We start from the raw sequence: 144,179 nt of genomic DNA, 5'->3' as shown, positions 1-144,179 counted from the left end.
GGGCGTAGGGCTAGCTTTTTTGCTCTTAGGTCTCCTCCATGGTAACTGTAGCGGAATAAAGCTACATTTTATTTTTTTTTGTATCCTGTAGGGATGTCACAATGTCGTGTCATGATATTAATAGCAGCAAATGTGTTTAAAAGTTCAGGTTATTTTCCATTTGTGCAGTTCCAGTACCCTCTGGTGGCTAGTTTAATTTGATGCCAATTTTTTGCCACCTATAATACTGTGGATGGATGGATGTTTAAGAGCCACGTCCTCCACAAATTGACACGATTCACCATGTGTGCATGCGTTAGCAAGTAAGTACCTCAATATTAGGTGTTCGGTCATTGTAGATCATCTATTTTTTTGTGAATGCTGTTATGTAAAAAAAAAAGAAGAATATTGTAATTTTTTTTGTCTTTTTATTTTTTTTTAAATTTTTTTACAATATCTCGAGCTTTTATACAGTATCGTTAGCTTTTCAGATATCACCACAATATCGTGATAATTGTCGGATTTGTGATATTATGGTATGGTGACATTTGGACATGGTGACATCCCTACTTCCTATGCCGTGAATTGCATCGTGGTGCTGAGTGAGCTGGTCCATGACACTTGATGAAGCCCACATTTCCTATTTCTGCAGGTTGCCCAAGAGAACTGCAATGCCTGCGACGCGTCCTTGGTCACAGTCGACTTCAATAAAGCTCGCAGCCCACTGCCCGCCGGCGAGACCCAACACAGCGGCTGTGTCTTCTGTGATTCAGTCTTCCAGGGTCTTGTGGAACTTAAGCACGCTACCATGAGGCACCCCATGCACCGAGGCGGAGGTGCAAGGCGAGGGCGAGGACGAGGCAGGGGACGTCGTGGCCCCCCAAAAAAGCCCAAAGACAAAATGGCTGAATTAGCAGCGTACTTTGTATAGTTGATTACTGCCTTTAGTGCCTTTTTTTTTTTCTTAGCATACTTTCACACACTGTAGGTGTGTTATCTTAGCAACGCTCCAGGTCGGTGATTCTCAACTGGTAATGTTGAGACCTAAAATTGGCCCAGTTACCGCTGTGAGTACTTTTTTTTTTCATTGGATTGTTTTATATTCATGTCTGAGATTTGTTTTTTATACAGTTACTGTAATTGTTAGGGCCTGACTGATATGTATTTGTTTTTAATTGCCATTGAATTAAATATAAAAGATTAAGTATATATTATAAAAAAAAAAAAAAAAGAAATGTAATTCCTAAAATAACTTGTCCCCTGTAAATGGCCAGACTAGTCCCAAACAAAATCCGTTGTTGTACAGTGATGGGACATTATGAATATAGTTGAACAGCTCAGTTTGAAATGCGAACATTGGCTGAGGTTTCTGGAAATTAAGTGTTGCATATTGATATTCACAGAGCTGGGCATTTTACTACAAATTTGCGGTCTATCGCCTTCCTTCTGCAGCCTGGGTACCTTTCCGCCGTCCGTCCGGACCAAAGAGTAATCGTAAATAGGCAGTGCGCCTATCATTTTATACGTTAGCGTTTCTGACTACCAACCTCGACAAACTACCCAGTTAGTCTGACTATTTTTTCACGTTTACGTTTACGTTTATCGCCTACTAAATGGGCGTTCATCATTGGCGGATAGATGGACCGGTCCGTCACATAAGCGGAATGCCCAGCTATGGATATTCACCTGTTTCCTAATTACTGTGAGACATCGTTAGCTATCGATGTATGACTAATTGAAAATCGATTCCAAATTGAGTCGCCTGGATTAATCGATTTCATTAATCGAAAATCGAGTTGATTAAATTCATCTGGAAAATAATGAAATGTTAGTTCATTCTATATGCATAGCACATTTTGAATGTGTAGATCAAATGATGCTTTGGCGCCAAACATCATTGCGTATTGCATTTGTGGATGGCTGCAGAGCCACATAAGTGCACAGAGACAAGCATGGTAACAATTCTTAAAAAATCGAATCGAATCAAAAATCGGGAATCGAAAATCAGATCGGGTCTTGAGTGAATTGTTACATCCCTATTATTAACGTTTGACAAATTATCATTCAGTATTAATAACAGTGACACATAAGGTAACTTGAGCAAACTAGTTTTTTCAGACTGGTAGCCCTTTGCATGCATCACTACCCAAGAAGTAGGCCCCAGTTGTAAAGGCACCATTTTATCCCACTTCGTGTGTCAGTCTGAAAACGTGTGGGCAAAATGTGACTTTCAAGTATCATGTCAGATGAATAATGTGTGCTGACTTGTAAATAAAGTGAATAAAAAGAAATACAAGACCCTTCCTGAGAATTCTACACCGACCAAACCCAAATGTTGGGTCCAGGTCCATTCTGAAGCTAGTTGCTTCTGCTAATGTGAATACACTTGTAACAGCAAACTATCGTCTTGTTTTAAAAGCACAAGCGCTTCCCATTTCCAGTCAAGATGGCGGTCAAGTCGGTGAAAACAAACTCTCCGCTCAGTGAAAAGCATTCAACTTTGGGTTGTTATCATTTAATTTGTGAGCAGTGGTGTTACCAGGATGCCAGGTGTGGGTGGGCATTCGTCTTACCTGGGGGGGCAAAAAAGTGCTACAATGCTCAAGTAGGTCGAAATCCAACATAGGGCTACTGCACCTTAAAACGTGTTTTGTTTTCTCCTTAATTGAGATAAGTGTTGTTGTATTTGGGCTAAACAAATAAAAGTTTATTTGATTTGACTTAGAAGACACCATAACTGAACAGTATGGACATGCAGGTGACAATGTTTTTTGGGGGTTTTGGGTTCTGCCATCAGAACTACATCCAGTTTTCGGTTTGTGAGGATTGTTTTGATTTCAAAATGTAATGAAATGTCGCTTGACTACGATAACAATCTGCCTGCGGAGGCAAAAGTGTGATTTTTCTCACACAGGAGAACGAGTCTTACCACTTAAGAAGTCTTCACCGCAAAGCACTGCGGTCTTGGTTAGCTTCCATTCCGAACCGTCCAGTTCGTCCACTCTCTTCAACCCATTTACTCACTTTTTCCCACGTTCACGGGCCACATAAGTAATTGTGGTGTAACCTGTTCAAAGTATATCACTACCATTTTGTGCACAACACTTTTGATCACTGATTTTAGTTCAATTGTGACTGCTTGTACTCGGCAAAAAATAGACAACAGAATACTCCTCAGAATAAAGTAACAATTGATATTTAATCACTTAAAGCGGAAGTCAACCCAAACATATTTTTTTCAAGAATATGTTCCCAGCAGGCCCACTAGTTGAAACACGGCATTCTGATTCATTTTGTGTTTGTGGAATATAAATTAAGCAGCAAAATGCACTCGTTTTTAGCTATCCCTGGGGGCAGCCATTTTGTCTTCTGTCGACTGAAAATGAAATCACAACTGCTCACAATGACCAATCACAACTGACCTGTTTTCTGAATCTGAGCCGTGATTGTGAGCAGTTGTGATGTCATTTTCAGTCGACAGAAGACAAAATGGTCGCCCCCAGAGATGGCTGAAAACGAGTGGATTAACACTTGTTCCACAAACGCAATATTTATCAGAATGGCCTGTTTCAAGTAGTAGGCCTGCTGGGAACATATTCTTGAAAAAAAAATTGTTTGCGTTGACTTTCGCTTTAAAAAAAATCTATATATATATAATATTTTATATAATATAATAAATATTTTTCCTTGTCACAATTTTCACAATTTTCATCCTTGTTCAAACCAAAATCCACGACAAAAAAGCCAAATTACAAGCCATGCTCATCGAAAAATTGTTTGCTTCCTCCTCCTAGTCAGTGACACCTGTCACATCAGGAAACTCCAAATTTAACATGTCAGGCCTCTACTCCCAATTCAGCTCAGGTTAAGCAATCAAACACTGCCCCTTAGTGGTTGGAGGAATAACAAAAATATGCAAAGCAAAACATGGGGCTCCTACACCCCAGCCCCTAATTGCGTCTGGCAGAAGACAAAGCAATTACTAGACATAAATCAAAAGGAGCCACAATAATATACTTTTCAAATTACATGAATATGCATACAAGCATAATACAACCTCTTATATAAGCCACTGTACACATAAATTAAACTGTGGTATCCAAGACCCCCTCGGTGGTCCAGGTGTCCATCACCATGACAACATCTCCGGGCATGAAACAACGTTTTTCGTTTGTCCGTTTTTGACATTCTTGACGTAACAGGGGCAGAGCCATGATGGGCCTGGGTATGCACAGGCCCACCCCGATTGACACACTGCCCAGTGAGAGTCATGAAATATATACTTTTACATTTTTAGTAAATTATTATTAACCTCCAAAGGCCCTAAGATGTTTTTTTTACATGCATTTTTTTAAATTTATTTTTGCTATTTGGGCTTATTGGAGCCTAATTAGAAGAAAAACTAAGCATCATCTTTTTTTGTATTGTACTGTATTTTGTATACTGTATTTTGATTGCAGTATGTAATACTCTTTGATACCACAAGATGGCAGTGTAAGTGCCCACATGTGTGTCCAAAACACCCACAGTTCCACAGTGCACATGCTTGTGGACACAAGAGCTAGAAAGTGCTGTCCACGTATGTGGCCACTAAGCCTTAGGAGTTTAAATAATTTTTGAATGTGTGTTTCTTTTATTGAATATTAAGAATGGCATAATTGTGGTTGTCTAAGGAAGATCTGAACTTCATATTATTCAGTGTGTCATTTTATTTGAAATATACCATGTGTCGGTATAGGAGGATTGTGGTCAGTGAGAGAAATATACAGGCCCACCCTGATTTTTCCAGGCCCACCCATTAGTCACCTTCTGGTTCCGCCCCTGTGTAGTAAGGGTAAATACTGTAATGGCCTGAATATAAGACGGCCCTGATTATAAGACGACCCCCTCTTTTTCAAGACTCAAGTTTGAAAAAAGTTTTTTTGAACACCAAATTAATTTTTATACAGAAAATAATTACAGTACATCTGAAACAAATGATTATAACAATATATTTGAGAGAAAAGGCATGTAAATAACATGCCTCATTCAAATCTTAATATCTCAACATTTAAATATGTAAACTAAAGTGCAATCACATTCGTAAATGAATGGCTTCTGGTTTTTGAAATGTAAATAAACCAATCTATTGTGATCAAACAACAAAATTGCAATAACTGCATTAACCATCAAAGTGAAGTCTAACTGTAACTGTAGTCTTGAAACAAATCTGAATAAGGAAAAACATTGCAATAAAATAATGCAAACTGGTTTAACTTGAGAGTAGCTGAGATCTATCATGACAGAACATTACTCCTCACAAACAATTATCTGCCTCGCTGTGCTCAGTGTCGCTGTCCTTCATCCCATCCTCTGGCTCCTCCCGTAGCACGTCATTGTCACGTGACGGGGGTTGCTTTGGCCTGCGGAGTCAAGTTCAGCATTCGCTTCAATGATATCTGGCGCCATCAAGAGTCGTGAATGGATATATTGTGTAGACCCCGAATATAAGACTACCCCCACTTTTCCAGTCATATGTCAATGCAAAAAACACCGTCTTATATCCGGGCCAATACATTATTCTCTTGTCCATCTTTTCCAAAAGAGGTCCGAGATGTATTGAACTTGTTTCCATCGCCTCCTGGTATAAAGATATGTCTTGTCAAAAAGACCTGGAGGGAGAATTGGTTTCATTTGTAACAAGTGGTTTGGTGTTAAGGATTCAAGGTCATTGGGGTCCCCTGATAGTTTTGTGATGGGACGATCATTGAGCACTGCTTTAGTTTCACAAAATACAGTATGAAACCCTTCATCGTCTAATGTTTGCTGACAAAGCACAGAGCTCAAAACCTTTTTTATCATCCGTATAAGACGCTCCCAGGTGCCACCATGATGTGATCCAGATGGTGAGTTAAAATTCCACTTAAAGGTACACTTGGGTGAGCTTAACATTGGCACTTATATAATAGGTTTGCATGTAAAAATGACATTAGTACTAAAATGCCCACCTCAAAAGACTCTGTAGTGATTTAAGGTCTTTTTTTGTGATTAGGTCTACGACAAATTTCCCCGCCCCCAAAAGGGGCGTGGCTTATGTTATGTTTTCGGTCTCAGCGGTCTACGTTACGCGAGGAAGGCATGCTTGGTAATATTGCTCGCTTTGTCAGTTCTGTTGTCTAAAACCGTGACCGTATCGCCACCGAAATGCAAATGCACATCACTACTCTTGTCCACTTCAACCTGTGAAAGTATAAAAGTGTTCGGCACAATAGTTTGGATTTATTGACATAAAACGTGATCTCATCATGATCACCTCCACAAAATCAAAAATACTGTGGCGATTGCTCCTCCACTTTCACAAGCTGAAGCGGACAAGAGCATGAAAGCGCACACGAAGCATGAATGCACACACGAACCCCGACTGGTTATATTTTGGACATTTAGCGACGCTAAACTCGTGTCTCAGGAGGGAGAGAGACGGCGGCTTGCAGCACAGCAGCAGGCAGATTGGAGCACCCCGCTTCCCTCCCCGGCTAAAGATAGGATTGGGACGGCTAATAGCAGCAACTAGCTTCAGGCCGTTAAAACAAAAGGCGTTAGCACAACAACATTAGCTCCTTACTGTCCGCCCAGCGTGTGGAGGTGAAGATGAGCCTCTGTCTTCATGTCGCCTCGCAAGCAGTCGCGTGCGGTGTCCCTGCTTGCTTGCTTGCAGCTGCCACCTTCTGCCTGAGTGAAGCGGCGTGAGAGTGAGGAAAGCCCTCATCGAACAGCGAACAAAAACTTCCAGCATGGCTGACTACACAGCCGAGTATGGCCGCATTGGAACGTGCCGTTTCGGCTGTTACCTTCCAAATTGGACGGCGCGTTCTAAGTCGAAAAACTGGGTCCATTCCTCATCCAAATAAATGTGCACGTCTACTCATTCCCACTTCAGTCTCTGTAAATATCCTGACTGGTGTTTAATGCCTCGTCCGTTCTAACCGTGATCAGCAAAGAAGCAGTGTTTTTTTTTTTTTTAAGTAAAGAAGCAGTGTGCGCTAGTCCCAGCCTAAATCTACGTAGCTCTGCTGATTTCCACATTTCCTCATCCTCATATAAATCAGCCACGGAGAGGTTAATCTTTTTGATATGTTGAAGTGGGCATTAGTAGAGATGTCCACATAAATTTTGGTGCCAATTGATCGCCGTTTTTGGACGTTATAAGCAATAAAAGTACAGTGATTTCCAATGGAGGGTTTGGAATCGGTTCCTCGCGTGACTCCGGCCGAACATGGATAGAACGCTAGGGGGCGCGGCCATTCACCTCATTAACAAGGGTCATTATTCATGGAGTTACTTATTTACTAATTTCTCCAAAATGAATGGATGAAAGAGAAAATGGCAACTATTTTCATTTTCCTGATCAAAAAATACATAAAATGAACTTGTTAGTGAATACATGGCCATCCCGGCCCCACTGTCCCTTTAATTCCTCTTTGTGCTAAAACTTTTCCAATTTGGGTATGATTTAACGCAGACAAAGCTTCTCTTAGTTCTCTTTCTGCTCCTACAAAATTGGTTCCATTATCCGATCTCATTTGAGAGATGAATCTTTGCAATGCATTGATTGATGCATGAATGGGTGTCTAAGGAGTAAGCCACTTCCAGGCGTACACCACTCCATACCTTTTTACAATGCTGCGCCCGCTGTACACATCAATCGGGACCAAAATAGTCTACTCCGTTAGTGAATGGCGGTAGATCCGGAATGACTCTCTCCTCAGGTAGGTCTTCCATTTTTTTGTTCACTCATCTTTCCTCCGTAGATTTTACAGAACTGGCATTTTGCGATGACCTTCCTTGCTGCAGAAATGCCATTGGTGACCCTAACCCAGCTCTCCTTGCTGCATCACACCTGATTTAAATCATCAGCTCATCAGCAAGCTCTGAAGAAACTTGATAACGAACATGATCTTTTGAAACAGGTGCGTTGCAGCTGGGATGGATGGAAAACAGGCAAGACACCGGCCCTTGAGGACCGAGTTTGGACACCCCTGCTTTATGTCCTTGGGTATTGCTGCTTTGCTCAGTCGCCCCCCAGCACGAAGAAGTCCATCTTTTAGAATAGGATCCAGTCTGTAAATGTCGCTACTTTTTAGTATTTTTGGATTGTTGGAGGTTAGTGCAGCAATTTCATCAGGGAATCTTTCCTTTTGACAGAAAGCAATTATGGCCGCTCCCGCATCTATTAGCTCTTCCAACACCAGCGTTTGATTCCCAAGTAACTCCTTGAAAGTTTGCAGCTCCTTTCGCACATTCACAACTGGTGCTCTATTAGCATTTGGATTAGCTTTTTAAAAGAACCCAACACAATACGTTCAGTCAGTACTTGACCCGGTTACGGACGGAAATCCACTTCCGTCCTTGCTTAGTCCGTCCTGTTTAAAAGACTTCTCGTCCACCGTCCATCCGTCCACAAAATGTGCCTCTGTCCGGGGCAGAGGGAAGGACCGTTCCATCCCTGGGACGGAATCCCCAGCTCTTGTTATTGGGATTTTACGGAGCCCCTAAGGTGACATGGATGTAAAAAAACAACTTTGCGTTCACTCGCAAAAACTTTGCGTTGCCTCGCAAAGATTATGTTCCCTCCCAAAGATATGAGTTCCCTCACAAAAATTTGCGTTCCCTTGCAAAACTTGCGAGATAACGCAAAGTTTTTTGCGAGGGAACGCATTTGTTAAAAATGTGTGTTTATATACTCACGGGTCATTTTCTGGGTAAACAAAAGCAACAAAGGGAGCGTTTTCAGCCGTGGGCAGGTTTAATGGAATTTCTTTGAAATTGGCTTGAAATACAAAGACCTAAGATCAGTTTTTGATATTAAGCACGGTTTCTCCATCTTTGATGTACTGTCGTCTCTCAAAACAGCCGCAATATTAGAGGCTAGGCTAGGCTAGCTGCCAAACTGACCCGGAAGTACATAAACACGCATTTAAAACAAAATGCGTTCCGTAACCCAATTCATCCTCAGATTTGTCAATATTTTGAAACAGATGTCATGCCTCCTCTACTCTATAAGATTTTTTTTAGCGATCATGGTTAGAGATAGACCAATATGTGTTTTTCAGGGCCAATACCGATTATTAGCAGTAAAGGAGGCCGATAACCGATATTTGGAGCCGATATTCATTTTCAGTAAAAAGGAAAATATTGGCATCAAAAAAATAAAACAAATGAAAACTCTAATCTTTGCTGAAATGCCTTTACGAATGTTTGTTGAACATTTTTTCAGATTTGCATAATGTTGATGTTTTTTATTATTATAAATTTTTGACAATATGCATCTTTGTTGTAAAATTCTAAAAGTTCAGGGAGCTCTCAGGGTCATCAGCATGTCTTCAAAAGCGACATGAAAGCTTAAACAATTGCTCCCTATAGTTTTCAACAGTACATAAAGTTATCCAAAGTTTCAAAATAACAGAAATGTTAAAATTTCACTTATCTTTGTTTTGATTGAAAAAAAAAACCCAAAAGGTGCTGAACGTTCCCAGGGTCAGTAGAATCTCTAATAAAGTTAACTGAAAATTTAAACAAATACTTCCTTGAAGGTAACACAGTTTTAAATGGATTTATTATCGGCCATCAGATTCTAAAAAAAAAAATAAAAAAGGCGGATACCGATATTCATCAAAATAATGTAGCCACAAGAGGACACAAGCCAGTGCCTTAATGTGCCAGTCCCAAGCCCGGAAAAATACAGAGGGTTGTGTCAGGAAGGGGGTCCGGCGTAAAACTTTTTCCAAATCAAAGACGCGAATCAAACCTATGAATTGGTGGCCATAATACAGAGGAGGAAGGTAGACATACTGTGTGTCCAGGAGACCAGGTGGAAAGGTAGCAAGGCTAGAAGTTTAGGAGCAGGGTTCAAGTTGTTCTATCATGGTGTAGATGGGAAGAGAAATGGAGTAGGAGTTATCTTGAAGGAGGAGTTTGTTAGGAATGTCCTGGAGGTAAAAAGAGTGTCAGATAGAGCGATGAGTCTGAAGCTAGAAATCGAAGGTGTGATGTTCAATGTTGTTAGTGGATATGCTCCACAGGTAAGATGTGAGCTGGAGGAGAAGGAGAAATTCTGGCTGGACTTTGATGAAGTGATGCAGAGCATACCTAGAAGTGAGAGAGTTGTCATTGGTGCGGACTTCAATGGACATGTTGGTGCAGGAAACAGAGGGGATGAGGAGGTGATGGGCAGGTTTGGTATCCAGGAGAGGGACGCAGAAGGACAGATGGTAGTTGACTTTGCAAAAAGGATGGAAATGGCTATAGTGAATACTTTCTACCAGAAGAGGCAGGAATATAGGCTGACCTGTAAGAGTGGTGGTAGGAGCACACAGGTAGACTACATCTTGTGTGGACGGTGTAACCTGAAGGACATCAATGACTGCAAAGTAGTGGTAGGTGAGAGTGTAGCCAAACAGCATAGGATGGTGGTGTGTAGGATGACTCTGGTGGTGAGGAAGATGCAGAGGGAAAAGGCAGAGGAGAAGACGAAATGGTGGAAGCTGAAAAAGGAAGAATGTTGCATGACTTTTAGGGAGGAGTTAAAACAGGCTCTGGGTGGTCAGGAGGTGCTTCCAGATGACTGGAAAACTACAGCTAATGTGATCAGGGAGACAGGTAGGAGAGGACTCGGTGTCTTCTCTCCTCTTTGTGTGTTGGTGTTATTTATTAATGTCCTAAATGGTGTGAACCTGACCAAATGTATAGTATGTATTTCTTATATTATAAGATATTACATATACTATATCATATCCAGTAGCTTACAAATCTTATAATAAGGTAGCGTTAATATAAATGCAAATGTGCAACGTGGCACATTAGATCACTGGAAAATAGGCAAGTTTCATTGATTGAATTCATTTCAAATTTCAAATGACACTATTACATGGCACTAAAATCTATTGAATATCACCGCTTTGCCCATCCTTTGACAAGTCCTGCCGCTTTGTAATTCTGAAAAATGTCATGATTTTAGTTGAGTTTTTCTGATCTATATAGTGTAATTTTACATGATTTTTATACACTTCATCCCCGAACCCCCACCCCCAGCTCCAAAATCCCATTTGCGGCCCTGAAATGAAACTTTTACTGGGAAACATGAAAATAAAAGAAGAAAAAATATGCAATGAAACGCCAATGTTTCCAGTCAGCCAAAATATATCCCCAAAATTGTGTTATAATGCCCATATACATCCATCCATCCATCCATTATCGATACCGCTTATCCTCACAAGGGTCGCGGGGCGTGCTGGCGCCTATCCCAGCTGTCTTCGGGCAGTAGGCGGGGGAACCCCTCTAGATCCAATGAGATCTGGCTTTGAATGTTAAACGTTTAAGCAGCAAATAAATTAAGCTTCTTCACCGATCGCTCCACGTTGCCACATCCAATTAGGCGGCGACGTCGACGTAGGAACGAGCGCTCACGGCGGTATCTAGATTTATATATCTATGATTCTAATACGGTTCATTTTTTTTCCCGCTAACCCAGCGGAGGGGTGGACGCGCATCACAAGTCATCTATGGCGCCTTTTGGACTAAAAGCCGTTGTTGGAGAAAGTAAGAATTTTATTTTTTAGTCGTTTTTTATTTGATCAACCCTGAGGGTGCACCTCCAAGCGTGATCAACCTACAAATAACAAGTTATATATCATTCATGTGAAAACTAGAACCGTACGAAAACAATATTATTCTCAAATGATATTTCCATTTTAAATTGACATATTTTCCCATTTGATTTCACGTGTTCACAATTTTTAATGCTTGCATTTTGTCTTAAGTGCCTCAAAATGCTTTAACTACTATAAAGTATTGCAATAGGATATAGCTTCAAAACAAGCTAATCCTATGTTTGTATTGCATCTTGAAAGCTATTTTTTGTTGACAGTAAAATAAGTACAATTATGTCGTCTTTCTGAATTCTGTTACAGTTCAATACTGTAAACATGCCACCAAATGATCGGTTGAGACAACTATTAGGGAAGGAATTGTTTTGAGAAAAAGATAATTGTATGTAGGTCTCTTTAAAACGAAGAGTTCATTTTAAAAGAGCCCTCTTCATTACTGATACAGTAATCCATCTTTTTTTTTTTAAATACCGCTAATCTGTTCAAGGTTGTGGGGAGCCGAAAGGTGAAAGGCAGACTTCACCCTTCACTTGCTGTTAGTGAAACTAATTTAATTTATTTTAATTAATTCTGAAACTGTAATTAAAGCAAGTACACAAAGTTCCAGTGTAATGCACTTTATTTATAGAATAAAACTGGTTTAAATATTTTGGGAAAAAAACATCTACTTTGAAGCTATTCAGTTACATCCCTAAACACTACCGGACTTATCTTTTTCTAGTTTCCCTGAGACATCCATTGCAGATGTCGTTTTGTTTGGCAATGACTAAATCATCGGCCATCAATGATGTCGTCGTCACCGTCATTGGTGCATTTTTGCATTGACAAGAAGTCTGGTTTAGACTGTGTTTGGGGACCAAATCGCGCATTATTGTCTTCATTAAACCACAACTTCATGCCAGAATCTTTCTCCTCTCCAAATGTCGCTCGTAACATTCTAAATGAAAACAGGATGTATGCAATTCTTTCAGAGGTTTCGTGTGTGTCTATGTGGTTGTGAGGGCTGTTGATGATACAGAAGCACCCTGCAATAGTGATTGTGAGTGTTCTATGGGGTAAGAGGATTTGAAGCAGATTAGAGGCAGGGATTGCATTTAGCCTCCATAGAGGACACACTGGATTGTTAAACCCCAGCGATGGAAACTGGGACACTCCTTATCTGTATGCTCATCCACCCAAGTAAAACAAATTGTGAAATATCAGCAGTATTCTATGGTTCTGTTTCTTTTTTTTTGCTCATATGCTTTTTGTTTCAAGTTCAAAGCTTTAGCCGCTCAAATAGTGGTTGCTTAAGTGCAACTTTGTGAATAGTTTTTGATACACCATATCACTTTTATAAAAGTTTTGAACAATGTTTTTATTATATATTTTTTTTACCCTAAATGGCCGTCTGAAAATACATCGTCTTGAAAAAATTTTAAACGCCATTTTGAATGAGTTTGACATATAGTCCAATAGGGCTGGGTGATATTTCAGAAAGTTATATCACGATATGAGTATTTCATATTGGTTGATATCAATAGGTTATATTGATGTTTTTTTTAACTCTTCAAAATAAGGACTCCTGAGGAAAAAAAAAAGCTGACTTCAGGTAATTTTATTTTAATATGAGGTCAGCGCAAGTATGATTCGCAATATAAATATTTCATTTCACTCCCTTGAAGTGCATGCACTACAGTTGAGCATCCGTTATACACTGAGGTGACTGGTCTTTCATTTGAACAAAGTTGAGGTTAAGTCACACTTTGATTCAGCGTACGAATGCCACATAGACTAACATGTGGGGGTGCACACACTTCTTTGGCAGGTGGTGTGTCAGGTCTTCTTCTCTGGTTAGACAAACAAGGTTCAAAGAAACACACGCACCTTTGTGCTCCAAATTTCCTCTTAGGTGCTTGAAATTGTGGCACCAACTAACGCCATAATGTAGCCTCTGTCAACAACACGCAGAATGCCGGGGTCGGTGGTTGCGTCGATATTATATCTAGCGCAATTTCTATTGATACCATATATATCACGTATCTATTGTGATATATATTCTGAGCTGCCAACTATTCCGTATTTTATATATTTCTTTCCGTATTTGCGTATTTTGTTATGGAAATCTCTGAATGCGTCTTCGTTAGGGCTAGAGCATGTGATTTTCTGAATATTTAAAAAAAGAAAAAAATTGACTGACTTTTTGTCAAATTGGCTGACTCCTATCAGCGAAGCTTCACTGGCAGATTATTAGTTCCATTGATGCGCAGACAAAATGATGTGTTAACGACAGCTTTATCCATCATTGATAACAAACGCCTTCACACTGCACTTTGTTGCTATACTGTCAGTGTCAGCCGGTTGGAATACACCAACCGGCCACAGCTCAGTTAAGTGTAGCTAATTGAGAGCTGTATTTTTATTAATGATTATGTTTTTATTTCGGTCCTTGAAAGTATGTCTTCACATGAAAATTCTTTTATTTCGAAAAAAAAATGTGTGTCTGTCCGTGTGTATATGTGTGCTATGTGCATTGTCGGAATGTCACTGCAAAGTAGTAATTGATTTAGTCTTTGTTCGATTAATATTTATTTGCTAAATACACTGCCTTCATTTTAGTGCGCTTAGAACTCTCATTAATGCAATTACACTGATAATAATTAATGTCTCTCTCTCTCTCTCTCTCTCTCTCTCTGTTTCTCTCTCTCTCTGCTCATATAAAATCATAGAAATATTTTGTCATTCAATTTATCTAGCTGCATTAATTTTAATATTTAAGGATGTAACGATTAATTGAAACACGATTAAAAATCGATTCAAACTGATTAATCGAACAATTGGTTCAAATCGAGTCGAATCGAACTCGGACATCCGAGCACTCGCACACCTATACAGCAACACCTAACAAAAGACATAACATACCTAGGTCATTAGAATATGCTAATTTTGAGTGCTAAAAGGATGCCTTTAAATTATTTTTCCATTTCCATTATTTTGTTAATAATTGATTTATTCATATGACAATTTATTTTTGGGTACCAAACAAAAATATTTTTAAACGTAAAAAATCTAAAAACAAATACATTTCTTTGAAACACTATAATTATGTAAATTACCTTTGGACCGAACAAAAAAATTGTTATAAAATAAAAACACGTGTAAATCTATAAATTTAACTATCATTGCTTTGTGTGGAAAAAAATAGTGCGCTGCATTTGAATAATTAATTGATAAACAATCTTTTTTTACGATTATGCCAATTTTGTAATCATGGAGTGTAGTAATCGTAATTGTAATTGAATTTCGATTAATTGCACAGTCCTACTGGGAGTTTATTTTTATTTAAAAATCATTTGTTGCGTGTCTCTCTCACGTTACAGAGATAATGAACGGTGTTATCAAGAAGGCAAGAGAAAAAGGAAAATGGAAAGTAAGTGCGTGTTTTACTTCTAGATTGACAGAGTATTTTAGCAATACATTCCCCGCAATGAAGAGTTTTGTCTCACTTGTTTGTAGGTGCTTGTGGTGGACAAGCTGAGTATGAGGATGATTTCCTCCTGCTGCAAGATGACAGACATCATGTCAGAGGGAATCACCAGTGAGTGCCGCTGTTTTTACCAGTGCAAGTTCATCTGAAAGACAACTTTTGGCGTGGCAGTATTCTGTTTGTTTCTCTTCACGCGCTTACGCTGCTTACTGAGCTCTGCAACTGTGTGACCAAGGCTGCGGCTTTGGGTACTTGGAGCACCTTCGCTTAATAATATGGCTTGAAAATGGAATTTCCCAGCTCCTCGGGACACCCTTGGTGGATGCAGGTGGTAGTTTTGGGAATGGAAAGGGTGATTCCATATCTTTTTCCCCCCTGCTTAGTCTAAAAATGGAACTGTTACTACTGTTTTTGTTCTTGATTTCTTTCAGTATTTCTTAAAGTTGCCATTTGAAATGACTTTAGATTTGCCTATGATTTGCTTTTTTTTTTTTGACAAATTTAAACACCTGACGGAATATCCTCTGAGACTGGTGAGTCCATAATTTTTGCCAGGTGTTCTAGTCGCAAGGGGCAATTCTTGTGCCAAGACAAGTCAGGCAGCTGCTTGGGGCCCCCAAGCCAGTGGCCTTGCTCAAGCGCCCTCTAGTGGCTTGCACAGTATAGTGCTGATCACCTTTTGAAAGTGAGTGTTGATGGGCAGTCACTTCATAATGTGGTTTAAGGTCTTTTATGACAGGGGTGCCCAACCAACGGGCCGCGGACCGGGACCGGGCATATTCAGAGTTGTCGGTCCAATAACGTAATAACGAAACATTATTAAAACACAAACAATGCTTCTCTCTAACCACAGTGATGTAGCCAACGAGCTGCAAGCTGATATGAGTTGATTTTGAGCACAACTGATTGTCATCGAAGCGAGGAATATGCCGTTGTTTCCTATGAAGGGCTGACGCGGAGGCAGTGCCCAGGGACCGTCAACAATCGCCGACAAGAAAACAAACTATTTCAAATAAAAAACGTCATTATTCATTGTCGTGTTTCTTCTTTAATTACACCCATAAAAGATCATCAGCTGGTTACAGTACAACCCTCATTTTGTGAACCCCCCACCCCACCCCAAAAAAACAGATTTTAAAGGGGGAGTTTGTATCAATAATGACTTGACATGAGTGTTAATCATTTGGTCTCACAAGTCACGTCACACATCGATGGGGACTTCCTGCTTACACTACAACTCCTATATTATGAAAATACAATTTTCTGCAATTTTTAGAAAGATTTGTTGTTAAATACTGTTTAATAACTTCATGATAGTATAGAATTAGACCTCCAAAATTAAATCACATATTGATGGGGACTACCTGCTTATCCTGAAACTCTTATATTATGAAATTACAATTTCATGTAATTTTCAGATTTTTAAAACGTTTTTTAGTTATTACTGCTCAATAATTTCATGGTAGTACATATTTAGGCCTCTAAAATCACATCAAATATTGATGGGCACTACCTGTTTTTATACTACAAGTCTTATTATGTGAAAATAGAATTTCATTTAATTTTCAGAATTTTTATTTTTGGGTGTTATTACTGCTCAGTAACTTCATGGGTGTACATAATTATGTCTCCAAAATAGCATCATATATTGATTGGCACTACCTGCTTATACTACAACTCTTATTTTGTGAAAATACAATGTCATGTAATTTTCATAATTTTTCATAATTTTTCGTTGTTATTACTGCTCAATAACTTCATGAGTGTACATAATTACGCCACCAAAATCACATCACACATTGATGGGGACTACTTGCTTCTACTACAAGTCTTATAATATTAAATTACAATTTCATGTAATTTTCTGATTTTTGTTGTTGTTGTTGTTATCACTGCTTAATAACTTTATGGGTGTACATAATTAGGCCTCCAAAATCACATCACACATTGATGGGGACTACTTGCTTCTACTACAACTCCTATTTTGTGAAAATACAATTTCATGTAATTTTCTGAATTTTTACATTTTTGTTGTTGTTATTACTGCTCAATAGCTTCATGGGTGTACATATTTAAGCCCCCCAAATCACATCACACATTGATAGGGACTACTTGCGTCTACGACAAGTCTCATATTATGAAATTACAATTTCATGTAATTTTCAGAATTTCAGAACACTCATGAAGTTATTGAGTATTGATACAAACTCCCTTTGAAAATCTCATTTATTATATTTTTCGAGGGTTGTACTGTAACCAGCTGGAGATCTTCTGTGTGTAACCATTGAAGAAACACGACAATGAATAATAAAAAACGTTTTTATTTTATTATTAATAGTCCGTCTTCATTTCGCTGCTTGCTATTTGTTGACAGTCCCTGGGAACACGTCTCAGCGGAGCCTGTTGAAAAAGCACAACCGCACAATTTGTGTTCAGACCACAAATTGTGTTGCCGAAATTCGAGTTGTAGCTCTTCGGCTACCTCACAGAGAGTGGACAAAGCCATCCTTTCGTTGCAATGACGTTGCATTTTGGAGTTATTGAACGGACAACTCCGAATGTGCCAATCTGGTGCTAACTTTACCTAACTTTTTATATTGTGCCATCTTTCTAAAGTATTGTTACTGTGAAAATATGGCTTTTTTTGGTTTCCAAATGTTAAAAGACTCGAGATTGAAGATTTTTTTAATTTATTTATTTGGAACCGTGAGTATTTGTAAAGTGATTTAACACTTAAATTTTATGGAAGTAAATCTGTGCTAACTTAGTAAAGCGCTTAGCAACAATGAATTCGGTGGTGTTGTCAAATTAAAAACGTTCACTGTTCATTTTTTTTTATTGATTTATTAAAATGATGACAGACACGACACATTAAGGTGGTGGGGGTGGGGGGTGTGGGGGATGAGGTAGTTAATTTGTGTAAATATGTGCAAGTGTTGTCTGCTTGGCTGTATTTCCAAGGAAATGATTTCCCTGGTGTGAGCCTCATCAATACAGAGGATGTAGGAGTGGCAGAGCAGTAGGAGGTTGACCTGTACAAATAAAGTTTGGCAAGGAGTCTCCATTAAAAATAAAAACCCAATCAAATGAAATAAGAGCAAAGGGTGTATTTTTAATAACAAACAACAAAAAGGCCCGCTATGCTGAAAGTTGGTTGAATTTCATTCGGCGACTGACGTGGCCAGCAAATGGCAACAATAGTGTCCCGACTGGTCATCTTGTGCAACATGGCACATCCCATCATGTCAGATGATTCATATTCGACTGCTAATTAAAACAGCTTTCCTTTTCACAGTTGTAGAGGACATATCCAAGCGACGGGAGCCTCTGCCCAGCATGGAGGCCATCTATTTGATAACACCCTCAGATGAGGTAATAAGCACTCTAATAAGGTAATAAGAAATATAACAAACACAAATGTCACTAAGACATACTTTTATAAGGTTTAACAAAGGTTGTTGCATTAGTAAGCAATAAAGGTAATCCTTGATTAATTACCATATTGACATGTAAAGCATTCACAGTAAATTGTTCTAACGTGATAACGGTTAATGTGGTTGTTGTTAAACTATTGCTGCAAAGGATCAAAGAACGCTATTAAAACAGCCTTTGAATCGGAATATACTTATAATTTCGGTTCCAAGCTTTGTAAAAAACTGTACTTGAAAAATAGGATTAATCGCGATCAATTATGGACGATTTTTAGTTTAAAAAAATGTATTGCTTGACAGCACTTATGTATGTGTGTATTTATCAAAGCAAAATACAAAAATATTGCCTGAAAGCCTTGGAAACCTGCCTGCAGCTGTTTCGCTTATGGTGCCGCTTTGATTTGATGCCAAACGCAGGGATGCAAATTGAATGTCATTGTTATATTCCAAATAGTCAGCAATGGCTTTCGCTATGATAAGGAAGTGTGTCTTTGGTCACAGTCATTTTTTGACACAAGTTGATGAGAAATCCTCTCATGATTTGTTGACAGTCCGTTGAGAGTGTGATCGATGACTTCAGAGATCCACGGTCTCCGAGGTATAGAGCAGCCCATGTCTTCTTCACTGACGGTGCGTAACACAAAGTCATTTGTCCATCCATCTTGAAATAAACACATGCACTGAATGCTTAGAATACTTTAGAATCACAATATACTGCATATCTAATATCCTATCCTATTTTACAAAAATGCTTGCTAACTGCTGAGGGACACAGTTACTATTAGAGTAAACCTCCACCTCCTGGTTATATGGGGGTTTTGATCTGTGCACATTCCTTCAAATGAAACACAATTTAACACGAGCATGAATTGCTCCACTGAGTGAATGAAATAACACCTTTGTGTTTGCTTTATGACAGCCATTCCAGACTCCATGTTTGGTCTCTTGACCAACTCTCGCGCCTCCAAAGCCATGAAGGCCTTGACTGAGATCCATGTAGCCTTTCTGCCCTATGAATCTCAAGTAAGAATGTGTTTTACTGGAAAGCCATGGAAATCACAATAGTAGAGATAGACCGATATGTTTTTTTCATGGCCGATACCGATTATTAGTAGGCAAGGAGGCTGATGTTTGGAGCCAATATTCATTTTCACAAAAAAGGAAAATATTGACGTAAAAAAAATATATCTAAAACTCTGAACTTTGTTCAATCGTCTTTGTTTCTTGAACAATTTTTCAGATTTGCATCACGTTGAATTAAAAAATGATTTATTGTAAATGTTTGCCAATGTGGCCATCTTTGTTGTAAAATTCTAACAAAAAGAGATATTGTATTGTATTGACTTCAAATAAAAACAAAAGGTGTTGCCAGGGTCAGCAGAATCTCTTACAAAGTTCACTGAAAATTTAAATAAATACTTCCTTGAAGTTAACACTGTTTTAAATTGATTTATTATCGGCGATTAGATTTTTAAAAAAGGCCGATACCAATATACGTCAAAATATTGAATATCGGCGCCGATAATCGGCCCGGCCGATAATCTATTTGATGTGACTTTATGTTTGCGTTTGACCAGCATAGCAAATAAATAAATTATCCACAAACAGAAACTTTTCCACTTTTGTGACAGAGCTAAATAGCGGAGCTAAATAGTGGACTGCAACCTTTTTTTGGGCGCTTAGGGATCCATTTCATAAGCATGGTCAGCAATAATTGACAGATCAGCATAGATTTTAAATGATTTATCTTGATCTCATTATTCAATATCGCAAACATCTGTCATTTGTCAGCACGCTCCCTCAAATCTTGCGACATCTGTGGCATTGAGCTGTGTGATAAAACTGCACCTTTCAGAGTGGACTTTTATTGTGGGCAATTTAAGGCACACCTGTGCACTAATCATGGTGTCTAATCAGTATCTTGATAGGGCACACCTGTGAGGTGGGATAGATTATCTCGGCAAAGGAGAAGTGCTCAATATCACAGATTTAGAGTGGTTTGTGAACAATATTTGAGAGAACTGGTGATATTGTGGATGTGGAAAAAGTTTGAGACCTTTGAGTTCATCTCAAAATATGGGAGCAAAAACAAAAGTGTTGCATTCATATTTTTGTTCAGTGTATGTATTTATGTAACCTCTCTTATTGTGTTTGTTTCTTTCATGCGATAGCCATAACCGTTAATTGATCTGAAACAGATTGATGAACCCCACAAAATCAAATTATGGTTTTTCAATGGTTATTCATTCCCACGCAGACGTTGTTGCAAGACTGCCCAAAAAAGCCATCGCACGTTAAGGTTTTTGGCCAGCAGAGGGGGCTGTGAGCACATGAACCTTTTTCGTGAACCAATTGGATGGCTGCTTAAGCCACGTCTCCCTTTGGTGCAGGTGTTCTCCCTGGATAAAGTCGATGCCTTCCAGGACTTCTACAGCCCCTTCAAAGCCGATGTGAAGAACAACATGCTTGAAGGTTGCGCCGAACAGATTGCAACCCTCTGTGCTACTCTCAAAGAATATCCTGGAATCCGATACAGAGGGTGAGACCAACATCTTGTTCACCCATTGCGTATTAGACCCCCCCTCCATTTATCTATCCATCTATCTATCCATCTATCTATCTATCTATCTATCCATCTATCCATCTATCTATCTATCTATCTATCTATCTATCTATTACTTGATAATTATTTAATTTCATTTTCTTTTTTTTTCTAACAAACTAACAATAATCATCACAACGCAAAATTAATACAAGCTCAAATGTAACGTACTGAGATTGGCTGGCGAGCTGTCGAGGATGTCCAAAGTCCCCCGTGAAGATAGGACAATTCCGAATATCCGGGCATTTCTGGTAATACCCACGATGCAACGCGCCTTAGTCGGTGAAAACAACGCACCCTATTGTTCTGTTTTGTACTGTACTGTACTGTACTGTTTGTAATTGTTTGTCTTGTGTTGTGAAATAACTTGACAGGAGAACCAGATTCGGAGTAAACACCAGTCAATCTTTTTACTGTCCCCCTGGCCGGATCTCTCTCGCATGACGTTACTTACCCATCCCCTACAGTACGGGTGCCCCATTATCTCAAATACACTACATCCTCCTTCTATGTTTTTTTTTTTTTTTTTTTTTAAACTTAACCTAGGAAAACATCACGTTTCCCAATAAACAGTGACATAACAGATATCACTTAAACAAAATAAAAGATCCGTGCGGAGCACAAAATAACAAAGGAGTACCATACAACAAATCCAGATGAGTAACACCCAGTGAGCATATTGTCAAACAGTAAACATAAACATCACATCAGTTATAATGCAACACTTAGCAAAGTCCCAAACATCCCTATTCTTTAAACCTTGTTGGAGTTTTGATCAGTCTCCCCGATCTAGTGCAATATAGCTGCTTGGGAGAGTCCGCAGAGTCACAGTTACCTGGTGGAGTGTGTGTTGAGGTCTGCGCACTCGAATTGTCCTTGGTAACAAAGTTTGGGTTGTCCAAGTCCATATCCACATTTGTGTCTTGCCTAACTGCAGAGAATGGAAACTCCCTTTCAGGAGTCTCCCTGAGATGTCTCCTGTTCCTTCTGAACATCTTGCCTTCCGGCGTGCACACCACATATGAGTGTGGTTGCTCGTGTTCCTTCATGACGACAGCTGGCTTCCAATTGTTCCCAGACTGCATCCTCACATTCTCTCCCGCATGCAGCTCCGGCAGTTTTTTAGCACGACGGTCATAGTAGCTTTTCTGTTTCACTTGCCTTTCTTTCAGTTTGCTGTGCACACTAAGGGTACCTTCAGGGGTGAGCAATCTGGGCAGGTGACAGACCCACACCTTCCAATGGTGTATTTCGGTACTCCAACAGTGCTATGTAGGGGTGGCCAGACTTTTTCAGCAACCCTTTCACTGTTTGTACAGCATTTTCCGCCATAGTGTGGGCTTGAAGTGACATGAGTGAACTCCCAGCTCTCTGCAAAGCTCTTGAATTCTGCACTGGCGTACTGAGGAGCATTGTCACTAACCAAAATATTAGCAATTCCATACCGGGCAAATATTGACTTCATTGCAGTTATAATGCCCTTGCTAGTGGTGTCACTCAGCCTCATTATCTCGGGGAACTTTGAGAAGAAGTCAACACATAGCAGATACTCAGAGCCCTTGCTGTGAAACATGTCGGTGCCAACCTTCTCCCATGGTCTGTGTGGCAATGGATGTGGGATCAGTGGCTCTTTTTGATTGCTACTCTTGTGCTCGTTGCAGACAGCACACTGGGCACCCACTTGCTCAATTTGGGCAGACATGCCTGGCCAATAAAGCACATTTCTGGCCCTTACATTTGACTACGCCCAAGTGTGACTCATGTATTTTTTCAAGCATCTTTGGTCTCAGCTGCAATGGCACAATGAGTTTCTCCGATTTGAACAGCAGACCTGAGGCAAAACTGATCTCCTCTCTGAATGTCCAGTGCGGCTGTAGATCTGTCCTTAGGCCATCCACGCAATGTCATGTTCTTTAATTCTTGCAGCACTGGGTCCTGTGCGGTTGCATTTCGAAACACCACCTATTCCTCTTCCAGAAGATCCTCTTTCTGCTCACGTAGATAAGCACGGCTCAAAGTATCTGCAATGTGAAGCTCCTTTCCTGGCTTCTATAACACTGCAATGTTGTACTTTTGAAGCCGCAACAGCATTATTTTAAAAATGCTTTCCAGTGGCTTGTGATCGCTTTCGACCTGGATTTCTCTGCCATACAGATATTGTTGAAATTTTTCACATCTGCACACTATGGCTAGAAGCTCTTTTTCTATCCGAGCATATCTGCGTTGACAATCTGTGAGCGCCCTTGATCCATATGCCACAGGTCGCTCATCCTGCGGTATTACAGCTCCTATTCCTTCAGAGCTGGCATCCACGGACAGCGTCACAGCCTTGTTGACATCATAGTATTTTAGAGTTGGAGCTTCTGTGATCAGCAACTTCAGCAGTTCAAAGCTCTTGCGTTGAGTCTCTTCCCAGTGCCATTCTGTTTGTCCCTGCAGGAGCATCCTCGGAGGGGCAGATATTCCAGACGGATTAGGAATGAATTTAGCTAAATACTGAATCATTCCCATGAATCTCATTAATGCTGGCTTGTCAGCAGGTGGGGGTATATGGACAATGGCTCGAATTTTGTCATCATCAGGTTTCAGCCCATCCGCACTGAGTGTATGTCCAATGTACTTGACCTCTGTCATCCTACTTGCACTTGTTTTTGTTGAATCTCAGCCCATTCTCATCTACTCTCTGGTGCAGCTTTATTAGCCTCTGATCATGTTGCTCCAATGTGTCCCCCCACACCATCAGATCATCAATGATGTTGACCACACCATCCAACCCCTCGATCATCTCAGCCACGACTCTTTGAAACACCTCGCTCGCTGACGAGATACCAAAGGGAAGCCTCTTGAAGCGATACCTTTCAATGGGCGTGTTAAACGTGCACAGCTTGGAGCTCTCCTCATCCTGTTTTATTTGATAAAATCCCTGGTGTGCATCCAACACGGAGAAGTATTTTGCATTTGGCATGCAGTGAGGAATGGATAGTACTCCCTTCTTATTGCCATGTTCAGATCTTTAGGATCAATACAAATCCTTATTTTCTTGGGCGTGATTACTGTCACCATGCTGTTCCCCCACTGTGTCGGCTCATGATGCTTTGTGATTATATCTGACTGCTCGATTTTGTGAAGCTGTTCAATTACTCTGCCCCTAAGAGCAACTGGGATCCTTCTGGGTGCATGTATCACTGGTCTTACTTCTGGGTCTATTTTGATGCTGTGCTCACCCGGTAAGCAGCCAAGCCCAGAGAATAGATGCTCATAGTCTTTTAGCATTTTATCTTCTTTTCCAATACCATATAGCCTTTTCACCATTTTCAGCTGTGTGCTTTTTTCTCTTCCTAGGATCGCAGGAGCTTCTCTCTCGATGATCTCAAAGTCAATGTTGTGTTTTTGGCCCTTGTACAGACATGTGACTGATGTTTTACCCAAGGGCTCTATCTTGTGGCCTGAATATGTCACCAACTTGCAACTAGATCCGCGCAGTCTGCCGCCGACTTCTAACCTGATAAATGTTCTGGCTGACATGACATTACAATCTGCTCCAGTGTCAATTCGAAACATGACCCTTTTCTTGTTTATCAGCAGCTCTTCAGACCATCTGTCCGGATCACTTTTTGCATTTTCCACTGCTTTAATGCTCCTCATTTCTATTGTTCCCACGAACATCTCCTCTTCATCACAGTCATCACTATCCTGCTCCTGTTCCACCACGTATATTTTCTTATTTTTGTGTTTATTTGCACGACACATTCTTGCAAAGTGATTCTTTTTATCGCATTTCCGCCACGCCTAGCCAAAGGCTGGACACTTTCCTTCTTCATGTTTGTAGCCACATCGATCACAGTCAATTTTATTTTCACTGTCATTGGGCCTTCTCTTGTGAAGCCGCCTCCTTTTTTGCTGTGTTTATTTTGTGCGCTTCCACTTCATCATGGAAAGATTTCATCTGGGTGAATCTAATCTCACTGGCACGGCAAATATCTAGTGCTTTATCTAACGTGAGATCAGCCTCTCTGGCTTTCATTTGGTCATCACGTATCCCACAGAGAATTCTGTCACGTATCAGCGACTCACATAGGTTGCCAAATTCACAATCTTTAGCTTTATTCTTCTGGTCAGTGACATAGTCATCTATCGTTTCTGACGGACCTTGTGCTCGGGTAAAGAACATGTGCCTTATATATGGCATATTCTTCCGAGGCTTCCTTGAATTTCCTTTTCAAAACATCCTTTTCAAAATATCAATATTGTTCCTCTCCTCATCGAGAAGAGTCCGGCTACAGCCGGGGCGTTCCTGTAAGGATACAAGAACGCCCACTGGGCGTTCCTGTACGCGTTTTGCCGACCAATGAGAAGGATCCAGTTACAGCCGTTCTCAACACGACACAGGGTGGGGGGACGCGCAGTGGGTCCTCGCGACTTCACAACGTCCTATTCATTATTTAAATCAAACATTAAAAAAAAAAAAAAAGACATTCTCTTGCTCAGGAATGTAATGTTCTCCAATTCACACGGAGTTGACTGTAAACCACGTTCCAAATTAAATGTTTGGAGTGTGAGGATTAGAATTTATTTAGTGAGTACAGCTACTCCACCAGGGGGCTGTCTATGCTAAAGTAACCTACTATCTGTAGTAGAAGCAGCGGCAGGATGGGAAGGAGAAAAACAGTGTATGGAACCAAGACGAATGTTGCGGCCATGTTAAATAAAAGCTATAGCAACCCACGAATATTTTCTGTTTCATTAAAAACATAACATGGACAACATTCGTGTGCATTATTAAGCCTGGGTCCAAATGACAACATGCCTCCGGTGCATACACACTAAACGTTTTTTAAAGTTTCTTTTCTGAAACGCTTTGGGCATCATATGGTGAAGCTAAAACGCAATATAAGTTCACTCTATTACTAACTCTCAACACGTGAACTGTGTCTAAAAAACGTAGGCGTTTTGGAGACTTAATACTGGAGAACAGGCATCTTCCTGCCAGAGTGACGTTGTTCTTGAGGGAGGGGATGTTCCCGTTCTCAGAACAGGGCGTTTCTGTCAAAATCGGGAACGCCCATTTGTGGCTGCAGCTGGACCATATGGTCCTCATCCCGCTAGACAAACGTCTTATTGACCTTTATGGCTTCTTCTCCTGCCACATGCAGGAACGTGGCACATTGTACTGCTTCCGACTTCTCTGCTACTCCACTGGCCACACAGAAGAGTTCATAACGCTGCAGCCACGTCCTCCAGTTCTCCGCGAGATTTCCCTCCAGACTCAAATTCTGCGGCGGTTTAAAGTGTGCCATTCCTTAGAAGTTTCTTCTGACACCATGTATTGTTTGTCTTGTGTTGTGAAATGACCTGACAGGTGAACAGATTCGGAGTAAACACGATTCAATTTTTTACTGTCCCCCTGGCCGGATCTCTCTCGCCCCCTGTACAATCACATGACGTTACTTCCCGACACCTTCAGTACGGGTACACCATTAGCTCAAATACACTACAGCTTTTGCCTATGACTAGCATATAAAGCTCACAGAAAATCATGCTTAGAAATTGTTGTGCGGTTCGGATATCTCAACCATATATATATATATATATATATATATATATATATATATATATATATATGTGTGTGTGTACATATATACATATAGTACAATATTAGAATTGGCTCGGCATCTATTACCCATCTGGTTTTGAGCGTAGATATGCTGTGGGTTTTCATTATATAACTGTTTGCTGTGAAGCTTAGAATCAGCCACTGGCTACATTTTTTTTTTACAGCATTACAACATTTTGGGGAGAAAAAAATGTTCTCAAAATTGTACTGTGAGTGTTTGTTTCTTGTGTCATTCAGAGAGTACAAAGACTGCGCTGTTCTGGCCCAAATGCTACAGGACAAGCTGGACAGCTACAAGGCTGATGACCCCAGCATGGGGGAGGTGGGACATATAGATGAACACCAAAAAAAACATAAGTCGCTAATGTTCTTTCAAAAATATTAACCTGTTAGGCAAGCAACAATAAAGTCAGTGTAAAATTATTGTCAAAATACCCACATTTACATGCGCCACACATTCTGCCTTGTTGGAACAGTTGATAATATTTTTGTTGATCTGCTACAATGTGTGCAGAATTGTGGATATGCACAATGATTGGTGATGACATTGTTTGAATATAATTTTACTCTGCTAATGAAGCAAAATCCATGTGTAGAGTCTTTTGTTTCTGTGCTGGATTGCTCCAGGGACCGGATAAGTGCCGTAGTCAACTCATCATCCTGGACCGAGGATTTGATCCTGTGTCGCCTCTTCTACATGAGCTCACCCTTCAGGCAATGGCCTATGACCTGCTCGGCATTGAGAATGATGTCTACAGGTATATAGCCACACAAGCTTAAAAGCAACGACAATGAATAATGGAGTAATCCTTTATTTAGTGGAAATTAATATTGACACACGTATTGAGTCCCCTCTGTGTGATACTCGAAAGTGACCGCTCCCATAATGCTACACAATTGAGGCCAAATAGGTTTGATTCATCAGATTTGAGCATTTTCTTTCCCCAATCACAAGGCTTTCACGTGTCAAGGTTAGAGATCAATCGATTATCGGCCGGGCTGATTATCGGCACTGATATTTGGCTTTTTGATCAGCCTTTTTTAATACCGATTATAAATCAATTTAAAACTGTGGAAATTAAAACAAATATATGTGAATGGTTAGCATTTCTGTCATTCTTACATTTTCATTTTTCAAATTTTCATTTACTGTTTATCCTTTTTAAGACATGCTGACAATCCTGGGTGCTCCCTGATTTGTGTTAGAATTTTATAACAGCGATGTATACTGTCAAAAATTTCTTGTAATAATGATTTTAAAAAAAAAATCACCATTATGCAAACCTGAAACAATGCTCAATAAACATGCTTAAAGACGTTACCACAATGTTAAGAGTTTTCTTTCGATTTTGATGCCAAGATTTTCCTTTTCACTGAAAATGATTATTGGCTCCAAATATCGGTTATCGGCCTCCTTGACTACTAATAATCGGCCCTGAAAAAAGCACATCGGTCTATCTCTAGCCAAGATACCTTCACCACGCTAGTGTGCCATAGTCTGCCCAGGCTCTTACTTAATTATCCATGATCACATGTTTTTTATTTTGGTCTCATGCACATTGTACAGCAAAACGGTTCCCTGCATTTGAAGATGTTTATTTGTTTGTCACATGCACAGTAAAAACACAGTGCAATGAGCAATTATTACACCAGTCACTGAGGAGAGTCAGTGCCCAGGCGCAGAATCCTAGTCTTGTACCGTGGTGGAGGGAATTGATTGATCATGTACCTTAAATGTTTTTAATTGCAGGAGAAACTGTAGAGCTCCAATCAAGAAATCCTTATGTACATACTTCCTCTGTTGCCACTCTGTGTATTCTTGAAGCCATCGTGTGTGTCTCTTTTCTCACACAGCTACACTCATTGTATATATTTCCGTGTCAGGTTTGAGACCAGTGGAATGGGGGAGACGAGGACAAAAGACGTATTGCTGGATGAGGATGATGACCTGTGGTTGACTCTGCGTCATAAACACATTGCTGAAGTTTCGACGTGAGCGCTTGTGTTGCTTCCACCCCTGTTTTGACTTGGTCATGTGCAATATTTTTAAGAAACAAATATAACAGCAGAGACGCCTAAAACATACTGCACTTGGACTTTTGTATTTCTCAACTGATATTCTGAGACGATATCTTTGTTTTCTCTGCATAGGGCTGTGACTCGCTCCCTGAAAGAATTTTCTGCCAGCAAAAAAATGAACACAGGAGAAAAGGTAGAGGAAAAACATTACTCCGAACAAACTCCACTGTTGTGAGTAGACTGTATTTCAGCTTATGTTGTTCACATGCACAAAGGTGAAAGAATAATGAGAAATTAAGTAATTGGTACACAATGTGAGGCGGCACGGTGGTCGACTGGTTAGCACGTCCGCCTCACAGTTCAGAGGTCGCGGGTTCGATCCCGGCTCCGGCCTCCCTGTGTGGAGTTTGCATGTTCTCCCCGTGCCTGCGTGGGTTTTCTCCGGGCACTCCGGTTTCCTCCCACATTCCAAAAACATGCATGGTAAGTTGATTGGATACTCTAAATTGCCCCTAGGTGTGATTGTGAGTGCGGTTGTTTGTCTCTGTGTGCCCTGCGATTGGCTGGCAACCAGTTCAGGGTGTCCCCCGCCTACTGCCCAAAGACAGCTGGGATAGGCTCCAGCGCGCCCCGCGACCCTTGTGAGGAGAAGCGGTACAGATAATGGATGGATGGATGGTACACAATGTGGCTGCACATATGGTGCAAATCTATGTAAGGTCAAACATCCCTGATCAAAACATTAATCTTCGGTTGTCAATGAAGGATGCTGGAGTTTTCTCTTAGTGAGTGGGTTGGATTGCATCTCCATGCAATCCAACGTCCTCTTATAGTCCATTATATCGATTTTATATTGATTTTCGATAAATCGTTACACCCCTTAAATTTATGTGTGCGCGCGTGTGTGTGTGTAGCAGACTTAAGATGGAAGCTGGTACTGATGAAGGCGAACAGTCAGGCAGGAGTCAGGACAAATACCTTTTTATTCTGTGATGGAGCAAGAGAAAGCATGTCGCATTCACACAGGTTACGGAGCAATCTCTCCCACGTACAGAAGCTATCTCTGCTTTTTGTTTTGTGTGCATCTTATACAAAAAAAATAATATACCGAAAACAGTACAACAAAAAATACTAATAATATAAAATACACAGTGCTGTTGTAATTAAAGAAATAACACTGGGAAAATATAAAGAATTTCAAATAAAATTAGAGTCATTGTTTCACATTTTAACCCCACAAAAATAATCTAAACCTCTCAACCAAAGTTTGCAAGAATAAAAAAAAATGTAGATTTTGCTTTATTTATTTATTTATTACTACCATACGTCTTTGGTGTATCGTTCAACAGTTGTATTTTACAGGAAAAGAATCATATTCAAGGATCAAAGACAGCTATTAGAACAATCTTTGAATTGAAATATACTTTTTTTCCACATAAATGCCAAGATTTTACTCAAGTAAATATCCGTTCGAAGCTTTGTAAAAATTTGTAGTTGAAAAATACAATTAATTCGTGATTAATTATGGACAATTTATATATATATATATATATATAAATATATATATATATATATATATATATATATATATATATATATATATATATATATATATATATATATATATATATATATATATATATATATATATAATCATTGAATAGAATCGTTCTAGTTCAAAATACACCATATCGCACCCCATGTACGGGGGCAGGGCCAGGGAAATCTGCATCGAAAGTGTCGGTAAGCACATGCAAATAAACAAATAAGCTGATTGACTACGATGTCTACAGAGGGCTGTGCCTTTCAAACGTGCAAACGAGCTCTCATGCAGGAAATATGTCTGTGTCAATGACTATGCAAGCTGCGGCGTTTACACACCTGTTCACACAAGTCCTCTCCCTCCAGCGGCTCCATGCTCAATTATCTCCAAACTTTCCGTACTTTTTTTCTGTTATTTGTGGTAATAAGCCATCCATTCATTATCCACACCGCTTATCTTCACAAGGGTCGGAGTAATAAATGTTAATTTATTTAACAATAACATTTACAAAAAGATGACGGCACGGTGGTCAACTGTTTAGCACGTCCGCCTCACAGTTCAGAGGTCGTGGGTTCGATCCCGGCTCCGGCCACCCTATGTGGAGTTTGCATGTTCTCCCCGTGCCTGCGTGGGTTTTCTCCGGGTACTCTGGTTTCCTCCCACATTCCAAAAACATGCATGCTAGGTTAATTGGACACTCTAAATTGCCCCGAAGTGTGATTGTAAGTGTGTGTGTCTGTGTGCCCTCTGATTGGCTGGCAACCAGTTCAGGTTGTACCCTGCCTACTGCCCGAAGACAGCTGGGATAGACTCCAGCACCCTTGTGAGGATAAGCGGATTGGATAGCGGATCGATGGATGGATTTACAAAAAATTTTAATTCAACTGTTATTTTTCACAGTAAAAAATGTGACTAATACCAAATAAACATCAATAATTTAAACCAGGGGTCCCCAAACACCAGGCCGCATAAAGTACTTCTGATTTATTTCTTATTTTATTAGAGTTAACTCTTTTTCACTCGAGGAGAACGGACAGACATGTGCTTAGTTACAAACCTCCTACCGCTTTAAACACACTCTGTCATGGCTTCTCTTTTTATTTACAAAAGGGTGGTTCCTGGTCACATAGACAGTTGCTCTAAGGGTTAGGGGAAAAATAAATCACAGATAGGAATGCTTGCACTGGCAATAACACAAACTGGTCAAACAGGCCACTGCAATTTGCCACTCTCTTGAGACACAATTAGGTTTGGGCACCGAGAACCGGGCATCGATTGGGAATGGGTCCCTCATTCTGGTTCTCCCGGAACCGTTCCGATTTTAGAATGTCGGTGCTAAGTTTCGATTCCGAGTTAGCTGCGCGGAAGGGCTACGAACGAAGTACGACCACTAAAAAAACCCCAAAGTGTGTGCGCGCCCGGCGCGCAGCCCCGGGCTCCTGCCGCCGAAGCTGTGTCGCAATAGCACGGAAGCTGCCGCGGTCCTCTCGGCCAGCCCCTCCGCTCGTCTGTTAATATTAAAGACGAAATCAACCCAAACATATTTTTTTCAAGAATGTTGTATGCAAACCCACTTGTTGAAACAAGGCATTCTGATAAATAAAAAGTTTGTGGAATAAGACTTAATCCACTCGTTTTTAGCAATCTCTGGGGACGGCCATGTTGTTACTTCTGTCGACTGAAAATAACATCACAACTACCCAGGGCTCAGGTAACGACCAATCATGGGACAGCTTTAGAAAACAAGTGAGCTGTGATTGGTCGTTCCCTGAGCCCTGTGTAGTTGTGATGTCATTTTCAGTTGACAGAAATGACAAAATGGCCGCCCCTGAGATGGCTAAAAACAGGTGGATTTTGCTGCTTTGCTGCCCATATTGCACAAATGCACTATTAATCAGAATGCAGTGTTTCAACTAGTGGGCCTGCTGGGAACATATTCTTGAAAAAAATATGTTTGGGTTGATTTCCCCTTTAAATGCACAAGATTTAAATAAACAGACGTATTTGGAAAGCTTCTTTGCAATGGGGAAAAGGCCCAGTGAGATTTCAACACCAGAGCCTATGCCCAAGAAGAAAAAGAAGGGTACATTTCACACACAATACCAGAAGACCTTCTTGAAATATGGATTTACGGCAACAAGTGATTCCAAACCAGGAAGGAATCCCGCTCTGCACAACAATATGTGCAGTCAATGCAGACTTCAAAACTGATTTGTCAACAAATGTAAGTGCCTTTAGAGGGTCATACTTGGCGGCCAAGTATGACGCCCCGGATGAAATGGCCATTCTGTGAGCAGACGGACGGAGGACGAGAAGTCTTGTAGCCCTTTGCCATTACACCTGGCAATTTTACCTGAACGAAAGGTGCACCAAAGTAAATTTGATGCTGTACTTGAACCATTTGGAGTATTGGCATAGTTTTGGTCTCTTTTTGAAGATAACACTTTGAATTTTTCTCCTCATCTTTTTAAGTGCTAATGGCACGGAATTACGGAAGTTTGAATACATAAAAGGCCGTGGGTCGTCCGTGGGTCGGCCTTCTTTTATGTAATTTTCTTGTCGTTTTGCTGAGCATGACAACGCAGGATTGAAAAGGCGTGCAGGTTAGCTGCAGGCATTTTGTATTTTGCGAAGTGAACAGCTCATAAATTGTGGTGTCCATGTGATCCTTGAACGTAACACCATTGTTCACCATTCAGAGTTTAGAGATCAGAATATTCAGAGATTTTCTATAGTAATTGCTAATTTGTACCAGTTTTTCAACTGAATATCTTTGTATGAAGTTAGTGATGCTGTTAAAGTGTGAAAATATTATTGTTATTATTATTATTTACTTGAGTGTTAAGTGCTTGGTACCTGGGCACCAAGCACTCCATGATGAAACAATGGAGTACCGCGACTTTCAATAATCCCTTGTGACAAAGGGCTGAGTGAACGATCTTTATTTATTCATAGCACAATGCAGGAAGGTTTGATTTGAAGTGTATACCGTTTTTTCACCCTCTTGGACCAGACTTTCTGAGAACCATTCGTAGTCTGTTAGAAGTGGTATTTAGATGTCCCCCCTGGCCAATGTCACTCCTGACTAACGTGCCAATGGTATTGATTGGTTGAATTTACAGTTTATTTTGTATATGGCTCAATGGACTGCTTTTTCTGATTTGTGGGATGGGCTCTTTGGGAAAAACGGAGGCAAACAATATTTCAAAATTAATGAATTGCAAAAATTGACTTTATATTGATTCATTGCACTGCATCTTCCCCTGAAGATGCCGGACCACCGGGTATCTTGCCACTACGCCCGACGGCCAGTCCAGCCCTGCTCACAGCACATCACTGAAAAAAGGCCAGCTTTGATCTTTTTCATCAGTGTGGTCTACAAAAAGCACATACTTGAGTAAGCTAACAGCTACAGTAGAAGCTGGAAAAAAGAATCAGCCTCCCTATTGTAATACCTTTGGAGGGGAACATCCAGAAAACATCAATGAAATATTCTAAATAGATATTGGCAGGAATCAAAAGTATAGTCTGGTCAGAGCTGATAGAGGACTCCATAGCAGTACACATACTGTACCAACAAGGGAATACTTCATGACTCATTACTGTCACTGTTGTCTTTCAGACCACAATGAAGGAACTGTCTCAGATGTTGAAGAAAATGCCTCAGTATCAAAAGGAACTAAGCAAAGTAAGAACAGCAAATGCATTCTTGTTGAAAGTGTTCACATTTGCCCATAACTTGTCGCTGCCTACACATAAGCGATAATAATACATGTTTATACTAGGGGGGTCAAAAATTTTTACCAAGTAAATATTGGTCCCAAGCTTCATAAAAAATCGTCGTTGAAAAATATGATTAATCGCGATCAATTATGGAACATTTTGCGATTAATTAGTTAAAGAGAAGTCAACCCAAAGATATTATTTTTCAAGAATATGTTCTATGCAAGCCCACTAGTTGAAACAAGGCATTCTGATAAATATTGCGTTTGTGGAATAAGAGTTAATCCACTCGTTTTTAGCCATCTCTGGAGGCGGCCATTTTGTCCTTTCTGTCGACTGAAAATGACATCACAACTACCCAGGGCTTAGGTAACGACCAATCACAGCTCGCCTGTTTTCTAAAGCTGAGCCGTGATTGGTCGTTACCTGGGCCCTGGGTAGTTGTGATGTCATTTTCAGTCGACAGAAGTGACAAAATGGCCGCCCCCACAGATGGCTAAAAACGAGTGGATTTTGCTGCTTAACTCATATTCCACAAACGCAATATTAATCAGAATGCCGTGTTTCAACTAGTGGGCCTGCTGGGAACATATTCTTGAAAAAAATGTGTTTGGGTTGATTTTCGCTTTACAGAATTTTAATCGCATTTCATTATACATTTCAACATGCAAATGTTTGAAATTACTGTTTTTTGTTCTCAAGCAGCTAAACTCATCCAGGTAAATAATCTTCTGTTATTATTAGTATTCAACCCACCTTCACCTGGCTGAAGATTGTATGAACCGCTACCAGGGGACTGTTGACAAACTCTGCCGTGTGGAACAGGTAATTTAAAAAAAAAAACCTCTTACTTTATAATAATGACTCAATCTAGATCTAGATAACGACCAATCACAGCTCACCTGTTTTCTGAAGGTGAGCCATGATTGGTCGTTATCTGAGACCTGAGCAACTCCGATGTCATCTTCAGTCGACAGAAGTGACAAAATGGCCGCCCCCCGGGATGGCTAATAAAGTGGTGGATTTTGCTGCTTAACTCATATTCAACATTTATCTGAATGCCATTTTTTGTCTAGTGGGCCAGCATAGAACATATTCTTGAAAAAAATATGTTTGGGTTGACTTCCTCTTTGAAGGCTTCTTTATACTCGCACAGTTTGCCTTTTTACACGCGTTGTTTTGATGTGTTGGAGGTTGTCACTATGGCTGATATTGGCTCGGACACCACAGGGTGGACTTTTCTCTGCATTTTTGGGCCAATTCTGGTTCCCGTTTATATTCTGCTGAACAATGAACAAAACAACAGTGAGGAAAAACAAAACAAAACAAAACAACAGGTTCATTACATTCATAGGCAAGCAACATTTGAAACAGTTACCGTATTTTACAGACCATTTGGCGCACTGTATTAGGTGCAATATTAATGAACATTGTTTTTTTTTTTTTATCATATGTAAGACTCACTGGGTCGCAAGGCGCATTATTTCTGGGAAGCACTGTATGTGAAATAATTTATTGTAATTGTACCGTATGTTTATTTGATAGATTTAGCACTATTATGCTACGTTCAGACTATCTGAAAACATGGGGTAGAGGCGCGTATCTCGCTTACTTTTGTTCATCAAGGAATTACACAGGGGTTGCTTTGGGTGGAGCAGGGGATCCTCCGACAGATGGAAAAAAAAATGTTTGAACATCGCTAGTCAATTTAGTGACCGGTGGTTGTGTTTCTACTTTGGCTAATGCTAAATGCTATCATGGTAGACAGTTCAAGAGCTGTAAATAAGTCAATACACTCACCATTATCGAACATTTTTTGCTTAGTCTCGGCAGCTATTGGAAGCTGGCTATGTTGTTTACCAAACTTTACAATACTGCTCCGTTTCCCCATCAGTACCTCAAAATAGGCCGGTGGAGGGAGGTACACTTTAATGCAAGCAAATGTACCTATTTAACCTGACCTTTTTCTTCCATTCTGAAAGGACCTTGCAATGGGTACTGATGCAGAGGGCGAGAAGATAAAAGATCCCATGAGGCTCATTGTCCCAATCTTACTGGATACCAATGTCAGCGTCTCTGACAAGATTCGCATCATTCTGCTTTACATCTTCCTCAAGAATGGTCAGATATGTGTACTCATCCTTTTTATATGATTGTCATACCCTATTCCATAAACAGAATGTGAGACATACCTCTCCCATTAAATGCACATTTTATAACTTTTATATTATATATGTTGAATGTTTTTTTTTTGGACTGATATTCTATCATTACTATAATCAAAACAACCATAAACAATAGAGACTGCTAATTTCTTTGTCAGTGAGCTAATTTACAAATACAGCAGGGGGCAACTAATTATTGGCATCTATGTAAGTATTCATACATTCTAGAAAGTTTGAACCTCCTCTGTGATACTTACTAATTCCAGATTGTCTCTCGCCAATAAATACACACCACCGTATATTGTGAATGTCTACATGCTTGTACTGTATGCATTTCTTTTATCAACTGTGCACGTGTGTGTGTCAGGTGTGACCGAAGAAAACTTATGTAAGTTGCTCCAGCATGCCAACATCCCACCGGAGGACAGTGACATCATTTCCAACATGGCACACATGGGCGTGCCTATCATCTCTGAGGTACGCTGTGTTCTAAAATCCTAAAGTCAAGTATGAGACATGTGATCTGATTATTTCTACCCTAAGCAATAGCAGGCGTCGTTAAATATAGGTTCAATGTGTGATTAAAAACCTTGCAACAACTTAAGTCATCAGGTCAGGGAAAGATGAAAAGGTGCTTCCTTTCCAACAGAGGAGAGGACAGCACTCTTTCCAATGAATTCGACTCCACTTTTCCGAACTGGCATCAACGCGTGATGATGAGTTTTAATGACGTGAGTCTCTAGCTTGCGGACTTTACCTGCAAAATATTAGCTTGATAATAAAACGAAAATACAGATACGAATTGTTGTTGTGAAGTTTGTCATTTTGATTTTGGAATTGGCCATTTTCTAATAAATTGTGGAAAGGTGTTTCTAATTTTATTTTTTGCATTTGTAAGTGCAACTTCAAACCCTTCTTTGCAAAGCAAAAGCCATTTTATCAACAACACCCAGAAACGCCACCAGCTTCTCTGGCTACAAGCTCATCTGAGATGCACTGATGCAAGACTGGCCAGACCTGTGCCCCATTCAAAATGTTTGGCACATTATGAGGTGCAAAATATCACAATGGAGACCCCAAACTGTTGAGCAGCTAAAGTTGCACATAAAGCGAGAAAAAAAAGTGGATCCGTTTGAACAGTGAAAATATTGTCTTTGTATTCAATTGAATATACTGTGGGTCGAAAAGGGTTTGCAAAACATTGTATTCTGTTTTTATTTACATTTTACACAACATCTCTTTGGAATTGAGGTTTGTAAGTAATTATCATAATGAGAAAACCAAATGATTCCATTGCAGGCTACTGCCAAGAAAAGCAAAAAGCCTGACCGTAAGGAGCGAATTAGCGAGCATACCTACCAACTGTCAAGATGGACTCCTCTCGTCAAGGATCTCATCGAGGTGCGTCATTTAGGGCAATAGGATTCTGTTCTGATAAGTGAAACAGAGAACTAACTTTTTTAACATCAAATGCCTTCTTTTATTTGAATAAACATTTTGTACTTTTAATTATTGTCAATGTGGTAATATATCTCTGCGAACAATCAAAAGAGAAAGAGATATTGTTTTACTATTCTTCAATGAAGAGCCATCTGAAACAACACATTAACCATGAGGATGTCTGAACTTAGTCTGATATTCTAATTCAAGGGGAAGTCAACTCAAACATATTTTTTTCAATAATATGTTCTATGCAGACGCAATAGTTGAAACAAGGCATTCTGATAAATATTGGGTTTGTGGAATAAGAGTTAATCCACTCGTTTTTAGCTATCTCTGGGAGGCGGCCATTTTGTCACTTCTGTCGACTGAATGTAACATCATAACTGCTCAGGATTCAGGTAACGATCAATCACGGGCGACCTGTTTTCTGAAGCTGAGCCATCATTGGTCATTAGATGAGCCCTGAGCGGTTGTGATGAAGATTTTTAGTTGTGGCTGCTTGGGCTGCTCTGCTCCTGACTGGCAGATATCGATGACAAACCACAGGCAAAATCTGTTATTCTGATATTAAAATAATAGTAGTGCTAGTCAGGATCGGGCTTCTTATCAGAGCTTTTGAGGAGCTGATCATTTCAATCAAGTGTGTTGGGGTAGGGAAACATAAAACACGCAGAACCACGGCCCTCGAGGACCGGAGTTGGACATGCCGGCTCTACTCCGTCCTCCTCATCTTCCTCACAAAGCCCTGTCATCTGTTTCTCTCCTGTTCTAATATTCTTATTAAAGTGGAAGTCAACCCAAACATATTTTTATGTTCTTGGTCTAAACACGGCATTCTGATTAATATTGCGTTCGGGAATATGAGAAATCCACCTGTTTTTGGCTAGCTCAGGGGGCGGCCATTTTGTCACTTCTGTCGATTGAAGGTGACATTGAATTTGCTCAAGGCTCAGGTAATGACCAATCGTGGTTCAGCTTCAGAAAACAGGTGAGCCATGATTGGTTGATTGACTTCCTCTTCCTCTTTAAAATAACAAGAGTTGTCCGTGGACTTTCCCTTTACTGTCTGAAAAGGGTCGACATAACATATACAAGCAGCAGCTAACGTTAGCTATGTAACTCAGCTAGCTATACCCTTAGCCACCCCCTGGTGGCGCCATTGTAAGGAATGAAACTTCTTGATGAACTGTCAGAGTACTGAATGCCAAAATAAAACGAGACAAAAGAAAAAAGTTGCTTGATCATTGAATAAAATCCAGATAAACTCTTGTGTGGATAAATGAATCTTTTGGAAGTGGGGAAGCTGTGCATATTCATAATAACTTGACATCTTAACCTGAACATGGAACAGTTAACAAATTACAATTGAAAGTGTTGGAATGTTTTGCAGATCTCGAGGGCATAAGCCCAATTAGCAATTTACAAAACAACTACTTACTCAATGCGTGTTTGTTTTATCTTTCAAGAAGGTATCCAATGTAAATGAAGACTCACACAAGTCGATTGAATTTGCTCGTCTGATTTCTTTTCCGTCTCTGAATTGCAGGAATCTTACAATGATCAGATCTGGGCAGCTTTTCCATCCTCGCGAACACTCTCACCTGAGATGGGCAAGGGCAGAAAAGGGGCACAGTCTAACATGCAGCCCTCACATTTATACTGTCTTCAAAATGTAAACAGAATGTGGGCTGGTCTCCTCCCTGGCTGGCCCTATCTGTAGGGCTGATCCCCTCCAGCTGGTCCCATGGTCAAATCACGGCACGCTGACACTTTTAATTGAGTATGCGATGTCCGTAAATGTGTAATTGCCATATTGTTTTTTTGGTTAATCTGTTGGCTAATATATAGCCATTAATATAGATTTAGATCCTTCAAAAGCAAAGCCCAATTAAGTTTACTTCAAATTATAATACCAAATCCTCTGGCTGATTTGTACACTGCTTGCCCTGTGCGGGGTAGGGGCAAATTTGTTAATGTCACCACAGAGAACAAAATGACCATTTACTGGTTTGTCCAATTAGGCAAGGCAAGGCCGTTTTATTTATAAATATAGCATATTTCATACACAAGGCAACTCAATGTGCTTCACACAAGCTAAGGCCACAGCTACAAGCATTTACAAACACAACAGTTATCATTCAAAAGCAAAACAGAGAAAAAAAAGTAGCTAACAAAATTAAAACATTTAAACACATTAGCAGAAATCTTTAAAACCATTTAAAAGTAAAGAAATAAAAGTGGGTTTCTAAAATATATAAAAGAAAAAAAAGAATGTAAAATTGTTTAGAGGACCTTAATCAATGGTATGGGAAAAAAAAGCAGTTTTTAACCTGGATTTTAAAGCATTTAGACTCGGGGCTGACTTTTGTTGGCATCTTATTCCTTTGTGTGCAGCCTAACAGCTAAATGCAGCTTCACCATGTTTATCTTGAACCTGACTTCCACTGACTGACCCAAGTCTGCAGATCTCAGAGCCCTATAGCGTTTATATTCAATCAGCATGTCATTCATGTATCCAGGACCCAAACCATTCAGTGATTTATAGACCAGTAGCAAAATTTGAAAATCAATTCTACAGTTTATTAGGTGGATTAGGTGTTGTCAACTCATATGCATACCTGTCAATTTGATCATTTCAAATTGTGTACGCAATATAACATAAAACAATTTTTGTACGGGAATTTAAAAAACATTTTTTTTTAATCCTTTTTGTGTTAGACCGATCTCGTCCAATCCGGATCGTCTCGGTCACCGGTAGCAAATGACAATGTTATTTGGTAAATAAAATAAACTTGTTTACAAAAATGATCTTTGTTCTTATTCTACATAGTCTGTCTCGCTGTGAGTAAATAGCTGCGTTGTGTTTGTAAGGTTTATTATCGCTTAATAAGGGGAATTACAATCATTAATAAGGGGAGCAATTGGCTGAGGTTGACAGGTATGCACATGGTTTGCTTGAAAGTCACAAAAAGTCATGACACTAAGAAAGTCTTCCATTTTATATTTTTAATTCTGTGGGGTTATCTTATAATTTCAAGGCAATGTATAAATATTTTATATATATATATATATATATATATATATATATATATATATATATATATATATATATATATATATATATATATATATATATATATATATATATATATTAGGGCTGTCAAAAGATTAATCGCGAATACGGACTTTTAGGTAGTTTTACTTAAAAAGTTACTTGACGGCTCATTGGAGAAATCCAAAATAATTTGCACACTTTGCACAGCCAAATTCAAATACCATATTTGTTGTACATCTTTGGTGTATCGTTCAACTGTTGTATTTTACAGGAAAAGAATCGTATTCAAGGATCAAAGAAAGCTATTAGAACAGTGTTTGAATTGAAATATACTTTTTTCCACATTAATTCCTAGATTTTATTCAAGTAAATAATGGTTCAAAGCTTCGTATAAAATGTACTTGAAAAATGTGATTAATCGTCATTAATATTTTGACAGCATATATATATATATATATATATATATATATATATATATATATATATATATATATATATATATATATATATATATATATGTTAAATATTCAATATTGATAAGCATATAGAAATCGTCGGTGGATGTAAAATCTTGCCTAGGGTGCCATATTGGCTTGGATCCCCTGTTCAGTCGATCTGAGATTCATCTAATTAGGCTGGCTCTTGTCATTCCTTGTAAGTACACCTAACTCACACTTTTACAGCAACAAATAATTCTGAAAGGATACATTAAAAAAAAAATACCGTTAACTAAGTCAAGTCAAGGGTGTGACGAATTCTGCGCGTATAGAGCAGGCAGTTGCTGTCAAGAAAATGTGCCAAAGTCATTTACCTTGAAGACTTTGTGTTCCTATAGGATGCCATCGAGGATAAACTTGATATGAAGCAATACCCATACATTTCCCAGAGACAAGCATCAGCCAAAGCCAGTGCTCCATCAAGGTGGGTGTAGCGCATCATTCCATATTTCTATTTTCGTGGGAGTAGTTTGCATTTAGTCTTGCTATCAACGATGTTGAGCTGAACTGCATCTGGTTCTCTGTGCCATGTGATGGACGCAGTAGAAATAAATGTTTGTTTTCCCTCTTTTTCTTTAGTAGCGCTCGCTATGGCAACTGGCACAAAAACCGGGGCCCCACAGAGGTGAAGACTGGGCCAAGGGTCATCGTCTTCATCATTGGAGGCATGACCTACAGTGAGATGCGCTGTGTGTATGAGGTCACCCAAGCCAATGGCAAATGGGAGGCCCTCATTGGTACGTTCTCAGAGGCCCACGCCACTTACTGTTAGCCATGCTCTTTACTTTTGGTTATGGCGTTTGTGGATGTAAAAATTCCTCAACAGTCGCCAAACTTTAGAAGGACAAGTTTACATCTGTCAAAATTGTGACAAGGAAAAATTAAATGAGCCACACATGCTTTTTTTTTTTTTTTTTTTTTTTTTTTTTTTTTTTTTTCAAAGAGGAAGTCGAGGCAAACATTTTTTTTCCAAGAATATGTTCTATGCCAGTCCACTAGTTGAAACGGCATTCTGATAAAATATTGCGTTTGTGGAATAAGTGTTAATCCACTCGTTTTTAGCCATCTCTGGGGGCGGCCATTTTGTCTTCTGTCGGCTGAAAATGACATCACAACTGCTCACAACGAGCAATCACGGCTCCGATTCAGAAAACAGGTCAGCCGTGATTGGTTGTTACCTAAGCCCCGAGCAGTTGTGATGTCATTTTCAGTCGACGCAAGACAAAATGGCCGCCCACAGAGATGGCTAAAAACGAGTGGATTAACACTTATTCCACAAACACAATATTTATCAGAATGCCCTGTTTCAACTAGTGGGCTTGCATAGAACATATTCTTGAAAAAAAATGTTTGGGTTGACTTCCGGTTTAACTGTGCCTATATTTGATAAAACGGTGCATTGTCAGTTTTCATGGCAGTTTGCAGTTGACAGTCAGAATTGATTTTGAGCAAAGGTGTTTGCCTTCTCCAGGTTCCACCCACATCCTTACACCTCCCAAATATCTGAAAGAATTACAGCACCCAGATTTCCTGGACCCCAACGCACCGCCTGAGGCCACCGAGGAGCAGTCAGCACAGTGATATGCGGAGGTGAATGCGCTCCCCTTTGTGGATTGTTTTATTGACATTTCTACAGATGCAGTAGATCTGTGTTTTTCAAACTCTGTGCCGCGGCACACTAGTGTGAGATATTGTTAGCACATTGAAGAGGTATGTATACGCTTCAAAATGCCTTGCCACAACTCATCCAAAAGAGTACGAGAACATGATACCATCACCCGCAATGCTTCTGTTTACATCATGAATGACCCGGATTACCACTACTGCGCATGTGCGTTGCATACGGATATGGCGAGAGCGGCTAGTTAACATGGCGTTTAGAATCGATTATTTTATATTTTTACATCGATGCATATTTTAAGCATTCATATCGAATTTAAATCTATTTTTGAAAAATCGTTACATCACTAGTAGGAATCATTTGAAATAAATATAAAAAGCGAGGAAAATACAGTCATTTTCGCTGTATTAACCCGACCTGCCAACGTAATCGGTAACACCGACCATCTCTGAAACAAGATGGTTTAGTACACTCCAGCAATTTCTTAAAGTTATATTCACATACACTACCGTTCAAAAGTTTAGGGTCACTATTTTGAAACAAAAGCAGGTTTTTTTTTCAATGAAGATAACTATCGGGAATACACTCTACATTATGGACGTGATAAATGATAATTCTAGTTTGGTTAATGTCTGGTTTTTGGTGCAATATCTACATAGGTGTATCGAGGCCCATTTCCTGTAACTATCATGCCAGTGTTCTAAAGGTACAAGCAGGGGCGGAGCCAGAATGCGGCTAATGGTTGGGCCTGAAAAAGTCAGGGCGGGCCTGAATATTTCCCTCACTGAGCACAATCACTGAGACAGTAATTTACCAAATTGCGTAACACTGGAGGTTTCGGCCCGACGCCAGCGCAATGCATTTTTATCTGTTATTCCTGATCTATATAAGTGTCCATTTCTGTGCCTTGCGTGAATGTTTTCCATGTTTTTGTGGCTATTTATGAGTTGACGAGACAAATTTCACTGCCCGCGGAAGTGTAATGTGAAGGCAAGAGTGGCACTGGAGTATCTAAAAGGAACAAATCTTCACAAATAAAGATGCCACAAAAGGGGATCATGGTAATTATAGATGCTGTTAGAAAGGAAAATATTAGCAAATGCTTGAAGGAAGCTACTAGTGAGTGCTTAACTACAAAACGTCTTGGACCTTGGCAGTAAATGTTTCTGTATTACGTTACAGGATCAACTGGAATGTTCACCCTTTCCTCATTTTAAAAGCTTCCAAAAGATTTGAAGAACAAAGAAAACACTGAAGAAAACACTGAAGACAATCCGCCCCGCCCCCGCCCCGTGGATGATTCTACAAATACAAGTTTAATCCTCTTACATTTCATATAAAGCACTAGCAAACTTTTTTTCTGTGTCAATAAATATCGTAAATTGTGTTTTGGTCAATGTTATTGAGGAAGACTATTTATATTGAATCATTTCTTTACTGTGCAGTGCGTTTATTTCTCTATGTGAGCTAGTTTAGATCTAGGAATGAGGTCCAACTGACACGGAAATCATTCATGGTTTCATCCACCATCTGATGTTTTATGCAACCACGTGTACTCTGTTGGGAAAAACTAGGAGAGGTGTTGTATTCTTGCTGTAGTCAACATTATCCTGGTAATCACAGGAACCAACCATATTTGACAGCTTGAACATTAAACTGGAAAAAATGGTATGTTGATTCAAAATCCATATTTGGCATATTTGGGTGGACATGGTGAATTTTCCGACAGAGATACCAAACTTGTTTGCTCATTTTTGAGACACTTTTGTGTGGGGCTTTGTTTTTGTCAATTAATATGCTGTCTCCCTTCATTTTGTTTGTGTTTGAATGTTTCCTTGCAATACGTTTTAGTGCTTTATGTAGTGCTTCTGATTGAAATGTCAATACATTTTCGTGGATACAAAAACTACCTGATGACTAATTGAACCGCCAACCCCCCCCCGCCCCCCCCAAAAAATGGTACCATTAAATGAATGTTTATTACTGTAACATCCCTCCCATCTGATGTGCATATTAAATGTTACACGCAGTGTATGGTTTAACAAAGGTTTTAGGTGCACCATGTGAATTAAATACTGAAAAATGTAGGTGTCGTTCGTGTGTTTGTTTTTAGTTCTCTTCTTTTTTTACTGCACCTGCTAAATTTGATAGTCAAATAAATCTTCAAATAAAACAGCTCAGCTTCCCCAATGAGAGCACCACTTGATTTTGTTTGCTGAAATTCCATCAGATGGGTCTAGAACGAATCATAGTCCATAGTAGCTGCAGCTTTGTACAATTCCTGCGTGAGCACATCGAAGCGGAAATTTGATTGGACAAAACAAAACCCACAAACGAGTAGATGCCCCGTGGCCAAGACACACGCTAGGAAATGAACACAAAAGACTGTTGGAAATGAATTAGTACCACTTCATGTGCCGGAAATGTAGGTCTGTGCTTACCTTTCTGCATAAAAGCGTCATTTTAATTCCACTTACAATAGCACACGGCTATGGTCCTTCAACTGTCATGTTTATTGTCTTATTAAGACAACACTTTGTAAAAAATAGCAATCCTTTGCATATTATGTACAGTACATAGCATAAACATCCATTACAACTAACACAGTCCAAAAAGTTGATCCAGTTTTGATGGGCCTGTCACTGATAAGTTCTTCCACCTCACTGTCCTCACATAATATTAGACATCAGCAACAGACTGATTAAACATCTGGTTAAGGATTTTTTTACAAATCGAATTCGTCTCCCATGATCCTCTCAACTGTCAGCTAATTTTAAAAATAAAATAAATTATAAATCAGGCTATTTTTTAATCACTTAAATGTTACAGGATATCATCAAAAATTCAAGCATATGTTTTAATAATATTTTTCTACTTTGTCCCCAACTTTGATTTGAAAAAACAGGCACTGGAAGATGAGGAAGAAATACTCAACAGGCAAAATGTACAGGTTTTTTTTTCCTTTAAATGTGTTTAACTCTAGCATATCATCGCTGTCCTGTGAAAAACATTTACAGTATGGACATTTTTTTGGTAATTTTTAAAAAATGTTTACATGAGTGGGGTTTCTGTGTTACAGACATCCCGTCAACGTGAACATTTTTAAAAATTGCAAAATTGGTCATTTGTGTTTTTCACAAGACATAAGACATTAAGGCCTAAATCGCCTGGCAAAACATCTCTCAAAAACCGAAGGCCGACTTTAGAATCCCCCTCTAAAACCTGAACTTTTCCCGGAAATTCAACACCTTCAAAATAATTGATATCTCAGCCGCTGTAAAAGAATTTGAGAGCTGAGACGTGGCTTTGTTTATTATTATTTACGGTTTCAATCAAAGATGTAAAAATAAAGTGTCAGTGCAAGAGAAGCACTATTTTTAATTTAAAAAATGAGTGGTAATTACCTGCTTGTTAGTTCAGGAATCGGGCCGAACTATGTTTGCAGGAGGCGTCAGGAGGAACGACACACACGCTGGAGTATTATTGCGCACCTGTTTATTTGCCCCATGTACAACAGGTCCCTATTAAAGGTTCCCACCTACAGATGTGACCTAATACTACAATTACCGTCCTCTGTTCTGTTACAAAGCCGTCAATATCGTCATTGTCAACAAACATATATCTGAACCATATATCACGTTCGACTGGTTCTACCGGTTCAAAGTCCACAAGCGCGTCGTCTATATCACTACCGTCACTTATTTCAGAGCTTCCGTCATCGTCTGCGTCTGCCATGACTGCTCCAAAAAAATCAGTGACGTCCTACGAGGGCTAACGACACCGTCATGTGTATATTCTGATCCTATTTCATTGGCTAAGAGACAGATAATCGGTTTACAAAAAGAAAATTACGTTTCCTCTTTCCTGGCTGTAAAGGGAGAAATACGCAAAAGCGCTCCTGGCTCGAGTGGTAGAAACGTAGTAATGCGCTCAGGCCTAAATGGATTAATCACAGAAAAGTCTCACAGGGCTTCACTTGCACACAGTTGACAAATACTAACTACATCCCCTGATTTTTGGAGGGTTATGCGCTCCTGGCCTCAATGGGTTAGTAAGAACATCCATCCATCCATCCATCCATCCATTATCTATGCTGCTTCTCCTCACAAGGATCGCAAGAGTGTTGGAGCCCATCCCAGCTGTCAATGGGCAGTAGGCGTGGGACACCCCGAATTGGTTGCCAGCCAATCGCAGAGCACACAGAGACAAAAAATCATTCACACTCACAATCGCACCTAGGGGCAATTTAGAGTGTCCAATCAACCTACCATGCCTGTTTCTGGAATGTGGGAGGAACCCGGAGTACCCGGAGAAAACCCACGCAGGCACAGGGAGAACATGCAAACTCCACACGGGAAGGCTGGGGCCGGATTCAAACCCACGACCTCTGCACTGTGAGACGGACAAGCTAACCAGTCGATCACCGTGCCGCCCGCAATAAGAACATGTAAGTACAATTATTTAATATTAAACTATTGAGTTAAAACAACAGTTAAGTCCTGTGAGAAGCGGAATTTGGACCCAGGGGCCAATTTTACTGGAGCCGAAACGGGGCACAGAGAAGCTCTCTTGGGGCAGTTATGTAGGAGCCAATTTCTATGTATTCTTTTCGACATTAAGTTTTTATTTGCTCTGTGTAATCCTAATTTCTGTTTAGTGTACTCCCTCTATAGGTGAGGAGGTCCTTTACCTTTAAAAGGAAGTGGCCACCCTATTAGCAGGAGTTTTTGGGCTGGGAAGTACACAGTCTCTTCCTATCTTGTCGACCTAGTGATACCATATGTTCCGTCCCGAAACCTTCGTTCACAAAATGCCGGCCTTTTAGTGATCCCGAGAGCCAAAAAAGAAGTCCGCAGGTTCTAGAGCGTTTTCTATTCGGGCACCAGTCCTTTGGAATGGCCTACCCGCGGATATTAGAGGCGCTACCTCAGTAGAAATGTTTAAAACACAACTAAAGACTTAATTGTATACTTTTGCATTTAGTTGAACTATTTGTTGGCCTTTTATTGCCGCTTCTATTCTTTTCTCTGCCCCCTTTTCCCAGGATTGGGAATCAGGTGATGACGACCGAATTGGAGGTTGCTGTTTTGATTCCACAGCAACTGACCGCTACAAGATTGGAGGTTGACCAAGACCGGAGGCGCTGCTACGGAGATTTCTACATTGATCAGCTGGGCAGGGACCTACTTCACAGAAGTCATCTTCCAGTAGCAGTTCTTTTGATTAACTTTCATATTGTTTTAACTGATACTGCATAGTATCATAATACCTTCATATCCATTGTAGCCTGATCATCCTGGAAGGGGGTTCCCCCATCTGTTGTCCCATCTCAAGATTTCTCATTTTTCCCCAATTGGTGTTTCTTGAGTTTTTTCTTGACCTCCTGGGACTTAAGATCAGGGGATTTCGTTAATATCTTGTCAGCCATGGGCATGTGAAGCCTTTTGAGATTTGTGATTAAGGATGACATGAATAAATTTGACTTCACTTTGACTAGACCTTGACTTTGACTAGACCTTGATTTTGACTAGTCTTGGAACACTGACATTAGAATTGTTTGACACATGGCTGTTTTGCTTGCTTTCAACTAGAGGCTTTTGACTATTTTTTTGTTTGCTTTATTATTTTTGATGGCATACAACAGTACATTCAATTCAGAGGAATATGGACAATAAACCATTACAATTTGTATTCTAATCTCAACACTCATCTGGACATTCATCTTTTTAAGCATTTGAAGCAATGCTGTACAAATACGAGCAAAACGTTGTAGTCACTACAACCTGGACAATGAGACAGGAAGTATTACAGGGAGCTGATTGGGAAACACAAGGGATCGGGTAAATCAACGAAGGTGGACACAATAACCTAACGAGTCAGACACATGCAAAAGAACACGAGAAAAAAACGAAACTAAATTCTAAATAAAAACCAAAATCATCGCATCGGGGGAGGCTGGACAAGAGAATGTTGGCGGGGCCAGTCCGGTGGCCATCCCAGGAGCCAAGCAGGAGGTGAGAGCGGTGCATGGTCAGAGGTCGGCCGCAGGACTTGTGCCGCCGGAGAAGGGTCAGAGAGCGGCCGCAGGATTTATGCTGCCGGATCAGGATTAGAGGGCAGCCGCAAGACATGCGTTTCCGGACAGGATCAGAGGACGATCACGGTACTTTCACCGCCGGAGCAAGGTGAAAGAGCGGCCGCAACACGTGCACCACTGGTAGAAGGTCGGAGAGAGCAACCTCAGGGCTTGCGCCGCCGGAGCATGGTCGGAGGGCGGCCGCGGGGTTTGTGCTGCCAGAGCAGGGTCGGAGGGTGGCTTCAGGGCTTGTGCCACCAGAGCATCGACTGGGGGCAGCTGCAAGTCTTGCGCTGCCAGAGCAGGGTCCCAGGGCGGCTGAAACACATGCGCGGCTGGGACAGGATCGGGCTGCAGCTGCTGAGGCGCCAGCATGGGGACCTGGCGCTGCCGAGGTGCTGCGACGGGGTCCTAGAGCTGCCGAGGTACCGGGTCAAGGACCTAGAGCTCGCAAGGAGTTGGCACGAGGGCCTGCAGCTGCCGAGGAGCCGCCACGGTGGCCTGCCTCCATAGAGGTTTGGCAGTACAAGAGACGCGAGGGCCCGCGAGTACAGGTCCTGGGTAAGGTGAAGTCGATGAAACGGGACGCACAGGACGAAGTGAAGAAGTACACAGTGAATGAGGTGATGAAAAAGGAGGTAGGGGTGAAGTGGTTTGGGTACAGGTTCGTAATGACACGACTTGGAAAAGGCGGGATTGCGGGAGGAACCAGAACCTTTACTCGAGCGCCTACGTTGGCCACCCCACGAAAGTCCCGGATAAATGGCCAACCGGTTGACCAAGTAAAGGTCTGAAGGGAAGGGTTCTTGGGTGGACACTGCAGGATCATCAACAGAAAAACGTGACAAAAACTAACAAGGTCAAAATCAGTGTCAAAATCATAATTGGAATCAGAAAGGAGGTTAATCAAATTGGGGCCAGATTGGAGAGTTTAAATAATAAACATAGGGCGGTGAAAGGAAGGGGAACGTGAAAAAGAGGCGTGGCAGTCAAAGACAGGGCTTACACGAAGGGTATGGGGTTGGTTGGCAGGCTGAGGGCGGCAGCAGGCTGACCAGGGCTTGTGACTGCCTGGGTAACCCAATGAGAAGGTGAAACGACAAAGCGGCCGTGAGTGAGACAATCACTACTCGATTGGAGGTGGGCGGATGGTTCGGAGCAAGTGACGACTTATGCGGCTCGATGGATTGTGTTTGAGTCTGCTGGGGCCATGACTGGTCAGTAGATACTGTCACATGCGGAGCGATTTGGACCCAGAAGCAGACATGACACGTAGGTTGACAGGTAATACTATTTATCTACAAATATGCACAGCACCTGTGTAGATCAGGGCTGGATTCAGAAGACATGTAAGAAAGCTGACATTCTGACTGGAAGAAAACTTGACATACTGACAGCGTGTGACTGAGTTACTCCAGTTTATGTACGGATCGATCCTATATGACAGAATAATGTGACATTATAAAAGGACAAAGCATAAAAGGACCACAGCAACTGTATAGCAACTAATACATCAAAGAACAATCAGTCACAACAGTAACAACCTAATTTATTGTGGAGAAAAGTGATATGGCTGTTATAGATGTAAAAAAAAAGTATTTGTTTCTGTGACTAATTACACTCATTTACAAGAACATTTTTGGATTGTTATTTTTCCAGATTTTTCTCGTCCTAAATCTAAATCTAGTTCTAAATCTAATTCAAATGCAAATGCTCTTAATCCACCTCATTACCAGCGACTACTGTAAGAAATGAAACTTCTTGATGAACTATCAAACTACTGAATGTTCAAATAAAAACAGTGAAAAGGAAAACGTTGCTTGACCATTGAATACATTCCAGATACAAATCTTATGTGGATGAAAAAATCTATTTCAACCGATCTGACCTCACATACTGTAAATATTATCAGTTTTAAAACTCAGACATCTGGATAAAAGTTTTCATTTTCCCTCATGGCAAAGCTGCTGGGGAAGATGCCTATATTCCCTGCACAGTGTCCCTCCAGCCACTCATCGTTCACTATAAAGGAAAAAGAGAGAGAAACATCAAAACTAAAGATGATGCAGCGATACACTTTATGGACACAAACATTGTGGCACACTCTTTTAAAGGACCAAGCAGATAGTTGACTGGTTTCCCCTGTGGTGATGGATAATACGGGTCACTCGTAAGAGTGTAGGTAATTAATAGCGACTCGGGAGAAATGCTTGCATTGCAAGTATAAAGGCTAACTGTGTGCGGCACTGGCGCAGTGACATGCGGGCAACACAACTTTCTCCCACGACGCCATCACCACGGGTCTCCTGGGCTTAATTATAAATGTTTTATATTGTTTGGCAAATTTTGGAATGCACCGAACTGAGGCCCTGGTGGACTGAAAGGTTGTCACTTACTTTTGATTTGTGGAGTCACACGTGCTAAGCAAATGGATGGACCTTCAACTTGTTTGCCGATAAAAAAGAAGACGAAGAAGAAGAAGAGGGAAAAGGAAGGCAAGAAGCAGGAAAAACAAATGCCTGATAGGGTTCTCATGGCTTGTGACCCCGTGCGGTTTTGGAGATCCGTAAGGACCATAATGGGTGGTTTTCATGGCCTTCAGATGAGGAGCAGGAACAGCTTGTGTTCCGAGCAGCCGGACCGTTGAGGCGAACCTGCCACGCGTGTAGTGTTTTCATGGACGGAGAACCCAAAAACCAAGAGAAGTTTCATCGCCAGTGGTTGAAGCAAGACTCTTGCAGTCTGTGGAAACTTTGCGCTCGTGGAAGGGCAAACAAAAAAACAGAAAAGCAAAAGTTTCCCAGGAAGCCAGAGGTCGCCAGGTGACAAGTTTTTCTTTTACGAGAGAGGCATTCAGGAGAGCTTTTTTGTGAGTGAGAATTTCAGGAGAGAGAGTTTTCAGACAGCAACTTTCAGGAGACAAGTTCTAGTGAGCTTCGAGGAGAGCATGAAGAGAGAGACTTCAAGAAAGTGTCAATGACTACGTTTACATGCAATCAATAGTCGGGTTAAGGTCAAAATTCGGGTTAAGGTCAAAATTCCTATTTCTGAAGCATTCGGAAGAAAACGTTTACATGCGCGAGTGGACAGAGGTACGCCCGCATTTGAATAAACCGATTGAAATGGCGATGCGCGAACGTTGTGACACAAATAGATGTCATTTCCGCTTGTTACGTCAATAAAACATAGTCATGTCACTCACCGCAGGGACAAAGCAGTCGGTTTCCTCCGTGTTCCAAAAGTGTGCCACTGCGTTACACCTCTGAGTTTTGCCATGACCGTTCACCTCTCGGATGTGTATTTCCAGCGAGTTGCGCGCCAGACACACGGACTTATACACACGTATATGTGTGTCTATATACACACTGCGTCATTTTTGCCGGAGAGACAGAAAATCCTGTGAAACCGCCGCAAAGGCATCCTTGTATTCCAGTTAGGCTCGCTATGGCGAGGATGCCGCGCTTGCAAGCACTTCCTGTACTACAAAGACCAAGATTCAATACCAGCACCTTCTCGACTAAAAAGACCAAGATTTCTTGCGGTTGAGCATGCGCAGAGTGTGCCGCGCATTGGGGATTTTCCGATTGCCGTATAGATACACGCATATTCGGGTTGGAAAGGGGGTAACCCAGGCATGATATTGTGAAGTTTAAAAACCAGAATAAGGGCATACTGCGCGCGTTTACATGGCTTTTAAAAACCCGAATACTTCGTAGCTGCAGTTCCCGTGGCCATCCCTTGGGGCCACTCTTGGTTCCAGCAAGGCAAAGCTGGCCTAAAGCAGCATCCTGCTGTGTCGATGCATTTGATTTGAGCTTTATGAGGTGTCCTGATGCCAGCATGTCTGGAGTGAGGAGAGTTTGGACACAAATTGTCTGCAGAGGCTTCTCAGCTGACAAAGTAAGTCTCTTTATCACAGATCTGTACTTGGCTGAGAATTAGCAGCTCTCCGTCAAAGCAAAGGGGAGAGATTCCCTGGTGATTCGTTTGCTTTGAAGTTATGCAGGCACAGACATGATGCGGAGGTCTGGGCTGTTGGGGTCTTGGAGGTGGAGACATGTTCCACTTGCAGGATATTATATTCATTAGACCTCTATTTTTAATATTTGATCTTAGCAAGATATTTTGTATACATCAGGGAAAAGCAAAGATGGAAAACTATTTGAATAGTTTGGTCAATGACCTCTCTGTACCAGGGTTATCAGTTCATTCCCATTTGTTTTATTTCATTTTGACTTGTGTTTTCTTAGTTAGTTTTAATTAGTTTTTAGAGCAGGTTTGATGGTTTTTATTTGTTTTTATTTAAGTAATGCTTCATTTTAATTTAGTTATTAGTCTTAGTTTTTAATATATGGAATATTTGTTGCGTAAAATATAGTGTAATAAAGTAAAGTAAAATTCAACTCTCAAATGACTGTTTGAACCTTCCTTCTTCGGTACGGACGTACATTAATACCCAAATACAGAAACTATATTTACAATGAACCACGAAAGCTCACGTGAACGTGTGAGAGCGTGTGTGATTAATCCATTATAATTAGGGCTGTCAAAAGATTAATCGCGATTAATCTCAAATACGGACTTTTACTTAAAAAGTTACTTGACGGCTCATTGGAGAATAATTTGCAAACTTTGCACAGCCAAATTCAAATACCATATTTGTTGTGTATTGTATTGTATTGTACATATATCATGTATTGTTCAAATGTTGTATTTTACAGGAAAAGAATCGTATTCAAGGATCAAAGAAAGCTATTAGAACAGTCTTTGAATTGAAATATACTTTTTTCCACATTAATTCCTAGATTTTACTCAAGGAAATAACGGTTCAAAGCTTTGTAAAAAATGTAGTTGAAAAATGCGATTCATCGCGCTTAATCTTTTGACAGCACTAATTGTAATACACTTTGAGTGTATTACAGAAAAGCACCATATAAATCTGATGCATTATTATTTTTATTGTTATAATCTGATGAAAACAAAGGACATTCTGGCTTCATTTACAGTTAGCTTGAGTTAGTTTAATAAACGTAAGATGCAGTTTCATTTTTGTTTTTATTTCACTTGGTTAATGAGAATGTTTTTTCAATGTTTGTATTTGTTATTTTGTTACTTTTTGTTAACTAAAATAACATTGTTCTGTACTTCAGGTTGGTGTAGGAAAACTTCACGGGTCTGCCCTTAAAGCCTACTGCTTGTCTGTCAACCCCATCTAACATTTTTAGGACAAATTAATGACGTCCAAACGTCCAGCATTATTATCAGTTTTTTTTTTTTTTTTCCGGATGAGTGGTGCAACAGAAATGCTTCAAAGTATTTCAGAAAAACTCATTAGGAGAGTGGCCGTTATGGAACTGCAAAGAGGGTGCCAACTCCATGAGTTATTATGTTTTTCAATTCCTCAAGGTCCTTGTGTGAAAATACTTATGTCCATGAAATGTTGCAAGAATGATGTTGAACCGCTGTATCGTACCTTCACCCAGGATGTCGATGGTATCCCCTTCGCTGAACTCCAAATCCTCTGGACCCTGAGCGGAATAATCATATAGCGCCACCATTTGGTGGAGGATGGTATGATTGCGCAGAGAATCTTCTGCCTGAATCAAAAGAATTAGAAGACAAGAGACACTGTTAAGATCATGATTGAAAGATATTGATTAGCAGAGGAGGGCATTCCGTCTGACCGATGGACCGGTCCATCTGTCCGTCACTGACGGACGTCTGTTTTGTTGACGTTAAATAATAAATGGGACACTTAAAAAAAAAAAAAAAAAAGATGGCCTAAGCACAGATGGAAGTGTATTTTCATCCATCTGTGTAATCATCACTAACCTGGTCAAGTCCGAACAGACCCTCACAGTCCATCATTGACGGACGCCTGTTTTGCTGACGAGAGACGGAAACGCGACCCAGACTGCTTTGATGGCATATGTACAGCGGGTGGCGGTATGCACCAAAGAGAGAATCATGAGTTAGGCTGGATGTAGGACAAGAACTAATTATGTGCTAAGATGTAATAAAGTATGTTTGAATACAGAGACGGTTTTACACAGCTTATTGTGAGTTAGGCTTTACATTTTTATTTTTATTTTTGGAAAGAGTGGGGTTAGGAGGTAGTGAAACAATATTTTGAAGCCCCACACTCCGTATCAGAAGGTATAATAGCACACTTCTCTCTTCTGGCGATGTATAATTGTGTTTGCATTCAAAATTACAGAAATGCAGTTTGACTAAACCAAATCTATCACTCTTTTTGGTAGAAATGTTTGTAAATGTATTTATTGATGGAATAGTGCTTTGAAACAAAGCATCTCGTTTCAAGGGGTCCCAAACAAAGATAAATACAAGACATGAGCATTGCAAGACAACTCTGTACAATATAGACCAGGGGTCGGCAACCCGCGGCAAGTGGCTCTTTTATGCTCATGTTGTGGCTCTACGTGGCCTGGAAAAGTGCCCGATTGAAGTGCATGTTATTTGTCTCAAAAACGTGCATCATGTCTTTTTGGTAAGTCAACGTTTTTGGCCACTTTCACATGTGGTCCTATATACCGGTACCCATATAGGATTTTTTTTTTTTTTTTTTACAATGCGACCGCAGGCTGAACCTCCAAGTCGCATACATCCGACATTGACGTCAGGAGCCCAAAATGCATTCCGGGTGCGGAGGAATCAGCGACTCTGCAGCTGTTTGGAGTAAAAGTATTGACTTTATATTTGACTTTAACTCATTAAGGACGGGAGCGCATAGCCACATTTCTACCACTAAAGCCGGGAGCACTGTTGTGTCTTTCTTCCTTTAAAGCCGGGAGAGCGTATACACCATTTTCGTTTTTTAATTAAATTCTCTGTCTCTTAGCCAATGAAATGCATCAGAATATACATGTGACGGCGTCGTGAGGTGTCGGAGGATATCCGGAAATTTTTCAAGGAGTAATGTCGATTGCGGGAGCTTTGAAATGAATAACGGCAGTGACATAGACGACGCGATTGTCGACTTTGAACCAGTAGAACCAGTCGAACATGATATATCGTTAAGATGTATGTTTGTAGATAATGACAATATCGACGTCTTTGTAAAAGAAAAGAGGATGCTAATTAATTGTTTTTACTTGTAATTTTTAATTAAAAATAGTGCTTCACTTGCATCTTCGATTGAAACAGTCAAGATGAATAAACTCGGACCTGTGTGAAAGCCACATGTCTAAGCTCTCAAATTCTTTTGGAATTGTGTTTCTATCTGCTACAGGGGCTGAGATATTATTTTGTAGGTGGCAAAAATGTCAGGTTTTCAAGGGTGACTCCAAAGACGACCGTAAGATTTAGAGCAGGGGTGGGCAATTGCGGCCCTCGAGGGCCATTATCCTGCGTGACATCCTCCTATGTCAGCCTGGTGCAGCCCACCTGATTCAAATGATCAGGATCGTTATCCAGCTTCTGCAGACCTTGCTGATTATATGATCATTTGAATCAGGTGTGTTCCAGCAGCGAGAGTTGGAAAACAGGCAGGATACTGGCCCTCGAGGGCCGGAACTGCCCACCCCTGATTTAGAGCGATGCCTCACAAGGGGCTTCAGGCTTTAATGGGTTAATTTAATCCCACCTGAAACATGAAGCATAAAATGGACATCTATGGTGATGGTAGTAATTCAGCCACGGCTCGATCGGCTCATTTTTTACACTTGGTTATGACGTGACGTCATCTTCAGTGACGTGGGGGGGGGGGGGGGGGAAGAAGGAGGTTTTTCAGCACATCAACGTAGTTGTATTGAAACCCTCACCTGGCACCACAAAGTCGTTCTGCCGGCCTCTGAGACCTCTTGTATGGTCCTCCCTGCCTCTAATTCCCATTCAAGAGGCACCAGTACCCGAGAACCGTGCTTCCTCTGTCTAATGAGAGAAAGAGAAGACTTTATGGGATTGGGTGTTGTCGAAAAACTTTAGATGGATTACTTTGCTTACTGATTTCTGTAGGACTTTTATCTCAATAGAGATTTGATTTAAAGAGGTGATGTGTTTAACAAAAACATATAACAAAAGCTCTTTTTATGACAATTCAAGGGAACATACTGGACAATTACCTGAGACGCAGAGAAGACGCTGGCTGGTCCAGCTGATGGGCAACTTGTTCCTTCAGTTCATGGTAGGACGCATTTGAAGGTACTGACAGTGCTACAGTGTACGTGTAGTGAACTTTTACGACCACAGAGTCTGATTCTGCTTCTTGAACTGAGGTGACATCCTGGGGGAAAGACACAATTCAAAAAGAAAACACGTCACATTATCGGCAATATCGTGATATCGCGATATTAAAATCGCCACGATATATCGTCGTGATCATGTCACAATATTAATAACAGCAAATCAGTTTAAAAGCCTAAGTTGTTTTCCATTTGTGCAGTTCCAGCATCCTCTGGTGGTTAGTTTATTAGTGTAGTTTAATCTGATGCCACCTATGTTTAAGACCCACACTAATCGCCAGTAATAGCCCATGACTGGCCAAGCCTATTTCTTGTAAATGCTGTTATTATGTACAAAAAAAGAATACTGTGATTGTTTTTTGTTTTTGTTTTGTTTTTTACAATATCGTGAGCTTTTTATATATCACCAGCTTCCCCACAATATCGCGATGATTATCGGATGGTGAGGTTCATATTGTGATATTTGTATCAGTTTTCTACAGCGCTTATCCTGTAGGGCAGGGGTGCCCACACCTTTTTTTGAGAGCTTCTTATGACATGACTGAGTCAAAATGATCTACCACCTACTAAAAATGCAAAACATATTATTTATAAATATATTGAGAATTATTTTTATATGTACCGTATATGCTGGTGTACCTTGCATGACTGCACCAAAGCAGTTGGTGTGAACGTAGCAATACAGTAGTGAGGACGGATGATAGGCTGGCGATCTACCCACAATGCCTTTGCGATCGACGTAATGGGCACCCCTGCTCTAGGGACTGGAACGTATCCCAGCTCACCCCAAGCGGAAGGCAGACTACACTCTGGGCTGGTTGTCACTCGGATGAATTTTTTTTTTTAAATTGCGAGAGTCACTACATATGTGACCAAGAAACAAAACAAAAAAAAATAGCCATGCGTGATCTTATTTCTCTACTCCTCCAGTGTTATTTTCCTACAATCTAAATGGTGAATTTGCCCCCATGCTGTCTCCCACGGGTCAGTTGGGCTATTATGGCCGACCTTTGGGATGGGGGATGAAACACTTAAATATCGGTGAAGAAATTGGTAAATGTATCGCGTGCTATATTGAGTGCATCATACAGTGGAAACATTGTTTTTACCTTGTTACTAATCATTCTAGTTGAATATTAGCTGTGAATAATATTCAGAAAAAGTTCGATATTTTGACTTCTAATGAGATTACTTTTCTTACACAAAACGTGCTTATCAAGATTGCTGCAATCAGCTTGCTGACTGGCTTTGGTTCCGTATCGAAATCATGGCGTCCATGACTTGGCCATCCTTTTAAAACCAAAAAATAATGATCTCGCTTAACAGGATAATCTGTTTTCTTTTTCTTTCAGCTTGTCTTATTTGGGGTTGCGACAGCACGTCATCGTTTTCCATTGAAGCAGATCTTCTGCATCCGCTAACTGCCCTCATTTTATTGATTATTTAAAAAAGAAAAAAGAAAAAAAACAAAACTTTATTTATCCAGGTTAGGCAATTGAGAAGAGATTGTCACTGAGTGTATAACTTACGTTACTGCTGGCTGAATGGGCTGTGTACATGGGAGCCTCCGGGGCTGGCAGTTCAGTATGGGTGGCGGATGAGTAGGACGGGGGTGGTGTATCTGAAGACGATTGTCCTCCTGCCAAAGGCAATGTACAACTGCAGTGTAAAGGAACACTACGGCAAACCAATCATAGCAGGCCAGATGAATGATATTCACATTCCCAATAACACCAATTAACTGAAGGCAACTTAAAGCGGACAGTTATAAGAAAATGTTATTACGATTTCATCAAACATTTAACTAAGGCATTTTGAACACCTGTCAGAGATTTAAGGATTACATTGTATTTTTTTTAGGATAACTAAATCTGGTTTTGCAAAGACTTGGAATTACTAGGGATGTCACAATATCGTGATATTGCGATATTAAAATTGCCACGATATCGCCGTCGTCATGTCACGATATCAATAGCAGCAAATCTGTTCAAAAGCTGTTTTTCATTTGTGCAGTTCCGGCACCCTCTGGTGGTTCGTTTATTAGTGCAGTTTAAATTCCTCAATATTAGGTGTTTGGTCATTTATATACATTGAAGTTAATGTTAACTGCACTATTTGAACTATTTGGATAATTAGGACCACAGCTAATTAGCATTGAGTAGAGACATTTACATGCAACTGCTCATTTATTTAATTGGTATTTCGTGTTCTACAGAAACCATACACACACCCACACAACCAAATTAAACAGATTATTGCTCACATGAACAAAACTATGTTCTAACCGATAAAAGGTCCCATAAAGCTGCCATACGAGCAAATATGTTTCAACATCTTTGTCGGCCCGCTTCACCGAACACAGCATTGTGAACTACATAGACCATGACACTTTGCGCTGCTGTAATGAGCCAATAGGAGCGCTTGACTGGCCAAGCCTATTTCTTTGTGGATGATTTTATGTACAAAATCAGAATATTGTAATGTGTTTTTTTTTTTTTTTAAATATGAGCTCTTTCTTTTTCAATATCATGAGCTTTTTATATACTGTAATGCCAACCTCCTCAAATTATGATAATTCTCGTATCGTGAGGTTCATATCGTTTTATTATCGTATCGGGACATTTTGATATCGTAACATCCTTACTGATTACGTATTAAGTGATACAGTACGTTAGGATCTCACTCAGCTGTGTGCACTATACTATCATTACTCGGGCTGAACAATATTAGGAAAAGATTGAATTGTGATTTTTTTGACAGATATTGCAATTTCAATTCAATTCAGGATTTTCTTCAAATCAAGCTTCAGTACAATAGACACTATGCACAGTAACATTTACAAACCTGGCAGAAAATCACAACATCATAACGTGAAAAGCTATTACACTAATAATGCAAGGACACCGAAGAGGTCGTGTGAGGGAGTCTTTTTTCATACTTTTTAAAATGGTTCAATAAAGCGAGACCTTCGTACTGCTTTGCTCTCATACATGTATAAATGTGCAATTAGGTGTAAGGGTGTATAAAAAAAAAAAATAAACCAAGTGTGTTTTCAACTTAGTACTAATGTACATGATCTTTGTACACCACATGCAAATATTTGCTTCCATTATTTTTTGTCAGAGACTTCAGAGGCAGACTGAGGGCAAAATTGAAATCGGTTGATGAAAAAGTTGAATCCCTTCACAGTTATGGTGAGCGTAAGAATGTAAAAATCATACTGGAAGTGTATTTCTGAATTGGATATTCAAATGTGAAAGTTAAATATTTCCTGTTAAAAGGGTAAAACAGTTATCATATCCATTCCTGTCTCTGCCTCTTTTCATGAATATTTTGTATTTTCATGTAAATATGTCTGCTTTTTCTTTTATGGGGGCACCATGGCTCAGGTGGTAGAGTAGTTGTCTGCCATTTCAAAGTGTCCTAGAGCAAGACACTGAACTCTGCCCAGTTGCTCCTGATACTGCGTCATCAGTAGGTAAGACAAGGAGACAGAGTCAACGCGCTTTGAGAACGGTAGAAAAGCTCTATACAGGTGAAATTTACCATGCAATGAAATCAGTTTAATACAGGTAAATTAAAAAAAGCATATCGTCCCTTAGCAAAGCTAAAGTGATTCAACCAAAGAAGAAGAAAGTCTTCTTTTTTTTTTTTTGAGACCTCTTTTTGTGTATATCTCAAAACTCTGTGGTGAAAACGAGTGAAAATGAACACAAATAGCGTTGATGCTAAAAAAAAACCCATTTACATTTATTTTACTGCGACCATTCGGAAACTTAAAGCGTTCAAACTTGTCATTCAGCTATTGAGAGTGCACCAAAACACGGAGCGCCAGTGCTGGCTGCGTTTGGAAATGAATGAGAGCCGAGGGCACTCTACCTCAAGAGTAGTGCACGAGTGTCTTAGATTAGAGTTAGGTCGCTTGCAGTCCATCTCAGCAATGGATTGCTTTGTAATAATTAATAAAGAAGAAAAAAAATCCCCCCATAATCTCCCAGTCTCCGACGGTGGTGAAGAAGATGAGGGTGATTGGAAAAATGAGCTTGATCCAAGTCCTGAAGGAGCACAAGCCGCAGCGAGTAAATGCGGAGGGAGGCTTCAAAATAGTGTGTAACAAGCATTCCCCTATCAGAACAGGGGAAAACTGCAAGGTGATTTAGGCGTAAAATGTGGGCATTTCAGTAGGGTCCAAATTTGGGCTGAACGATTTTAGGAAAAAATGGTATTGCGATTTTTCTGACAGACACTGCGATTTTGATTTGATTTGCCATTTTCTTGAAATTAAGCTTCAGTGCAATTTCCACAATGTACAGTAACATTTCCAAACATGAGAGAAAATGCCATTATATCACTAAAAACATTAAAAGCTAGTACTCTAATAAGAGGGTTTGTGAGTGAGGCATTCCTTTTTCAAGTTTTTAAAAATGGTTCAAGTAAGCCTACTGTACTACGTGCCGTCAAGTATAAATACTAGGGATGTTACGATTAATCGAAAATCGATTTAAAATTAATTAGCCCTGATCAATCGATTTGAATAATCGAAAAAATCGAATTGATTAAATCAAGCTTCAGTGCAATTTTCATAATGTACAGTAATATTTCCAAACATGAGAGAAAATGCCATTATATCACTAAAAACAGTAAAAGCTAGAGGGTTTGTGAGTGAGGCAGTCCTTTTTTTCAAGTTTTTAAAAATGGTTCAAGTAAGCCTACTGTACTACGTGCCGTCAAGTGTAAATACTAGGGATGTAACGATTAATCGAAAATCAATTTAAAATCGATTAGCCCTACTCAATCAATTCGATTAATTGAAAAATCGAATTGATTAAATTCATCTAGTACATGATGTCTTGAAACGTTTTTTCATTCCAGATGCGTGGCTCATTGTGAATGTGTACATCAAATTATGCTTTTGCACCAAACATCATTGCGTATTGTGTTTGTGGATAGCTGCAGAACCACACTAGTGCACAGAGACAAGCATGGTAGCAATTTTTAAAAAATCGAATCGAAACGAAAATCGGGAACTGAAAATGGAATCGAATCGGGGCTTGAGTGAATCGTTACATCCCTAATCAATATGCATTGTGTAGTTGTGTAAATACAATGTTTTTTTAAACACAAAAATGGTTTACACTTTGTACAAATGTATATGGTTTTTTTAACATAAATGCAAGATTATGTATCGATATTTTCTCTTAACAGAGACTGAGGGATCTGCAACATTAAATAATAATATTTGTCCCCAAATTCATATCATGGTATTAATTGAAACTTTTGGTCCTAACAGTAATGGTGGGTGTAAAAATCATAATGGGGGTATTTGTGTTTGGGTTATTTAAATGTAAATATTTCCTGTTAAAATGGGTCAGAAATGATCATATTCATTCTTCTCTGCTTCTTGTCTTTCAAAGTTTCCAATTTCATGGAAACGTGTCTGCTTTTTACTTTAATGTAATGAAATCTATTCAACCAAAAACTTTGTCTCTTAGCAAAGCTAAATTGATTCAAAATTATAATTTTAAGACCTGTCATTGTGTAGATCTCTAAGAGCGCTTTGAGAAACCGCAGTTTTGACCATCACAAACTTGCATTGTCTGAGATGACGATCCAAAACGATAAATCATTAAGTCCTAATCAGTACATTAAAAAATACAACAGAAGTGCGAGCGCACAAGGTAAAATTCATTTTACCCCAAGTAGGAGTTGCTGAACGAGACCAGTTCTGTGGACGAGAGGGTGGCTTTAGACCCGGAGGGAGGGGAATCCCTGTAGCAAGTGTCTGGAAGATGAATAAGGCAAAGCAATTATGAAAATTATATTTGTCCAACTAAGATTTATTTCTATCAATCAAGTGACCTGTAATCCATGATGACCTTGAATAGATAGCTTTTATTGTCTTTTTGTTGCTCTGGGGGCTGCACAACATTTGGGCTGCACTTGAATTTTTTTTTTTTCTTTTCAAATGTTTACTTATTTTGAACTTGGTGCCTGCAACACATTGCAAACTCGCACGATTTTACCGAATGGCTTTTGAACTTGCTGATACGAGCTGATAACGGCCCGGTTGGTCCTTTTCCTCTTAGGCCCTGAGGACACGACATCCATGATTTCCAAAGGCAATTTGAAATGTGGACTCATCAGACCACAGAGCACTTTTTCACTTTGCGTCAGTCCATCTCAGATGAGCTCAGCGCAGAGAAGCCGACGGCGTTTCGCTTTGCATGGTAGAGTTTTAACTTGCGTTTGCAGATGGAGCGACAAACCGAAAATGCTTTTCCGAAGTGTTCCTCAGCAATATCCGTTATATAACAACGCTGGTGCCGCCTGTGGCATTGAAGATCACGGGCATTCAATGTTGGTTTCCGGCCTTGCTGTTTATGTGCAGAGATGTCTCCAGATTCTCTGAATGTTTTGATGATGGTATGGACTGTAGACGATGAAATTCCTAAATCCCTTGCAAATGTGCAATGTGTCCGGTATGCTCACCCGTGACACTGTCCTTTTTCCAATTAACCTGTTTTCCTATGGAATGTTCCAAACAACTTTTGCTTGTTTGTGTATGTGTTTGTTTCATTCCTCAACTTTCCTAGTCTTTGGTTGCCTCCGTCCAAGCTTTTTTTTTTTTTTTTTTTTGGAAGATGTTACAGGCATCAAATTCAAAATGGGAGAATATTTGCCAAAAAATTAACGTTACCATACAATACAATTCAATACCATTCATCAGTTTTCACACTAAATCACTAAGTCTTTGTAGTGCAAAAGAAAGAAAGAATTTGCAAATCAGTGTATTATGTTTTTAGTTACATTTCACACACTATCCCATCTTCCCTGGAATTTGTAATTATCTCGGGTCCATGCCAGTCATAGGCTCTTACTCATCAGTCATTATTTTTTGTCTTATCATGACGAAGATGACAAAAGCAAAGGCTGGTATTCCTCTTTTATGCAAAAAAAAAAAAAAAACACTGAGACTTAGCTCCCAATCTGCTTGGATCTGAACTAGGGGTGGGAATCTATGGGTACCTCACGATTCGATCCCATTACGATTCAGAGGCCCACGATTTGATTCAATTCCGATTCAGAGGCTTATGATTCGATTCGATTCCGATGAATCACTAGTATTGGCTTACATTTTATAGTCCATGGAAGACACTTGTACCCTTTTAGAAACCCAAAACCCCCCCAAAAAAGGAAGGGCAATGATTTATATGTCACACTTTGACTTCGCTGCGCTCATATGAGGTTTTGCTTGTTGCACCATCTTGTCACATATTAGCTTAGCCTAGTACAGGCATCAGATGTACAAATGTACTTAATCACTTGCACATGCTTTTAGTTTTTTTAATTTTTACTTTAAATATCGAATATTAATACCTATGAATCGATTCAGAATCTTTTTAATATGGCGATCGATGCATCGAAAAAACGATTATCTTTCCCACCCCTAATCTGAACGAAGGCGGACGATTCTTGCTCTGCTCCTGCCCTTACCTACCCGCTTGCTGACTTGGTCTCTCTGCTGTCCTCTGTCCCAAATATTATTCTAGCCTCTTGCTATATTTTCTTCCGGAAATCTAATTGTGGAATTAGTCAGCTGGACTCTCGATTCTACAAAATTTTCTCGACGAGCAGAGCGGGCGCTTGGGAGCCTTCTTGCCTCTCAAGGACATTTACTGCTAGGTACATCCTAGATTCCTGGAAGAAGTGGAAAATGGTGTGCCTATCCATATAGTTCATAGATGACGCGGAGGGCATTTATTGGACTCCTGATTAGAGATAGACCGATATGTTTTTTTCAGGGCCGATACTGATTATTAGTAGTCAAGGAGGCTGATAACCGATATTTGGAGCCGATATTCATTTTCAGTAAAAAGGAAGATATTGGCATCAAAAAAATAAAACAAAGGAAAACTCTTAACTTTGCTGAAATGCCTTTACGCATGTTTGTTGAACATTTTTGCAGATTTGCATAACGTTGAGGTTTTTTATTATTATACATTTTTGACAAAATGCATCTTTGTTGTAAAATTCTAACAAAGTTCCACAAGCTTCCAGGGTCATCAGCATGTCTTCAAAAGTGACATGAAAACTTAAACAATTGATCCCTGTAGTTTTCGACAGCAAATAAAGTTCTCCAAAATTTCAAAATGACAGAAATGTTCAAGTTTCACTTATCTATTTTTGATTTCAAACAAAACCAAAAGATGCAGAGTGTTCCCAGGGTCAGTAGAATCTCTAATAAAGTTAACTGAAAATTTAAACAAATAGTTCTTGAAGCTAACACAGTTTTAAGTTGATTTAATATCGGCCATCAGATTTAAAAAAGGCCGATACCGATATTCATCAAAATGCCGAATATCGGCGCCCATAATTGGCCCGGCCGATAATCGGTCTATCCCTACTCCTGATAATAGGTATCCTGCTGTTTGGGGTTGACGGTTTGCTGATCTACTGCAAAATTCAGCTGACGGGAGCAACTTCATTGGGAGTGAACAAGCTGCCAGTCTTTCTGAATGGCGTGGCAAGTCCGATCAACACTTAGACTCGTGCGATGAGCAACCTCAATCGCAAGGCGGAGGCGATTTTTGAGTTGCTTGGCAAATTGGCCGTTATCAAGGAACAGTTGGTATCTCGCCTTGAAGAAGTGATTGCTGATTTGTCTATTGAAGCCCCGCTGGCTAAGATTCAAGGCCGACGGAATTGTTGTTGGCCTGCTCCCAACCCCAGTATCACAGCCTTCGTTGGATCCCACATTCCTTTGCCGTGATAGCACCTGTGCTGCGGAGGCCTTCGCCTGAGCTGAGCTTCTCAGTCAGACTGGTTTGGGAGCACCCTACTTATAGTACAAGTCTTGAGATCTGCTTGTCAGGACGGATGAAAACAAAATGCACTTCCAAATTTAACTATGTCCTGTACAATCCTGGCTGACCGGAGGTTTTTAGTCATTGGAAATCCCAGTGTGCTGTTCTTAGAAGAAAATTCTTCATGTGATAATGGAAGATAGAAACTATTCGGGGTCATTAGGGATCACAAATTACTTTGATCACTGCCATTAAAATGCTCAACTGAGCACAAGACAATGGAAAGTATGACTGTCACAGAAATCTGCCGATTATTACGTAAACAAATTAATTACATTCTCAGCTTTGCCTTTAGTCATCTTGATATCTGCCGGCTTTAGCAGAGACATTGGCACAAGTCCTCTCTGAAAACAAAAGATCTTAAATCAGCAACTGAAGAGCTTTAACATTTGTACTTTATTGATTACATTCTAATATTTTTGTGCTTTTTCTCTTACCTGTCCATCATATATGACAGTTGCCATCCCATTCTTGTCCTGATCTTCAAAAAAAAATACCTTGGAACCGCCTGGCACTGTCAAATGGCCTGGTCCTCGAGCCATGTAAGGCACCGTCATATACATGTAGCGAGACTCCCTGTCAAGTAGTGACAACACTTTGCGTTATATTGTGCAACGCTTGGAACCGATATTTACTTCAGTAAAATCTTGGAATTACATTGGCAAAAAATCTAAAGTATATTTTGATTCAAAGACTGTTCTAATAGCCTTCTTTGATCCTTGAATACGATTCTTTTCCAGCTTTTGATCCAACGTGAGACTGAAGGTTTTCTGCTCTGTTCCGGTGTCTATCGTATATAGTATTTTGTGTTTTAATTTCTTGCTTTCACTTGGTATGTTATTGCTGTTTTGTTGTTGTAATGTAAAGTGCTTTGTTACAGCTGTAACTGTTATGAAATGAACTATAGAAATAAAATTGTATTGTATTATATTGTATAAAACACAACAGTTGAACCGAAGACGTACAACTGGAATTTGAATTTGGCTTTGCAAAGTGCGCAAATTATTTTGGATTTCTCCAATTAGCTATCGAGCAAAATTTTAAAGTAAAACTAGAGTAAAAAATGCACAGTGAGCAGAGGTCAGCTGCTACAGGAAGTAAATAAAACTGAGTTAATTTTTTTAGTGCGTTATAATATATATATATATATATATATATATATATATATATATATATATATATATACACACACACACACACACACACACACACACACATTGTATACACATATTACTGATGCGCACATCTCAGATTTTTTTTACTTTCAATAGCAGGCATGTTTAGCTCATTTTTGGGGGGAACGGAATCACCCCTAAAGTAAAGCCAAGAACCCCCAAATTTGAGAAATTTGAGAGATTTATTTACTGAATGCCCTTTTTAACAAGCTAGAGAAGTGTTAAAACATACATGGTAGAAACATAATACATTAACAACAAAAATACAATACCTCCTTCGCCTTACTTAAAAATGGTTTGATTCATCCCATCCATATAGTATCTAGGATGTAACGATTCACTCAAGCCCCGATTCGATTTTTTATTTTCAGTTCCTGATTTTCAAAAAATTGTTACCATACTTGTCTCTGTGCACTATTGTGGTTCTGCAGCCATCCACAAACGCAATACGCAATGATGTTTGGCGCAAAAGTCTAATTTGATCTTCACATTCAAAATGTACTTTGTATCTGGTTTGAAAAAACGTTTCAAGACATCATTTTCCAGATGATTTTAATCAACTCGATTTTTGATTATTCGTTACATCCCTATCATTGAATATTCATTGGAAGTTGAATAACCCTTGAATATTCATTGAAACTTGAATAATTGAACATTCATTGAAAATTTAAAATTAATTGAATATTTTTAACATCATTTTCTAGATGAATTTAATCAATTCCATTTTTCGATTAATCGAATAGACTTTACATCATTTTTGATTAATCGTTACATCCCTAATAGTATATCAAGCACAACATTTTAAAATCTGTGATAACTTATCTATAATTAACCTTTGATATGAACTAGATTTAAATGTCTGTCTGTGCGTCATCATCTGAGTCACAGTTCCACGTTTTTGTGGTCAAATGGCACACACCGCTCTTTATGTCTGGGCTCTGGCTATCTGTTCCCCCCAACCTTGTCCAGACTATGTTTTTTTACTTGGAACATAGTGGCCCCTACCTGAAATTTCAAGAGGCACAAGTAGAAGGTTTATGAGCGCATCACTGTAAGTCGACTTGCGAAGTACTGTCTCAAATTTCAAGAGCAAAATGCCACTATTCAGGGAGGGGCAACTTCGTGCCGTTATGTATGCGTTCCACCTGCCTCTGTGTTTTTGCTGGATGCGCCAATTTTAGAGAGAGCACAGGATTAAGAATATAGATTTAAAATATCTACTTATTGTTTTTTTAGTTACAACTTGTGAAAAAAGTTGATGGACCAGAGGCGTGTGGGTTTGCATCAAGGGTGATACTTCCATCCCATTTGGGTGCACATGCAGTGAGAATATAAATATCCCAAATTCATACACCACTATGCCCAACTAAGAGGTGTGTCCCAAAAGTTTTGTCCATAAATATAGTACTCACTTAGCACCATCCATGTTGGGCTGATAATAACCAGGCTTCTGTTGAGAGGACATGATAACAGCCAGTAGTGAGAGTGGACGAGAGTGAAAACAACAATGACAACAACAATATGGAATGAATAACTCCACTCTTACCTGTAATCTGAGAGGTTCAAATCCACCATGATCGTCATTGGGGATTATGGAGGAAATCACCTTTGGGTAGCAAGCAAAATAACTCCTATATATTTGATGTATGATAATATTTTTCATTTTCATCCGGTTAAGACATTCTCCACTGTCTATATTTGATTATTTTGACAGAATGAGACAAATAAATCAATGTTACCTATCATATATGTATAGTAGGGATGTAACGAGTAATGAAAAAGGGATTAATCGCTTCGATTTGTGAATGCTGTTATTATTTACAAAAAGAGAACATTTGTTTAAAATATTAGCTCCTTTTTTCTTTTTTTTTTTTTTTACTTTTATTTTTACAATATCGTGAGCTTTTATACGGTATCATGAGGTTTTTATTAGTGCTGTCAAACTTACTGCGTTATCGGGCGGTAAGTAAATTTTGTAATTGATCACGTCAGAATATTTGACGCATTTAACGCATTTGCGCAGAATGACCGCCGATGCATAATCCCACTCAGAAGTGCACAGTGAGCAGCAGAAGGAGTATAAAGAAGCATTTCAATAGAAGAGGGCAGCTTTGCCTCAGCGACTGAGGAGGAGTAGAGAAGAGGACTGTCTTGTTTTGCTTTCATAAAGTCAGTTAATCTAACACACGACGTGCTGATAACTGGACTGCTTTATTACAGTCCTCTATACCAGCATCTCACATAGTGGAACTGAACATAACACTCACCCGTCATGTAAGCCAATCACAATCGTGTGCACTTCAGGGACCACTCGGAAAACATAAACTCTAAGAATATTACAAGGGCCACATATAATTGTGTACATTACACACACACACTGAATGTTTATATCCGTCTTGTGTCTTTCTATTCCAACAACAATATATAGAAAAATATGATATATTTTGGAGATAGTTCAAATTGCAATTAATTACGATTATTTATTTTTTAAAGATGTGATTAACTCAATTAAAATATTTAATCGTTTGACAGCCCTATCTCACCAACCTCCCCACAATATCGTGGTAATTATTGTGTCATGAGGATCATACCGTGATATTATCGTATCGTGACATCCCCAGATTTTAACCATCCAAGATATGTTATTGTTCTACATTTCAATGAAGATGTTCAATTTCCTTAAGAATTTAAATATAATTGCACTTAAAAAGAATGTACTTTAATTATTTTTGCTCGAACATCATCAGGATATCGGTGGCATTTATAAACACAACAACAAACAAAGGCTACTATTGTTTATCATGACAGTTTCTGGGTATTTCATATTCATTATGTCCAGAAAATGCCGGCCTTCTGTCATCTGATTGGTCGACAGCCATGCAGCAAGGAACTCCGCTGCACATGCCCATTTCCTGGTTTTAGACGAGCAAGACGGGAGCCGCCTGCCAGCCGTCTCCAAGTAGTTTGTCCATCTTGGGCAAACATTTTCATGACCTCACAAATCGCTCGCCAGGTCCTATTCAATTGCATGAGAGGTCCCCAGCGCATCCAGGACCAACGCCGCCCCCCGGCCCAACGGTCGTGCCCCACTCCTCGGGGTATTGCAGCTTTAGGCGACTGCCGGAGTGCTTCGGACGCCGAAGAGTGAGGACAAGAACCGCTGACTCGGGGAGGCGGCCAAATGAATGAGACTGAGCTCTCCAGAATGAATGAGCGCTGGGGAAGAGCTTTGCATGCCCCCCATGACATCATAATCACACTATTTCATACATGGTACATATGAAATTGTAAATATGGTTCAATGTTGATGTATAGGCCTAGATAGACTGATTCGGCCGCTTACCCCCGTGGCGTCGGGCCGACTGTTGGCACGTTGCGCTGGAAAAATACACCGCAACGACAGACAGCAATGCCGATCATTAAAGAGGAAATCAAGCCAAACCCATTTTTTTCAAGAATATGTTCCCAGCAGGCCCACGAGTTGAAACACGGTATTCTGATTAATATTGCGTTTAAGGACAATGAGTTAAGCAGCAAAATGTAGCCATAACGACCAATCACGGCTCAGCTTCAGAAAACAGGTCAGCCGTGATTGGTCGTTACCTGAGCCCTGAGTAGTTGTGATGTCATTTTCAGTTGACAGAAGTGACAAAATGGCGGCCCCCAGAGATGGCTAATAATGAGTGGATTAACTCTTATTCCACAAACGCAATATTTTTCAGAATGCCTCAACTAGTTGGGCCTGCATAGAACATATTCTTGAAAAGAATGTCCGGGTTGCCTTCCACTTTAAGTACGTCTGCGCATGCGTGAGATGTAATACTCTTCCATACCATCGATGGCGGTAGTCACTATTCCTCATGGTTAGAAAAAGCCACACAGGAAGCTATTGCTGGGGGCGGAAACGTAAACAATGCATTCCGCTATATTTTTCGCTCACAATGAACTCCCATATGAAGCAAACCCTCACGCTCTAGCCACAGTATCGTGCAATGCTTACATTGTCTACCTTCGCCCTTGTACTTGTAAGAAGATTAAGGCAAAGGCAGAATTCTCAAGGCTTTCTATCGCTGACTGTTTATCCACATTCGTCACTTCCCGTTGTTGCCCCGTACGCTGATTCGCTCGCTAACAGCCAATCAGCGTGGCCAAATGTCAGGACTTACGACGCCGATTTAACATACTGACCCCGACGGGATCTGATTTTACGACGTTGTTTACTACATTAGATGACACAATCCGACACCCCGACACTTATCGACGTCGGATTGGCGTATCTAGGCCTGAAGCAACACTATGCAGGTTACAGTTTTCGTTGGTTATGGCGGCGCCATATGGACAAGAGCGGCAGTGTTTCGCTTGAAGTCAACTACATTTCCCGTGAGCGCTAGTCCAGCAGGAACAGAGCCAATGCAGCGTCGGTCAGATATCCCTCCTTGTCTTTGAGCTCACGCCAGCGAGTGAAAGCCGGGCCAGTGTTGATCCTTGAATGTTTTTTTTATGTGGGTGGACTCACCATTTTGTGTCGCTTCAGACAAAACTTTTTGTTTCTTTGATTGTTTTGCAGTTTCTATCTTGACACCAGCAATTGCAGTAAGACCAAGCACAATTTGCGGCAGCGGCAGGAGTCGAGGCAGGCTTTACGCCACTTGCGCTTCTACTACGGCCGCTGCCTCATGCTTGCCTCAATCGAGGCACCCGCCTAAATATTGTACTTGGACATAAAAGTACACATGTCTCATAATCTCTTGCCTCATATTCATCTTTTGAAGTCAAGCCCACATGTTTTCAGTCTACTGCAAAAATAAAGCAACTGACCTAAATATTCCAAAACTTTTGAAAGGTAGTGCGTGTAAAAATTAAGAAAGGCATCAAATATAGTACTTTTTGTTCTGAGTGGTAGATTAAATCGCTCTGCATACCTTTGCTTTTCCTAAGAAGTCTCTCTGCTTGAGCTGTTCCACATCCTTTTTCCTGGGACGAAACACCACACCCTCTGGTACCAAGAGAGGTGCAAGGAGTTCCTTTCTCTGTGTTATACAAGAAAATATCCTAACTTACTTAAATGGTTAACCTCAGTTTTTTTATTTAGCGAGTGACTAATATTGCAATGAACAAAAAGCACAGCATATATACAGTAGTAGTAGTAGTAGCATGTAATTAGCGGAGCTGGACATTTTACTAAAATTTCACGGTCCGTTTATCACTTTCCATCTGCAGCCTGGGTACCCTTCTGCCATCCGTCTTTCCGCCTTTTTGTCCTGCTGGACCAAATAGTAATCGCCTGTAGGCCGGTCCATCTTTCATTTGAAACGGGCTTCCGTTAGCTTTTCCGTCTACCATCTCAGACCAACTTTCACTAGCACTTCCACTAAACCTTACCCTAACACCCGAATGAAAATAACGAAATACAAACGCGCTTGAACGCACGTTGCTGTCGCACGTCTCTTCTTACACAAACAACTGGCACATTGATTCACATGACTGACCCATTGTGCTGTTGATGACAGGTCTGTAACACATGCCACGCACACATAAGGATTTGTTGCTGCTCTGATCGGTCCATTATATCACATTTTGCGATGACATACAGTTTCCCACATGTAGAGGATGCCCCATGCAGCTCGTTGCTGCTGCACAGCAACTAGTCTAGCAGCATTGTGTGTGGAGAGAATTTTTTTTTTTTTTTGGGTCGCAGGGCGGAATGGCCGGGGGCCGACAATGTTTATGAATATGGCCGGGGGTCGCGGCCGGAAGGGCAAAAAATGGTCAAGTGCCCAGTTCTGGAAAATTCCAACAGGAAAGCTCTTGGCCGGAGGCAGATTATAAACACGTAAACAATCCATTCAGCTATATTATTTGCTCACGAACTTCCATGTGAAGTAAACCCTCACGTTCGTGACACTGTATCGTGAAATACTTAAATTGTCAACCCACACTCTTGTAAGAAGATTAAAGCAGCAACGGCCTGCTCACTGTTTATCTGCATTTGTCACTTCCTGTTGGTGCTCCGAGCGCTGATTTGCTAGCTAACAGCCAACCAGAGTGACCAAATGTCACGACTGGCGACGCCAATTCAACATGCGTAAACACCCACCAAACGCTCCGCTCCCCCTGACGGATTACGACGCTACGACGGTGGCCACTACACTAATCAGAGGGCGCAATCAGACGCCACGACGTTTCACGACCTCCGACGTCGGATTGGTGTATCTAGGCCTAAAGACTCAGCGTGGCATGGAAGCCTCACCGCAGCCGGACTAAATGCGTCTCCTTATAGGACCCATAAGCCTTGGCCAACAGGAAACGGAAGCCTCACCATGAAAATAGACGACAGATAGACGGATGGAAAAAATGGGCTTCGGACTATATATTTTTAAGGGTTCCCGCCTTTCGTTTATCGCCTGCAAAATGGACAGGTAATGATTATGTTCCTAGTGTCGTCACGCACTGTGCAGTAGCTGGTTCCTATTGATCTGCATTTTCTATCTGCTTTGGTGTGGTTCCAAGTTGATCTACTCGATATTTGCAGCACTGCAAAGCTTTTGTTTATCAGGGATAGGTTCGCTGGCCTTTCACATGAAAATGAATGACACTCACCAGGACGCTGTCCAAAGCCATCTCTAAATTTCCCCCTTGACTTTGTGACATGAGAACATCTCTGGCTTGTTCCCACTGGTCCATTCGGCAGTACACAGCTGCTGCATTATGTGACACCTAGGAGAGATTTCACGATTAGGCAGATGCCTTCCCGTGCTAAATTCTTAGAAGCTGTAACAAGAATTAATTGATTCCGAAATGTCTTTTGAGCATTTTCTCTGTTCTAGAGACTGGTATTTATGATTTCGTCAAACAATTTTTTGGAAGTGTTCACACTTTGGTTTTCTGTGGTTTGGGACAAGAATGCAAAAATGACTGTGGTGCATTTGACAAGTCCGTCCTGGTTCAATTAATGTTCACACTGTTGTCACACGGTCCTTTTCCTCAGGTAGTCTAAGTCCACTTGTTTGGTGTACACCAGTGCTCGGTGATGATAAACAAACCACACAGTGAAATTAGGTTTGTTCGAATCGAATCACACCAGCTCCAAAAGTCAGTTTAAGATGTAGTCTGATAAAGAATTACAGCACATGACAGGTTCCTCATCGCTACCATTAAAAAAACAAAACAAAAAAAACAAAAAAATAGTTAGTCAAAGTTAATGCATTAACTATGGAGATTCATTTAAATTTTATAACGCATTAAAAAAAATTAACTCAGGTTTATTTACTTCCTCTGACAACTGACCTCTGCTCACTTTTCAGCCAAACTTAGAGGAAATTCACTGTCGCAAAGACATACTTTTACGTAGTTTTACTTTAAAAAGTTGCTCGACAGCTCATTGGAGAAATCAAAAATAAGTTGCTCACTTTGCAAAGCCAAATTCAAATACCGGTACCATGTTAGTTGTACAGTACATCTTTGGTGTATCGTTCAACAGTTGTATTTTACAGGAAAGGAATCGCATTCAAGGATGTAAGAGAGCTATTAGAACAATCTTTGAATCAAAATATACTTTTCATTTTTTTCAGATTTTCCTCCAAAATACAATTAACCGCGATCAATTATGGAAAATTTTGTGTGAGGGCCTGTGTCACACCTGCCAGCTAAAGAGCTTATAGCGAAGCCCAAGTTGTCGATAGTCAATGACCATATTTCCTCTCAAGTGTTTCTGTGCCCAGACACAGTCAGACAGAGCCTCGTTCAACCTGCAGAAGAACAGAGAATACATTCATGTGCCAATATAACACAAAGCATTTCAAACAGCCCATAAGTGATATTGTGACTTATGTTGACACCTCAGGATACAAGCTGACAACCTATCCAGTTTCAATAACTAACTCCTCAACATGTATTCTAGCCAGGCTGTCAGCTCAAGGAATAATTATTTTGTTCATTTCATGACCATTTTCTATTGAAATCAGATTTTTTTTTCTCCAAAGTGTTTCTGCAAAGCTCCCTCTAATTTGCGCAAATCCAATTTATGTGCAAACATGATTATTAGAAAATCACTATACCAAAGAAGCCTTGCAACATAGCCGATGTTTTGACTGCACAGTCGCAGAATGAGGCAAGACATTTCCTGTGAAGATGATCAGAGCAAGTGTCTAAACTAGGGTTGCCAACTGTCCCGTATTAGTCGGGACGTCCCGTATATTGGGCAAATTTAGTTTGTCCCATACGGGACCTTAAAGTTCCCGTATATTGACTATCAACTCTTGCAAATACAGAAAACTGGAATCTACAGATCCTGTAATATAAGATGCTTTTGTGTGCAGGACTTTTTCAAACTCTGATGCTGTCACAAATGAATTAGGCAGTTCCACAGCTTAGCAATTTGTGAGGCTAGCTAGGTGTGATATAATTCAGCCCAAAAAGTTGCCATTGTCATTGGATATTGTGTTTTCGACATGCTTACAACAAATGCAGCCACCGATAATGGCTAAAAAAAACCATCTCTCCTTTTACCAATGTCACATTCATTTCTTGTCTAAAAAAAAGCTTTGAAAGTGCTTAATTGGAAGCTGCAAGCAATTTTCAGTGCTTCGATGTACGAACTAAGCTGACTGAGCCACCATGTTACATGCTGGTACAAAGGGACAGAGCTGAGTCCATCTGCTATGGACACGTGCACCATCAATGATGGGATGGCCTTAGTAAGAGCAATTGGTAACCTCAAAACGCATCAACTTTTGGGGATTATTCTTATATCTTCAAGGAAAAAGTGACTGGTTATCTACATGGGAGCATCACTAGAGCGCATCTAGCATTTGATCAGTACCAACAGAACTCCATAAAAACTGGAACAAGAGCAAAAGGTAGCCCAACTCTACAAAAGACTTGCACCATTGTCAGTAAGGATCTAAAGATACCTGCTAACTGGAATAACTTTATTGAAATGGACATAAACAAGGCCAACCTGACCAAGATCCTATCAAATGCGCTTGAACGGAAAATGGCATCATCAACAGCAATTGATGTTTCCTTGATGCAACAGCCAAAGCATTTCAGAGGCTCATCATTCAGTGCAGAGACATGCATGTGCTAGTGTCACTGTTTGTGTTTGCACACCGACTGATGCCAGACGTTTGGGTGAAAGCAGGAACAGCCAAGAGACCATGCCACATTAACGTTGATGATATTAAACTGCCAAATGAGATTGTAAATGGTTTGTTGCCGGTATTTCATTCCATCACTGGATGTGATACGTCTAGCCCAGGGGTCGACCTTTAACAGTCAAAGAGCCATTTCGAACCGGTTTCCATGGAAAAGAAAACAATAAGAACTGCAAACACTTTTGGACATTAACCTCCAAAAAACGCCAGCTGTTTTGAGTTCCCAAGGCACCGCTAAATTCAAGTTATATAATGCCTTATATTGCTATTGCACACTCGCATAATACTACCCTACAAAATACATTCAATCGGTAATTTGACATTTGAATTGATTTATAAAGAGTACAAAAATCAAGCCATGCAGCGACATCCGAGTACTTCATAGTGCACGCTCATGTGAAGCCCCCATCGTGCCCTCAGCCTTTGAAATGTCACACCAGCAAACACACTTGCACAATGCCCATCTTTATTTAGGCACCAACGCCTTCACAAAGCATCTTTCAGGTTTAAAGCCATGAGTGATGCAGAAAATAAAAAAATGATCAAACTAACTGCGCTGAAGGTGCATAGTAACTCATTTGAAGCCTACCTCATTTTAAATCGTTTTTTATAATCCAATAGTACAGCCCCAACATGGAGTTAACTCGAGAAATGCATTCTTTTATGTGCATTTGATGCCCAAGGTTCTGATGCAATTAATCACAAAGTTTCAGGCTTAGGAAGCATCGTAATGACGTGCAATCGCCAGCAGATGTCACCAGTGTCGTTTATCAAATCATAACCAGTACTATTTTGAGTCTATCGAAAAGGAACAGGAAGTAGGAAGTTTCCCTTCCCACTGAGTTGCAAAAAAATTTCCAACACTGTCTCTTATGGCGTTAGATCGATGCCACAATTACGTAAGCGTAATGTCAAATACCGCGTACAAAAATGTGTTTCGCGTGTATGTAATGTGAATTACCACGTACAAAAATGTCTCGCACGTACAAAAAGCATGTTTTGTGCATTCCAAAATGTGTTTTGCGTGTACAAAACCGTCCACAAGCACGCACAGGATATTTCTTACGCTTGCTTCTTCTCTCGACTACGGGTACAATACGCTGATTCACGCTTGCGATTCAGGCGTTATAATTGTGTGTAACCAATCAGGAGTCGGACTGTATGCTTCTTACATGGATTATAATCATTTATTATTGTAATACCACCTTCTTTTGTCAACACCTCAATTACTATATACTCCAACTCTATATCCTTCTCCAAGACTCTATCTCGCAATCCCTGTTTCACAAATGTCGCACATCCGAATCCTCTACCCCCCTCTCTATCCCACCTAACACTTTCATATCCATACAACACATAATCTTAAGTAGGGTTCAGACAAGCTTCTTGCACGCAAATAACATCAGGTGACGTTGCTAGTCCTTTAATAAACCCTTCAAACACCTGCATGTCCATTTGAAGTCAAACTGTAATATTAACGCGACGTGCATGTACAGAAACTCCTGTTCTTTTATCTACTTCTAGTCCTTTATTTATCTGCTCCCAGGAGATATCTTTCAGCCCCAAATACGTCTCTGCAGCCTTCACTACGATTTTCATCTTTTCCGTTTTTTGTTTGACCTGGTCCACACAGTTTACGACATAAGCCATAAAAACAATGAACTTCTCTGTTAATATGTTATGCATTTTCTCATAATTCTATAATGCTGTTCATTCTGCACGAGTTAACCTCTCACCATCCTCACTCTTGTTTTTTATTCTGGACCCTCTTCGTCGCTTCATCATAACTAATCTTACTGACCACTTTCACATGACAGATTTCCACCACCTTTTTCCGTCCTTCACAGCCTCCATATGTCACCCTGTGTTGCCATCCACAATTACAACATTCCTCCACCACATCCCTACACTCCTCAAACCTGTGCTCCCCCCACATTTAGCACACCTCTGTTTCCCTTTACACGCTGCAGCCACATCCCCATACCGTTGACATCCAAAAGCATCTGAGAGGCGGCGGGACATAAGGTCTCACCGGAAAAGTCATACACCCTATCCGTATCTTCTCAGGTAACACCTCCCCCTGAAATACCAACAGAACTGACAAACACCATTTACCGTTCGCATCAGCCTTTTTCGTCACTCACTTCTATTCCACTTATACTTTTCATTAGCTTCCCCAAGTCCCCCCCCACCGGAATCCCATTAATAACTCCTCGTACCTCCCCTCGCTCCCCTAATACCTTCCTTTCACGTATCGTCTTCTTCCCAGTATTCGCCAAGTTCAGGACTTTGTTTTGCTGCACCTCATCTTTACAACTTATCAACAAACTACCATCACTCAGTATCTTCGCCGTTTCCACCTCTCCTTTCCTTTGTATTTCCTAAAGCTAAAGCTAATACTCTCCTCTTCCTTCCTTAACTTAAGTATTACCTTAACTTGCTCCTTACCCATCTTCATTCTCACCACTTGCCTATCCTCATCCAAACTATTTCCCTCCGGGCTTCTTTTAGCCTTCTGACTGCCTCTATTCCCTTCGCCCCGATCCTTTACCCGTCCACACTCTCACCTTCCACAACCCAACACCCCTTTATGAAACTCCATACCATCCTCATCCTCATCTACTTCCCCCGGCATCCTGGTTCAGTCACAAACCAGTTTATGCCTTCGCGCCCAGCAGACTTGTTTGTGTGAGTCCTCTGACCAGGAAGCCTTGTTAGCTCAATTCGTCCTCTCACGAGCCGGCCAGCCGGCCGTCCGGCCAACCGCGAATCGGCTATTCATTTTAGCCTGCACAAGCCTTTAAATAACGATGTAAATGTATTGTTTACCATTAAATCAAATGTGTCAAACAGAGAAATCCCTCATTTCTTCTCATTCTATATATTAATGCTTATATGTGCCCTTCAACCAAATTGGTTCCATTTGCATAGCCCAGGCAATAACATGAACATTTTTATAAAGCGTCCTGCACAATGATATTGTAACATCATCCGCCATGTTGGAAGCTACATTCAATGAGCGTACGGTAAAGGCTGTGTATTTGACGATTCAAAAACATGTTAAAATGCATGAAATTGGCGGGGCTTTACAAGGATAGATTAGACAGTGAAGCCATAGACAGATATCTTGCAAAAATAACCATTATAAATTATTTGGATCCCTACAGAATTAGCAAAAATGAGTGGAGCTACGAACCGGATCTACTCCCACCTTTGTGTGCGTCGGATATTTTCGCGTACCTTGTGTGTAGTTTGAGTGCCTACACTTCGGAGCCATTTAAACATTGTAAATCTTTAGCCTCTCATGTGGAATTTAAACAACGGATAGGTGCAGGACCTGCAGTGGCGAACAATCACAACACCGTCATTCGGATTAAAGTACGTGCTGTGTGTTTGCTTGTGAACCGTCCACCTAAGCTACACAAACGAACTTACTTATTTCCTTTTTAACAGTGTATGTGATCGCTGATCATTTCTTCTTTCCTTTTACTTCACTCACTGGTTTACCGCTATGAAAATGTTGCCTACTCTCGCCCAAGATGGAAGGTTATTTGTGGTGAAATGTTTTCATCTTACAGCCGATAACCGAGCCACCCGACTTTGTTTCGACATGTCCGAAACGAGGATTCGTTCCCTAGGTCTTCCGCACCTGACTGCCTGAAATCCTTGTCGTGGCATTATTGCCCTCCCACTCGCCTTCAACACCGCACAAGTACAAATAAGCCCACAACAATATGCATTGTGTTTAAAGTTACCATGCAATTAGTGTAAATGTCATGGCTAAAAGCCACAAAGAGTTTCAGTAGATAAAAACAACATGATAAAACAAGTTCTGAGAATGCACATTGAGTTGTTCAATATGTGTATCATTAAATGTTGTGCTTTAAAAAAAAAGAAAAGGGAAAAAAATACAAAAATAAATAAAAATATATAAATACTCTATATACTATATATAACAACGTATACATGATGTATGTATATTACTATACTAATTTGAGAAAAATCGGATGCATACTCTTTTTCTGAATGCATTGCCGAGGTATCGGACCGGGACTCGAATCGGCATCGGATCGGGGTATCGGCAGATCACAGATCTCAAAATCAAAAGACTCAGACTCTGACCTAAAAAAACGTGATTGGGACATCCCTAACTATCATGAGATGAAATGTTGTTAGTTTTCAGAGCTATGTGCCTCAAGTGGTGGTACAGGACCCCCTACAGCCCAACCGGGTCAAGGATTACCTCTGGCAGTCAGTGCGCGTCGATGAGCGTTATGAGTTGGGGTGATTGACTGAATCAAAACATGCAATATGATGTTCCACACTCATGGAGCACTTGACTTATTACGGCCTCTGAAGTGCTTAAGAGGAAACATGCTTAAATCGACAGAAGAATGTGAAACGCATGCGCACATGGCCAGATTTGGCAGGAAATGCCCACATTTTAGGGTTACTCCACACAAGGGTGTGTATCGGGCATGAGGGTGTGCCCGACTTAGGGAGTGAGGATGGAGAAGTGTACAGAACTAAGTATTGTTTTAATTAGGTGGGGTAATTGAAGTGGATGCATTTAATTGCATTTATTTGTATTGCTTTTAAATTGATTAGAATTATAGTCCCACAAAGGCAATTTCAAACTTGCACCAGATCACACACATGCAAGCAGGCAAAGAGAAATGTCAGAGTGAAAGGAGCAAGCAGACAATTTTACCCCTCCTGATCTGGGAATGGGGGGGGGGCACTTCCTTGCTCAAGGTCACCTCAAAAGTAGCCAAGATGATGTGTGTTGGACTAAGTATTGTTCTAATGTAGTAATGTGACATTTGCAGGGAGCCAAAGTGGTGCTAATAAGATCACACATAGGAGTCACAACACTAGTAAGGAGTACCGGAGAAAATGAGGTACAGCAGGAAAAGGAGTTGTATCTGCGCACATCGACACTCTATTGACAATTCAAAGGCATAATCTATAGTTTGCAAGGAGAAAAACAAGGAAAAAAATATTCTATGATATTAATGAAGGTGCCAGTGTCTCTAATAAGGCAACTGTTGCTGCTTGATGCTGGATGGAGAATGTGCATTGCCCCTCTGAGAGAATATTCTCCAATACTGGGCAGATCATTTCTGACAGAAATGGCTGCTCAAAGCAGAGGCAATTAGTTTTTCTCATTGCCAATCTTAACTATACAGAAGTTAAAAACAATTAGTCTCTGACAATTAGTAATTGACAATCGTGCGTGGGCTCTTTCTCAAGTGAACTATGAGAACAGCTCCCAAGCCTCCAATACTATATTTGGTTCCACGAGTCTAAACAGAGTATTTGGGGTGGAGTTGGTTAAACCGCTGGTGTCTCCAAAAGGAGACCAAAACACAAGTATTTGGGGTCTCCATTTGGAGTCACCAACGATATATATTCAATCAATACATAAATATTCACTGAAAGTTGAATAATCATTGAACATTCATTGAAAGTTGAATAATCATTGAATAGGAATCTAACGATTCACTCAAGCCCCGATTCGATTCGATTTTCAATTCACGATTTTCGATTCGCTTTTCAAAAAATTGCTACCATGCTTGTCTCTGTGCACTAGTGTGGTTCTGCAGCCATCCACAAATGCAATATGCAATAATGTTTGGCGCAAAAGCATAATTTGATCTACACATTCAAAATGTGCTGTGCATCTGGAATGAAAAAACGTTTCAAGACATCATTTTCCAGATGAATTTAATCAACTTGATTTTCGATTAATCGTTACATTCCTATCATTGAATATTCATTGAATGTTGAATAATCATTGAATATTCATTGAAAGTTGAATAATCACTGAAGGTTCATTGAAAGTTGAATAATCACTGAACGTTCATTGAAAGTTGAATAATCATTGAATGTTCATTGAAAGTTTAATCATCATTGAACATTCATTGAACGCATTAAAATTTTAATAATCATGGAACATTCATTGAACGTTGAATATTCATTATCTATTGAATGAAGGTGGTCGACTGGTTAGCTAGTCCGCCTCACAGCTCAGAGGACGTGGGTTCGATCCCAGCTCCGGCCTCCCTGTGTGGAGTTTGCATGTTCTCCCCGTGCCTGCGTGGGTTTCCTCCGGGTACTCCGGTTTCCTCCCACATTCCAAAAACATGCATGGTAAGTTTATTGGACTCTCTCAATTGCCCCTAGGTGTGATTGTGAGTGTTTGTCTCTGTGTGCCCTGCGATTGACTGGCAACCAATTCAGGGTGTCCCCCGCCTACTGCCCCAAGACATCTGGGATAGGCTCCAGCACGCCCGCAACCCTTGTGAGGATAAGCGGTATGGATAATGAATGAATGAATATTCAATGATGTTCCCAATGTGGCTCCCAGACACCCTGCTCGGATTGACATAACATTTGAGATCTTGTGTTGTGAAATCACTCAACAATTAGAGTGCTCAAATAAAAAATATGCTTGGTTAAAATTTTCTGTTTTTTTTTCTTTTTTGTTGGGGGGGTTAGCATGGAATGACCCACATACTTTATTGATTCCATAAGAAATTGTAGCGTATGGAAGCAGCAGCCAAAGTAGCAGAACCTTACAAATACATCATAGCGAGAAATCGCATAGAAAAGCAAAAACAAGTTATGAAAAGAAAAAAAATTTAAAGAAAAAGAAAGAAAAGAAAAGTCGCTGAATGGGTCAGAAACACTGTCCAGAGCATGGGTATATCAGGAGTTTTTGTTATTTTTTTGCTTAGCTATCTAAACATCCTTGGCCTTGACCTCACTTCAACAATAATAGCCTGAGTGACACATCTAAATTCATGACCTCGAACTCTGCTCCCTATTTGAAAAGATATGTTTGGCTGAGGAGAAGAGTGAAGTACTCCTTCATTAACAATGCAAGATGTACAGTACACCTTGCAAAATAGTCTGGCGGTAATTACAGGTATACCTGTACACTCAGTGGAGAGTTTAATATTGTGGAGGTAATCAAGGAATTAAATGGCAATTGCCTATTGGCAACAAGATCAATCGACAGAACACCCACACATATATTAAATCCCCCAAGCCAACAAAGTGGTATTTACGGGAAATGTAGTCTTTGTACTACCTGCCAAGCTGCATCATTACTGCTGCTCTCTGGAAGAATGCAACTGAGAGACGCTGATCCTTGACAATTGTGAGATCTAAAGCCTAAACAAACAGAACAGGAAATGGGTGAAAATATCTTGGTATTTTTTGCAGGTCTATCCATCAAAGTGGACTCCAGACATCTGTAAGATGAGTAAACTGTGAATTCTATGTAAAAAGTAAAATGATGCAGCTCGCTTAAATACTAACACACTTTTCGGAACTATTTTGAACAAATATGTGTCCTAATAACGTTCAGGTGATTGTTTAGCCATAATCATTACTTTTGGAAGAAAAAAGGGGAAGCTTGCAAACATGAGAACACCATCCCAAACAATGTTCCCTCCAAGCGCACTGAGCAGTTCAGTTCTTTAAGGCAGTGTTTTTCAAACTTTTTGGGGTCAAGGCACATTTATTTCATTGAAAAAATCCCGCGGCACACCACCAGCTGAGATTGTGGGGGGGAAAAAAGCTTATTTTAACAATACAAGTATCCAAAACATGTGGCGGCAAGTCCAATGATACGATTACAATGTCGATCATTGAACTGCGGCATAGGGTATCATGGTGCCAAGTGCACATATGAGCACCCTTATGTTTGAACATGGTGTTCGTTATGGACAATCTGTGATGAGCACAGAAGTCCAGTAACTGAACACCGCTCGGGTTCAGATCGGGGGGCCGTTCCTCCCAATCACACCTCTCCAGGTCTCACTGTCATTGCCCACGTGAGCATTGAAGTCCCCCAGCAGAACGATGGAGTCCCCAGGTGGAGCGCCCTCCAGCACACCCTCCAAGGACTCCAAAAAGGGTGGGTACTCTGCACTGCTGTTTGGTGCATAAGCACAAACAACAGTCACGACCCGTCCCCCCACCCTCAGGCAGAGGGAGGCTACCCTCTCGTCCACAGGGGTAAACCCCAATGTACAGGCGCCAAGCCGGGGGGCAATAAGTATGCCCACACCTGCTCGGCGCCTCTCACCCTGGGCAACTCCAGAGTGGAAGAGTGTCCAACCCCTCTCGAGAGGACTGGTACCAGAACCCAAGCTGTATATCTAGTCGGAACCTCTCAGCCTCACACACCAGCTCGGGCTCCTTCCCTGCCAGAGAGGTGACATTCCATGTCCCAAGAGCTAGTTTTTGTTGCCGGGGATCGGACCGCCAAGGTCCCTGTCTTCTGCCGCCGTCCAGCTCACACAGCACCCGACCCCTTTGGCCCCTCCCACCAGTGGTGAGCCCATGGGAAATGCTTTGTTCCGAAGCATACTGCCAAATTGGTTACACATTGGTTTAAGAATTACCAAGTCAATGTTTTGAAGTGGCCCTGACATCAATCCTACTGAAAATTTTAAGGCAGTCCCTTAAAGGCATGGTCGAGGCAAGGCGGCCTACAAACTTGGCTCACTCACACCAGTTTTGTCAGGAAGAATGGGCCAAAATTCCTGCCAACTATTGTGAGAAGCTGGTGAAAGGATATATATCACTCTGACCCAGGACATACAGCTGAAAGGTAATGGTACCAACTATTCATGTATATAAACTTTTGACTTTGATTAAAGTAATGCAAAAATATCCCCCCAAAAAACCCTTACCTGATGATTATTGCATTTTGCAAATATAAATAATTTTAGTAGTTAATCCTAACTAATTAACCTAGAACAGGCAAAGTTTATTAGTCTGGATTCATGTCAGCCAGTGAGACTGATTTGAACTTTAACTAGTACAGTATATTCGACGTATGTCTGCTAATCAGCTTTCCTCCTATAATACAATACAATACAATTTTATTTATACAGCGCATTCCATAACAGCTAAAGCTGTAACAAAGCACAAACAAACAATACAATAAATAAAAAACAATAAAAGGCTGTATATTTATTATTATTATTATTATGGAAAAGTATTATTATAAAGTATGCAATTCACCTCTAGGGCCGAATCCAGCTGTCCCAGAGACAGGTGTGCAGATGCAGCATTGAAGAGAGTGCGAGATGTAGGTTCAGTGATCTGATCCAGCTTTTCCAGAGCTCCTTGCCAGTCCTTGTTATCCATTGCATGCACTGACTCATTCCACAATTGCAGTAACTCTGTAAACAGCATTCTGACTGTTGAGGGCAAAAAGAGCGATTGGTTGTCTTTATATCCTTAAACAAATATGGAGTGAAGGGCAGTGCCAAAGGGAGCCGTTTCACAATGTTTTCAATGGATCAAATAATTTTTGGCAGTAAACAGGGAATAATATTCGTTTGCCTTCGACCACGTAGCTGTAAACTAAAGCCCTTGCCATTTCAGTGTAGTGATTAGTTTTGAAACATTAGAAAGAAAAATCCCTTTTTATGAAATTGTAACGAGCGAATGAAGGCAGCATGGTTGTTGAGAGGAGTGGGCGTGTCAAGTGTGTGCATGTGTGTGTTTGCGAGAGAGAAAGAGCGCAACTTTCCTCCCCAGGCGTCCCTCATCACGGAGTGATGATGACCGGGCCAGCCTGATTGGCCAACGGAAGGTGAGCGGGGGCTATAAAGACGGTGCCATCGGAGGTGGAAAAAGGGAGCGATCCGCAGCAGGCGACCGGCAGTGGACCGCACGCTGATCAAAACACCGCAGAAAGAAAAGGAGCAACCCGCGGCGCCACGCACGCCGATCGAGACACCACAACCGACGTTCGTGGACGACCCTCGCAAACAACGCTCGCCAAACGCCGTACGAGGACAGTACTCCCCCCCCCCCCCCCCCCCCCCACGCACCGGCGCTACTGCAGCATAGTTTTAGCATTGTTTAAGGGGGGTTAATAATTTGGGGAATTTTAGCAACGGGGTTTCTTTTAAGGAAGTAAATATGGTCCAGGGGCATTTCGACAGTGGGGTGATTCCGTCAGAGGTAGAAATACAGTATTTGGGGGAAATGATGAGGCGAGGCTTTTTCGCTCTCATTTCATGGAGACGTCACTAAAGATGAAAATATAAATATAAATATACAATAAAGTCCTGCATTCTGACCCTCACTATCACCATGAAGTACTTTCAGACCTGACACAATTTTTCACGTTGTCACCACCATTAATTATTACATTGTAACTGCCTGTTACGTTAATTTCTCTGCTGGTGATTTTGCCTGCCATATCTGCAATGCTAAAAATCATAAACGTTACTCTGACATGAAGGAAAGTTTTTTTTTAATCAAACACGACATTCTTGGATGCTAAAAAACAGGCACAATTCACCTGTTTGTAGCATCCGCTAAGGACAATCAGGACGCTGATAACAATAACCAGCAAGAAAAAAATAACTGTTTCTTCTTCCGTAGTTGCTTCAGGTCTTACCGGTGCACTGCTGTTGATATAGCGCCCCACAGTGGCGCAATGCTGCAACTGCAGTTAAAATATGTAGTTGCCGTAGAGGGACATTAATCTCTCAATCAACACAGCTCTTTACGCTGTGTTGAGCGATATCAATCGCTGTGGCTGGCAGCACAAAATTAGCTCGAGGCGGCCACCACGCAATTTTTAACGCAAGAAAATCCCTGCTCATATTTGCTTAAAAGAGTGTTTGGGCCTTTGTGATGTTAAAACATGAAGTTTGTGAGTTTTTGTGTAACGCTGTTGCCGTGGCAAAGCGCTCTTCACCAAGAAAATAACGCTAATTTTGAGGGTATTAACACATCACATCAAGCCTGACAAAATCAATTAATCAATCATTCAAGCAATTAAAAAACGGCTTACAAATATAAAAATGTGGTTGAATATGTTTGCAAATATGTTCAAACATGTACTAACTCTCACCTAACGCACAAGTATAACTGAAAGACTCACTCTGCCCCTCCCTGCCCTCACATACGGGGTACAGCTGCAGCATAAATTATAACAACAATTATAACTGTGTTGTAGGAGATATGGATTTATAGGAATGCATCATACGCACAGTCAACTAACAGAGATTCACACATTGTCCTTGTTTGTGTTTGAACATTACATAATTTACATTTACAAGAAAAAACACACACAATAGCATTGACAGTAATTGCTGCATTTCAGAATTAACAAGAGAATAATCTTTACTCTGTGTGTAAGTGACATGTCCCCTCTGTAGTTGACAAACTGGACCGATTAATCAGAGATGGGTGAATGTTAATTCCACAAAAAAACCTTTTTACCTTCTGGTGTGAAGAGCTGACTTCTGAATTGAAATTTCTTGCTGCCTTGAGTTTCCTTCCGTGTAAACAGGGAAGTGAGAATTACTGAAAAAGGTCTACACCTCAAAGTCCCCACCCTGCTGCTACAAGGAAGTAATTTAACCACATTCCTCTAAGAGCACCTGGAGAGAAAAAAGCTCTGGAATTCACCTGTCCACAGGACTAATGCCAAAGACAATTACAATGTACACAAGTAGCACGAGAGTTAAACCTGTTTATCCTGAACGTCTGCATGCGGCTCAGTGTTGTGTTGCTTCCTCTACTATGGTTACATTTTTATAACTTCATTCACTGAAGACTTTAAATAGTCCTTGTGGTAAATTTGTCCAGGCAAAGAACCATGCAAGTCGTTTACTTTACTCCATATTTTTCATCGAGTGCACAGGTGGCAGGCTCATCTTATCACATTACACAGTGTAACCTCATGTCATCACACCCGGTGAGGCGGACTAATAATACCTGCAATCTGCCCTGTGAAGAGGTCATGTGGAAGGGATTCTAAAGTCCCTTAATGATAATTAGGCACAGAACTAATTTACATACATAAATATTATATATACACACACACACACTATGCATGTGTATATATACATATATTAGGGGTGTCAAATTAGTGCATTAATTGCGATCAATTAATTACAGTCGGAGTGAAAGCGTTATTTTTTTTTAATCGCATTAATCTGATTTTTAGGCGGCACGGTGGTTAGCACGTCCACCTCACAGTTCAGAGGCTGTGGGTTCGATCCCGGCTCCGGCCTCCCTGTGTGGAGTTTGCATGTTCTCCCCGTGTCTGCGTGAGTTTCCTCCGGGTACTCCGGTTTCCTCCCACATTCCAAAAACATGCATGGTAAGTTGATTGGACTGTCTAAATTGCCCCTAGGGGTGATTGTGAGTGCGGATGTTTGTCTCTGTGTGCCCTGCGATTGGCTGGAAACCAATTCGGGGTGTCCCCTGCCTACTGCCCGAAGACAGCTGGGATAGGCTCCAGCACGCCCGCGACCCTTGTGAGGATAAGCGGTGTCGATGATGGATGGATAATCAGATTTTTAATCTCTAATTTTACTGTTTCTGTATGATGATGAGATCAATTTTGATGGATGGGGCTTGTGCTTGAGTTGTTGGGGGTGCAAAAAGCAACAGTCAATGTCAGAGCTGGACAGTCCGTCCAAGGGGCGTAACGGTCCGGCCCTCCAGCCTTTTTGGGGCGGAGGGCGACACGTTTTAAAAAAGGGGCGGACTAGGCAAAGACAGAGGTGGATTTTAGTCCGTCTCACTAATCATGCTCCATGCATGTGATGTGGAAGCGAGACGACCAAAGTTCATATCAATCGGCTCGGCGATATGGACAAACGACAGAAATTGCATCCGAACACTTCAAACGCACCACTAGCTATGCAACTGCGTAGGGAGATTTTAAAAACACAGAGTCATTAGTGTCAGTTGCCCTGCTACACTTGAAGGCTACAATCAATCTTCTTCACAACATAAAAGCTTTGCCTTTACACCGTAATGTGTATGCAAACCTGGCAGGGAGGTCATTGTTTGTTGTGCGGTCCTCAGTTTCATAAAGTAGAATGCATACGTGTCCAGAATTTTGCTCACACATTCATGGTGGAAGTGAGAACAAATCTAAATTAAAAAGTAGTGTTTAGAATTGTGGCAAATTCATATATTTTCATGTCATGGTGCTTTTTAGATAAGAATTAAATGCATAAGCCACCAATGTCAGTCTGCATAGTGGTGTCAGTGACAATCACTTTGATTGGCTGTCAGCCAGGAAATGCAAATCAGTGCATGAGATAGATGAACTTGTAAAATGGTATACAATTTATTTCAGTTTTTCAAACCAAGCAATATTGCATTTTTAACTGTAACTGTATTGCATTGGTTCAGGTAAAAACATTTTTCAATGTTTAAAATACAGTAATATATCAATTCCCAGAGCTGGGCACTTGATCCTTTTTTGCCGGTCCGGCTGCCACCCTCCACCCTTGATCTGGGTACCCTTCCAGCCGCGACCCCCCGGCCATATTCATAAACATTGTCCCGTTCCGACCCCCGCCAAAAAAAAAAAAACATGCATGATGCCCCCGCGGGAGGGATGCTAACGGAAGAGGTTTATTTAAAGACAATTAGCTGGCTAACTTACGATTCAAACCCGCTGTGGACACGCTTTAAACGCGCCACTTACTCACGTACTTAAACCAGCTGCGTGTACTAACTTCCATTGCGAGCCCTGGGGTTGGTTTTGTCGTATTGAATAATTATTTGGGTCCAACAGACGACAAGTCTGAAAGCATTCAACAAGTTACTTATTTTCCACACCTCCCCTCCTTCACACTTTGTCCTGACTCCTGCCTGCGTGTTCTCCTTTCATCAATACCAGTGTCCATCTTAAGTCTGCCACACACACGCACAGATATATTTAAGGGATGTAACGATTTATCAAAAATCAATATAAAATAGATATAATGGACTCTAAGAGGATGTTGCCCACTCACCTAGAGAAAAATCCAGCATCCTTCATTGACAACTGAAGATAAATGTTTTGATCAGGGATGTTTGACCTTACATAGATTTGCACCACATGTGCAGAAACATTGTGTACCAATCACTTAATTTCTCATTATTCTTTCACCTTTGTGCATGTGAACAACATAAACTGAAATGCAGTCTACTGACAATAGTGGAGATTGTTTGGAGTAATGTTTTTCCTCTACCTTTTCTCCTGTGTTCATTTTTTTGCTGGCAGAAAATTCTTTCAGGGAGCGAGTCAAGGCCCTATGCAAAGAAAACAAAGATATCGTCTCAGAATATCAGTTGAGAAATACAAAAGTCCAAGTGCAGTATGTTTTAGGCGTCTCTGCTGTTGTGTTTGTTTCTTAAAAATATTGCACATGACCAAGTCAAAACAGGGCTGGGAGCAACACAACCACTCACGTTGAAACTTCAGCAATGTGTTTATGTTGCAGTGAATCACATATGTTATACTAATAAATTACATTATGAACAATTATGATATAAGATATACATTTTCAACTATTGGCAAGTTATTGCCACTGTTGAAAATGTATAGCACATAGTCTTTATTTTAACAACACATTTAATTTTATATTAAAAAAATATTAATCAAAATAATTTCCAGAGCTGGGAAGTCCGTCCCTGGGCCAGACCGGTCGGACCCTCCGGCCCGGCCGGATGTCCATTTTTGGGGCGGAAGGGGGGGGGGGGGGGTGTGACAAATTTTTAAAAATGGCTGGACTAAGCATGGCCGGAAGTGGATTTTAGTCCGGCCCACTAATCGGCGACCAAATTTCAGCTCAGCCTACTCGGTGCAGGGCTTCTTTTTAGGCTTCTTTCTACTCCCGCGTCGGCGCGAGCAACAACTGCTGTTATAGGGATTGTGGTATTGCCCCCCCGCCCCCTCTTGTAATGGCATGCCCCAGTTGCAGGTGGGAGGCGCGGGTTACGTGACGTGACAATAAGGAAATACAAACACACTTGAACGCATGTTGCTGTCTCACGTCTCTTCTTACACAAACAACTGTCGCATTGATTCACATGACCAAGGCATTGTGCTGTTGGCGGGTCTGTAACACATGCCACGCACACATCAGGAATTGTTGCTGCTCTGATCGGTCCATTATGTCACATGTTGCGATGACATTTCCCACACGGAGACGGATATACCACGCAGCTCGTTGCTGCTGCTGCAAAGTAAATAAACTACTCACCCACGTTCCCCCTTAGCCGCCACCTTCCAGATCGTTTTCACAATAAAATTCAATGCATCGTCTAGTCATCTCGGTCCCTTTGTGGTTGTAGCAGGCTTTTATTTTGAAGGTGAAGGAGGGCAAGTGTGGAAAATAAATAAGTAACTTGTTGACTCGACTTCTGGCCGTCTGTTGGACCCAAATAATTATACAATATGACAAATCCAACCCCGGGACTCGCAATGCAAGTAAGCACACGCAGTCCGCACCACACACAGGAGTAGAAAGAAGCCTAAAAAGAAGCCCTTCACCGAGTAGGCTGAGATTAAATTTGGCCACCTCGCGACCACGTCACACGCTTGAGGGCCGATGAGTAGTAAAGTACTATTGGCGCATTTTGAAGCGTGTTTGAAGCGTGTCCACAGCGGGTTTGAATAGTAAATTAGGCAGCTAATGATCCTTAAAAAGCCTCTGCTGTTAGCGTCTCCCCCACAGCGACGTCAATCACGGACGTTTTTATTTTATTTATTTATTTATTTTTTTTGGGTCGGAGGGCGTAACGGGGCGGGGGCCGACAATGTTTATGAATATGGCCGAAGGGTCTGGCAAAAAAGGGTCTGGCAAAAAAAGGTCAAGTGCCCAGTTCTGATCATTTCCAACTATAATTAACTACATCACCCATAATGCATAGTGCTATTGGCTCATGTGCACAACGGCTTTCTGCCTGTCAGTCAGAATTGCTTACAAGATGGCTACATACCAACGGGTTGTGTGCTCCTCCTAATTGACGATTCAGGTAAAATGACAAATGACAATCAGATGGTATTTCTAACCTATGCACCGACACCACGGACTTTCACAGAGCCATAAAAAAGAATAACAAATAAATGAAGTGTAAACATATGAGACTTAATGAAACCATTGATCACGTTTAGGATACATCAAATTATTGGCCAACAGCTACATAAATTTGTCCATTAAGGCACTGTATATATATATGCGTTGATGAGAATGAGATGGATCCAAGTTCAAGCTAACAATGACCTTAACACCGTTGATCACCTTGTCAAAGGCTGGGGGAAAACATGAGATTATAGATAGCCTAATCTGAAATCGTGCATTTTTCTCAAGGTGACAACAATAATTAAAAATCTAACAATCCTTAAAATAGTTGTCTTGTTCTCACAGGTTTATGGGTTGACTCTCCACTGAGAGTAAGGTTCTGTGCTTCTCGGTGGGATTTCCGGGGAGAATGCAGAGCACCAGGATGCCAGGTGTGGGTGGGCATTAGTCTTATCTGGGGGGGCAAAAAAGTGCTACAATGCTAAAGTACGTCGAAATCCAGCGTAGGGCTACTGCACCTTAAAACGTGTTTTGTTTTCGCATTAATTGAGATAACTGTTGTTGTGATTTGGGCTAAACAAAGGTTGATTTGATTTAGATTTTTTTGCATCCCATTCATCAGAACTACATCCAGTTTTCTTTGGGTGAGCAGAGCATGTCCGTGGGTGGGCATTGACCACCCCTTCCCCCCATAGGTAACGCCCCCGATGCAGAGACTGCTCTTTTCCCTTTAAAGCCTTTGACCTAGCTGCCATAGATAAAAAATGCAGTTGACATGCCAGCAACCAAAATTACACAGATCCAGGTAAACTAATTTAATTAGTTACATGTGGCACAAAGGACAGTAGGCTGACATTTAAACTGTGCTACATTTTGATGTGTACATCTTTTAACTTTTAACTACAAAATCGATGCTGCCACGTGGAGGTGAGAACACTGGACGTGAGGAGAATGAGAAAAATAAAAAGAGTGAGGTATCTGGAAAAAAGAGAATAGAAATGAGAATAAAAGTGGCATCTACTTTATTTTCTACAAGGGATGGCAAAAGAGGAGGCGGGACTGCATCAATTTTTATTAATACTCTTTTATCAAAGGAGATCATTTTTAGCAGCTATTTATCGTTTGAACACCATGCCTTTGTTTTTAGCAGTCCCCCTATTCTCTGCATTACCGTCTATAGACCTCCCCATCATTCCACTTCTTTTATTACAGAATTTTCAGAATTCTTATCCATTTTATATTCCAGTTATAACAGGATATTAATAACTGGCGATTTTAATATACACATGGACAACATCTCGGACCCACTATCCAGAGATTTTTCAAACCTTTTAAACTGCTTGGATTTTAAACAGCACGTCTTGCAGCCAACTCACAACAGAGGACACACCCTGGATTTGGTTATAACCTATGGCTTGTCTGCTGGTGTGTCCTCTGTTGTTGACTTGGCAGTGTCAGACCACTACTGTGTCTATTTTAACATCGCCAGTTTTAACCATCTAGCAGTCCCGGTCAGAACAGTGAAGAAACGCTACCTATCTTCTGAGGTGGCTGCAAATTTTATCGAGATCTTAAAAAGCACTCCTGCTGACATTTTACCTGCACCTTGTGATCTTATTGTTGACAATTTTAACCTACATCTTAAATCATCATTAGATTCAGTAGCTCCACTTTTAATTAAAACAACAAAAACAAAGACTGTACCCCCGTGGAGAAACAATGCTATCAAAATATCAAAGAGAAAATGCAGGAGTGCAGAGAGGAGGTGGAGAAAAAGTAAACTTACAGTACACTATGAAATTTTATGCGAACAACTGAAATCCTACAATAAAACAGTAAAACTGGCAAGATCTTCCTATTTCTCAAACCTCATTACAGTCAATAAAAACAACCCCAGGGTTCTCTTCTCCACCTTTGAACTTTTAACTAGTTCTGATTTTAATAAGTCCCCACAGAGACCAACAGACGCTCTCTGTGAGGACTTTGCAGACCACTTCAGAAGTAAAATCGATGACATAAGATCCAGTCTTTTAGCCCGTCAAAACACAAGTTTTAATAAACCCGGACAATCATATTTACATGAGGAAACACTGGAAAGTTTTGCCCTGGTTGATGCAAGGACACTTGTTCGAGTTTTCTCCCAGGTAAACCCAACAACCTGCCTTTTGGATCCAATTCCCACATTTCTTTTTAAGACATTTTATGGATTTTTTGAAGAACAAATTTTAAATATAGTCAATTGCTCTCTTCAGACGGGCGTCTTCCCCGCTGCCTTTAAAACGGCGGTGGTGAAGCCCCTTCTGAAGAAGAGCAGTTCTGACCCGAGCGTTTTTAATAATTACAGACCCGTATCCAACTTACCGTTTTTAAGTAAGATTTTAGAAAAACTGGTTTTCATCCAGTTGAATCATTTTTTAAATACAAATAATATTTTGGAGAAATATCAATCTGGTTTTAGGATGAACCACAGTACGGAGACTGCTCTTTTAAGGATTTTAAATGATATTAGGTGCACTGCAGACGTGAGAAAACTCACAGTCTTGGTGCTACTGGATCTAAGCGCTGCTTTTGATACAGTAGATCACCAAATTTTATTAAATAGACTTAAAAATCTAGTGGGCATCTCGGGTACTGTTTTTGACTGGTTTTATTCCTATCTCACAGACCGATATTTCTTTGTAAGTATGGATACTTGTTCCTCCAAAACTCATGAAATTAAATGTGGGGTTCCTCAAGGTTCGATTTTAGGCCCCCTACTTTTTAATCTTTATATGCTTCCCCTCGGGGACGTCATCAGGGGACACGGCATCAGCTTTCACAGCATGCTGATGACACGCAGCTGTATATTGCCGTGTCTCCTGATGACACAGGACCCATTGATACCCTTTTAAATTGCATTTTAGATATCAAGTCATGGATGGCAGATAATTTCCTACAGCTCAATCAGGACAAGACTGAGGTTTTAGTTATCGGTCCCGAAGGTCAGAGAGAGAAGCTTTTACCAAAACTACACATTTTTAATCCCTCACATTGTGTGAAGAACCTTGGCGTCATTTTTGATTCTGAGCTCAGTTTTATTCCTCATATTAAAAATGTAACCAAGATTGGTTTTTATCACCTTAAGAATATCGCCAGAGTCCGCCCGCTTCTCTCTCAGGCTAACACGGAAGTGCTGATGCATGCCTTTATTTCCTGTCGTTTAGATTACTGTAATGCCCTGCTCTCTGGCCTCCCGAAAAAGAGCATTTCACCACTGCAACTACTGCAGAATTCAGCCGCTCGGGTGCTGACGAGAACCAGAGGGCGGGAGCACATTACGCCAGTTTTGAAATTGCTGCATTGGCTCCCTGTGTGTTTCAGGATCGATTTTAAAGTACTTTTACTAGTTTATAAATGTGTTAATGGTCTTGGGCCATCTTATTTATCTGATTTGCTTTTATCATACCAGCCCTCGCGGATCCTGAGGTCCTCTGGCGCCGGCCTTTTATTTATTCCAAGGGTGAGGACCAAAATGCATGGCGAGGCTGCATTCAGCCGTTTTGGTCCTCACCTTTGGAATAGCCTGCCAGAGGACGTCAGGTCTGCAGAGACTGTTGATATTTTTAAGAGGAAGCTCAAGACACACCTTTTTAGTTTGGCTTTCAACAACTTTTAAATAATTTATCTTTTCTTTTGATTGAAGATAATTCTATGTTTTGCTTTGAATGTTTTAAAGCACTTTGAGTTGCATTTTTATGTATGAAAAGTGCTATATAAATAAAATGTGATTGATTGATTGATTGATCTAACATTCAGTTTTGTAATCAAAGAGATTATTTATGGTTAGTACTCTATAAAGCAGTCATCCAGGTAACACGAGCTAACCCTATTACATTCCAGGTTTTTGACTCAAATTGATTCTTGTACAGTTCTTTAGTTAATTGAAGTTGAACAGCTCAGTTTTATTACGTGAAGATAAATCATTCATGTTAGCTATGATGCTAGCGGCCGCCGTATTGGGAAATGGCTAACTTGTGAGCTACGATGATAGCGGGGGCGAGAAGGCGTTCCGGTTCCGGTATTGTCAAATGGCTAGCTTGTTAGCTATGATGTAAGCGGGGGCCGGTATTGTAAAATGGCTAGCTCGTTAGCTATGATGCTAGCGGGGGCCGGTGCTCACGTGACATGACCAAGATAAAACTGCCTAAAATGATCTCGAAGATTTAGATTTGGTAATAAATAAATTGATATTGATGCGATGTGAAATAAAGAGCACAATTATGTCACAATATTTCTTTGAAAATTTGGACGTGTATAGTTTGCTGTAAAATTTGTCAAATTCAGAACAAATTCACTTTTCATTTGTGACTTCAACATTTTCAATAAAAAGGGACTTGACATTATTCCTTTTCTGTCTTTTTCTTTCTAGGCCTCAAAAGTAAGCAGAATTTTTTTTCGCCTTCCTCTATCCATTTAGCTCTTGACCTACAGTATATGCTCCTTGTGCTCTTTGTGTAAAAATGCCATCAAGTTCAGGTTGCAGTTCAAGTATCTTTTTCCTGTCCTCGTCTGTTGGGTCCGGTTTATTGCAATACATGTTCAGCTGTTTAATTATGGTAAGTTCTTTCTCCTCCAAAGCCTTTTTTATTTTTTTGCTAAATGATACACTGAACTGACAAATTGTATACTTAAGAAACTCCCATTTTTTAACTGGTGTTGGTATGTCCTCTCGATTAACAAACTCTGATATCGTCGATTTAATATGTTCATAATGAGTATCATTTTTTAAAAGATTAGAGTCAAATTTCCAGTACTTATTTGTATGAATCCTTTGCATTTTAGGTTTAATGCAAAGGTGAATAACACAATGATCAGATAGTGGTGCAGCAGGAATATCAGAACTGATATCATAGCATAATAAGTGATTAGCAACAAGCCGGTGGTCAATCCTTGATTTGAAATTATAACTGGGGCTGAACCATGAGTAGTGAAGTATTCCGGGATGCATGTGTCGCCAACCATCAACCTAGTTCCTTACAAAAATGTGTGAAAATTGGATTGGGATGATTGGTTGAGAATGTATTTGGAAATCTATCCAAAAAGTCATTATGTGTTGAATTCAGATCACCCCCCAATTACAATGGTATCTGTTGGATGTGAAAATCTAATATCTTCTAAGTGTGAAAAAAACCCTCCAACGATGAATTGTTGACCCTCGTACTGTTATAACCATATACATTAACTAGGATGAGCTTTAAATGATCAATAATTACTGTTAAAGTTAACCAATGTCCGTTTGCATCAACTGTATAAGACACAACTTCTCCTGGGAAGTTGCATAACAACATGGCGACCCCTGCTGATCTTGACGTGCCATGACTAAAGTAAATTTTATCCCCCCATTGTGTAGACCAAAATATGATGTCTTCGTTTGTAGAATGATTCTCTTGTAAGAAAACAATGTTTACTTTTCTTCTTTACAAAACAGAAAAAACTCTTCCTTTTCGTCATATCTCTTGGACCCCTTGCATTGATGGATAACAGTGAAACATTTGCTTTTAGCTCAAACTTACAAATAAAATAAAAAAAAAAAAAAAAAAATGAAGGCAATATTAAACGATGAACGTGTAGAAAAGTATAAATCATCACAGTATTATCTGATAATCAACCACTTATAGCAGTAGTGAAACCCTAAACATTTAACTTGTAAAACGTCAGACTCACATTCTTGTGTGGATTGGAACCCTTCTAAAAATGATTACGGCGTGACTCTCTGCCCGTTGATGAACGCACGTGGACCTGTGACCACTCCCGCCTTTCTTGCTTGCTCCACCTTCGGCCACACAGCTTTTCGTGCCTCCCAATCTTCCTTCGTGAGGTCCTCAGCGAAGCGAATGTTGTGGTCTTTGCAGACCGCGTGGTTCTTGGTGCTTCTCCAGATCTCATCTCTGTTGTCTTTAAGTGAACTGTAGGATGATTTGTCGGGGACCAATGGTGTTGACGGATCCGATGCGATGCACGGAGTCCATGATGAGATGCATATTATTCTTCCAATGTGGCTTTATCTTGCAAACGATGTTTGTAACAACGGCCCACGTGTCTTCTTCTTTGTCCTCCTTCAAGCCATTCAGTCGCAGGTTCCACCTATTCTTGTATCTTTCAGCCTCAGCCACTTTCCTTTCCAACTCTGTAACCTTCTTGTCCATGTCAGCGTTAATTATTTTGAGTTGTTGCATTTCAGCATTTAACTCCTTATTCTTCTCTTTGCAATCCTACATTTTGCTGAGTTGAATTCAACTGCTTTGGCAATACTGTCAATCGTTTCCGTGTTCAGTCTTAAGTCTTGACCAAAGTTATCCACCATCAATGTCAACATGTCAAGTTTCGCTAAGATAGCGGCTCCATGTTCAGTGTCTGCTTCTCCTTTCTGCTTCTTCAATGGTGGTACCTCTTTGGAGGGCGACCACAAGATATTCTTATGTCCTTTGGCATTCATTTCCATGTTTTCTGTGCCGCAGTAATCATGCATTGAAAGCGCTCTTCGCCTGTCTTTGTTCATTGTTGTGACGGTGGTCCTTAGTTTTCAACGAAAACGGGTTACAGCTTCTTATTCCAGAAGGTTTAGAATCACTAACGTAGTATTTGATACAAATTCCTGTGAGTTTTACGAGTATTATTTTCAATTTATACCATCTTTTAGGGAACACTACTCAGAGCTGTTCACAACCTGTCTGCTCCCTCCGCCGCCATCTTGGCCTCCCAAGTCCCGGTCCTCTCACAAAGTGATTGTATCCTCAGCTGGCAAATTGTGCGTAGTGAAGATTCGTAGTCGTAGAAGCGAGAATTGTATTCACAAAACAATGCACTCACAGTTTGTAAGTCAAACCCTCACAATTTTGATTCATACGAGAAAAAAATTCAAGCCCTCACAATTTTGATTCGTACTCACAAGAAAAACATTCAAACCTTCACAATTCTAATTTGTACTCACAGGGAAATAATTAAAAAACAAATTATTACTATTACGGATACAAATCCTTAATCACGCATATGTCTTACTCCATAGCAGACAGTTGGTTGATTAATATATTGTGATTTTATATACTGTGTTTTTTTATCATTTATATGGGCCATTCTACTAAATTGGTTCAAATTCAGAGTTGGAAAACGTGTGAAATTTGTATTTTATTTCATTAAAACTTTTATTGTATTCATGTTGCACCATATTCAAAGAGTGTTTTCTAGCTTTTCCCTAATATCTTGCCTGTCCCTAAAATGTGTCACTACCGAAACACACAATTACAGAAGAATAAAAATAATTCTACTAGCCGATTCATATTTCTTTCAATTTCCTACTCTACAGAGTATTTTTATAAATTAATATATATGGTTTTGACATCAAAACCAATCAAAATGAGTTTTTAACAGAATTTAATATGACTTTTATCGAAATAAATCAAAATTTATATGCTATTTTTCATTGTAAAATGTAGAAAGTTGATCAAATTGACTTCAAAAGTCATCATCAATTAAAACAAACATACCTTTAAACAATCATCAAATATTGTTGGTTGATTACTCAATACTTTTTATTTTTGTTAAAACATCTGTTTTTTCGGTAGTGACTGCAAAGTTTCGGTAGTGACCAAATTGTTGCTGTTTTGCAGTAATACTATGAGTGAGGGTAGCATTGTAATCACTTAACTATCCATCCATCCATCATCGATACCGCTTATCCTCACAAGGGTCGCGGGGCGTGCTGGAGCCTATCCCAGCCATCTTCGGGCAGTAGGCGGGTGTAACTGTAAAAAACGTGAGTTTTTACACGATCACGTTACTGTCTGATCGTCGCAAATAAGGGAGAAAAAAGTGCTGTTATTAACTGCTCTTGTGCGCGTTTTACAAGTTGGTGTTACGCTTTTATTTTCAAATCTATACCATCACCTTCTCGCTTTTATTTTGAATTATATCCCACTACTTCCGGTCCGACCAGATCCCCTGGCTCCTACATTCAATTTTATATGCTGGTGTGGATGACACGTTCAGCGTTCAGTAGACTAAGCCAAAGGTCACGTCACATGCACAGTGGACATAGACGACATATTTTTGGAACTTCATATTATACCCGTGTCCCCTCTTAGTGGGATCCATAACAACGCGTGGAGGAGCAAGGTTCGGTGACCGAGGGGAAACAACCAAAGGAGACGGGCGGAAGAACGTCAGTCGCGAGCATGAAGTTTGTTTTCGGAGCGCTAAGGTTGACATTGTTAACTGCAGAGCTTCTACAAGCGTTGTCACACAGCATTGTCAAGGTAATATGAGTTTCGTTTTTATTGCACTTTTAGCACAAGCGTCACGCTTTATTTGATCTTTCTCTGATTGCAAAGTTTCACACTGGTCGATCTGGAAAACTTTTATAGTTAAGTATAAAGCTGTTTCTGAAGTTGCTTTATTCAATTGCTGCTTGGAGGTGTGGCGGCCGTTTTACGCTCAAAGCCAGATCTGAACCCCGATCTCATGGAGTCGAGGTGTTTTATTGTATTTGGCCATTATTTACAATCATAGAGATAAAAGAAGCCTCGACTGAGTTTTTGTTTGGCTCCAATAAATTACGTGTTAAATTCTTTACCGATTTTTACATTCAACTCAACTTTATTTGTATAGCACCTTATTATACAATATGTTTTACTCAAAAGTATTTTACTGTAAAATAAATAAATAAATAAATAAATAATTGCAATTTCAAATCAACCAATAAAACCTGACAACAAATGATTTCCCCCGCAACTTTCCAATCCCAGCCAATCACCCACTCACATTAGGTCAGTGTTTTTTAAACTCTGTGCCACGGCACACCAGTGTGTGTGAGATATTGTCAGGTGTGCCGTGGGAAATTATCTAGTTTGTGTGACTGTGCGGTCAAGCGCCTGGCAGCGTAATCATGGCTTTACTACATTGTAGTACTCTTCCATACTAGCAGGTGGCAGCAGCAGCAGGTAGCTAATTGTCTTTGTTTAGAGACAAGCGAATTAGTGACGCATGTTTATCCAAACAGGCCCATGTTTCACACTGAGTAAGTATCAATATGAAACATTATAAAATACTTTTTTCTTTGTGTTTATTTAATTCCTATTCAAGACGTTATAATATAACATCATTCTTCAATGTTAAAAAATGCTTATATAAACAATATAACACTTATATTGTTAAAATAAGCTTTTCCCCCCACAATTTCAGCTGGTGGTGTGCCACGGGATTTTTTTCAATGAAATACATGTGCTTTGACTCAAAAAAGTTTGAAAAACACTGCATTATGTGGTGGGCCAAGACCAGATTTTGCATATTTAAAGGATGCCCACTGAGCGAGGACTTAATTTTTTGTTAGCATCATCTTCATTTTTTTAACAAATGAAAGAAAAATCGTTGACACTCTTAGGTTGCGTTCGAACTGCAGACATATCTGATTCAAATCAGATTCCCCCTCCAATTTTTAGGGCTGACTCTCCACACAGATTTTAGCGTGTTCAAACCGATTTGGGTCCTGTTCACATGGGCCACGTCATTGACCAATCTGACAGACTTTTCAAACTCCTATAATTGCAACAGCGGTAACACATGAAATACTTTAATGAATGGATTATTTCCGATACATACCCTCGAGCTTTGCCTGTATGGTGCTATCTCCCCACAGACCGATGAGGCCCTAGAGTTACGTCACGGACAGTCAAATCGTATTTGTGTGTAGGAGCTGTTCAGCGTGAGTGGCAGCCTGTACAACTCGGATATGAAACTACCTGCTGAATGTGGTTTCAATTCATCTCGCAAAAATCAGATTTCATGTGCTTTGTGACTGTTCAGACTACAAAAGAGCCATCCATTTTCAATCTGGATGGGCTAAAAATCGGCTTTTGGCTGGCAGGCTGATTAAGGCCTTAGCTCTTGCATAGGGCTCGACACTAACTTGCACTGGTAGCACTGGTGTGACCAGTTGGTCGCAGTAAAATAATAGCTGACATCCTAACAACTTGAAATTCATTTTTTACTTGTTTTACCGATATGTACAGGAAGCGCAAAGCATTTCCATATATAGTCAATGCCTCTCGATCAAACACACAAATAGAAATAATTTCACCAAGATTTAACAGAAAACCACAACCGTGAAGGTTATATGCAAATAAATACACATACAGAAGAATACTAGACAAAACAAAGATTGTTGATTTGTGTTGTCATGGCAAAGTGAAGTGACGTCTTGGTTCCGCCTCTTTATCCAATCACAGCCAGCCATCATAGTCCCCACAGGGATCCAACTGAAAACAGGAGCGCTCACTCTCACACTTATATAATCAATGCAGTCCTCTCTAAAGGCCCTGATACACCAAACCGACGTCGGAGGTCGTTACGCGTCGGGGCGTCTTTAAGCGCCGTCTAATTGGTGTAGTGGCCACCGTCGTAGTGTCGTAACCCATCTGTAAGCGTCTTGGGGGCGTTTTATGTATGTTGAATCGGCGTCGCCAGTCGTGACATTTGTTCACTCTGATTGGCTGTTAGCTAGCAAATCAGCGCGCGGAGCACCAACGGGAAGTGACAAAGGCGGAAAAACTGAACACGCCTTCGCTGCCTTAATCTTCTTACGAGGGTTGACAATGTAAGTATTTCACAATACCGTGTCAAGAATGTGAGGGTTTGCTTCGCGTGGGAGTTCATCGTGAGCGAAGAATAGAGCATGAATGCATTATTTACGTTTTTATAATCCGCCGCCGGCCAGCAGCTTTCCGGACGCCACAGGGGGTAAGCGTCTGTCACTGTTGGCCAGCGTCTTTTTGGTGTATCAGGGCCTTAAGAACCCCTGCGAACAAAGACACGAGACAAGCGGGGCGTCATTCTGTCAGTCGTCAGCAAAACGGGCGTCTGTCTGTGATGGACTGAGAGGTAACAACAGACGCTTACAAGGTAACAACACTTCTGTCATAAGTACACAAGGATCTCTGGTCATTCGCCATCTGCTCACTCCTCTCACTCGCACACCGCTCCAATCCAGTGAGTCGCGTGATGTATTCAGGAACCTCGGAAACAACACCACTTAGCAAAACACAAATGACACCACAACACAGATAACCCAAGTCATTACAGTATGTTTTTTTATCTCAAAAACGTGGATCATGTCTTCTTATTCAGTAAAAATTTTTAACTTCTTTCTTCAGACCTTGTGCAATTTCGGTGATCAGCATTCGCCTTCCTCAGAGACGTTTGATAGCACAGGAAACAGCTGGCACGCGTGGCTGCCTCCTGACATGCCTGCTGCCAGCAACATTAAAACCGCACAATATCTGAACAAAGTATTTGATTTGTGTGTGTTCGTTTGTTTAATTGTACCGTATTTTCCGGACTATAAGTCGCTCCAGCCATAAAATGCATAATAAAGAGGAAAAAAACATAGGTAAGTCGCACTGGAGTATAAGTCGCATTTTGGGAGGAAATTGTGCGCTTAGTACACATCATTTCGACCGAGCTACGATGCTACATGTAGCATGCAAGAAAGTTACGGTAAGATAACTTTAAACTCACCAAAACGGTTGTAGATCGATTAATAAGTCTTTTATTTATCCCCGACCATGTAGAATGTTTCCAAGTCTCCAAAAGTATTTATGTATTCGGTCGTAATTATGTCTTCGTCTCCTTTGTGCTGAGTTGTGCTCCTCCTTACATGTGTGGCTGCATGATGACACACACACACAACCATAAGCACGGCGACTGCCTGTTTGTGGTTTATTCTTGTTCAATCATCGCCTGTAAGTAACTTAGACAATTGTGTTTAATGAGCATGCAACATTTATATAGGAGCTGAATTGTGGCTGGTTGTACAGTGTCGTTGACTGAACATACTAATCGCTATCGCTACTGCTAATCGCGGTTGCTAATCGTTAGCATGTCTGCCTGTTTGTGGTTCATTCTTGTTCAATCGTCGTCTGAAACTAACTTAGACAATTGTGTGTAGTGACATTTATATACGAGCTGAATTGTGGATGATTGTAGGTTGTTGACTGAACATACTAATGGCTATCGCTAATGCTAATCGCTATCGCTAATCGTTACCATAGGCTCATCTTGTTCATGAGTTTCAAGTTTCTTTTGTTTCGACAATGACAATGATCTTCCTATTTTTTTGTGAAGAGAAAACTCTCTTACCGTGCTGACAGTTTCGGCTGTCACTTGCAGCCTTCCTTGGAGCATGTCACTGCTTCCACATGACGTGTCTAAAAACAGTTGACCAGGTCGGGGGAATCTTCAAACTAAGGCTCCCCGACCTGATCAAGGCTGCGCTCCAACCCCCCGGAAATGCGCTGTATAAATAAAATTGTATTGTATTATTTTGCTCTGGACACGTCACAGTACACTAAAGCGCCTGCAGAGGGAGGCAAAACATCATAAATACAAGTCAGCATTAACAAGCCATGACAGTAATGTGTTAATAATTTCACATTTACGTCGCTCCGGAGTATGAGTCGCACCCCCGCCCAAACTATGTAAAAAAAATGCGACTTATAGTCCGGAAAATACGGTAGTTAGAAATTGTACGATTATTGTGCCATCGAAATACTAAAATACCATTTTTTTTTAGTCACTAGGGGTGTCACGGTACACGTTGGTGTATTAATACGTTTCGGTGTGGTATGTTCGGTTCGGTCCATCTTGCTTACCGTTTCTGATCAGTTTTATTATTAGCGCGAGTTTACGCATGGGCGCTATTGACTTGCACGCCGGAGAGGAGGGCGGCGGCACTAAAAAGGAGCCAGGACGCCAGAAGCTGTGATAAATCATAATTGCATGGATAAATGGCATTATAATGGCATATGCAAACAAGCCAGAGCTCGAAGGGCCCCCAGACACTGCAGTCTCCTCTTTGGGAACATTCTGGCTTTCCTGTTAAAATCGCCGATGGGGAAAGGTGCGTGGTTAAGTCCGAAAGTTGTGTGCCGACATTGCTACATGAGATCGGCGGCTACGTTGCATGTATGCACTTAAAACGACATCATCCGACTTTGAATGTTTCTTAGACAAGGAAGCAAGCAGTCTTTTTAGCCAAAAACAAAGTACAACAGCTCTGTTCTTCATTCTCCGCTGCTTCTCTCGTATGATGCATTCATGAACTTCGGAAACATCACAACTCAGCAAAACACAAATTCAACCACAACACAGATAACCCAATTTGTTACAATATGCTGTTGAACTTTCAAAGATTTCAATGCCTAAAAAGTGTAAATAATTTCATAAAGACTTTAAAGTTACTGTATTCCATTATAAAACGAGTTTTGATATAGTTAGCAATAATTGTAACTGTTATGTATTTTTTTTCATCACAAAAAGTGTATATATGTACTAGGACTGTCCCAAACGATTATTTTTCTCCCGATCGATCGACTATTTTTACGATTAGTCTAACAGTTAATTTTGCGACTAATCTACCGATTACTTTTGACCTGACGATTATTAATTCCCCAAAACATTTCTGAAAGCTTATTTTGATTCTTTGTTTATTAAAGTTAAAAAAAACTTTTGAAATTGAATGAACAGTCACATCTCTTTTAGGAAGGCTGATGTGTGAACACGAATGAGGTATTTATCTATCCATAACGGTGAAACAATATGTGCGTGCATGTGCAACAGCCTAAGTAAAAGAATTAACAAAAATAAATAACTAAAAAATAACATCAGTTTGCTTAAACGTGAAACAGGTAAAGCAGTGCATACTTAAATATTATATCAATGAAAAAGCACACATTATATATTGGTACAGTCACGGACTATGATTAGCTGGCCAGTGTTTCCTCTAGGTTGTTTTTTTTTCTCTTTCTTTTTTTTAAAGCAGCGGGAGCAGGACATAAATACGATCTGCATGCTGTGCTGCGCCCACAGAGAGCTTTCCGGAGCAGATATATAAACTCATGTCGCGTGCTACTGTTTATAGGTACATAACACAGCGGAACCAACATAACATACAACATACCTACAAGCAACAACACAATTGGACTGGCGTGAAATAGCTCCGCGAACGTTAGCTACATAATGCACAAAGTTGAAACACAACACGGTGTAACTTTGACTGCAACCCGCTGCTTCGATAAATGAAACTTAACAATGCACGTTAATACGTCGGACATAACAGCAATTTCAGTAAAACCGGGGGATATTAGTTAATTAGTTAGTTGGATTTAGGATATTCCAGCTTTCTGCTTTCTCTCGTCTTCCAGTAGTACTCCTGAGTGACGTCGCTTAAAGTGTTCGTTCATGGCTGAGGTGCTGCTGTGGTATGTCAACTCAGCTTTACAAAAGGTGCAGATGACCAACTCGCTCGACCTTTCTTTGAAGTATGTCCATACTTTGGACGCTTTTGTTCGCTTTTTTAGCGGGGACGCTGTTATCCGGCGCCTCCGCCATTTCTACTGTGCGCACTTGTTTACAACTGACGCAATGCACGTGTTGACGTATTTACGTCATCGACACTCAAGCGTACGTTTGTGCCGACGTATTTTACTTCATCGATACTTGACGTCGACGGTATGTTGTGCGTCCCGACGTACTATTTACGTCGTCGGCCACGTCGACTATGCCGACTAGTCGGGAACGTCGACTATGCCGACTATTCGGGACAGCTCTGATGTGTACTGTAATGACAACTTGTCTTTAACTTGAATACTTGAATGTGTCATAGTCATAGGCTGTTGCTGCTGAGTGTTTAAAGATTTCAGTGTCTTAATAATTTACAAAATGAAGAGATCTTTTTTGTTAGTGTATTTTTTATTCTGGTGTAATTTCTTACAATATCACCCGAATGGGTCTGTTTTTTGTACCGAAAGTATACCGAACCGAAGTTTCCAAGAAACCGAACCAAAATGTGATTTAGCGTACCCCTAATAGTCACTACCGGCTGAAAATCTCGGACGTCCAAATATCCACTCTAATTGTCCATCCTGACTTAATCTGTAATTTTTATGAATTACTGGCCAATTTAAAGCGGTGAAAATAGCAAATACTCGAAGCACGATTTCACGGCCGGAAGTGTGTGCACTCGGCCGTCTGCTGATTGCATCCTTTTTTTTTTTTTGTCTTGTTTAATATGGATCGATGAGATGCTTCGTTGCAAAAAGACCCCCCCTCACGTGGCTCGTGAGATAAGTCTCCGTTTTGTTTGAATATGCACTTTAGATGTGGTTAGTTGGATCATTGTTTTATTTGGATCATTTATTTATTCATGCATCACTCATAGCTTTAGACCAGGAAGAAGGCATTTTGTTTAGGTAAGTCGCTTGCCAGCCCCCCTCATATTGGAAAAGCTTTTTGACAGCACGACAGCGGCGTCATAAATAAGAATGTTTCAATCCGAGGGGGTTTGCTGTCGTGGCAGACGTCCGAGGACGTGCAGCGCCGCCCAGCAGCACTCTATTCTGTGGTGCCGCCCCTCACCACTTGCACAAAGAGTGGGACTGACATCGGCACGCTGCAGGAGGTGCGGTAGTAGAAGCAGGTTTCCTTTTCTCCCACTGAGGACTTGTCCTAGGCTGTTTGTGTATGGCTTTCACTGACGCATTGGTATCAGCACCGGAGAGCACGCCGGAGTTTCGCAGTCCAGCCTCAATTTGTAAAGCCAGCGTAGCCGCTTTAGCCCGGGTCAGGTCTGTCTCGTATGTGTGTTGGCAACATCATGCTCTTTCAGCTGATCACGAAGCATTTGTTCCTCCATTTCACCAAATTCACATGCAGCAGACAGCTCACGTAGTCCAGCCAGAAAGTGATCAATCGTCTCGCCAGGTCCCCGTTCAGCAATCACATTCACTTTGGGAACAAAGTCTCTTTTCAATCCGTCCACAGCAGAAGTGTATGTAGTACCTGTATCCGGTAACGTGTAAAACAGTCTTTGTCCTTCTGTGCCAAGAGCATTAAAGGAGAAGTAATCAAAAACCTTTTTTTTTTCAAGAATATGTTCTATGCAAGCCCACTAGTTGAAACAAGGCAATATGATTAATATGAAATATGAGTTCAGCAGAAAAATCCACCCGTTTTTATCCATCTCAGGGGGCGGCCATTTTGTCTTCTGTCGACTGAAAATGACATCACAACTGCTCACAACGACCAATCAGTGCTCGGATTCAGACAACAGGTCAGCCGTGATTGGTCGTTGTGAGCAGTTGTGATGTCATTTTCAGTCGACAGATGACAAAATGGCCGCCCTCAGAGATGGCTAAAAACAAGTGCATTTTGCTGCTTAATTTATATTCCACAAACGCAAAATTAACGAGTCAATGGCTGATGCTACATTCATGCTACGTTCACACCAACTGCAGTGGAAGCGTTTCAATTGGAGTCAATGTGTCAGTGCAGGGCGGTGCGAATGATGCATTTGGAGCGGTGGGAAGCGCAGCGAAGCACAGAAAATCCGTCCATTCGTCGCGTATTAAACAAGTAAACTTTTTTGCCAATTCGCCTCGCGGCAGCCAATCAGCATCGGGCATACTACATCACACACAACCAAACAGCGTCCTGTTCGCTCGGCGGCTTTTTTGTTTTTTTACAGTTCTTGAACTTTACCAAGACAGCGATATTGTTAGCATTAGCATAGTGTGTTGGCCATTTGATTGCGACATAATGCTGTTGTAGTCTACGACCAAGCGAAGCCCCTCCCCTCTCCGTTGTGCGCAAATGAACGGCTGCAGCATCCAAGCGACCGCCACATTTGACCGTGGTCCCTGTCATATGCAATCGCACAAGAGCCGTGGTGGAGCATGGGCTGTCCTCTGCTGCTCTTATGATGAAGTTAAAGTTACTAGTTGGCAAGTGCTACCTGACTTTATCTGCAACCTCATTCTATCCAGAAAAGAAAGGGTGTTTTTATTATTATTATTTATGAACAACCCTAATGCGCAAGTTTTTTTTCTAATTTGTGCTTTTTTAACGGAACATTTTTTTGCTTCATAGCAAATTGAATTGTAGCTTGCTCTCTGTTAAAACTAAATTAAAAAACCAACAACCTAGTCTTATGCATTTGAGACTTATTGCTGTACCGAACCCGTACCGAACCGTGACCCCCATACCAAGATATGTAACAAACCATGACTTTTGTGAACCATTACACCCCTACTATCTAGCTATCTATCTAGCTATAGCTAGGTATCTTGTTGTCCTGACAGATAAGGCTAATCAAAAATGTTGGTTCTGATCTTCTCCATCTATGGCTCATCACTTCAAGATCCAGGTCGTCTGGGCTGGAGGCAGCCTTGGTCGCAAGACTTCTTCCCGCCAGATATCCCTCAAAGCCACATTCCATTCCACTAGACAAAGTTGTATGCGTGCACTTATGTGAAGGCCCGTTGGTGTCTGTGTTACACAAGACAAATAGTTTTCTTTCTTCCCTTACTATTGATTGTTATATGACTGCTTATGTGTAAGGACATTTAGCGGTTTGTGTGTGATGACCATAAATGTGTAATGCAATTACCATCTGATCAACATAAGGTAACATATTGGCTGATATCAAGCCATCCAGGAGACAGTAATTACCAGCCTGATTCGAATGTTGGACAAATCCTTCAATCGCTATCTAGATAGATAGATAATAATCATTGACCTACATTTGAAGGACCCATAAAAATGATTGACTGAAAGGAACCTCACAAATGTGTTCCGATGCACTGTATTCATTTATTTTTATAACAGGTGGTAATAATCCAAAACCCAATAGCCTGTGATTTGAAAAAAAATCTTTAAACTCAATTACTGAAATTGGTGCAATACAATGAATAATGTACTGTGTTTTGTTAGACAGGAATACATGGATCCCAGACACAACCTTCTTTCAAAGAAAAATATTTCACCCAGAGCCTCGACCACTTCAACTTTAATGCCAATGGGAATGGGACATTCCTTCAGCGATACCTGATCACTGGTGACTTTTGACCAATGGCACGTTTTACTTTTCAAACAACCAAGAAGTATTTGACTTGATTTCTGTCTTGCTTCCCTCTGTAGATCAATACTGGAATATTGGATTTGGTCCAATTTTCTACTACACCGGCAATGAGGGGGACATCTGGCAGTTTGCCCTTAACTCTGGATTTATTACTGAATTGGCTGCTCAGCAGGAAGCCTTGGTCATATTTGCTGAACATGTAAGAAATGGTACATTGTTTGTCTTTGTGTGGTGTAAGCTAAAAATACAACCAACCTTACTCGTCTTACCCATCTATATGTGACACCAGCATTTGGTAGATTGGACCAATTTTAGGGGTAAATTCTTATCTATAACATACATACCAAAACCACTGAGTAATTCTTAATGAATCATATTACAGCATTTGGTTCTGTGCTCTCAAAGAGTGAGCGGAATGAAGACCATGAAGTAATTTTGCTCACCTCTGCTAGGTTTTGATTGAGAGTTTGCTCTGATTTGTTGACTTGATCACAGGCCTCCTAAAGCGGGATATATGAAAATAACTTGATAATAGTTCAGTACTGGATTTTAACCAAATCAGACTCCGTAGCGACATCAGAAACATGAAAACCATTGTCATGGTAAAGCTAAGTTTATTACCAGAGCTGGGCACTTGACCCTTCACTGCAAAAATCAGCTATCTAACTTAGACGTAGACTCTTATATCAAGCCAAAAGGTCTTTTTGATACTAAGGTGTGTACCAATGTTAACAAACTTCATTCACACTTGGTGCACTCCAGGGTGGCACGGTATTGACTGGTTAGCACGTCCGCCTCACAGCGCAGAGATTGTGGGTTCGAATCCAGCCCTGCCCTTCCTGCGTGGAGTTTGCATGTTCTCCCTGTGCCTACGTGGGTTTTCTCCGAGTACTCTGCCTTGCTCCCCCGATTCCACCAACATTCTTGATAGGTTAGCTTCAACTTTACTTTACCTAATATAGTGCTTGAAACTCGTGTTTCACCACTTATTTTAAGGTAGTTCTCTCTTTTCAAAAGCCAAGATAATTTTTCTTATTTCAATAAATCTTACCAAGTGTAATTATCTTACTTGCGCTGGTAGGTAATTTCACTTGTTTTTAGTCTGAATCCTCTCAAAACAAATATTTCATTCTTAAATTTAGACAGTTAATTTTTGCAGTGTTTTTTGCCGGTCAGTCCCCTGCCCTCCAGCCGAGACCCGGGTATCCTTCCGGCCCTCCTCCCTGCCATGTTAACATACGCATATCACCGAGTAGGCTGAGATGATAATTGGCCACCTCGTGTCCACGTCACACATATGAGGGCCGATTAGTGGGCCGGACTAAAATCCATTTCCGGCCATGCTTAGTCGAGCCCTTTTTTTCAAACGTGTCAGCCCCCGCCCTCTGCCCCAAAAATGGGCGTCCGGCCGGGCCTGTGCAGTTTTCAGTTTCTTTAGATCTATATTGAGGGCTGAATTACAGCAATAACTACAAATACCTGGAGTAATATATGTAACACATGGATTAGATTTCCGATTTTAAATACTGTGTGTGCATGTGTGGGGTGTGTGGGGTGTTTGGGTGTGGGGGTGGTTGTGTGTGTGTGGGGGTGTGTGGGTGTGTGTGTGTGTGTGTGTGTGTATATATATATATATATATATATATATATATATATATAATAAATAATAATAAAAAGTCATCTTTTATATGTCACTTCCTATTCGGAGGTGGCTGTCCCAATCTTTAACTCCTAAATTTCAATTCATGAAAAACAAATGTAGAAGATATTTGCCATTTTAAAAAATACTTTACTTCAATAGAACATTTTGGTTGCTTTTAAATGTATGGTGAAGGATTTACATTGATTTTGTAGATTTTTTTCAAATTAAGTTTTTATGTAAAAAAAAACCTGTCCCAACTTTTCATGTCACTACCGAAACGCAAAGAGTATTTGTCTGTAGGCAGGGCTTGATTTTAGCCACATCCCCAGAAATTTCCCAAGTAAGAGACGTTACCTTCATGTTCATCACTGGGCACATGGCGAGTAATTAGTTGGCAGCATTATTAAGTTATATGCCCTCCAAAGTCTGAAAATCAGCATGTGGTTTTAAGGACTGTCACTGCCGAACACCTCATTTTGGCAATAAAATGAGCACTTTTGATTTTAATGCTAAATGTAATGTTTTCTATCTCTGTACACATGCTCAAAACTGTCTATGGTAGCCACGTTGTGCCTAGCATTGTTGAGTATCGTCAGCAACTATCATAAAACGTCACTACCGAAACGTTTCGGTTGTGACATAATGGTTTCGGTAGTGACAATATGATATTTATTTTTGAATAAAGTAAGTTTTAAATAATATAACACAAAGATACATATGTCATACATAGATCTTTCTGATTTTAACAATATTATTTTCCATATTTTATCAAAATTTGAAGGGAAACATAAACCCGAACCGGTCACTACCGAAACATACAGATAGGTTTCGGTAGTGACAATATGATGTTTACTTTTGAATAAAGTAAGTTTTATAATACATAGATACATATGTCATACATAGATATTTCTGATTTTAACTATATTCGATTCCATATTTTATCTTAATTTGAAGGGTAAAATAAAACCGAAACAGTCACTACCGAAACATACAGAAAGGTTTCGGTTGTGACATAATGGTTTCGGTAGTGACAATATGATGTTCATTTTTGAATAAAGTAAGTTTTAAATAGTATAATACATGGATACATATGTCATACATAAATCTCTCTGATTTTAGCAAAATATTCGATTTCATATTTTATCTTAATTTGAAGGGAAATTACAATGACTCAGTGAAATCCAAAGAATATTTAATAAAGGAAAGAGAAAGAAATAAGAGATGGAAGGAAGAAGGAAAGCTGAAGTCTACCAATGAATTATCAAGCAGAGAGCAAAGGAAAGTCAGAAGAGCATGGAGGAAAAGACAAGACCAACGGATGTCTCTCAAAAAACAGAGAGAGAGGGAACATACACACAGGGAAATGTATGTTACAAATATGTTTGTCATTCTAACCACATTTTAATTTCGAAGGTGAAACCAGAGTTTTTCAATGATGAAGAACCCTGTGATGGACAGGTGACCGATCCAGCGTCATGTCATGTCATCTTCCAAACCGCTTATCCTGTATAGGGTCGCGGGGAGTTGCTGGAGCCTATCCCAGCCGTCAATGGGCGAAGGCAGACTACACCCCGAACTGGTCGCCAGCCAGTCGCAGGGCACACACAGACACTGTCACTGAGCGGGAATCGATCCCACGCTGCCCGCACACAACTCAGGCGTGTGTACCACTACACTATCAGCGACCGTTCCAGCGTGTACCGTGCTTTTGCCCTAAGTCAGCTGTGATCAACTCCAACTCCCTGCGACCCTGAGTACAGCACAAAGCAGTAGAAAATGGAAAAAATAATGTTTCATTAGTTATAATACGGCGGCACGGTGGTCGACTGGTTAGCACGTCCGCCTCACAGTTCAGAGGTCGTGGGTTCGATCCCGGCTCCGGCCTCCCTGTGTGGAGTTTGCATGTTCTCCCCGTGCCTGCGTGGGTTTTCTCCGGGCACTCCGGTTTCCTCCCACATTCCAAAAACATGCATGGTAAGTTGATTGGATACTCTAAATTGGCCCTAGGTGTGATTGTGAGTGCGGATGTTTGTCTCTGTGTGCCCTGCGATTGGCTGGCAACCAGTTCAGGGTGTCCCCCGCCTACTGCCCAAAGACAGCTGGGATAGGCTCCAGCACGCCCCGCGACCCTTGTGAGGAGAAGCGGTACAGATAATGGATGGATGGATAGTTATAATACACGTTAAAAGTTAAAATATAGCAAAACTAGTTAAGTGATTACAATGCTACCCTCACACAAAGTATTACTGCACCAGCAGCAATATGGCCACTACTGAAATGTTGCAGTCACTACTGAAAGAACTGATGTTTTAACAAAAATAAAAAGTATTGAATTATCAATCAACAATTTTTGATAATGATTGTTTAAGGGTATGTTTGTTTTAATTAATGATGACTTTTGAAGTCAATATAGTCAACTTTCTACATTTTACAATGAAAAATAGCATATAAATTTTGATTTATTTAAGAAAAGTCATATTAAATTCTGTTAAAAATGCAATTTGATTGGTTTTGATGTCAAAACCATATATATTAATTTATAAAAATACTCTGTAGAGGGGGAATGGAAAAAAATATGAATCGGCTAGTAGAATTATTTTTATTCTTCTGTAATTGTGTGTTTCGGTAGTGACACATTTTAGGGACAGGCAAGATATTAAGGAAAAGCTAGAAAATACTATTTGAAAATTGAGTATACTTTCACTAAATTTGTGCCCCTTAGATATGGTGCAACATGAATACAATAAATGTTTTTCTGAAATAAAATACAAATTTCTCTGAATTTCTCTGAATACTCTGAATTTCAACCAATTCAGTAGAATGGCACATATATATATATATATATATATATATATATATATATATATATATATATATATATATATATATATATATATTATTTTATTTTTTTACTTCCTTCAAAATCCTTTTCTGCAGTGTATTAAAACCCGTTGCCGTTCTTCGGCCCACCCGTGGGCCGATGGCGTCGTGGCCGAGGGAAATTTGATATGTACAGCAACTTCAAACAACTTCAAAGCATTCCCGGCATGTTATATAGGGTTAGAAAGCAAGGCTTCCGCAGATTCGAATGATACCAAACATTACAAGATACAATCATATCTGCAGCATTTATGAGCATTTAAGTCAAAACAATGCTAACATACAACAAATGTGCAACTCTCCATTTCATCCTCAAATGTCCGACACAATTTCATAATCCATCATCAATGATCATATTACGTCGACAAGGGTCCAGTAAAAGTATTCCAGTACTATAGTTAGTCCACAACAAGCCTGACATCCATAAAGCCACGTTATTAGCTGCTACCGTTACAGGTTGCTATCAGATACATATACATATTACATATGTACATATTTTACATCGTAGATTGAGTTACCTTTGACGGATTTAGACACACGAGCTTTCAAAACATAGGCTGGACCTTAGTTTGATTGATTGCTTACTTGATCCAATAAACTAATGTTTTCCATGTCAGAGTTCAACAACAAGAAGCCAATGAACATATTCCATGCATAAATAGTACCACCCTTGCATATGGATGATTCGTCAGTTACGTTTGCAGTCACAACCAAACAAACTTGCTAAACTGATGATTGACGCATTCAACGGCCAATGAAATTCTTCAAAAAAAAACATGGTGACTGTTTTCAACAAAAACACCGGGCGTAACTTGCGTGACACACACTTTCAAAGCCCAGCGACATCAGGGCTGTGTGTCAGAGCGCATGTCATATCGCGCCACCTTCTTTGATTTTTCTGCGTTTTTTTTTTTAAATCTGGATGTAGGATATGATAGCGCCAAGTCTTACTTTTCATTAAAACTCATGATTGTTGAAGCATTCCACAATAGCAGCCTTTTCTCCTACATATGTGAACATGGTTTCAATTTTGGTTCGCCTGGACATCCCCTTAGTAAAACTTGTGTAAAATGCTCATTTTCTGTCATATTGTTGTCAAATTTGAAATGGAATTGGAGGAGCCTTTGAGCTGTAATCCTGTTGTGTTATTTAGTCCACCACACCAATATACATTTTTTCCAGGCATATTTTTGGAAAAGAAAAAAAGTAGGCGGACATAAAATCTGCCTTCTTTTATGTATTCAAACTTCCATAATTCAGTGCCAGTAGCACTTAAAAAAGATTGACAGTTGAGGAGAAAAATTCAAAGTGTTATCTTCAAAAAGAGACCAAAACTATGCTGATACTCCAAATGGTTCAAGTACAGCTTCAGTTTTACTTTGGGTGCACCTTTTTAGGTGTTGAGGTAAAAATATCGTCAAAGTGGTTAAGAGTTGTTCCGGATAATCTTTTGAAGACATCCAACAATCAGGTCTTTGTTAACTTTGCTCATGAGAGGAAAAAAATGCAGCATGATTATCAGAATGCGTGTATGCCTTAAGTTTGTTCTCTCTGTCACAGAGGTACTATGGCAAGTCTCTCCCTTTTGGCAATGACTCCTTCAACATCCCTCAGATTGGCCTGTTGACAGTGGAACAGGCAATTGCAGATTATGCTGTCATGATCAGTGTGTTGAAACGTCAGCTGTCTGCCACAAACTGCCCAGTCCTTGTTTTTGGTGGAAGGTAAGATTCGCCTTAAATTGATCTCCATAGATCTTGTGAAAGGTTGTTGTACTGACATTTCATTTTCTATCAACATTGAATTCTCTTAATTTTAGGTCGCATCTTTTAATTGATTACTTTAAAGGATTTAACTACTAGCGTATGGAGTGAAATGTGTGCCACCGGAAACTGAATGTGAATCATCTATATTTGAATTTCAATTGCTAAACTTAAATAATTGCATTGAAAACCTGAATCTGAATTGTACAATTTTAATTGATTAGTTTGGAACTGAAGTCCAATAAACTTGAAACTGTATGCAAAATTTTGAAATGTATTTCAGTTTCTCTGAAACTATTTGATCCCCACTCAAAATACTAGGGATGTTCCGATCAGGTTTTATGACACCGATACCGATCATGCCTGAGTGAGACCGGCCGAGACCGATCACATGGAATATCTATATATTTTTCCATTTGCGTATGGTGACTGGTATTATGCAATATTATCTGATAAAAAACAGCCATATTATTGCCGTAATTTTGACAAAAATCTATATACATTTTCAAAAGCATGAAGAAATACAAAACCGTTGCTGGCACAATACAACAATTACTCAGTCACAAAGATAACTGAAAAACTTAAATTTACCAGCTTTTAGTAACACAGTTTTGAACAGATCAAAATAATCAGCAGTCTCAAAATACTTAATTATGCAAAAAGTCAAATAAATAACATGCCACCTAAACATGGCATGGTTCAGAATATAATCAAAGTAGAAAAGATAGTCACATGCAGGCTTCACTTGAATAAACTATTCAATGAGTTCCTAAATTGAAACGACTCAGGAACTTTATTGTTTTGTGCATAGACAAACTATCTTGTGCATTTGTCAATGAGAAAAAAGTCACTGTTAATCTTTTTGTGAATTATAAAATGATATAGTGGGTCTGTTGCCCACAAGTGACCTACAATGCGTCTCCCTGCATGTGGCAATAATGCCACTTATACTGCACTGTTTCGGTCTTGACTTTATTCAATGCAGTGAGCCTCGTAAACTCACCATAGTCTCCCAATTGCTTGTTCTTCAAATGTTGGATTAAGTTGGCTGTGTTGAAACTTTTGGCCATGCTCCCCGCGCGAGGTACCCTTACACGGCATTTATAGTATTACACGACGCAAACTCCACACACACAGCAGACAAGCTATGTTCACACCAACTGCGGTGTCAGAATATTCGATCAAAGCCTTTTATTGCCGAATCGAAACATCCGATCACCCGCAGCTCATGCTTCGCAGCCTTGTGTTGCGTCCCTCCCCTCTGCTCGCAGCGGAGGCGCGGCTGTGTTAGGGAGCCTTTCTGGCAGCGCATCTCAATTGGAGTCAATGAAGCTCGCGCGGACGGGCGCGGTTGCGTGCAGGACGGCACGAGTGATGCTTTTGGACGGAGGGACGTCGTCGCGTATTAAACAAACTTTTTGGCCAATTCGTCTCGGGCAGCCAAGCATGAGCCGCGGGTAATCGGATGTTTTAATGCGCAATGTAAGGCTTTGATCGAATATTCCGATCACGTCATTTTTCACCAAAATCGGCCGATCATGATCGGTGCCCAATCGATCGTAGCATCCCTACAAAATACCACTATATATTTTCACTTTTGGTTCTGTCAGACCATATTCACGTCTCGCAATTCAGTTTCAAATGAGCTGTCACAGACATCCGAATACTTTAGGAATAGCAATCGATCGCAAATGCACAAATCTCCTCTTCGGCCCATCAGCAACTTTGTTTGTAAGCATGTGACACGGGGGCTCTCTGGGTCGTCGAATCTCCTAAGCAGCTCATGACAAAAATCTTTTGAGCGCCTTTCCTTAACCTTTTGGGTATAAGTCATCGGGTCAGGGAGGGATGAAAAGTTGCTTCACAAATAGGAAAAGAGAGTGTATTGGTAGAAACATATACAGCAAATAGAGATAGACCGATATGTTTTTTTTCAGGGCCGATACCGATTATTAGTAGTCAAGGCTGCCGTTAACCGATATTTGGAGCCGATATTAATTTTTCATAAAAAAAGAAAATATTGGCATCAAAATCTAAAAAAATAAAATAAAATAATTCTTAACTTTGTTGAAACGTCTTTGTTTTACGTCTCTGCACATGTTTATTGAACAGTTTTTCAAATTTGCATAATGTAGATTTTGTTTTGTATTATTATTATTATTATTATTATTATTACTATACATTTTTGACAAGATACATCTTTGTTACCAAATTCTAACAAAAAGTTCAGGGAGCACCCAGGATTGTCTTAAAAAGAGAAATGAAAACACTTGAAAAAATAGCTCCATATAGTTTTCAACAGTAAATGAAGTTCTCCAATATTTCAAAATGACCGAAAATGTAACTTTCACATATATTTGTTTTGATTCCAACACAGTTTTAAATTGACTTATTATCGGCCATCAGATGCTCTCTTCTCTTAAAAAGGCAGATGCCGATATTGATCAAAACGCAGAATATCGGCACCGATAATCTCTATCCCTAACAGTAAATAACAAAATCCTGTTGTCAGTATGTCTAGTATTGGCCCCCAATCCCTATTATCATGCCTGCATTGAACTCCATGCCCTCGGCATTACTGACACCTATGGTTAGAAACCATGCGTAGCATTGATATACAATGATTGATATACAATGTTATTCTGAGAGTGTCACAGAGGTAGTAATCTAAATTTGTTTTGATTCAATTGTGAATCGGATATCAATGTTGAAAAAATTCTTGGTGACAAACAATTTCCAACAAAAGTTCCTGCAGCACAACCAAGCATTCACGAAAATGCTTTTACAATTAGTTTTCAATCTAACCATTTCAGAACCTTTTAGAAGCCTCAAAGCTTCATCTAACATGCATCTGTCTCATCATTCTCTTCAGTTACGGTGGAATGCTGTCTGTCTATATGAGGATAAAGTATCCAAATCTTGTGGCTGGAGCTCTTGCCGCTAGTGCGCCGATACTGTCAACTGCTGGGCTGGGGGACCCCAGGCAGTTTTTTAGAGATGTCACTTCTGTAAGTTGGATGGATATTCTATTAGTAGTAGTAGTAGTTGTCAGAGCTGGGCAGCAAAAAATGGCAGTTATCCAACTGAATATTATTTCAGTGATTTAAAACAAAAGAATCATTTTTCCCAGTTTAAGTTTGTAAAGAAAAGTCACTGCAATTTTTGAAGAGCCCAATAATCTTTTTTTTTTTACACAAATTTAATAACGGAAAATGAGTGAAGTGGGCGACACGGCGGTCGACTGGTTAGCACGTCCGCCTCACAGTTCAGAGATCGTGGGTTAAATCTCGGTTCCAGCCTCCCTGTGTGGAGTTTGCATGTTCTCCCCGTGCCTGCGTGGGTTTTCTCCGGGTACTCCGGTTTCCTCCCACATTTCAAAAACATGCATGGTAAGTTGATTGGACACTCTAAATTGCCCGTGGTGTGAGTGTGAGTGTGGTTGTTTGTTTGTCTCTGTGTGCCCTGCGATTGGCTGGCAACCAATTCACGGTGTCACCCGCCTACTGCCCGAAGACAGCTGGGATAGGCTCCAGCACGCCCCGCGACCCTTGTGAGGATGAGCGGTATCGAGAATGGATGGATGGTGTGTCAATTTACGAATCCATAGGCAATACCACTGATGTGCAAGTCAATTGCACTAAAGTTACGACTGGAATCAGTGTGAAATAATTTGATAATACGAAGGAATGAAAGAAATAAACTGCAGTGCATACATTCATTATGTGATCATTTTTGTTTCTGGCATTTCATAAATGTTTACAAGTTGATTTTGCCTGCCCCTCCTTGTTATGGTTACGCTACGCACAGTTGCACCTGCCTTTCAGATACAGCATTTAAAGTCAGAAAATTGGGATGGCAAAATGAGCCATTGCAATTTTATCTCAGGTTTGATCAGCGATCTGTTTGCATCAACAATCAAGTTTACGGTCATTTTTGCATGCAAAAACCTTTAGTAAATTAGGGTCGATCTGTTTTGAAAACAGTTATAAAACTTTGAATTTTTTTGCAAGCAGAACTCTATTTGCAGACTCTTAATATTCCAAGCAACTCACAGTATTTTTTTATCCATTATTTTTGTTTTATTTTTCTTAAACAGGATTTTGAAACCATTGCTCCAGAATGCAAATATGCTGTAAAAGAAGCTTTTCATCAGCTGAAAGAATTAGGTGAACTGCAAGGTAAATTATGTGAAATTATGTGTGTTTTTTTATTTTTTTTATACTCTTAATGTGAAAATGTTTCTTGTTAACTTTGTTAGATTACAGTAAAATTCAGTCCACATTCTCCCTGTGTAAGCGTCCATCATCTGCCCAGGACATCCACCAGTTAAATGGCTTGCTGAGGAACGCGTTCACGCTGATGGCCATGTTAGATTATCCTTACAGCACTCATTTTATGGGCAACATGCCTGCCAATCCTGTGAAGGTACGAGTTTCACATTATTTTATATTGTGTTATGGTTGCGATACAGTACAGAAAAGCCCTACTTTAATTGGGGTGAATCAGAAGCACTTGAACTGGTGGTCGGTGTGTGCTGACTTCCATTTAATGTGAGTTTGAATGTAAGTGGTTCAACAAAGAACACAGCAACATCCCTCTGAAGGATCTAAATCTATATGATTGGCTTTATATTAGCCAACAGGTTAACCAAAAACCAAATTGGGAATTACACATCGCAAAATCTGTTCAAAGTCTCAGAGTCAGCATGCCCTGATCTGAGGGACCAGCTGTAGAGGATCAGCCCTACAGGCAGGACCAGCCACGTAGGAGACCAGCCCACATTATGTTTAGATTTTGAAGACAGTATAAATGTGAGGGCTGCATGTTAGACCGTGCCCCTTTTCTGCCCTCGCCCGCTTCGGGTGAGAGCGTTCGCGAGGATGGAAAAGCCGCCCAGATCTGATCATTGTATAATTCCTGAACTTCAGAGATGGAAAAGAAAACCGACGAGAATATTCAATCGACTTGTGTGATTCTTTATTTACATTGGATACCTTCTTGAAAGATAAAACGAACACGCATTGAGTAAGTAGTTGTTTTGTAAAGTGCTTATTGGTTCTTATGGCCTCGAGAACTATAGGGGATAGGTCACAGCATGGAAAATGTTTTGAAAAATATAATTGTGATCGCATTATTTTACATATCACAAAACCTGGCATTTAAACAGTGATGTGCAGAGTTTTTATATCAACTCTATCTGCAATGATGTCCACCTTTTTCCTGAGGTACCTCAAGCAAGTATATCTAAAGATCGATCAATCTATCTAAATAAATGTCTTTCATTTTTTTCATTTTTGTCAGGTTGGTTGTGAGACCATGCTCCGTGGATCTGATCTACTTACAAATCTGAGAGATACTGCAGGTATAATGATGACTGTCAAGCTTTTTCCATGTGTAGTGCTGATCCAGCTTTTTTTTTTTTTTTTATTAAAAAAGCTGGCCCAGCTTGATGGACAGGAAGAACGTAGGACACGAGGCCAACTCAGCTTTTCAAACATTTATTGAATGTTTGTATTTTGCAGTTTTGCAGTTTTTGGAGATTGAAAACCTTGAAGAAATTAATAAAGGCGTGAAATAGGAATCTTTAAGTGTTAAGTAATTGTACTTCTTGAAATGTGTCTCAGTTTAAACAAAGTGAAGAAATGCCACAGAATGTATATTGAATTCATGACAAAAAGTAGTGAATTAATTAATTGATTAATATTTACTTATCTAATAGTTTAACATTACTTGATATTTGTCCATCTTATTAAATGGCCGCGACCCCCTGGCCATATTCATAAACATTGTTGGCCCCCGCCCCGTTCCGACCCCCGCCGCTCAAAAAAAAAAAAAAAAACGCGCATGATGCCCAGGCGGGAGGGATGCTAACGGAAGAGGTTTATTGAAAGACAATTAGCTGACTAACTTACTATTCAAACCCGCTGTGGACACACTTCAAACGCGCCACTTACTCATGTACACACCCAGCTGCGTGAGCTTACTTCCATTGCGAGCCCTGGGGTTGGTTTTGTCGTATTGTATGATTATTTGGGTCCAACAGACGACAAGTCTGCAAGCATTCAACAAGTTACTTATTTTGCACACGTCACTTCCCCTCCTTCACACTTCCCGGCCTTCAAAATAAAAGCATGCCAGCAAACCACTACACAGTAGTTTTACTGTGGCGTATTTCCGGAAGTAGGAACGTGCATGATGTGCCAGTATCATACTTGAGTGCTGCGCGCTGATTTGAATATACTCCCGGACACAACTGTATGTCATCGCAACATAATGGACCGATCAGAGCAGCAACAAATCCTGATGTGTGTGTGGCATGTGTTACAGACCTATCCAACAGCACAATGCGTTGGTCACGTGAATCAATGCGGCAGTTGTTTGTGTAAAAAGAGACGTTCAAGCGTGTTTGTATTTTCTTGTCACATCACGTAACCCGCGCCTCCCACCTGCAACTGGCGCATACCATTACAACAGGGGGTGGGGCGGTGGGGGATGAGTCAATACCACAATCCCTATAACAGCAGTTGTCGTTGGCGCCGACGCGGGAGTAGAAAGAAACCTAAAAAGAAGCCTTTCACCGAGTAGGCTGAGATGAAATTTGGCTGCCTCGCGAGCACGTCACACGCATGAGGGCCGATTAGTGGGCCGGACTAAAATCCACTTCCAGCCATGCTTAGTCGAGCCCTATTTTAAAATGTGTCACCCTTCACCCCTCCGACCCAAAAATGGCCATCCGGCCATTTTTATATATATATAAAATATATATATATATATATATATATATATATATATATATATATATATTTAGCGCGTTATTTTCGAAGTTAATCCAACCCCATAAAGGCTGCTGGTCACCATGACCATGATATATACGATACATGTATATTTAAAAAAAAGCTTTAGAGTAGAGGAGGCGTTACATCAGCTTCAAAATATTGAAGTATATTCTGGCGTCTTCCTTGATGAAGACAACCAACACGGCAGGACAGTGTTTTGTTGCCCTGAGGGCTCAAATAACGACCAATCATGGCTCAGTTTCAGAAAACAGGTGAGTTGTGATTGGTCGTTACGTGAGCAACTGTGATATAATTTTCAGTTGAAAGACGTGACAAAATGGCCGCCCCCAGTGATGACTAAACAGGTGGATTAACTCTTATTTCACAAACGCAATACTTATCAGAATGCCTTGTTTCAACTAGTGGGCTTGCATGGAGCATATTCTTAAAAAATAATATGTTTGGGTTGACTTCACTTTAATAAAATATTTGCATAAGAAAATCAATCCTCTTATTCATGTTAAGGGTATTAAAATTCAAGAAAATAATGGAACAGAAAAATCAAGGGATTTTTTTACAATAAATAAAATATGCGATTAACTTCGAGTTAAATATGAAAAAATGTGATTAACTACGATTAACAATTTTAATCACTTGACAGCACTAATATATATATATATATATACATACATATATATATTATATATATTTATATATATATATATATATACATACATATATACGTATACATAGGTATACATATGTATACGTATACATACATATACATACGTATGTATATGTAGACGTATACATATACACATACGTATACGTATATGTATGTATACGTATACGTATGTGTATATGTATATATGTATATGTATATATATGTATATGTATAATTGAGGTTCCACCGCATACATTTCACCAGGATACAGATGTGTGCCGGAACCTGCATCTCAGACTGTTTCTCAAAGCCTAAACACAGACAGTAGTCATTTAATCACTCGTCAAAGTAGAGCTTGGATATAGGTGTAGATGTAATGTGCAATACATTGGTGTAACTGTGGCGGATATAACTGTTGAAACTGCTTTTATTCAGACCTCTGTATGTTTCACTCTACAGCGATTGTGTACAACTCAACTGGCTTGCTGACCTGTTTCGATGTGTACAGTTTGTATGTGGAGTGTGCTGACCCCACTGGCTGTGGACTAGGCTTTGACAGCATGGCCTGGGACTATCAGGTAATACAATCAATTTATGCACAGTATTTTGATTTGGATTGCAGAGACCCAAATTTCCATCCACCCATTTTCTGCAACAGTGGTTCTCAAACCTTTTACTCCAAGTGCCACGTAAAAACGTGCGTTGCTGGATCAATATGATTTTGAAGTCAAGTTTGTGATTTGCATATCTGGTTTTGTGCTGGATGTACTCCCTGGCACAAATCCTCCCCATCTTGGGACTGGCACTAGCAATAAACTGGCTAGTTTGAGTGAAATCATTCATTCATATTACTTTGAAAAAAAATAAATAAATGAGATCTTAAAGTGTATGGGACACGATTTCTACAAATATTAATATGTCTTATTAAACAAAATATCCATGTCGCAATGAACGGTTTCTCGAATCAACTCACATTAAGTATTCAATGGATTTAGCAGAGCTGGGCAGTGCGTCCCTGGGCCGGACCAGTAGGACCCTCCGGCCGGATGCCCATTTTTGGGGCGGGGGGTGGGGGCTGCCAAATTTTTGAAAATGGCTGGACTAAGCGTGGCTGGAAGTGGATTTTAGTCCGGCCCACTAATCGGCCCTCATGCGTTTGACGTGGTCGCGAGGCGGCCAAATTTCATCTCAGCCTACTCAGAACAAAGGCTTCTTTTTAGGCTTCTTTCTACTCCCTCGTCGGTGCGAGCGACAACTGCCGCGTTGATTCACGTGAACGACGCATTGTGCTGTTGGCGACAGTTTCTGTAACACATGCCATGCACCCATCAGGAATTGTTGCTGCTCTGATCGGTCCATTATATCACATGTTGCGATGACATACAGTTTCCCAGACGGAGAGGAGGCGAGTGGATGCAGCACGCAGCTCGTTGCTGCTGCAAAAGGAAAGTAGTTTGGCAATAAAGTTAAATGCATAGTCTAGTCATCTCGGTCTCTTTATTGTTGTAGCAGGCACGATATCCATTGTTGTCACTGTCTTTTTGAAGCGACGCCCCCCGACTTGGAACTGTTTCAAAACAACTTGTGTCCACGAGTATATTAAGCTGCGCGCAGCATTCAAGTATGACGCTGGCAGATCAAGGTGGAGTTCATGCACTTCTTCTGGCATCTTCCCTACTTGCGGAAATACGCCGTAGCAAACCTGCTCTGTATAGACGTTTGCTGGTATGCTTTTATTTTGAAGGCCGTTTCTTTGCGTATGCCATTATAATGCCATTTATCCATGCATTTATGATTTATCACGGCTTCTGGTGTACTGGCTCCTCCTCTGTGACGCAGCCCTCCTCTCTCGCGTGCAGCAGTCAATAGCACCCGTGCGTAAACCCGCGCTAATAAGTGCACCGAACCGAAAGCAAGTGGACCGAACCGAACATGCCATACCGAAACGTATTAACACACCCACGTGTACCGTTACACCACTAATAACAAAATGTCGAGAAAAATTAGCTTGGGCTGTGAGGCAAGCAAGGTCAATCATCCGACAAGACGTGATAGAGGAAAGAGTCCTTTTAAACATTGCTGATTACAATCAGCCACAGGTGCGCAGCTGAAAGGAATGAACCCCGCCCCCAACTCCAGATGGGCAGCAATGAGAGAGAGAGACAAAAGTACAACAGAGCAAAACTATGACACAATGAAGCATTGCTTTAATGAAATTCCACCCTTCAGACTAATACTTCTTTTTTTATCAAAAGGCTTCAACAGTTCCAATATCACAAGAAGTAATAATAAAATATAACTTATGTTTCTCAATCACATTACTGCATTTTTCCGCACATGTAGTAATAGGCCTAACATAGTTACAACTCTTATTACATAAGCATACAAAGCAATCTCAATTACAGTGTTGTAGATGAACAACAACACATCAAAACTTAGCAAATTATCACAACATATCAGTGACAAAAAGTGCATGCAGACTAACTAGTACATAATACATCAATATAAAATGATATTATATGTCCTCACATCATCACAGGGCTTGCTTTTAGTAACATCAACCAATGTTTAAACAGTGTTTAACCCATTAAGGCCGGGAGCGCATAACTGCGTTTCTACCACTAGAGCCGGGAGCGCTGTTGTGGCTTGGTTTCTACCCTTAAAGCCGGGAGAGCATATACGTAATTTTCCATTTATTATTGGACTCTTAACCAATAAAATGCATCAGAATGTACACGTGACAATGTCGTAAGCCCGCAGAGGATGTTGCGGAATTCTTTCGAGTGATAATGGCAGACACGTTGGTTGCGGGAGCTCTTAAATGAGTAACGGCAGTGATATAGACGACGCGATTGTGGACTTTGAACCAGTCGAACGTGATATATAGTTAAGATATATGTTTGTAGACAATGACAATATCGACGTCTTTGTAACAGAATAGAGGACGGTCATTACCACCACTCTATTTTTTACATTAAAAATAGTACTTGTCTTACCCTGACACTTTATTTTTACCTCTTTGATTGAAACAGTAAAGATGAATAAACTCGGGTCTGTGTGAAAGCCACATGTTTAAGCTCTCAAATTCTTCTTTTGGTCTGCTACAAGGGCTGAGCTATTAATTATTTTGTAGGTGCTGAATTTCTGAGAAAACATCCCGTGTTAAAGCACTGGCGACCTCTAGTGTCGAATTGCCAATGTTGCGCCTAGGAATGTAGTCTATTCAGTATATTTTGATAAATGATCCATCACGTCACTTGACAATGGCGCTTTTGGTACATCTTTTATAATCCACGTAACACAATAATACTTACTTTTGAATATTTAGCTTTATTACAATAATTTCAAGAGAAAGAAAATGTCATGGGGTATGCTGCACAGGTATGTTGATGATATTTCTGGAGCTGGGCTTATTTGATCAGAGAATGGTGACGCTACAAAATAAAATGAAAATAGTCGGTTAGACAAGAGTTAAAGGATCACAAGTATACTGGGAAAGACACCGGCCCAGAATCAAATATTGCAGATCTATAATCTGATGCATATAAAACACAGTGACATTTCATACCATTTCTATTACAATGCATACAACCAAGTATATACAACACACTACTTTATAAAAAAAGAAAAAGTACTCCTGCGTACAAGCATAGTATACTGTACTTGTGAATATTTAACATTTCTACCACAAAAGGACACTCTCAATCAATAAAATATGTGAGAAGACGGTTAACCAAACTCCTCACTCGTGTCACCATCTTTCAATTTAAGCTAGCTGGCATTATAACGCAATTGCACTGTGCTAATCATGTCTACAAAATCAAATTATGATGCATGTTTTCTGCATTTAACACTACTATGTCCTTGGCTTTTTGTGGTGTGAGACTCCTTTAATCAAACAATAAGGACGAAGCGACCGAGAGCTTGTTATCGTCTTCTTCAGAGTCTGAAGGCGACCCCGTTGGGCCAATGACGTCTAAACCTAGCCTTACGAAAATAGCGAGTTTTCTGCATCTTTTTGAAGGCCTTTTCATAATTGGAATCTTATTATTTGTACTTGCGCTCCTTCTTAAAAAAAGTTTTTAGGGTAACTTTTTTTCATGTGCCATACACTTTAGATGACAGTTTTCTACATTTATCTGTGCTGCAGGCATGCACGGAAATAAATCTCTGCTATGAGAGCAACAACATGACAGACATGTTTCCAGCAATGACCTTCACTGAGGAAGAACGCCTGCGGTACTGCTCCAAACGCTGGGGTGTGATCCCGCGACCGGACTGGCTCAAAATCCAGTTCTGGGGTGATGGTGAGTACTGAAAAAATATACTGTTATTTATTATTCAACATTCAAACGTGTGGCCTACAAGTAAATAATGAGGTTAAAAATTTTGTATCATTTATGAAACAAAATAAGAAGGCAGTAGGACCCTGGCTTTGGAACTGGGGGTACCCGCAGACAAAACTAAATTGCTAACTAGTGGTTTTAGAGATACTAGTCTGCATCCTAACTAACTACTGTCGAAGGAGCACTTGAGTAAGGGGTTGACATTTTTTAAGTGAAAGAATAAATTCATGCAAAAGAAATGACTTTGTTTGTTTAGTGATTAGTTATACAATGCATCTATTCCGAGCGTTCACTTGCTCCATATTTTATGTTAAAGCCTTTTTCTAAGGAAAAAAGGCAAAAATTCCACACTCAACCCGCGACATCATTTTATGTGGCCCGCGAAGGCAAATCATGTGTGTTGACTTGACGTTTATCTGAATTTCTCTTCATTGTTAACATATACACATTATATGTATTTTCAAGCATTTGTTCCCAATCCTTACTTTAAAATACATTGAAAAATAGCTGAACAAACTATTAGCTGGCTTCTGATTTCAAAACTAGCTATCCATCAATTTGTTGTGTATAAGGCGATTATGCATATACAGTACACGGTTCACAGTCATAACGGCCCTCCGAGTGAAATCAGAACTTTGATGTGGCTCGCGACAAAAATGAGTTTGACGCCCCTGATGTACAGTATAGAGTGTTTGTCTATATAGATGACAGAAATTGAACTCTAGTTTTCACACACAAGACATGGATGTATTTGTGATCTTGTGTTTGCCTTTGTTCAGCGCTTTCCAGAGCAAGCAACATAATTTTCTCCAATGGTGATCTGGACCCATGGGCAAATGGAGGGGTGAGTGATGAAAATATGAGAGACTTAAGTGTGTTGTTAAACTAGAGCTTTGTTTGTTTTAAGGTGCGGAAGTCTTTGAGTTCATCATTGATAGCTATCAACATTGCTGGGGGAGCCCATCATCTGGATTTAAGGTATAGCAAGCTGCTGCCGTAAAGTCATACACACATTCACACACACACACACACACACAAACACACGCACACAAAAATGTCATGCTTAATGTCACATTTTTCATTAATCATACAGAGGGTCCAATATTGCTGATCCAGCATCAGTAATTGAAGCCAGGAAAACCGAGGCAGACCTTATCACACAGTGGGTGGAGTTGGAGAGGACCAGACTACAACAGTCGCCTTGATAGTTCGTGATAGTGTTTGGCTGTTTTGGACATACCTTTGATTAACTTTGATTTTCAACATCTTTTTATGCACTGCACTATGGATATGCTCTGAAAAAGTTCAGCTCAAAGGGTTGCACGGGTCAATTTCAAAATAAAGCCTAAAATATAAATGTTTAAACATTGACGCTTTTGATTTGAATTAATTATTAAATTGCTGTATTACATACAATTCTTCCCCTATTAACATAGTGTGTATTCGCACCAGAAAAGTCCTTTGGTCTGCTTGTTTGGTCCGGACCAAAAGCAGGCTTACTTTTTTCATGTGGTGCGGTTCATATTCATACTGTAATTTTTGCAAAGTGAAATATATTCTGTAAACACATCGACGCATCTGACGATCAGTGCTCCCATTGGACAGAAATGACGAGGGCGGCACGCAGAGTAGACGGTGAGACTGGAGTCGATTTTCACTCCCGTCCCATTCCAGACCACAATAAAAAAAATAAAAAGTCCTGTGAAAACGTCTTGTGAGTTCCGGTGAAAACGACTCCCATTCCATCCTGCACCCATTCAGAATGACTTCCACTCCTGTGGAACTCCCATTTTGGAGGTCAGCTACGTAAAAAAAAAAAACACAAGAAAAAAAACAAACAACAACAACAAAAAAACAACTAAAGTTACATTTTACTGATTTATTGAACAGTTTTTTTTTCTCTTTCTCATGGAATCTCCGAGTTAGATTTTTTTTTCCTTACTTGTAGGCCTGTCACGGTAACAGTTTTTTCTGGACGATACATTTTCCCAGAAACTATCGCAGTAAGCGATAGTATTGTTGTTGTTTTTTTTCAATGCCACTGTTTAGTGAAGATGTTAGAGCAAAAATAATTGAAGTACATCCTTTTCAAGTGCATTTATGTTCACGTGTGACTAAATTGAGAGCAGACAATTTCATTATTGCACTACATATTCATATTTTTTAATATTTTGGTTTACTGGTTACCCGTGAGATTTTTGTAATGAAAAATAGGTACCTTGGCCCAACAAAGATTGTTTTCCAAATGAATCTGATGTATTGCACAAATATACAAATATATATATATATATATATATATGGCGGCACGGTGGTCGACTGGTTAGCACGTCTGCCTCACAGTTCAGAGGTCGTGGGTTCGATCCCGGCTCCGGCCTCCCTGTGTGGAGTTTGCATGTTCTCCCCGTGCCTGCGTGGGTTTTCTCCGGGCACTCCGGTTTCCTCCCACATTCCAAAAACATGCATGGTAAGTTGATTGGATACTCTAAATTGCCCCTAGGTGTGATTGTGAGTGCGGATGTTTGTCTCTGTGTGCCCTGCGATTGGCTGGCAACCAATTCAGGGTGTCCCCCGCCTACTGCCCAAAGACAGCTGGGATAGGCTCCAGCACGCCCCGCGACCCTTGTGAGGAGAAGCGGTACAGATAATGGATGGATGGATATATATATATATCGCATATATATACACACACACAATACAATTTTATTTATATAGTGCATTTCATAACAGCTACAGCTGTAACTAAACACTTTACAAACAAGACACAAGAACAAACGAAAAGCTGCATTGTCACATTTATAATACTGATTTTTTTCTCCCTTACCTTATTGGAAGCAATCAAATCAAAATGTTCCCATACAGGGGAGGATCGCCTTTTTCGCGCAGGTTCCATCGCAAGCAACGGACAAGGCTCGAAAAAAGATTGCACTAATTGCACTGTTGCGCACAGGTGTAACAAGTACAGTAGCCCGAAATCCACAAAATGTGAGATAACAGGCGATCGCCATTGCGTTTTGCAACCAATTTATACCGTAGTCTGTACTGTGTTTGCAACGCGCGCCAAACGTCGGACCACTCCGTGCACGCGATTCAGTCAGCCGGCGAGGCTTCACACGTCATCATTTCCGGGTTTTGCCGAAATGACGCGCGCCTCGACACTGAGAAGAACATAGGTAGAACATAGACTGAGAAGAGCAAGACTTATTGTTCTAATACAGCTTGTCAGGGCATCTTTCATACAATCATCAGGTCAGTTTACAATTAAGGCAACACAGGTTTAAAAAAGTCTCAGCGCAGGCCTCTTCTCATTTTCTGGTGTCAGCAGAAAACTGTTGCACCTCCGCCCCCCCCCGCCCCCCACCTGTGCTCGGAGCGAGCATGCCTTCATAAAATACAGACAGATCGACCTCACTCAGGTGTCTATGGGCTCCCCAGAAATGTGTGTGCGTATGATAAGTCTTACAATGAGGTGCTTTGTTCATCAGTGGTTATACTTTCGCTTTCACGGTGTTAATTAGGAAGATAGCCTTGGAAAAATGTGGAGGGTGTAGGCCTATACAGATTTTATCTCGTCAGGATGGGTGAAAAAACCCAATGTTCCAAATAACCCATGACCTTTCAAATCGTAACTTAGGAGTCAAATGCAGAGAGGTATGAACGACATGATCGGAGTGGCACGAGAAGAAGAAGAATCTCAGTGGAGCACCATCTCAAAGAAACTCAAAGACAAACAGACCATTGAAAAAAATGGACAGTAAGTACATACTTTAAAATACTTCTCCTAGTTTCATGACTAACACGAGCTTATGTCATCTAAATGTGATCTTGTTTTACATTTAACTGAACGCGCATGAATAACACTTGTACATGTTGTCATTAGCTATTGTTTTAGGATTTTAGCTATCCATGCATTCATGAATAACACTAGTTTATGTTATTATCTATTTTGTTTTAGGATTTTAGCCGTACATGCATTCCTGAATAACAATCTGTGAAATCATTATACCTGTTTCAGATGTAACTATGTCTTTGTGCATATTCATGAAAATGCCAAATAGAACATTAAGTTATGCCATCTATATATCTCTATATTTTTAATATTTTTCTGCCATTCATAAAACTTGAAAGCTGATCTCAATGATTTTATGTTTAACTTGCATTGATGTATTAAAGCAAGTATTTTTAGAGATACGTTTGATAGTGTAGAACTGTGACTCTCAGGTTTTTACATGCTTTTTATGACTATCACAATTTTAAGCAAACAAATGCATACTTTTACCAGAACAAATGTTTGTTGAGAATCCTGACATTTTAAAGGTCGTTATGAGTTCATCTAATTTATCAGAGCAGGAAGCAAATCTACACAATGTATTGTTTCAGTGAAAGGGGCTAAAGTTCTGTCATATTGGCTTATTTCTGAACTTTTCCACCTCGAGCCGCATACGAATTCATACACAATACATCAATGTCCTTCAATTAACCACGCCCCGTCTCTCTCTCTCTCTCTCTCTCGCTCTCTAACGAGAAAACCACGCCTATGGCGAGGAGGCGTGTCATCCACAACCCCTTTAGATAGGTATTAGACAGCAGATCTCCAAACCAACCCATAACAACCTGTGGCTCGAGAAAAAAAAACACCTACAATGTCTGTAACCCGACAGATATCCAGACGCATAGAAACGGTATGGGAACATTAGACTTTTCACCTTTACACATTCCCAATTTCCACAAATTCAAGTCATTCAACTCATATTCAGCTTTTCAACATCCCCCAAATTCCTACTTCCCACACATTCAACTCATTCACCCTTAAAAAAACACACAAAAATTCAACTATTCACCATTCATTTCCATTGGAACATTTGACTTTTCACATTTCCACCTTTCCAATGTCCACAAATTCAAGTCATTCAACTCATATTCAGCTTTTCAACATCCCCCAAATTCCTACTTCCCATACATTCAACTCATTCACTCTTAAAAAATACACAAAAATTCAACAATTCACACCATTCATTTCCATTGGAACGTTCTACTTTTCACATTTACACCTTCCCAATTTCCACAAATTCAAGTCATTCAACTCATATTCGGCTTTTCAACATCCCCCAAATTCTTACTTCCCACACATTCAACTCATTCACACTTAAAAAACCCCCACAAAAATTCAACTATTCACCATTTATTTTCATTGGAACGTTTAACTTAATCACATTTACACCTTCCCAATTTCCACAAATTCAAGTCATTCAACTCATTCAGCTCACATTCAGCTTTTCAACGCCCCCAAAATTCCTACTTCCCACACATTCAACTCATTCACACTTAAAAAAAAACCCACAAAAATGCATCTATTCATCTTTCATTTCCATTGGAACATTCAAGTTTTCACAATGACACCTTCGCAATTTCCACAAATTCAAGTCATTCAACTCATTAAGGTTTTCAACTTTTTGTTTTCACCCCTAACATTTACAGTTCCCCCACAATTGAAGCTTTTTCACGCCAAAAAACTCCATTCATTTCCAATGGCACATTCAAACATCAACTACTTCCACATACTTCATCCGATTCACCCCGTTCAAAATATTCAAAAAATTCATGCCATCACAACTTCTATTTTTTTCGCCCCTAACATTTACGGTTCCCCCAATATTTCCCGTCTTTCACCCCAAAAAAATCCCATTCATTTTTAATGGCACATTCAACATTTCACATTTACACCATTCCAATTTCCAAAAATTCAAGTCATTTAACTCATTCAACTCACATTCAGCTTTTCAACACTAGACTGGGGGTACTCATCCCGAGGGTGTGGCGGCCATCTTCGGCAGGGACATTAGCTAGACTGGGGATACTCACCCAGAGGTCTCCCCAGTGCGGCGGCCATCTTGGGCAGGGACATTAGCTAGACTGGGGATACTCACCCCGAGGTCTCCCCAGTATGGCGGCCATCTTGGGAAGGGACATTAGGCAGACTGGGGATACTCACACCGAGGTCTCCCCAGTGCGGCGGCCATCTTGGCAAGGGACATTAGCTAGACTGGGGTTACTCACCCAAAGGTCTCCCGAGTGCGGCGGCGATCTTGGTCAGGGACATTAGCTAGACTGGGGAAACTCACAACTAGGTCTCCCCAGTGCGACGGCCATCTTGTACAGGGACATTAGCTAGATTGGGGATGCTAACCCCGAGGTCTCCCCAGAGCAGCGGCCATCTTGGACAGGGACATTAACTAGACTGGGGATACTCACCCCGAGGTCTCCAAAGTGCGGCGGCCATCTTGGGAAGGGACATTAGCTAGACTGGCGATACTCACCCAAAGGTCTCCCCAGTGCAGCAGCCATCTTGGACAGGGACATTAGCTAGACTGGTGAAACTCAAACCGAGGTCTACCCAGTGTGGCGGCCTACTTGGTCAGGGACATTAGCTAGACTGGGGATACTCAACCCGAGGTCCCCCCAGTGTGGCGGCCATCTTGGTCAGGGACATTAGCTAGACTGGGGAAACTCACCCCGAGGTCTTCCCAGTGCGGCGGCCATCTTGGGAAGGGACATTAGCTCGACTGGTGATACTCACCCGAGGTCTCTCCGGTGCGGCGGCCATCTTGGACAGGGACATTAGCTCGACTGGTGATACTCACCCGAGGTCTCTCCGGTGCGGCGGCCATCTTGGTCAGGGACATTAGCTAGACTGGGGATAGTCGCCTCGAGGTCCCCGCGCTGCGGCGGCTATCTTGGTCAGGGACATTAGCTAGACTGGGGATACTCACCCCGAGGTCTTCCCAGTGCGGCGGCCATCTTGGGAAGGGACATTAGCTCGACTGGTGATACTCACCCGAGGTCTCTCCGGTGCGGCGGCCATCTTGGACAGGGACATTAGCTCGACTGGTGATACTCACCCGAGGTCTCTCCGGTGCGGCGGCCATCTTGGTCAGGGACATTAGCTAGACTGGGGATAGTCGCCTCGAGGTCCCCGCGCTGCGGCGGCTATCTTGGTCAGGGGCATTAGCTAGACTGGGGATACTCACCCCGAGGTCTCCCCAGTATGGCGGCCATCTTGGGAAGGGACATTAGGCAGACTGGGGATACTCACACCGAGGTCTCCCCAGTGTGGCGGCCATCTTGGCAAGGGACATTAGCTAGACTGGGGTTACTCACCCAAAGGTCTCCCGAGTGCGGCGGCGATCTTGGTCAGGGACATTAGCTAGACTGGGGAAACTCACAACTAGGTCTCCCCAGTGCGACGGCCATCTTGGACAGGGACATTAGCTAGATTGGGGATGCTAACCCCGAGGTCTCCCCAGAGCGGCGGCCATCTTGGACAGGGACATTAACTAGACTGGGGATACTCACCCCGAGGTCTCCAAAGTGCGGCGGCCATCTTGGGAAGGGACATTAGCTAGACTGGCGATACTCACCCAAAGGTCTCCCCAGTGCGGCAGCCATCTTGGACAGGGACATTAGCTAGACTGGTGAAACTCAAACCGAGGTCTACCCAGTGTGGCGGCCTACTTGGTCAGGGACATTAGGTAGACTGGGGATACTCGACCCGAGGTCCCCCCAATGTGGCGGCCATCTTGGTCAGGGACATTAGCTAGACTGGGGAAACTCACCCCGAGGTCTTCCCAGTGCGGCGGCCATCTTGGGAAGGGACATTAGCTCGACTGGTGACACTCACCCGAGGTCTCTCCGGTGCGGCGGCCATCTTGGACAGGGACATTAGCTCGACTGGTGATACTCACCCGAGGTCTCTCCGGTGCGGCGGCCATCTTGGTCAGGGACATTAGCTAGACTGGGGATAGTCGCCTCGAGGTCCCCGCGCTGCGGCGGCTATCTTGGTCAGGGACATTAGCTAGACTGGCGATACTCACCCAAAGGTCTCCCCAGTGCGGCAGCCATCTTGGTCAGGGACATTAGCTAGACTGTCCTATTTCATGTTTTCTATTCATTATTGTTGCCGAACTCTTATCCTTAAGTATTTCACAAAATTACAATATGGTTTAACTATCTTTGACCGTTAATTAAAAATTTCTAGCAGATGATAGTTTTATTTCTCAAGGATAATTCTCAAATTAAATCTGCAGTCGAACGCCTTCTCCAAGTCCACAAAACACATGTAGACTGGTTGGGCGAACTCCCATGCACCCTCGAGGACCCTGCTGAGGGTGTAAAGCTGATCCACTGTTTCAGGCCGGGACGAAAACCACATTGCTCCTCCTGAATCCGAGATTCGACCTTCCGACGGACCCTCCTCTACAGCACCCCTGAATAGATTTACCGGGGAGGCTGAGGAGTGTGTATTTGGGGAAAATCACAAGGCGACGCTTTAATATCTATGGGTCGCATTTGCCTGCGGTGTGAACCTAGCCTAATTTCATGGAGACATCACTAACGATGACGTCACGTCATAACCGTGCATGAAAAATGAATCGCTCTGAGCCATGGCTGAATTACTACGGTCGCCATAAATGTCTACTTTATGCTTCACGTTTCAAGGTGGATTAAATTAAAGTAAAATATAAAGTCAATAGCGTTACTCAAAACAACTTGTAGATTTGATCCCCTGCTGCCAGCAGTTTCCCTCTGCCTGTGCGGAGCACATTTTGGGCTCCGGATGACGTCAATGTCGGATATATGCGACCTGGCCGTTCAGACCGTGAACGTATTGGAAAAGTTTGGATACGTATCCGATCTAGGACCACATATGAAAGCGACCCAGGTCGCATTTGAAAAAAACGGAATTGAGCCGTTCAGACTGTCATAAAAAAATCTGATACAGGTCGCATATGGGCAAAAAAATCCGATCGGGGTCACATTTGCCTGCGGTGTGAACCTAGCCCAACGGCAGGACTGTAGCAAAAGTCACATGTACGAATACAGCCAATCGAGAGGCCCGGTGTTTACAGATCTCCCACATACACATCTCTGTACGCATACAACCATGTGTTTGCACATACAAATCAATTTATGCATTTGCAGATTTTTGTCACACATCTGTGACTTCAGTTACGCATTTGTAGATTCTCAATACGCATTTGTGACTTCAGTTACGCATTTGTTGATTCTCAATACGTATTTGTGACTTCAGTTACGCATTTGTGGATTCTCAATATGCATTTGTGACTGTATTTATGGATACAGATTCTTTTTACACATTTGTAGATTCAAATACGCATTTGGAAATGGTTTTGCTCCAATAATGACCCCATAGAAGAGCCTTGCATTGCATCCATTTAAAAAAGTTGAATGTCAATGCAGCACAATAGCGTTTCATCGAGTCTAACGCTGTCCATAATGTACATTAATACATTAAAGTGTGAGATGTACCTCCCCGTATTTACAACTGTACTTTCCTATATGCTACTGCTGGAACGACTAAGTGGAAGCGCAAGTTCACTGGTTTAACTTGAGTTTTTCTCCATTGGTTTGGCTTCATTTCTTGAAATTGAAATGACATTCTTAAACCATTCTCAAGATCATTCTCAGTTGCTTTGGCTCCTTTGCATTCACTTAGTGCTTTGGGCCAAAATAAAGCACTGCAAGTCAAAATGCAGAATGTTTGCTCACTATGACATTCGTCGAGTGAACAGAATAGAATGATGTAAGAAAGAAAAAAAAAAGATTTCCTTTCTGGAAAAAACAGCATAGACCAGCATGAGAGAGCAATGCTGCACATTCGTTCCCAACAACACAGCTGCGGATGGCAGTCTCACCAAGGCCGTAGAACATTGGCAAAGCCAGCAGCGGAGGCCAGGGTAGCACTGGACCCCCCTGAAATCTGATTGGACCCCCCAGGTGCCACCCCAGATGATTGACATATTGCGGCATCGACTGCTAAGTCCCTCCTGTACAGTAGTAGGCGCTATGTACCACAAAGCGTTGCAATCCACGTTCATTAGGTGAAGAAGAACCGCCACTGAAACAGAGGAAGATTTTAATCTGATTTGGGTCGCTTATCGTTGCTGGAGGCAGAAGATCAACAATGTAACAAAGAAGAAGGAGACGAAAGATACCCTTCATGGACAGTGAAATCCTCGTCGCAAAGTGAAGTTTTACACTGGTGTCCCAATGAGTCACTGTTTAAAATAACTTTTGTAGATAGGAGATTTTTGTTGTTGTTGCTACAAGCAGAGAGCCACGGCATCAAGCAAACATTAACGTTATATCTCATGGCATCTAGCTTCCAACAGCCGCTCAATATTAACATCTACATTTAATTCATTCGGGCCGCTATTTATATACATGTTTCTCCAATCATTCTAAATACGAATATGTTTTAAAAATACAGAAAGAAAGTTGAGGAATGAAGTGTAATTCAATTCATGATCAAGAAAAAAAACATGAATTTACATTTTCATTCGCGCCTCTCGTTTAATCAGAGTTGATTTGATTTGTGAACAAAAGTGAAGTTGTACATGCTTGTGAATTAAAAGCACTTCTCTTCAAGCGAAGGAACCCTTTTTCTTTTCTTTACTTCCAAGCATCAATTGGACACATTTCCCCCTCGTCTCCAACTGAGGCGAGCGGGCCTTGAGCACAAAAGTTTGCACGCCCCTGCGGGTTCACATCATCTTGTGGCTTTTGCCTCATCGAGGGAAAGCCAACAGACTGCTTTTCAATGGGACTGATGATGATGCATACATACATTTTGAGAAGTCTCATCTTCATCTTCACAAGGTTTCTCGCCTCATTTTATTGATTCTTTTTATCCTCCTCGGCCTTTAATTGCAGACAACCTCACATTTGAGCTCACCAGCACCCACAAAGTTGACCTCAGCCTAGTTGGCTGGTTGACGGACTATTGAGCAGATCGACCTCAGGAAGTGAGAATTATTGTTGTTTTTTTTCCACATGTTCTTTTCTCTCAAACAGATGCAAGGACTCTGTCATCCAACTTTCCATTGCCCTTTGAAACAGTGTGGCGTAACACGCCGTATATTGTGTGTGTGGATTGATGTGGTTTTCTTCTGTAGACAGCAAAAGGAATTGCCCCTCGATGGTGACGAGATGGCCCTCTCGAAACAAATGGCTGCGCAAGTGTGCAGCATTTGAATTGATGGCGCTCGTTTTTGCAGATTTCAAAGTCGCGGCTTTCAAAGTCACCCTCCAACAGAAGGAAGGGCCTCCAAGCACGCACGCTGGTTTGGTTTGGTTTCCAGGGCAAAGACATCTGTGCTCCAACTTGAGTCGAAGTCATTCCGGGTTTTGCCAGACCTCATTGCAGTCTTATGCCCATTTTGGAACGTCTATGCCCTCTCTGGACTTTGTTGCGGTACGTCGCGCTTCGCCACAACAACAAAGAGGGAACTCTGCGGCCGAGGTGTGAAGAAACAAAAGAGCGAATAAAAACCGTAAATATCGAAAAGACTCTACTCTGTTTTAAAAAAGAAATGTCAACTTCAGAGTTTAAATAAAGGTTGAATAAATATTGCAAAACGCTAATAAAATAATATGTGAGAAGAGAACTAAAGAAATACTTAACTGGGTTTAAAAAAAAAAAAAAAAGCGATGTTTTAGGTCAAACAAAAACAATGCAAACTAAAGTCACTGTCAGATAAAATGAAATACACAATGGGAAAATATCATTTACTGTGTTTTATTTCATTTGTGAACATTCATCGGTGGATGAATTAGGCACTTTTGTACCGCAAGAAAGTCAATGGCAAATGCAACAAGAAGGAAATGTCCCCGCATGCATGAGAAGTGTCGTTGTAATGACAGGACACAAGCCACCGGCCAAAGTCCTTGGAAAAACACACGTCTTGAAGCGTCACTGTGGTTTTGTGGTCCAATGAAAATGACAAACGTCAATACAAACCAATATGAAAACTTCATGTTTCAATGTTTATTTTGTTTCAGCGTGCATACCATGAGCCTCATGGCGGCCACCGACGTCAGTGAAGTCATGGGCTGGAGCAAGGGGAACACGCCCTGGCGCAAGGCAACCGCCAAGGCCCAGTACCTCTGGAACCTCCAGAACCGGACCCCTATTACTGCCAATCAGATCAAGGCAGCCGTCAAGATGAAACTGACGACTCCTGTTGTAGTTGGGTAAGGTATTATCCAAACTACGAATTACATTCTCTCATTTTTTTTGTTTTATTTTATTTTTTGTTAATGTACGTTATTTCTGTAGGGCGGCACGGTGGTTGACTGGTTAGCACGTCCGCCTCACAGTTCAGAGGTCGTTGGTTCGATCCCGGCTCCGGCCTCCTTGTGTGGAGTTTGCATGTTCTCCCCGTGCCTGCGTGGGTTTTCTCCGGGTACTCCGGTTTCCTCCCACATTCCAAAAACATGCGTGGTAGGTTGATTGGACACTCTAAATTGCCCCTAGGTGTGATTGTGAGTGCGGATGTTTGTCTCTGTGTGCCCTGCGATTGGCTGGCAACCAGTTCAGGTGTCCCCAGCCTACTGCCCGAAGACAGCTGTGATAGGCTCCAGCACTCCCCGCGACCCTTGTGAGGAGAAGCGGTATCGATAATGGATAGATGGATATCTCTGTAGGTGGAATTCCTACTGCGAGAGTGTGAATGTGCTGCTGGAGGTGATAGCTTTACCTGAGAAGGTGGAGGCAACATCATTAATCACCAGGGGCAAGGCAGGAGCAGAAATTATGGATCAAGACAACTCATCCATCCAATTTAGAGAGTCCAATCAACTTACCATGCATGTTTTTGGAATGTGGGAGGAAACCGGAGAAAACCCACACAGGCACGGGGAGAACATGCAAACTCCACACAGGGAGGCCGGAGCCGGGATCGAACCCATGACCTATGAACTGTGAGGCGGACGTGCTAACCAGTCGACCACCGTGCCGCCCCAAGACAACTCATATTCATTTAATTAATTCACTATTAGCAATAGGCAAAAGTCACCAAACTAAAAGGTTTCGGTAGAAACAGTGAATGTTGGCCCGTTAGGATTATTAGTCAGTCACGCATCTAGTTTCCTTTTGAACTTTTCAGGTCTTGACTAGAGATAGACCAATATGCTTTTATAAGGGCCGATACCGATTATTAGTAGTCAAGGAGGCCGATAACCGATATTTGGAGCCGATATTCATTTTCAGTAAAAAGGAAAATATTGGCATCAAAATCTAAAGAAAATATACTCATAACTTTGTTATAACTTTAAACATGTTTAGTGAACAATGTGTCAGGTTTGCATAGTGATGATTTTCTTTTTAAATGATCATTTCAAGAGATTTTTGACAATTTACATCTCTGTTATAAAATTCTAACAAAAAGTTCAGGGAGCACCCGGGTCATTGTCAGCATGTCTTAAGGGATAAATGAAAACTTAAACAATAGCTCCATGTTGTTTTCAACAGTAAATACAAATTTTAAAATGAACAGAAATGTTAAACCTTTACATATCTTTGTTTTGATTTCCACAGTTTTAAATTGATTTATTATCGGCCAGCAGAGTTTCAAAAAAGGCTGATGCCGATATTCGTCAAAAAGCCAAACATCGGTGCCAAAAAATCGGCCAGGCCGATTATCAGTCTTTCCCTAGTCTTGACAGAGTACAGGAGAGTGATGTCATGAAGCCTGTGGCGGACACCCTGGACAGGGGGAGGTCAACGCCCACATTGGTGTCCTCCTCCCGACACTCGTGGTCTTGAAGAGGTGGCTGCTAGAGGCTAGGGTGGTGGTGCTTTGTTTTTAAGACAAAATCAAATTCGTAGCAGACAAGATCAAATTCGTAGCATTCCTTGTCACGTTTGTCACTATTTGTCCCAGTACATCCACATAACACTTCCTACCTAAGGTTTCTGAATAATTTCATAGTAATGTGAGCACTTGCACTTGTTGGGATGTGGTAGTGTAGTGTTCCCCATTTCCCATCCATGCCTTTTTGTGGGGTCCACCCTTTGTTGCATCGACCTTGCACTTTTTGATTTTTCTACCCATGACATTTTTGCAAACCTATGTATGTTTCTATGGCCTCAGTTCTGTTTTTGCCCCCTCTACTCTTCACCAGTTCCTCCCAAGAGGCTAGCCAAGCCCAGCCCTGTACTGTGTTTATTCCCCCTCCCTTCACTCACTCTTGGACTTTATGTCATGAAAGAATGTTTCAATCTGCATTGTGGATCCGGTTGCTTCCAGCTGCTGCTTACTAAGATGAACAAATACTTTACGTTCCACCTATTTAAAGGACCACTGTGTCCAAAGTGGTTGATTTTTCACTAAAAAGCTCACTATGTATATTGTTTTTCCCCGGAAAATGAGACTGGCATTTACAGTATCGATTTTGGAGCAACCTGTAAAATATTGCTCACGGAACGCCCCTTTTTCATCGCCAAAATCAATTTGCCCTCATACCTTGGTGTACATGTCTGTCAGGTTTATGGCAACCTAAAATACTTTCAACAACAGACAGGAGGGAAGACAAAGGAATCAGATTCTTTAACTCGCCAGGAGAACTGGACAGAGATGTGCCAGTTACAATCTCCTACACACTCTACCCTACCCACTCTTTTTATTTTCTTGGGTGGTCCCTAATTGTATACATAGAAGTTGCTCCAGGGTCGCTGATGGTGTAGAGGGACACTCGCCTGAGCTGTGTGCGAGCAGCGTGGGATCGGTTCCCACTCGGTGACTGTGTGTATGTGTGTGCCCTGCGACAAGCTGGCGAGCAGTTCTGAGTGTAGTCCGCCTTTCGCCCGTAGTCAGCTGGGGTAAGCTCCGGCACCTCCCCGTGACCCTGTACAGCACAGGTTTCAAACTCAAGGCCCGGGGGCCAGATCCAGCCCGCGACATCATTTTAAGTGGCCCGCAAAGGCAAATCCTCTGCGTTGACTTAACATCTTTCTTTCAAAGTCACTTCACTTTTTACACTACATATGAGATATTGCAAGCATTTAAAATAGTTGAACAAACTATTTACTGACTTGATTTCAAAACTAGTTATCCAACAATTTGTTGTGTATATGTGTTAATATAAGGAGATCATCCTTATATTCCGCAACTACTATGCGTTCACAGTCGTAACGGCCCTCCGAGGGAAAAATACGTTTGACATTCCTGCTAAACAGGATAAGCAGTGTGGAAGATGACACACACACACCCATGAAGTTGCTACTCTAATAAAGGGTGGGGGCAACACGTAGCATCGCAACAAACGTCACAAAAACGGTGTGTGTGTGTGGGGGTGCATGGGTGTGTGTGTGTGTGTGTGTGGGTGTATGAAAGTTCGTTATTGTTATATTCTGTCCCAAGACTCAGTGTCACACCACAGGTTGCTCTTCGATAAGGGCATTGTTTCTGTTTTGCAGCATCGTCCTTCTCACATTCCACATTCTTCACAAACATCGACTTACGTTATGCCAACAAGTTTGTAATGCTGAATAAAAATGCTTTACAATACTTTTACGAGTAAATATGGGATAACTTATGCCCATTACTCTAACAATGTCAACGACAGAATTTGATGCTATGTACAGTAGTTACAGTACCTGTTGTGTACAAATGTATGTCCTATAATGAGAGGTGGATGGAGTAGCCAACAATTGTAATCAAGTCAGAGTACCGTAACTTAAGAGTAATGTAAAATAAGCATTCAGTGAAAAAAAATACTCTAATACTGAGTAGCTGGTGAGTAATTCTCAATGTTCCCATGACATGAGTAGTCTCTTCTTTTTAGCCTTGATAGCTTTACTTGAAAATGTTAAAGCAAGTGGTTTTCCTTTTTTTAAGCAACGTCCAAATATTACATTTGACAAAAGACTGCACTATGAAAAACGCTGCAGTATTGAAATCTATACCTCAGTTGCCATTTCTGCACTGTACTGTATACATATTGTGTGTTTAAAGCAGCACTGGGCATGACATCGACCTTAATAAAACACTTTCACAACTCTTTTGATGAAACATTGACTTACAAGTACAGTAGTTGAACGGGACTTCATGCCCTGCCCTGTATCATTTTTGCTAGCATAAAGCAACTTTGAGGAAGATGGGATCAACCCGGGCACACAAAAAAATACAAATGTCCTGAATTTCTTTATGGTATAGTCACTTCCTCCTTTCGCTAT

General features: G+C 40.7%; 4 protein-coding genes and 1 pseudogene across 7 annotated transcripts in view; 3 read left to right on the top strand and 2 right to left on the bottom strand.

The window, feature by feature from the left end:
• The window catches only part of top3b (DNA topoisomerase III beta), a 50,363-nt gene extending 47,653 nt beyond the window's left edge, over window positions 1-2,710 (top strand). The window contains exon 18 of the mRNA XM_086031729.1: window positions 632-2,710. Coding sequence (XP_085887855.1) covers window positions 632-910 — 279 coding nt within the window. The 3' untranslated portion in view covers window positions 911-2,710. The remainder of the gene's footprint in view (window positions 1-631) is intronic.
• A 7,276-nt stretch (window positions 2,711-9,986) lies between these two features.
• LOC147147995 (uncharacterized) lies at window positions 9,987-10,921 on the bottom strand (annotated as a pseudogene).
• A 463-nt stretch (window positions 10,922-11,384) lies between these two features.
• On the top strand, window positions 11,385-44,885 carry stxbp1b (syntaxin binding protein 1b). 2 transcript variants are annotated; one of them, XM_086030750.1, is made up of 20 exons: window positions 11,385-11,553; window positions 14,981-15,030; window positions 15,117-15,198; window positions 18,383-18,459; window positions 19,070-19,148; window positions 19,438-19,541; window positions 20,909-21,057; window positions 26,972-27,056; window positions 27,362-27,492; window positions 28,619-28,726; window positions 28,886-28,946; window positions 33,919-33,984; window positions 34,764-34,844; window positions 36,002-36,140; window positions 36,552-36,661; window positions 37,484-37,585; window positions 41,518-41,603; window positions 41,762-41,916; window positions 42,651-42,769; window positions 43,983-44,885. In XM_086030750.1, the coding sequence occupies exons 1-19, from the start codon at window positions 11,517-11,519 to the stop codon at window positions 42,758-42,760; spliced, it is 1,812 nt and encodes a 603-aa protein (XP_085886876.1). In that variant the 5' UTR covers window positions 11,385-11,516; the 3' UTR covers window positions 42,761-42,769; window positions 43,983-44,885. The 2 variants fall into 2 exon arrangements, with proteins under 2 accessions (XP_085886876.1, XP_085886875.1); XM_086030749.1 differs by having other exon boundaries at window positions 11,386-11,553; window positions 41,759-41,916.
• A 3,517-nt stretch (window positions 44,886-48,402) lies between these two features.
• On the bottom strand, window positions 48,403-104,438 carry noxa1 (NADPH oxidase activator 1). Its single transcript, XM_086030029.1, is given in 18 exon segments — window positions 48,403-50,817; window positions 50,819-50,898; window positions 54,350-54,473; window positions 56,658-56,766; window positions 56,958-57,118; window positions 58,607-58,716; window positions 62,772-62,859; window positions 66,217-66,285; window positions 66,379-66,517; window positions 68,529-68,566; window positions 68,663-68,722; window positions 72,039-72,146; window positions 73,717-73,833; window positions 74,756-74,864; window positions 83,368-83,450; window positions 85,314-85,492; window positions 90,296-90,356; window positions 104,300-104,438. Coding segments are annotated over 18 exon segments (1,707 nt in total). The 5' UTR covers window positions 104,345-104,438; the 3' UTR covers window positions 48,403-50,790.
• Window positions 100,101-129,511, top strand: dpp7 (dipeptidyl-peptidase 7). 3 transcript variants are annotated; one of them, XM_086030031.1, is made up of 14 exons: window positions 100,101-100,178; window positions 100,252-100,422; window positions 109,928-110,051; window positions 110,135-110,274; window positions 116,158-116,321; window positions 119,233-119,368; window positions 120,457-120,538; window positions 120,619-120,785; window positions 121,662-121,722; window positions 124,260-124,378; window positions 127,951-128,107; window positions 128,926-128,990; window positions 129,054-129,124; window positions 129,240-129,511. In XM_086030031.1, the coding sequence occupies exons 2-14, from the start codon at window positions 100,342-100,344 to the stop codon at window positions 129,349-129,351; spliced, it is 1,479 nt and encodes a 492-aa protein (XP_085886157.1). In that variant the 5' UTR covers window positions 100,101-100,178; window positions 100,252-100,341; the 3' UTR covers window positions 129,352-129,511. The 3 variants fall into 3 exon arrangements, with proteins under 3 accessions (XP_085886157.1, XP_085886156.1, XP_085886158.1); XM_086030030.1 differs by lacking the exons at window positions 100,101-100,178; window positions 100,252-100,422 and adding an exon at window positions 103,590-103,657; XM_086030032.1 differs by lacking the exons at window positions 100,101-100,178; window positions 100,252-100,422 and adding an exon at window positions 103,602-103,657 and having other exon boundaries at window positions 109,932-110,051.
• The last annotated feature ends 14,668 nt before the right edge of the window (window positions 129,512-144,179 follow it).

The sequence above is a fragment of the Filicampus tigris genome, chromosome 5 (assembly GCF_054856515.1).
Source record: "Filicampus tigris isolate MCC_2025a chromosome 5, RoL_Ftig_1.0, whole genome shotgun sequence".
Lineage (NCBI taxonomy): Eukaryota > Metazoa > Chordata > Actinopteri > Syngnathiformes > Syngnathidae > Filicampus > Filicampus tigris.
Note: the sequence above shows the minus strand (reverse complement) of the source record. Positions and strands in the feature narration are given on the sequence as shown.

Bases quoted from the DNA above. Each gene is read 5' to 3' on its own strand.
- stxbp1b (XM_086030749.1), top strand. From the start codon at position 11,517: ATGGCGCCTTTTGGACTAAAAGCCGTTGTTGGAGAAA. The intron at 36,662-37,483 runs GTACGCTGTGTT...ATTCCATTGCAG, and splicing joins GCGTGCCTATCATCTCTGAG to GCTACTGCCAAGAAAAGCAA. The intron at 37,586-41,517 runs GTGCGTCATTTA...GTGTTCCTATAG, and splicing joins TCGTCAAGGATCTCATCGAG to GATGCCATCGAGGATAAACT.
- dpp7 (XM_086030031.1), top strand. From the start codon at position 100,342: ATGAAGTTTGTTTTCGGAGCGCTAAGGTTGACATTGTTAACTGCAGAG. The intron at 116,322-119,232 runs GTAAGATTCGCC...CATTCTCTTCAG, and splicing joins GTCCTTGTTTTTGGTGGAAG to TTACGGTGGAATGCTGTCTG. The intron at 129,125-129,239 runs GTATAGCAAGCT...TTAATCATACAG, and splicing joins GCCCATCATCTGGATTTAAG to AGGGTCCAATATTGCTGATC.